Source organism: Lepidochelys olivacea (assembly GCF_965140295.1).
Source record: "Lepidochelys olivacea isolate rLepOli2 genome assembly, chromosome: 9".
Lineage (NCBI taxonomy): Eukaryota > Metazoa > Chordata > Testudines > Cheloniidae > Lepidochelys > Lepidochelys olivacea.
Window position 1 is genome coordinate 8,995,211 of NC_140419.1, and position 144,179 is coordinate 9,139,389.

Genomic DNA, 144,179 nt, shown 5'->3' on the forward strand with positions numbered 1-144,179 from the left:
TAATGAGGTCTTTACTGTCCCACTCTGGGCCACCAGCCTTTCCCTTACTGAACTGTAGTCAAGGAAGATTCTGCAGTGAAGGGGAAAATCTGTAAGCTATTAAATCAATTAGTCTGACTGACAATCGTTTGCCTCCTTGTGGACTTTCTGCAGTGAGGTATTTTCTGTCCTGATATGCCAAGGACAAGACACAGATGCACAAACTCCCACATACATGCACACCCACACAGAAACATGCAGGCATATCCTTATTAGACATGCATGAAGCCAATCCGATGGTTGTAAGAAAGGAAATATTTCGTTAGGGCAGAAAGTCACTGTGAAAACAAGACAACCACTTTTATTTATTTTTAACTGGGTAAATGGGAAGCTCTAGCTTTGCTGAGTTATTTCATAATGCATCTCCTGCAGAAATTGAAAAGTCTGCCAGCATTTTTATTCATCCCCCTCAATTACTGCAGCTCACTCTTGACGGTGCCAGAATGACATCTTTAGAGCTGGCAGAGAGATGTGCTCCTGAATTCTCCCATGCACCCGAGGAAGAATATTCCCTTTCTGTTCAAAGGTGTTGGGAGAGTTCGCAGCTCCGGTCAAAGCATGCTTATAAAGCACTCAAGTCTCCATATGGTATTTTGACACTAAAACATCAGCTGCTTTTCAGACACTGCACTTGAATCATTTCAGACAAGCCTCTTTTAACTGGTTTGTTTAGTTGGCTTAGAGAATAATATTTGTTATTTGGCTTTTAGGATGACTAATAAATGAACTGTCTTTGCTCAGAAAGAATAATGCCACTTAAGCAAAACCTAGTACAGCAGTTCAGAGCTATTTAATAAGAAATACCTGTCAGTGTCAGAATATATTTACTGTGCATTAGCTTTGAAGAACAGCCAGATGAGTTTTCCTCTTGCTAAGTTTACTTTATGTAAAATGTAACACATGAACTGTGAGTATGTGGACAGCAAACAGAGCGTATCAATGAATTCATCCTCCCCCAGGAAACGCTGACAGTAGCAAGAGGAGCAGCTCCTAACAGACGAAACTGACATCATCAAAGACAAACATGTGACAGCTGCCAAAGATTCTCAGCCCACTGCCTCCTTTCCCTTGTTAAAAAAAAAAACACTCTGTAGTCTAGTTATTCTGTTTAATCCAGGAGGGATGTATCCACATAATTAACACTTTTAACCTCTTTGTTTTAACTCACAATCAGAATCCAGCTAAAGAAAATTACTATACATGGGAACATAGATTATTTGCCTTACCAATCAGACACTTGGCCCAATACCCTGCCTCCTGCAGCTGTACCCGAGAACAATCCTGTATCGGCAAGGGATTGACTAGATGAGACCTAATTCTGTAGGTCTTTTTCCATCTTTAATTTCTGTGATTCCAGGACGGTAAAACAAAGTACAGTGCACCTGTTAAATCGTGCAGTACTGAACCTGCACCAGATTCCAGTAGCAATCAGTTCACAACCTGCAGCATGGGATGTGACTACAGCTATCTTAGCACATGGTGTAGCCAGAACATTTGATTATTTATGTAACTATCCAGCCCCTTTTGAAATCCAGCTCCAGCCTCCTCTTGACTTCCAAGGCTGATGATAGGCCGTGTAAAGAAATTACCTGCTAAGACACTATCCCCGTGGCAACATGAAAAATCAACTTGGAAAGAAGATGGAAATGAGACTCTCGCTGTGCTGGAATTTTCCCTAGATAAATTGGCTGCGACTCTTAAAAGGTACGTACACCTGAGCGAGCGCGCACGGTTCTAATGACAAGGCTTTCACGCGAGCACATGCAACTGCCTAGACCAGATACATGCAAAAGCGTACAGGCTCATAGGTACAGTATGGAGGTCTGACAATTTCAGCCACAAAAGCCAATGAGTAAGAAGTGCAATAAACGTAGGGTAAGATTGAGTCTGGCTGTAAGGCACCCATACAGGGGGCTCTGGGGGAATAAGATCCTGTCTCGGTGTTAGGACTCCCAGGGCCTTGGCAAAGGACAGAGGGGTACAGATCTATTGCTCACCCCTAGGAGGGACTAGAGAGAAGATGAGCAGAGCTGAGCCAGCAGGAAGGAGGACAGTGGGCCACAACTGGTAAAAGGCTATAGCAAATTATTCTACTTCCCACCCGCTCAAGGAGCAATGGGGAGGAGAAATTGTGACCCTATGAATAACAATTCCTTCACAGGCAGTGCAACCACACAGTGCCCCCTACTCATGGCACTGAGCAAAAGCCGTATCTAGCCCTTAGCGAGGAATTGGAGAGCGCAGACTGACAGCCCAACAGGACCAATCAACCATATACTAATCAAAATATCAAGCCTTAGCCAAACTAAAGTGGACCTGTCTTTCCTGAGAATGAGACATGTGACTCATTGACTGCCAGACCATGGACAGCTGGACAGAAATTGTAGCAACCTTCTAGGGCCTGGACAAATCCCCAGATAGCCCAAGATCTTAAAGCCACAATTGCCCATCATGTCCCTCTGGTCTTGAGCCCAGGAACTTGGCCAGGCTACAGGACCTGGACCGGAATTTAAGTGATAAAGGAAGGGAGCCAAGAAATTATCTTCAAAGATAGGTTTCAGAGTAACAGCCGTGTTAGTCTGTATTCGCAAAAAGAAAAGGAGTACTTGTGGCACCTTAGAGACTAACCAATTTATTTGAGCATGAGCTTTCGTGAGCTACAGCTCACTTCCTCAGATGCATATCGTGGAAACTGCAGCAGACTTTATATATACACAGAGAATATGAAACAATACCTCATCCCACCCCACTGTCCTGCTGGTAATAGCTTATCTAAAGTGATCATCAGGTGGGCCATTTCCAGCACAAATCCAGGTTTTCTCACCCTCCACCCCCCCACACAAATTCACTCTCCTGCTGGTGATAGCCCATCCTATTACCAGCAGGACAGTGGGGTGGGAGGAGGTATTGTTTCATATTCTCTGTGTATATATAAAGTCTGCTGCAGTTTCCACGATATGCATCTGAGGAAGTGAGCTGTAGCTCACGAAAGCTTATGCTCTAATAAATTGGTTAGTCTCTAAGGTGCCACAAGTCCTCCTTTTCTTTTATCTTCAAAGAGTTCATGAAATGGTTAATGAGTCTTTCCGCCTCTGAGAGAGGCAGGATGCAAATGCCATTCTCCCTGAGGCGCCTTGTTCTGAGCGCCTCCAAGCGAGCACTGACCTTTCATCATTTGAGTGGAGAAAATACACCCATGTATGTGGCCTGTGCTGTCCAGGAAGCCAGACTAAATGATCGCAGTGATGCTTTCTGGCATTTGAATCTAGGAACCCAGGCAGGCTAACACAGAGAACAGCCGCTAAGGGCTGGACTTACTGCAAGCCAAGGGTGAGAAGACATGCCCACAGGCTGGGTTTAGTCGCAGTAAAGGGACACAGTGGTTGAAATGACATTTGATATAAATAAAGGGTGGATGTACGTAGCGTGTGCAGTTGTTATAATGTTACTGCCTGCTACCGCATCCCTTTGGCTTGCTAACTCAGGTAAGAGTCTGCAAGAGTGGCTGATGGATGTTACCCTGTTCTGCTGTCGATGCCTCTTTACAAAAGTGTTGCATTACAGCACTCAGCTGCTATGTGTTCCGTTTTCCAGCTGTCCTGATAAAACTTTTTATCTGTTGCAATCTTCGTTCGATGGGAATCAGAACAACACAACTGCAAATTGGATTTAATATGCAGCAATAGACGAGTGTGCTGTGGTATCTGGCATCAAAAAGGGGGCCAGATGGCCCCCACAGCTGCAGGCTGATCTGACAATCCAAGGGAAATCTCTCTTGCTGGTTGCTAAGTCTCCAAAGCGTTTCCTTCTTCCCAGCAGCATTGCCTTCATCTTGGATAGGTTCAGCGTCAGCCAGCTGTCCTTCATCCAGGAGCTGATCTCAGCCAGGCATTGGGGGAGTGGGGAGAGCGCACGCTGGGTATTGTATCCATTAGAGCCTGTTATTTCACGATCTCCCCCTCCACCAACCCCCATGGCTTCATGGATAGGCCTCCAAAAGGCAGGCAGCTCTGGAGGGACAGGCAATGTCCGTCACCACTTCCTGCGAAGTCTCAAAAAGACTGGAGCCATCTCAGTAAACCCAGCTGCATTCCGGAGGGGAGATAGTACTACGCTATGATCAGTGTCATCAAACCGAGTTTCCTTCTCTCCTGCTTTATCTGGGGCAGGTCATCAGAATCATGGGGATCTGCAAGGCCTAAGGCAGATTTAGGGTGCTGATCTCGAAATCCTCTGCTCCTTGGTCCTTTGGTTGGGTACAGTTTTTGCTGAGAGTGCTCTGGGATTCAGTTGAGGTTATGTGGGGAGAACAATGGTAGCAGAGCTGTCTCCTTGCTTGGATAGTTCAGGTGTCATCTCTGCAGAGGAGGCAGAGATGTGACAAAGATAAGAGGGTACGTCTTATGCCACCCAGATGCATTCCTAGACAAAAGATCAAGTGTAGGTGTGATCAGTAGAGTGCAAAGGTCTTGTGAGTATACACGAGATCTCACGGTGAAGAAGGCAGTTAGGAGATTTTGGGCCATAGAGTCAGAGGCGTAGTCAGGGCGGATGTTGAAGCGTCCTGGGTTGAGAAGCATATCACCACCACCGTGTCAGACAGCTCTTCAGGCAACCTTTCACTGTGACTGAAGGTCTGGATTGGCAGGATTTCTAGGTGGACTCATAGTCGAGGTGAATATACTCAAGTGTGAGCTGCTTCTGTATCTGGATGGCTATTCCACGCCTGCTTTTGTGAATTCTGGGAGTGGGCTGTACAGAATAGCCAAGCTGCAGCCAGAACCAGGCCTACATGGCATCTGCCCAGGTTTTAGTGATGCAGGCCCGGGGGGGGGGGGGGGAGAGTAAATTACACTCTTGTCATTTGCAACTTTAACTTTTTTTTTTCCTTTTTTTTTTTTGCACGTGTTTGCATTAGTAAAGCACAGAGCTCCATTATGCACAGATGACTGACAGTCTGGCAGGAGTTTATGACAGAATTTTTTGGCCACTCAAGATAAAGACTTTTTTTATATAAAGTATGCAATCTATTGTCACATGTTGGTATTAACATTAAAATAGAAAAGTGACTTACTGTCTCTCCCTGGCTTGTCTTTCCCATTCTGTTCCTTCCCTTGTTTCTCTTTCCTTTACCATATGCAATAGTGGTCTTCCTCTGTCTCTTTAGTGACCATTTCCCCTCTATTTTTTCTCCTCCACCCCTCCTACTTTTCTCTCTTCCTTTCCTCATATTTTCTCCCTCCCTCTCCCCCCCCTTGCACCTCCAATTTTTTCCCCCACACTTGTATTCCCTTTCTGTGCTCTGTCTCACACTCATGCATGGGCAAACACACAACAAGCAGGAACAGTTACCACTCATAAGGTTGTGGGATCGGCACAATGAAGCCAATTTAGCATTACATTGCCCACTCCTGCCAGACTAGTTTGTGGGGCATCAGTGTCAAAGGCCGATGAGCAATATTACAGAATGAACTTGGATGGCTGAATAATGACCTTGCCTGGGCTGGCAGTGGGGTTTGACCCCTAGACCCATACAGCTAAAAGCATCCCCACTTGAGCTAAAGGAGTCAAGTCACTCTTCCAGCTGGTGGCAGTAATAAACTCTTATCCTGTTATTTAGACCAACCAGTAGAGAGGACAGAAACACACTTTGTGCTACTGTAAGCTAGATAAGCTCTCTGCCCTGGGCCATGAGATCGATTTCAACCTAGAAACAGCTCTGCTGGCACTCGTGATCTCCCAGTACTGACTGTGAGCAGTCTAGGATAGTGAGAGCGCTCAGGCGTTGCTGGAGTTACTTTCTCAATAGGAGAAGCTGGACAGTGGCTGGCAGGATAGCTGGTGGCAAGTGAGGGCTTCTTGAGCACAGATCCAACGTTATGCTCTTCGTGGTGGCTGGCAGACCCCCCTTGCTGGAGGAGACGCTGGTGTTCTTAGTCAGTGGTGGGCTCAGGGTCTCTTTAAATGTCTCAAACTGCCATGAACTTTTAGGTGGCTGGTGGAGGTCTGAGACAGGAACGTCTCCCAATTCATCTCGAGACCGGAGTCCACAACATTCACTTTTTAAGGTACAAGGTCCACACCCTAAACACCTCCTTGTTTGAACTTGCCAAGCTGTCAGAGGAGTCTCTGCAAGGACAAGCATTACGTTGGGTTTCTTGGAAGCAGAAAAAAAAACATTTAGTGTAGTGATTTAACATCACAGAGAGAGCAAGTCTCACCCCAAATATATTTTCCATGATGAATCACTGCTTCAAAGGACCTGCTCGGCAATGTGCTGGGAGCAAAAGTTTTGCCACAAAGAGACCTGGACCTGCACAATTTTAGTAAAGTTTTTGCCTTTCCATTGATTGCTTGATGCAGAGTGAAGGTCCCAAAGGGCGGACTCTGCTCTTATTTGTGGTCTACACCACTGGCATGCATACCAGCTGGGGAGGTAAAGTCCACATTAACCAACCTAGACTCAGGGCGTGGGAAGACGGTGTACGCCTCCTACATATGGCATTCCAGCCTCTGGGCCAGAATAAAGGCGGCAGTCCCTCCACACTTGTCACTAAGGGCACCACGGTCACTGGATTCACTTAAACACAGAACTCCAGCCTGGCCCCACCTCAGTGGAGCCTTCTGCTCTGGCCTAAGTTACTTAAGCTCTTTTGAAAATTTTAGCCAGCACCTTCAGTGATGCTCTCTCGTGTAATATCACGAGCACTCGCAGGCCTCATGTTTCATAAGATGACCCTTAACTGTGGAGGGAAGGATTTTTCCCATGTAGCAGTATTGCAACTGGCCAAGAGCACTGGAGTGGGCGGTGGGCCCTCCACTGAAGCATTTGGTACTAGGGTAGCTGGTTAGCAATTCCTGTATTCCTGCATGAAATGCCAGGAGAATCTCAAAGAGAGTCTCAATAGGACGAAGAATAGGAAATAAAGGAAATGTGAGAAAACCACCGTACTCCCCCTCATGGTATCGGGCAGTATCATCCTCCCGGCTAGGGAAACGGGCCTACTCCCTTTAATTTACTGGAGTGACACATGAGCCTTAATCACCTCAGAAGAAGCCCTACCCTGCTTTCCCAACAGGCCTGGTAACAGAGCCTTTTGTAGCTTTTGGCACCAGGAAATGAATTTTTGTCATAGACCAAAAATTCCAGTTCACTGTAAACACTGAGCAACTGGCCTGTGATTAATCAGTTAAGGTTTTGACAGCTCTTTGAAGATGGAAAAGCACAACATATGCGATAAGTATTTATCATGATTATTTACAGGACATTTCATTTGCATCTCAGTCCAGCTCCCAGTACAAGTGTTCACGTCACAGACCGGCACCAGAAAGGTCACGGCTGCAAACTCGGCAGAGCACGTAAGGCCGGAGTGAGTGGGCCCACAGACTCCACTCTCCTCACACCCAAGGGGGCTGTGGCTTCAGTTCAGGGTGGACTATGGCAGATATTTAACCATTAGGAAACTGGCTAGGTCCCCGGGGGCTAAGCACAGACAAGCAGCAGATTTCTAGGGCCCTGCAGAGGCTCACTAGCATGGGTGCTGTGCATGGAATCCAGGAAGGAGGGGGTTGAAGAGAGTCTGTCCATCCCTCTGCTTGCCACATGACACCCTACTGCCGCTCCGCTGTTGCTAGCATGGCTGGGAGTAGCGTTTGCTGGATGATGGCTGCCACTGGCATTTGAAGAACTGTACTGATTCGACCTTTTCAGAGCAGAACTGAAGGAAAAGGTACCTAGTACTCCAGCGGCTGCTGGCGGCTTGTCTACACTAGGGCGCCCAACGTTAAGGCTGGCAAAGCACTGAACTGCTGTCAGCAGGAGAGGGACACGCGTGTTCAGCATAGGTATGGCATGACCCTTTCCCTCCAGTGCTGAGCCTGCCCCTTGCTGCTTCCCCAGCCCCAAGTAGGGGGTTGAGGACCAAAAACGGAGGGTGTGTGTGTGTGTGTGTGGGGGGGGGGTTAAGCTGGCTTGCAGGGAGCAGGCAAGAATTTCCCACAGGGAAGTGAGGCAGAGCAGGACACCTTCCTCTCTGGAATCCCAGAAAAACCCTATTTCCAGAACGACCACAGTCTCTCCCTCTCAGCCCAGCAACACCCTACCGGCTTGTCACCAAACCCAGGAAATTAGCTAGTTCCAGGCAACTTGCACTTGGGGGCCCAGTTAACCAAAGGGTTAAGCAGTTGTGTTCATTTGGGACTGAAGTCATTATATTCCTCCTGCATTTCCTACCTCAGTTCTCATAAAGGAAAATAAATGAGTCCCCTAAGCAAACCCAAGGCTGTGCAGTAATGGCATCTGGGGAAGGAGAAAGAGATTCCAGCTCTCTGCTCAAATTTAAAACAAAACAAAAAAAGGGAAAAGTGAAGGCCCTTTGCAAAGGCCTTTCCCTCCCTCCCAGAAGAGCGATAAAGGCCTTTTGGCAGCGCGCGAGAGGGAGTTTATTTTGGGTTGTGTTGTGTTGCTGCTGTGACCCCCTCAGCTGTTAGAAGGCAAGCGTGACAGTGTGATTGTTTTTACTGGACTACATAGGAGTTTTTAGTCTTGCAAAACTGATTTGGGAGCCGTTTTGCACTGATTGCTGCTGAGGGCTCTGACCGGAGCCCATAGATGCTTCCTTTATTGTGTCCAATGCTGGGGCCATGTAGGCCTGGAATGGGAATGCAGCCACTTGCAGCTGGTTTAAATCATCACTTTCTTCTCCTTTCATGGCACAAGGAAGCACTTGAAGATTTTCTTTCTATTGCACTGAAATGTGAGTCTAATTAGATGATAACGAGGCTCTGGCATTTTCTAATGGTAATCCTAGCTGTGCTAGGGATCGTTATGAAAATGATTAAAACTGTTGATAAGGGAGGAGAAAGGACGGTCTACCAAAGAACCAGCTCTTTGGCTCACAGCACAGAAGCAGGTAGGACTGCTGGTCTGTCCCTTGTGTGAATCCACAATTGGACCCAAGAGTAGGTTGTCCTCCAAGTACTTGTGCAAAGCCTTGATCCCACAGTAAGTTCCACCCCTGTAGTGAAGGCAATGGCCCTCCATGAGGTTGCAAGGATCCAAATCTCCCTGCAGTAAGACCGTCCGTGCTTTACAATGAAAGCTGTATTAGTGGCCGCTGTTGCTGGAGCGGGTGTCACGTGCCACGTACAGCAGCTGTGTTTTTCTATATAAGGAAACTCAGCCCAAGGTCCGTAGCCAAATTCTCTCAGAAGCTCTGGAGGACAGATCTCTGATAAACCAGGGATCCCTGGAATTCTCCCACGCTCTGCGGGGCCTGCGGGATACCACCAAAGGAAGCTGTAGCATGTTTAATACAATGCCTCCCACTAAGCTGGTTCAGGTGAAAAAAAAATGACTCTGGGCCTGAGGTGGAATAACCGATGTGGAGCCTCACCAGACACGAAGCTAAGGAGACGACTGGATTCATGTATTTCCACACCTGTCTCTGCTAATGTCCGAGTCCCAGAGCAAACATTAGCACTTCACATTCTATGGATTTGAGACACTCTTTCTGGAAGGTTTCCATTCCCCAAAAGAAAAGAATTAGCACCAAGGGACTAGTAAGCCTGCTCATCTGCTTCAGCATTTTTAAAAGGGAGCTGTGCCCATTTCCATGAGATCAGCGGACATTTCTAAAGCCAAGCACCTCTCCTTGTGCTTAGCCCAGAAACAGAAACGGGCTGAGCACACTGTTCTCCAGGGCTCTGAAGTTTCACAAGAGAACGGCAAACTGAGAAAGGTTTTATTTTAACTAGCTTTGAACCCCATGGACGTAATGCATTAGAAATAGTTTCTCCAGCACACGAAAAGGGAATGCTGTACCCTGTGGCTTTGACAGTTAACTGAAAGGCCTGGCGTGCATGCTAGCCGAGTGCCACAAGCAAGACTGATTATAGCCTTCGCGATCATGCTGCCTCCGTCACAGGCTGTTTGGCAGTGCCCTTCCTTGGCACCAGGATGAGAACTCTCCAGATTAATTAGTCTTCTGGTTGGTTCCACGTCTTTACAGAACTTCTATGGCCTCTTATTATCTGTTAGTGGGCTATTTAAACTGACGAGGTTCAGTCCTCAGCTGCTCTGCATTTGCACTGAGAATTGTACAGAGAGGCGGGGAAGGTGGCTGTAAGCCAGCTTTCCACTCCCACCTTCTCAGGCTGCAAAACATCCCTGGTGTTATTTAGAGCAGCCTTAGGGTCTGCTCAGAGTTACTGTGGCTGCAGCCAGCCACTGGGCCAGTGGAGGATCTGGCAAAGTACTGCAAGCTCCACCCCTAGCATGCCCTTCCCCGGAGGCAGTGGTCAAGTAATGTAGAACTAGATACACCAGCTTTGCACCACGGGAGCATTCCCTGGCCTGAGTGGAATACTCAGCAGCTACAACAGGGCCAAGGACTAAGCTGGTTACACCTAAACAAAGCAAAATCATTTTAAATGATGGATTAAAGAAATACATGCAGCTAAGTGTCCCAATAGCTAATGAGCCCAGGTGTAGCTTACCGTCAGGGATTCAAGTCTTCCTACAGCCATTTCTTAACCAAATTCCCTCTCCGAGGGTATGAAGATTTATAGTTTTACCAAATTCACTGTTATAGTGGATCTGCACAGATCCTTATGGCACAGTTCTTGTAATTACAGAAGAACAGGAGCTGCCGCCTGCAGTGTCCACAGTCCAGCTATGCAAACCTAGCCATATAAATCAGAGGGGACAGATTTCAAGGCAAGGGCGTCTGTAGGCTAGTAAAAGCTGAGTATGAACTCCCAAAGTATATGCAGTTTAAGAAGTCTCTAGCCAGCACCAGCAGGTGTGGCCCGACCGCTGATACACCCAGGGCTGAAGTTGCCTGCAAGCTGTGGTACTTGCCCGAGAAGAGAACTAGTGAACTATTTTCAGAGAACAATTTATTCATCCAAGTCAGGCCTTTATTTCGGTTCACAAGTAGATTGTTGTTTCCATGAAATTGCTCACTGCTGAAATTCACGCACTGCAATATTTGCTGCATACTTTCCAGCAAACCGCTTGCTGCCAGCATCGTTTCCATCATCTCAATTTGAAATTTGCGCTGTTCAGGGAGGACACAGAGCTTCCATAGTATGTTCCGTTCTTTGTCGAGGTCCACTCTTAGAACCTTGGACCAACATATGGAGGAGATGTGAAACAAAAATAAATCTGGGCAATCAAAGTTACAGTGCAAAGATTCATGGATTATGAATGGGGGAAAAAAAATCTCTTCCTGTTACTCTTCTGTACTATTTGCATTAAATTTGCTGTTTCAGCATCATTCCTGCCAGTACACATTTGCTACAACAGCCACAGAAAGCAAATGCAAAAGGTCAGAAAGGGAAAGTGAACAAATTCATTGGAAAGAACTCAAACATATGTTCGAAGCTGGGAAAATACTGCAGAAAATATTCGTAATCTCCGCAATACACAGCCAATGCACTGTGTAGCTTGCATCTGGGAACAGCTTTAAGTCTAACAGAGACCAACTCTACATTTATACATTTACCAACTTTTGATGTTTGAACAGTTTCAACTTAAACAAAAAAATCCTCCAATTTTTTAAGCCACATATTGGAAAGACACAAAGGAATTTTTAAGACTTCCCCGCCCCGTGCTTTAACAAACAGTTTAAGTTGTAATGTTTTTGCTTCATTAACAGAAGAGGAACTAACGGGCATGTTAATATAATTCACAGATGATACTAAATTAGGAGATATTGTAAACAGCAGTAAGGACTGAGAACTAGTACAGAAGGCCCCAGAGAGACGGAAACATGGGCGGAAAATAAATGAGATTCAATTTGGAAAAATACTGTCTCGGTGCCTTTGGGGAAAGTAATTTGAAACACACAGACTCAATGCGAGAGGGGAACTTGGGAAGCAGGAGCAACTGACACTTTAGAACAACGAAGACAAAACTAGACATGAGTTTGCAATACATCATGGGCCCAATCCACAGCATACTGAAGTCAATGAAGAGACTCCCACTAGTTTCAACGCTCATTGGAACAGGGGCTATGGCCAACGTCTTTTTCGGCTGTAGAGGCATCACAAAGCAGGGAGGTAACTGATTCTTTCTGTGTGACACACAGGATATTGGGTTCAGTTCTGGGCACCATTTGCCATGAAGACATTTGCGAGGGAGTTCAGAACAGAGAAACAAAAGCAATCAGGGTGGAACAAATGCATTATCAGGAAGGATGAAGGTGGTAGAGCTGCGTGGCTTGACCGAGCAGCGACTACAGCAGCAGGGAACACAAGTCTACCAGTAAGTGAAAGATGGAAACATTAAGGAAGGAGTAGAAGTGTTTAGGGGGCTGCCCAGGAACAGGACAAATGGGATGGAACTAGGAAAGGGCAATATTAAAGCTTTCACATCAGACTGTGACTGTTTTCCAAGGGACATCCCATCCACTGGGATATTTAAAGATAGACTAGCACAAAACTCTGGCAAATGTACAATAAGATACCACCCTGTCCTGGCAGGGAGGTGAACTGGGTAGGGCTTCATTGGCCTCTTCCTTATTCTCTCTGGCTGTTTTCCATTTTCCTCTCTTTGCCTAGTGTGTTGGATGTCCCTTTGCTCCAACCCCCTTCTTAGCACCTCACCAGGTTCTTCTGGAAGTTGTCTCGGTCACTGGCAAAGGTATATGGCATGTTGCTCATCCTCCTGGTTTCTCTCCTAACCCAGATCTGATCAATCAAGGGACCCACAAGGGTGGGTGCAGGAGGAGGAAGCACTTTTTAATGCCATTGGCTCCTGCTGGAGATTTCCTGAGTGATGGGCTGGGGAATGGCCATTATTTTGCTCAGAAATAAGGTCCATCTCTCACTAGGAACAGTTTGCATGTCTGGTCCTTCCCCTTTCACTAATCACTAGCCTTCTCCACTCCTGTGCCCTGGGATTCTCTGCTGTCTCCCTTCTCCCAGGCTGCAGTCCAGATGACTGGTTCACATGCCTGTTTTCTGATGGACCCTTTGGTGCTGCTAAAGCGGCTTAGCGGATAATCACAGGGCAGACGGAAAGCTTGGTTAAGATCCTACAGGCGCTCAGCACTGGCCTAGCTCTGCTCCTACAGAAGTTGGTGGTAAAACTCCCATTGAACTCCGTGAGAGCCACCACTGAGGGCTTTAGAAAAAGGTGTCTAGACTCATCCCAGCGTCAGTCTTCCCCTCAGAGAATGCTGATGAATTGTAAAAGTGGGGAGACAGAGGTGTCCTTCTAAGTCCCACCCAGTTCATTCCCTGCCGTCCAGAAGCCCCAAGCAATGGAGTTTCCCTTGGGGGAAAAGGCTTCCCAGGGGAGACATCACCCATAGGGAGACAGCTGGGTTCTCTCTTCATTTGGGGCCTGTCAGCCAGTTTAGTCCACAGGACAATGGCAAACCCCAGTCAATGGCTAACAATTGTGAGCAGGATTTCATTCAACACCTGTACATGATAGAAGAGAGAAATTGCTCTGAACTAACAGAGGGCCCAGTTTACCACACACTAAACGTGTGCATATGCCAATAGAACTTAAGTGCATGCTTAAATGCTTTGCTGAACCGGGCCCATAATACACACTGACACCTCAGCAAGCCCCGGGCTTTATTTATGCCCCTCGTTCCCCTTTCTCTGGTCTTTATTTCCCACATGTTCTGTGTCATACTCCCCTTCGGCTCCCATCCTGCAGTCAGATCTGCGTGACGGGACCCTTGGCCCGCGTGGACACATGGAAGCCAGTGGTAATCTGTACTTACAGCTGACAAGCTTTGGCCAGCTCCCTGCCCGACACTTCATGCAACTGGTTAATGAGCTGATTTGCATATTTGCAAAATCACCATGAACTTCAGTCTGCGGTCAATACACCTTGGTGCAATCAGTGGTGGGGTAGGCTGAGGAAACTCAGCAGCTGTGGAGTGGGTAGTTGCTGAGGAGAGCCCAGTACCGATGATGAACTGGGGAGTAGCTTGGGGGGAGAAGTCAGGGGAGCTGGGGCACCTGTGAGTGCAGGGTAGCTGTGTTGGCTGAAGCTGCTAGGCAAGGAGGGGAGAGGGTTGCTGGTTGCCTGTGGGGTACATGGGGTTGTTTGCAGAGGCTGGGTAGGTTATAGCTGGCAGCCTGCGGTCTGGTGCAGCTCTCTGTTGGCTGTGGGAGCCTAGGACTGGTCTTGGGCCCCGCAGCTCGTACTGCTGCCATCTCCTGCTGCTGCTGCCTCCTCCCGGCTACTTCCTTCCTGGCTGGGATCCCACCGTGGTTGCTGAAAGGGGAGGCAGAGCGGCTGCTCAGCAGTCTCCTGTGACCCGAAGGTGCAGCTGCAGCCAAGTGATTGCTGCTTTCTGGCAGCTCCACTGGAATGCATGAGGGCTGTCCCGGGAGACGCGCGACACTTGGGCTGCCCTGTGTGTGGGCGCACGGTCTCCTCATGTGGCTCCAATTACAGGATCGAGGGCCTAGATCCAAAGCATGATAAGGAAGAGACTGGGACTCGATTCACTAGGCGAAGCATCACAAAAGGCACCAGTATAGAAATACAAAATAACCATCCGCTGCTTTACTACAACTCAGCTAGATGTTGTCTATTCACCACGGCTATTGCACGGTAGTAACTTTTTGTACTTCAAACACCAAATCTAACCCTATACCCTTTAGATCAGCGATACTCAGACCTCAGTGATCCAGGAGCCAAATTAGCCAACAACATTACCCGAAAAGCCACAGTCGTGTGAATTCATTGTTTCATTTACTATAGTGCTATTCATATTTTAAAAGTCTGATGGGAAATATATATATATATAATTCTCTCAGCAAATAAGTTAATAACCTAGTGCAAGATGATAACTTAATTGGCTAATAATGTAGTAAAAGCATCCTAATTAACAATTCAATCACACCATGTTTTAATATCACGCGCTGGGAAGAGCCGCCGGAGACACATTGAAGAGCCACTTGCGAATCGCAAGCCACAGTTTGAGTATCACAACTTTAGGTGATGCATTCTTGCTACCCATTTTCTTCATTTTTCATTAAGATTATTTACACCCCATAAACTAAAAACAAAATCAACATCAGAAGGAAGAGGGGAAGGTACCAGCAGGACTAATTACCTTTATATTGATCTTTTAGGCTCTCCATTAAGCATGCTTTGGGTCGATGAACTTTTGAGATATCTATAGGGATAGCACAGACATGATAAATTGTATCCATCACTCATTCTTAACCTTACCTTCTTTAACTTATCCCTATGCTTGGAAGGATTTTGTTTCTACTGGCAAATGTCAGCAAATGTTGATTTCACTGTACACACACCAACGAAAAAATATTTCCACCTATAATAGAAATGAACAGATAGGCAAAGTATGAAAAATCTTGCTTGAAAACTTAAGAGTTTAAGGGTATTTACTTCATATATTTTGACATAGGATATTGAAAAAGTGTGTTAATGGTAATAAAGCTTTAATTTTTTTAATTAAGGTCTTTTGTCATTAAATAATTATACCCCATAATTTCCCACAACTGTAAACATTTCAATTGATAAAAGATGCTTTAAAATCCATTTTGTTGAAATGTTTTTTTTTAAAAAATCAAGTTTTACTAAGCCTACTTATATCTTATCACTGTAAGTGATCGGGAAATGGCATTTGCTGTCCATAAGAAATTCCAACGTTATCATGGACTAGGACCGAAAAGTCAAATTCTTGAAATATTTCATGGAACAAGATATTCTAAAATATTGTGTTTTGGAAACATCGAAATGAGCTTTTCAAAACATATCATTTTTGACAAGGCTGAAATCTTATAATAAAAATGTAAATATAATCAACTAAACAAAAAAGTCAGAACGAAACACTCCATTTCAATTCTAAATTGTTTCAAAAACCATTTCATCAGCAATTGTCGAAATTGACACATTCCTGCAAAACATTTAAATTCAAACAGCATTTGCCATGGGAAACTGTTCCATCAAATTTTGCAACTGGCTCTACTTACCACCAGCATCTGCCTCTAAATGGTATTCATTTCAGATCAGCTGGAGACTGTTTATTCCAGGACCATGATGTTTAGCATATACTCTTCAGAAGTAGCTCGTATGTGGCTCTTGTGAAAGATGACTTTGGAAATTAATCTTGTGGACAAGGTGATGTATATGGAAGGTGGTCTCTCTGAAATATATTGGATAGGGCCTAGATTTCCCGACATTTTGTTATATTGCACAACTCCTGCGAATACGGAAGATTATACTATGTGCAAAAGACAATTTTCCAAAATAGGTTTAGAAGACACAGTCATTAAGGAGCCCTTGCAGGAGGTAGGCAAGAGGGGAAAGAAAGAGAAACTGTTGCAGCTGGCCTGGGTTGTGAGGCTTTCAGCTTTTATCACTCTGAATCAGGCAGAGTAAGGATATGAACCTGGCCTTCTCTGTCAGCTCCCCAATCCAAAAAGCTCAACTTTCAATTAAAGATGGACATTTTCACACAATTCCATGTTTGCAAATATGCTCAAAGGGTTTTGTTTTTATTCCAGTGGAAATCGAAGCCAAATTTCAAGAGCTCTAAAGTTGCTACCCCACCCAGAACGGTCACCCTCTGGACAACTCTAATCTGATGTTCACACACAGAATCATGGAATACCAGGGTTGGAAGGGACCTCAGGAGGTCATCTAGTCCAACCCCCTGCTCAAAGCAGGACCAATCCCCAATTTTTGCCCCAGATCCCTAAATGGCCCCCTCAAGGATTGAGTTCACAACCCTGGGTTTAGCAGGCCAATGCTCAAACCACTGAGCTATCCCTCCCACATCATCCCTTGAACTTGGTCCCATCAACGAGGAATAGCCGTCATGGCAGCAGGAGCCATGAAGAAGCAGGCAGAACTATAAAGAGAGTTATTCTAAAAAGAGAGGCTTTGAAAGGAGCAGGGTCATCGTTACGGTATTTAGAGATCAGCTCCTAAACCTGGAAAACATGAGTTGAAATTACTGTCACACTGATAAATGCGATGCGCCAAGCCAATGGAATTATTCCCTCAAAACTTGCAGGGCAAATTACTGAATTTTGTCATTTTATTTGACAAAGCAGTTGTGTCAGGCACCTGTTTTTATTACTCCATTTTACTCACATTGCCATCCACTTAAGCAAGACAGCTGCTGGGGACGCTAGCCAGGCAGCCTGGATAGAGAGTTAAGACCTCCACCATAAGGATAAGGAGGAGTGCTTGCTTCTTTTCCATGGGCCTTTCAATGACAGGGTCCCAAATGACCTGTTGAGGTCATGCCTCAGCTGCCATACTAATTCCATACCTCTGCTTCTGCAGAAGAATAGGTGTTAACTTTCTGATTTCCCTGAGGGTGCTCAATCCCCACCCTGCCCCCCATTCCACCCCTTCCCCCACAGCCCCACCCCTGCCCCGCTCCACCCCCTTCACTGAGCCTCCCACTCTCACTCCGCCTCTTCTGCCCCCACTCCTCCCTCTCCCGCCAGTGCCTCCTGCCCGCTGATGAACAGCTGATCAGCAGTGGGCACGAGGAGCTGGGGGGCAGGGGGGATGAGCTGATCATCTGGGCCCGCCGGTGGATGCTGAGCACCCACTTTTTTTATCCCCCTGTGGGTGCTCCAGCCCCGGAGCACCCACGGAGTTGGCGCCTCTGTGCAAAAGGGAGTTTGAGAAGCCATTTATCGCATGTTCCATTCCCACCACACCACCCTGTAATTCTCTTAATAAACACTGGAAGGATGGATTAGCCTACGAAAAGAGCCATTTTAAACAGGATGCCTCCATGCCCAACCAATTCCTGGAAGTTGCTTCTAATCAGCCTCCCACCTGGCTGAGATGCCACCACTAAGCAGTCTCCCCTCCGCCCCCCCCCCCCATACAGTGGATAAAAAAAGGATTTTTTTTTCAAAAGAAACTTGATAAAAAAAATTAATATAGTCTTAATAAACCTGTTTAAATTTGAAATGATAATTTATGTTAAGGCCCAAATTTATTAAAATAAAATAAAAATTTTGCATCAGTGAGCGCTCAAATTTTAATGCGTTAAAAAGCCTTTTTAACTATAGATTCAAGAGGAAAAACATCTAACTTTTGAGGTCAACTCAAGCTTTATAATACATATGCTACAGTGTGACTACTGCATTAAGCATCTATAATAGTCAGCCTTGTTAGTGGAGCAAATGCTGTTATTTGTCTCTCCCCAAATGTAAATACTTGCAGCTTCAGTTGTGCAGGACAACCTTTGCCTTAATCAGTTTTGCTTTGTTTAGTTAACAAATGCACGGAATAGTTTAGCCATTTGGACTATTTCAAATTAAGAAACCAACTGAATTGAAAAAGCCAGAAAGTTTATTTTTATCCAAGCTATGAATTAAAACCAGCTGGGAAAGGATGAGATCTACTCATTCTAATTTTAATAACAAACTCCCACTGAAATCAAGGGGAATTAGGGCCTAACCTACTTAGGTGCTTTTAAAACTTCCACTAGGTGCCTATCTGCATCTTAAGATACTTAAATATCTTGAAATTCTGGCCCATGATGACCAGAGACCAAATTCATTAACTACAGTTAAATATTTCCTTTAAGAAATCAGTTTTAAATGCAAAACATGTTTTGATAGTTTTTTCCTTGTTTCCATGCATATTTAAGTGAGTTTTATTTAATGAACAAAACTAGCATTTTAAAATTTTTATACGTTAATTGAATTTCAATTTCCATCCAAATGCAAATTGACAAATCTTAATTTAAAAAAAAAATCTAAGAAGAAATGCATCATTCACCATTTTCTATCATGAACAAATTAAGAATCTGAAAAAATATATATGTTAAGCTATATAACTGCTTAAAGAAATGTGTATGGATATAGTGTATCCTCCCCGGTTGGCCAAAAAAGTTTCAAATGTAGCATAAAGGCTATATTTGGTTGCCAATCAACATGTTTTAATGGCCACACCGACCAATGAGAATGAAGATCTCTTTAGGAAAAGAACTAGAGTACAAAGCAGTCATGGATTTTTCAGTTTTCAAAGGAAAGAGGGGATCATTATGACAGCTTAGAAAGAACTTTGAGATTTAGGGTTGAACCATACAATGCAAGAGCTAAAATATTTTATCATTTTGCTCCCCAAAGAGAAAGGGTCCTGCTCGCCATCATATTTTGTATTTATTGTTTCCTTAGGTCATGCCAGTCCAAGTGTATTAGGTCTCTTGAGATTTCACAGGCAAGGCGGCCTGCATCCACCTTACGGAAGTGTGTACTTCTCAAACACTGTTGCATGCAGTGTTATTATAGCCATGTTGGTGTCAGCCTATTAGAGAGACAAGGTGGGTGACATCATATCTTTTATTGGCCCAACTTCTGTTGTGTTTTTCACCAACAAAAGTTGGCCCAATAAAAAGACATTACCTCACCCATCTTGTCTCTTCAATAACCCATTAACCCCCCATAGCAAGAGGGATAAAGAGTAAGAATTTCTAGTACTGAACTTGATCCACAAAGACCATGTGTTTCTTCTCCTTTAAAGCTCAATGCAAAGCCTATTGAAGACTCCATTGATTTCAATTGGCACCGACTGGATCAGGCACTTTAAATTCCACCTCATTTATTTTTCTCTCTTATCGTCTGCGTGACCTGCTCACTCATACCAAGGCAAGCAGTCCAGTGCCAGAAGGGAAGGGCATAAGGACACTAGAACTCAAGCTGGAGATTGCAAGGGGGTTACCTAAGAAAACAAACAGAACTGCATCAAAACATGTAACTGATAACCCATGGCCCATTGTCATCCTGATCCATCTGCGTGTTTGTTCAGATGCATGAAAGCATTTCATGCCAATAGGCCTGTAACATCTAACTAATTGTTCTGACTACACATACAATGAACCCACTACCCCAATTAAAAAAAAAGAAAAAAGGGGGGAGGGCAAAAATTCAGCTGACCTCTCAAGATTACCCATTATCTTAACTAAAGGGAAACTTTTCGGGGAAAAATCTTGAAAAGGGGGTTCAGATTAGAGTTGGTCAAAAAACAGAGGGAGAAAGTTGACTGTTTAAAAAAAATTAAATTGGGAACATTTGGAGCCGCTTCAGTTCAGATTCCCAAAGAGCAAGTTCAGCACCTGTTTGATCTTTTTCCAACGCATTGCACTTTAAAATATCCCAAGCCAAACTGTTATCTAAACCTAGAATTGCCTGACACCTGGGATCAGTTTGGGGCAGTTTTCTGTGAAGCTGAGGAATCCAATTACCTAACTGGTAACAGGATAAAAAGCACAAAGGGACAAACCTACCCTATGCAATTCACTTACTGTCCGCTAAGTGGATTTAGTCTAATTAATTAATGGAACACTGTACACACAAAGCATGAAGTTTTTAGACTAGATAACAGTGCCACCTAGTGTACAATAGTGGGCTCCGCACATGAACGCTTATAGAGGGTCCTTTGACTGAAGCCCTGTTGAAGCCATGGATGGTTCTTGAGCTGCCTGAACCTCTCAGAGCTGCCTACAGGAGCTCAGCAAAAAGGCTAAAGGAAACAGTGTGTGTATATAAAATCTCCTCACTGTATTTTCCACTGAATGCATCCAATGAAGTGAGCTGTAGCTCACGAAAGCTTATGCTCCAATAAATTTGTTAGTCTCTAAGGTGCCACAAGTCCTCCTTTTCTTTTTGTGGATACAGACTAACACGGCTGCTACTCTGAAACATGTGTAAGTCTTAAGCTAGTTTTTCCATGCTGAGATCCTCCTCTCTCTCAGGCTTGTCAGTTATGCAAACAAAATAATTCAAAGACATTTTAACAACATGTATTTTCTGTAGGTCTTGAATTTAAATTTCCCTTTGAGCCATACGTCCTGATTTTAAAGAAGTGACAAGTGGCTTTAAAATTAGAGATTGGATTATAACGATTTGACAGGTAAAAAACACATTTCTGTTTATAAATTTAGGCTGGAGCAGACCAGCAATTTAATACAAATTCCTAAAAATCAAACCTGGGTGTCATGGGGCATTGGATTCAGTAACACAAGGCAACCATATTCCAGCCCCCAGCGTATGGTAGAGGGTAACTAATTCCAATTCCCGGACTAATCAGTTTTCCATTTTAAGGTCCAACTATGAGTTAAGACTATAAAACACACCAACTCTTGGATACAAATTTTTTAAAAGGAAACCAGGCTGTTTAGTTATTTGCAAAACCATGTTGAGTTCTAAGCATGTGACCACAAATTAGACAGAAGTTGCCACTGATGTGGTTTCGCCTTAAGAATTTATAGAGGCGGTAACATAGCGTTGTAAAAAGAACGCTCATGATCTATACAGAGCAGTGGTTTGGGATTGAACTGAAGCCTTTGGCATGCTAGCCCAATTCCTACCAATCATTTATTTTTTCCCTCTTTGGACACTTGTAAAATAAATGAATAGCACATCTCTGGAATAATTCTCAAGATCAAATGCTTGTGTATTTGATGCATAGGGATTTTTTAGTGGGTTTGATGGGGCTGAAAGGATTTTTAAAATAGAGTTTCAAAATTGTTGCATATTTTCTTCAGAAACACGTGAAAACAGGATTACCAACATGGCAAGCTACAAACATCACAAGATCTTTCTTTTACATGCCAATACACTAACAACATGGCCCTAAATCCTCAGCTTATGCTACCTCGATAGTGCTTGTGTGACATCTGGTGGTCAAACCATAGATTGCAAAACAAATTGATCCCTCCAAGAACTCAGTTGAGAGACCCCCCCTACAATGAACTCGCTGCAGAGTTGGAGCCTTATCGATAACATGTTTATGTAGGCCCAAGAATTTCAAGTGACTAGGGATTTTGGGTACCCAAAATATTTAAGGGCCGGATTTTCAGAAGTCACTGAGCACCTACCCTCTGGAAATCAGACCCCTTTAAGAGGGTCTCAGACTGGACCACCAAGAATGAAAGCAAGCAAAAATCACTAGTTATTTCTGAAAATCTTGGCCATCATGTTTAGATAAGCCACTCCTATTTTTTGGAATTTTAAACAGAGAATATTAAAAAGATGGAAGTTAACTGCTGAGGACATGTATTTTTAGAAGGCATGAGAAAACGTCGTCTTTGAAAAGGTCTAAAGACAACCACAAATTCAGGCATGATCTTTTTATTAGGCTGAAGATTTTAGTATTTTTGAAATGCATAAATCAGACTCAAAGTTTAACAGAAAAAAAACGCTTAACTGAAGTATGGACCACTGGCATAACCCCCCCTACAGTATCTCATTCCAAAACTCTGCACGAAAACATGCCTCTAGGATGGTCTACTCTCTGCCCTGTAAAATGGTGGTTTTGAGACTGGTGCACCAATTGGCTGAGAAACAAAGCAACACAAGAATGTTACATTCCTTTTCCATTAAAAAAAAAAAGTCTCCAACTATACACATCCCAAGAAGAACATGAGAAGAAATTGGTATTTCTTTAAAAGGAGCAAAGTCTCTGCAAGTGGGACAGTTTTAAAACAAGATTTTAGAAGTCATTTGAGTACTTGGAGACTGAAGTGGGAATCTGCTTAGTTCTCCAGCAGGCTCCAGCCCACATGGTGCTCTCAGTAGAGGAGGGGGCTGCTGAAGCCATCCATCCCCGCTGGGCTGGCTCTGCAGCAGAGGTCAGATGCCCTCACACCACCATGATAGACGGAGACAAGATTTCTAATGAGCCATGTACAGGGAGTGTTCCCTCTTCAACTGTAATCAGTGCTCCTGGATTCCGTTTATTTTAACTGCAAACATGAGGTAAACAGCGAATATTTCACTAGTGAACAGAACTCCTCTACAATCCAGATGTGCAGGACTGAACGGCAGTGTCTTTGGGGAGTGCACATCTGCCCTCTTTAAAGGGCTCTGGAACCGGAGCAGCTGCTCCAGTAAGATTCTCAAGTGACCTTAGTGACACGACAGGGGAGCCCTGGTTCAATGCGCTGTTGAACTCCACAATACACAGCTCTTTGTTATAACACTTTACTTCCCAAAAAGGTTTGCATAGTCAGGAAGGATGGGCTTTATATGCACCTACAACAGAAACAAAACTGGACTTACCTTGTACTCTAAATTCTGTCCTTCATGTGGCTAAACAATTCATACATCCTTACATGTCAATCCTCCAGCCCTCCAATTTACCTCATTACAACTTTTGTTTAAAGGCTCTGTAATGACTTCAAAACCTCTCCCCCACTTCAAGAGCTTGGTAACTTAACAGAGCTGTGGAAACAAACTTGAGAGCGCAGAGTCTCTTTGGAAACAATTGGGACCTTAAAGAGTGAACTAATGCCATGTTTGAGGAGACAAAATAAGCACTAGTCAGCTGAATCAAATCTGAAAATCACAGGAATGAGCATTGCCCGGAATTTCAGGGGGGAAAATTCCTTGCTTGTGTTCAGAGGAAACAAGTTAGTTTATTTTTCAAGATATTTTACTCAGTTTCCAACAATATAGGTTGCGTGTTACATGTCCAGAAGACTAAATTCTATCCCCAAATCCTTCTAGTCTGTTGCTTGCAAAATCCATTAAGTTCAGGCACAAGCAAGCCAGACTCATCTCTTTTGCTCCTGATGCCTATTACATATAAATAGTAATTATTGTTTCTGGCAAGGCTCTTGTGTCTCTTATGATTTTGTATTTTAATGATCTGATTTCTTAGTACTCTCTACTGAAAGAATATATTTAACAAGCATCCACACTTCCTCCATGAGAGGGTTTTTAAATTATGAATGTAATAAAGACAAGGATGTTGCCAGATGATTAATAGCTTAAAGAGACATTTCTTACCAAGCCGTCATTTCTCCCATTTGCCACACATTCAATCCCTGTACATTTTTATAACGTTCAGCAAGAAATGCAGTTTCACTCTAGAGCTACATAACCAAGTTAATCAGCAGTGCTATTTTTGTTTCATATAAAAGGAGTAAAAGCAAGTCAAGTTCTACCTGTTCTACTGACAGATCTACATTTTTAGAGTATCTCCTTAGTATAAGATAGATGTCTACTATACGCCGCTTCCTTCTATTTAATGCATATAAGATGCCTCATTTTGTAAACTGGTCACAGCTCAAACTACAGAAAGTTGTAACATTGCACCACTATAGAACACCCCCCCTCCCCAAAGTCATTGTCTGCAGTTCAGAGTTATTAGAGCTAATCAAATTGAGATACTTCTCCAGTGAGTGAGATCCCAAACTGAGCTCCTGTCAACATTCCCTTAAAAATCATTTTAATTTTGTTTTAAAAATTAGAAAGGTGAAAACACACTGCTCAATGACAACAGGGTTAGGGTCAGTGCTCAACTTTAGTACTTTCATACAATGCAAACACACCCCCAAACATAGTTGTGATTTGGGAAATTTAGGAATCTAAGTCAGTTTCTAAGGTTTTGGGTTTTTTTAAGTTTCCTTCTTAACTTGAACAAAAACTACAGTGGCTACAACAACAAATACTGAAAACTCCCAGGAAATAAAGGTGGCATAGGTATTATACTAGAGATAAAATGCAAACAAGCAAAAGAAAGGAGATTTTTCCAGGTGTGCCTAATCATCACCAGGGTAATACACAAAATATGCACGATGTCTCACTTGCAACCCACAAAAAGGTGTGGCAGCAGGTTGCAGTCAGTGTTAAGGTTCAGCTTTCATTCAGCAAGATACTTGTCGACAAGACAACCACACCCAGGCTTAGACCCATTCTTGAGTACCTTGTCGAATCGATTTCCTTTATGCATATTTACGTCGGCAACAGAGTCTGTCATTTTAAACTAGAGATTCAGGCAAACTGAAAATAGGGAATAAAACCACAATTGCCGGTCAGTTTACAAGTGTTACAATTCGGGTAGTTTGAGTTATACCAAGAATCCCAAAATCGGTAAAGCCCCCGTTCCATGCTTGTAGTACAATCTGACTGTCGACTGGACAAATCTCTTCAGAACAAGATACTATATTTGCTATGTATTCGACAAAGCAGTTTAGAGTGATTTATGAAAGTCTACAATACCACATTAATGGAATTGCCGACAGCCTTAACTACAGCCACATAAATATGCCTGTTATAATAAAGGCACTCTCCACAGATCTGAAGCACTATACGAAATAGCAAACTGACTGCAGGTTATGAACTCCATCTCCTTTAAGGGATGAGAAGCATTCTTGAACAAGACTTAAACTGCCCAAGTTTCACAATGTAAACACTCCAGTGTGTCATGTTCTGAATGCCCATGATGAATTGCAGCCCTACACTAACAATTATGTAAGTAAAGTATACATTTAATATCTTAGTTCAACTTTCCCTTGCATTCCTTTTTCAGATTCCCCTCATTGGAATGTTAAGCTGCATATTTGAGTCTCTCTTCTCTGCAGTGCCCCATAATCAACTGAAATTAGAATACTTCTCAACAAACCACTGGCTGACAAGCTGGCAAATAGATGAGTTTAGAGAAACGCATCCAATTCTCCACTTCACTCCTAACGTCACAAGGCTGCAGATTAAAGATGCAAGATCCATTTCTTTTATTAAATCAAGAAACGTGCATATATGAAATCATTTCAATGCATCTGTTTTCCAGTTAAATATGAGGGTTATAAATGCGCTGTGCCATGGCTGATGCCACCAGCTAGCTGGCCCAGAGACTCTTCCCCCTCTCCCATTTTGTGTAATTGAATTTGGGTTCTTAGCAAGTAGGTATCAAGCCACAAGATGGCAGGAAAAGGATCAACTGTAGGCCGATGTCTAAATCATGAATGAGAAACCCTAAATTCAGAGATCTAGGCCAGTGGTTCTCAAGCCACTTGCGGCCCAATCAGCACAGAGCTGGGGTCCATCCGTCATCAGAGCCATACAGTTAGTATATATATTATGTGGATGCAGCCCATATAACAAAGAGCTGCGTATGTGGCCCACAATGGTAAACAGATTGAGAACTACTGATCTAGGCATAGTCTAGATCAGGGGTTCTCAACCTGGGGGTCATAACCACCCTGCCTTTCCCCTACTGCTAAATGGGAGGGCATTCCGAGATGGTCCTGGTTTGGAAAAGGTTGAGAAGAGACGTTGGGATAGGTTAATCATAAGAAAAGGTTCCAAAACATTGGTCTCTCAGTTCATCAAGTGACCAAAGATTCCAGTGAATTAGGAAATCCAATACTCAAAGACAAGGACTCCTCTATGGAAAGTGCTCGGTCATTTCTGATCGGAGAACAGACTTGCTTGGGAATCTCACATTCTGAGAAGTGTCCCATTTGGCATACCACCAACATAATTCATTTTTTTAAAAGTTGCCTCGCCTCTCACCAATATCCTAAATTACAAAAGCTGACATCTAAAATCAAAACGACTTGCCATCATTCATGCGATTTATTCTTTGCATTTCACTCACTTTGGATAGCGAAACTAGACTAAGTTTCATTTTTATTTAAAGGCCAACGTATGCAATTTTTGGTCCCAGACACTATGACAGGTGTGCTGGGGTTGTATTCACAATAGTATAGGGCAATGCTTAAATAAATCCATGGACTTTTCTAAACAAAGATGCACAAAGTTTAAATCTTGAGCTTACAACTACTTAGGCCTTGAACCAAGTGCCCAATTCAACGAAGTATTTGAGCAAGCGTCTAACTTTAAGCATATGCTTAAGAACCTTGCTGAATTGGGAGGCAAGGCTTGATGCTGCAAGCCCTTGTGTGGTGTACGGTTGGGAGCACAAGGCTGTTACACTATGCATGAGCACAAAATACGACTAAGTGCTCAGCATAATCCTCTGCACAGAGCAGCCCCTCTGGGCCTACTCCCTTACTTGAAAAAATGACTGTGTAAAGAAAGGGGAACAGCAGAGCATGGCCAGAAAGTGGGCGAGGAGATGCCATGCATAGGCGTTTAGTTACATGTTCTCTCCTATTCAGTCTCAAACCTCTACTAGGAGTTGGTGTGGTGATGTCACCAATCCAGCATCAGATTCCCCTGCATTCTGTCTTCCACTTAGCCAGGCAACATTCCTACACCACATGAGGCAGGATCAAATCTGTAGTATATCTTACTTAGATCAGTGGGGGGCAACCTGCGGCCCTCCGCTTCCAGTGGCCGGGAACAGCAAACCGCAGCCACTGGGAGCTGCGGGCGGCCGTGCAAACGTAAAACGGTCTGGCGGCCTGCCGCAGGCTGCCCACCACTGTCTTAGATTGTATGCTTTTTGGGTCAGGGACTGTGTCTTTTTGTTCTGTAAGTACAGCGCCTAGCACAACGGAACCCTGAGCCATGATGAGAGCTCCTAGGTGTTACCACACTACAATTCATAAACAAAAAGGGGATGACGAGAGTTTAAGATAGTCAAGTACCATGGAGAGGAGTGGAAAGATATTTTTTGACTGAATTAAAGTTATAGAATGGTGGGGGGGAGGGAAGGAGAAGAGAAATGGGAGGGACAGAACAGCTAGAAGGGAATCCAGTTTCAGAAGAGAGACCCAGAAGGAAGATGCCTGAAACATACCACTTCACCTTAGGTAAATTCTATAAATAGGCTAAGACTTGAATGGTTGCTAGTTACCAAACCTGAGGTTAAAATGAAGCTTTGCATCTTCAGGGTCGGCTTCATCATTCTCCCTCTAACGTTCCAAGACACATGCACAATCATCAGGGCTCCCAAAGCACATATGAACATACTGTCAATCTGAAAAGCTGAATATCTCCATGTTTTATTATACAGTCAAGTGCCGAAGTCTCATTTGTGCAAAGGCTGCTTTCCAACCACAGGGAACAGGGGGGATAACGACAGCTAGCTAAACGTTAACAGAGAACAATTTTTTTTTTTTATTAGTGACTTCAACTCTATTCAAAGGGGGTCTCCACAAATAAAATCTATAGGCGGATTTATCCACCCCTGTCCCCACCCCCCCCCAAAAAGTGGGGATTCAGTACTACACAGCCAATGAGGAAAATGGAATAATTTGAGTTTTCAAATAAAAGGTTTAGCTGCTCTTTTTATGGCATTGAAAAGGTTTTGATACATTCAAAGCATTATTGCGTCAGAAAACGGATCATGCATCTTTATGTTTTCAGACAAATTTTTTACCTGTATTCTGTCATTTCTAGCTACATTTCAAAGGTGCACCAAATCTACAATTCGATACTTTTTTTTTTTTTAGTCGCATGCTTTGCCTATGTGCGTGCGTAGATAATAAATATTAAATACAGGAAAGAAAATAAAAGAGGAAACCAAACTGACATTAGGAATATTTTGGGGCAGCTCTGTTAAGTCCTGCCAGGGAAAGAGCAGAAAAAGTTGAGGTAACAGTGGCCACACCACTCAGCTGCGAGTCAGTTGAAATTCACGGAAGTTTTCAGAAATTCAAGTACACAAACACCAGCTGGAACTCTTCACAAATGCCAGAGAAACAGTTCAACTTTTCTTCTTTTCGTTTTTTTATTGTTAATCTATTAGCTGGCGCTCACACAGCTCCTTGTAAATCCTTTTTCTTACGCGTGGCATATCTTCCTGGGAGAACTGAAAAGGGTGGTCTAAGGCGAGGCACTTGCAGTACTGAGGAAAATAAAAAAAAAAGCTGAATTGAAACAGGAAAACTGTTGAGAAATACAAAGGGAAAAAAAGCCACATAGCGCTTTAAAATTACACTCTTACCTGGAGCACAAAAACCCCACAGTCACTGTCATTTTTCTGTTGTGGAATGCACTGAGGGAGGAGGAAAAGACAACACATGAAAGGACAGATCCTTAGCCCTCCTTCCGTTTTCACTCAAAGTTCTATTTAAAACCCAAAATAAGATTTTGCAAGATTAGTGAGCTCTTTTTATTGAAAACTGGTGACTCTGCAACACTTACAGCTTGAGCTGCAATTACTTATTTTGGGTCCAGTCATGCCAGGGGAGGCAAACTCTGCACCTTGTTAGGATCATGCCTAGTATTTGAGAGTAGATATTTTATGACTGAAATTACAGCTCTCCCTCCTACATCCGGTTTTTAATGACCAATTCAGGATAGCTTCCTCTCAATTTCTTTAAATAAATATTTTAACGTTACTGTCTACTTTACTCAGGTCAGACTTAAAGACATCAGCAAACTCACGCAAGCCTAAAGAAATGTTTCCCTAGGTATTTGTGCTATAGAAGGTGGATCCCCATCTTCCCCACTGATCTTGAAGGAAGCAACAGGCAATTTGTGGGCAGGCCAAGTGGGCCTGCACATTGCATGTTTGCTGGCCAGAAACGATGTTTGTAAAGAGACAGTGAATTCACCCCAAATGACACCCCAATTAATTTCCTGGCTTTGCCAGATCATCCCGCTCACGCTCTCTCTCAATTTTTTTATTTTAAATACTTGCAACTCACTAGCTCTCTAACAGTCATATTTCCTGTAAATCCACAGCATTGCCAGAGGAAAAATGATACATTCCTAGAGGCAAAAATCATCCATCTCACATAGGGCTACACAGAAATAAAGAAAAGGAGGACTTGTGGCACCTTAGAGACTAACAAATTTATTTGAGCATAAGCTTTCACTTATGTACTCCTTTTCTTTTTGCGAATACAGACTAAAACGACTGCTACTCTGAAACAGAAATAAAGGGAAGACATGTATCTGGGATCCTCTCAGCATTGCACTGGAACCTAGAAGTATCTCCTGTGAGTGGGAAGTCATTGGGAAACTGTCTAATGTTCAGTGACCTGTTTTATATCCTCAGCCATTACAGGACAGTTATACAAGTCACAAATTCCCTCGTTCGCACTTCACACAAGTTGTTCCCTTTTGTCACTGCCAGAGACAGTTTATTTGTTAGCGAATACAGTGCTGGTGAAATGTGCCAGACTGACAGCCCTGGAGACCAAGGCGCTCTGTCTATGTGCAGCATATAGACAAAGCCGTCTGTCTATCCCCAGCTGTACTTGTTTTTCACCTCATACTGTCCCCTGCTGATGTGCCTCAACCTTTGGGAGCGGTCACCTCTCAAGGGAAGAAGAGCTGGCCTCTACTGAGCACTCAGTTCTTTACCCCTCTACCAACATGGGCACTGACTGTAGTGGCTTTGCAATGTGAATAACTTCTCCACCAGGGTCTGGGCGGAAGCCACCAGCTCACTTAGCAGGAGAGAGAGGCCTGGTGGGATCTGAACCAGCAACAAAGAGTCCATTGGCAAGCCCAAGTCATCCAGCTTCTTCCTTTTCGTTCATTTAAAAATAAATATTTACTGCTTCTTTAAATAACATGGATTTAAAAGTGAAGGTGGCACACCCAAGAGATTCAGCTTGCAGAAGATTCACAGCGGGGTTTAGAGGGGCTGGCGCTTACCTTTGTAACAGCAGTTTGCCATCCCTGAAGAAACTCAGGATGATTCTTCTCTCTTGCTTCAGTCAGTAAATACTTTCGTATGTTCTTAAAAAGAAAAATCACAGCCTTACAGTTACACACAAATTAAAGCCAAGGAGAAAGGCGTGCGGGTACATTTAACCAGGGTGAGTTTGGCCCTTGTGCTTAACCCAGTTCTAGTGGTTAAGGAGAGATCTAACTGGCTTCATTGAGCACCAGGGCTGAAATTGGCCCCCCAGTTAAAGCAGGGATACACACTGGAAACCCCACCACACTTGGGGCAATTAAAAGTAGATTGTGCAAAGCGCAAGAAAACGAACTGTAGAGAAGAATTTTGTACTGGCGGAGAGATGCACTAGATGGCCTAGCGTTGTCCAGTTCTAATTTACTTGATTGGCCGAGCTTGCGGGGCCCTTATGCACAATTCGATGGCACTTCTCTCTTTGAAAGTCATGGATAACTTTTGTCTGCTGCATCTGATCAATTCCAAAGTTTCAGGGCAGGTTCTCGGCGTCAATGCATAGAAGCCTATTGATTTGGGGGAAATCGGAAAATCCAAAAAGGGGGGGGAAGGGATGGGGGACAGCATCTTGGTTAGCAGAGCCACAGCTTCAACCACCTCTGGTTGAACTCCCTAGCTCTGTAAACACCAGGGTGTGTTGACACTACAGTCCCTGCTGCAGCTTCCTAGACTGACAGAAGGGGTTTCCCCATTGACAGAGTTAATCTACCTCTCCAAGAGGTGGTAGCTTGGTCAATGGGGCTTCCCTGTGTCTAGAGTGGGGGTTAGGTCAACCTAACTACATCGCACAAGGAGCTGCAGTTTTCATAGCCTTGACTGAGGCAGCGAGGTCGATCTAATTTTTAGGAGTAGGTGAGGCCTCAGCTTTATCTTTGGCGGTTGCTGATGGGACATTTATTTTAATTCCGATGTCCTTTCTATGAGCTCTCAGTACAATAATTGCTACTCTGCCTTAAGACAAAAGAGGACAACTACACACACTTAAAAGCTGCAGCCTGCTGTATGAGCGAGCAATTAGGTCAGCTTTGCAAAACAGCCACTAAAACGGGTCAGTCCAGGCCAAACTACTTGCCTACGCTTTACCATCATGACCGAAATATCATCAAATCAACCAGACATTTAAGAAAAAAAAAAGTTTGCTGGTACCTGCACTCCTCAAAAAAATAACACAAAATCTTTGGCTCACAAGACGTGCAAAGGGCTATCTTAGCCCTCTTTGAACAATGGGTTTCTTACACTGGACTAGGCTTTAAGCATTTGTTTTTGTGAGAGAGTGCCACAGAAGAGAACACACAATAGAAAAGTTTGCTAGACACAGACTGGTTGTATGAATATGGCAATGGAAGACCTGGGCTTTGCTGCTAGGTCTGGTACAAGGTCGCTGTGACCTTTAACAAGGTCTGTGTCTCAGGTTCCCCATCTGTCAAAGAAGTTAGTAACTCTCTTGCCCCCTTGTAATCACTTTAAGAACCGGATGAAGGCAACAGAAATGCCAAGTATTTATTTTTAGTACATGCACAGAGATTCCATAAAGCATGATGCACCCAAAACCTAGACTTATTTTGGTGAGGATGAAAATTTAATTCTTAAAGCAAGGATCCAAGCACTTTAAGCGTAACTATAATAATTCCTCTTACCTCTACACAAAATTTAAAATGAATGCCTTGGGAATCGTAAAATGAAATAATTCGGTTAGGGATGTTCACAGTAATGAGGGACCAGTGGACTTCCAGGTGAATTGGAATTAACAAGAGAGTCTTTTTGAACAAGTCCACCTGACAAACAAAATGATAAGTATTACCAAACAGAGTAACAGACCATGTACAAGTTAAATATGCTTCCCACAACTTTGTATTTATTTTAAACAGAACTTCTTTTAACTCCCTCCAAGAGCTCTTCACATGTGCATTTCAGCCACATGTGTGTGTCTTGTACTAGATGCAAGACATTGTTGCAGTACAAAAAGCGACTATGAACACTGTGGGGATTCCACATTTAGTCTTCATCTGCAATTGCAACAAAGCACGCTCAATTTATGTGTTAGAAGGGAGGGTAGTGTGGACACACACTAACTAACATTGCTAACACAACCTACAATCAAGCTAGGCCATTCATACATCTTTAATGACATTTCTGCAGTGAGAACTCAGCTGATTCGTACTGACTCTGCAATGCCGATGGCGGTAAAAATGGGTCAGCAGATTAAGCAATCAGGACTCAAAGAAACCACAAAAACAGCAGGTCGAGGCACTTTTCTGACCCTTATTCACTGTAACATGGCACTTTGTTCTTGCCCAGTGAACTGCAGCCCGGACAATAAAGAGGCAGAGATACCTTCCAGGGCAAAGATGGTCTTCCTGTGTCTGTACAGCACCTGGAACATTCAGTGTTCTTCTATCGAGTCCAATAAGCAATATAAAACAGGGTGTGACTCTTCATGGCAAAGGCAAAGAAAGATGAGGCCAATATACTATGCAGTGCCTAGTACACCGGGGTCCTGTGCCATAACTAGGGCTCTGCCGTGCTACAGTAATACCAAAACTAGTCCACAGGCGAGGAATCAGAGGGCATATGGAGTGACAAAAACAAAGTTTTGGGTAAGGGATGACGGCATCTTAATGTTGAGGACAAACAGTTCCTTAAGGAAGGTTTTACGTGCTTAGGTTGTTTAATTCATAGTGCTGTGAACTGCAATGGAAAGCAAAAGTGGATTTCCAGATCCCCAGGCACTAGATTTTGGTTTATATGAAGAGCTGTTACACACAAAGGAACATTCGGAAGGCACAGTGAACAACTCATCCTGCATCATTAATGTAGCACAGGCAATCACTGAATGATGATACTTTGCCTGTCTGACTGCAGTACCTCGCTGCTGGGTAGACAAGGGAGAAGGACTAATACCACCTTAAAAATCACGTGGAATGGCAGGATCTAAACAACATGGCAAACTTTAGAACGCTCCCATTATTTTAAGAGTAGATCAGGTTTTATTCTTTTGGAAGCTAGGCACTGGAACTGCTTTGGTCTTCAACTGCACTGTGCCCCTCAGTCTTCTCTTTTGCCCCACAAAAGCCCGTGATATTGCTAGAATCTTGTTGTGTACACCAGAAATGCAGAAGAAACAGGACACTGGACTAAATGGACTGGTCTGATCCTGTAAGGCAATCCCTATGTATTTTTAAAAGCACTACGCTATTTGTACAAAGCATAGTGTCCATGCTATAAAACGATGAGTGGGAGAGGGGCAGATTACATTTGTCATAAGGAAATAAAGTGTCCGTATGAACATTAGTGGGTAACACATGATGCAAACAAGAGGTCAGACAGATCTTTGGCAGTGCTCAGCACCCAGCAGCTAATAGTGATAATGTATTTCGATTTGGAAACGCCATAGCAGTGCCTCACGTTCCTCTGTAGGCCAGGCTGCATATTCCATGTTGCACCACAGTCTCCCCTCTTGTAATCCAGACAGGGAGCCCAGCCTACAAAGAAGAACTGGGACATTAAGCAACCAAACTACAACTCCCATGAGGCCTTGCACCAATGTATGCAAACTGAAATATTTGAGTTTTCAGACGACCATTTGAAAGTTTTTGCAGAAAGCAGACACTTTTCCTGAAAAATGTTTAGTCAGAAACCCAATTTTCAATGCTATATGCCTAACAGTGCTTGAAAGTCTGGCCCTCTGCCTTTATATCTGTACTTTAATTGTAAGAGCAATTAGTATCAGCATTTATAGAACCATCTTGTATGACAGGCTATTGCTTTTATTCCAGAGGAAATGAAGTTTCCCCTCAGTGCAATGGTGCGGTAGGAAACAGGGATCTACTTTGGAAGGGACACAGAACTGTTTAGGGCCTGACTTTAGGGATTTTTTTAACAAATATTTTCACAATGTTACTTTCATGTAATACAGTCCTGTCCCCATCTGAACACTCCCCTACAATGATGTGAGCATAATCAATAGTGCTGTAGAGCATGGGAACCAGAAAGTGACCAGTCTAGTTTCACTTACCAAGCTTTTGCAAAACGTATAAAGTACACCACTGAGAGTAGTGAAAAAGCAAATTAAAATTTAGTACGTCCAGTTTTAATAAGCTCTAGTAAAAGATTTGGACCTAAACAGTATCCCTTTAAAGACCACTGGTATGTTAAAAAAAGAGTCACATTTCATCAGAGGGGAGGTAAACAGAAACTTGATAACTTTTCAATTCATTTATCAAAAGTACACTACAATTCCTATTTGAAATAGGCTTGCCTGCTTTTTTTTTTTTGTTTAAAATCTGTGTTAAAATGTGGCTCTACTGTACACAGTCTCTAAAAATGCTTTGTGGGTTTCTTGTTTGTCATCCTTAAATTTCTGTACCCAACGTGCAAGCATTTACAAATAGAGATTTATTTTTCTTTCAGCCAACAGCCCCGTACAAACCAACTTGATGTCGAGAATCCAGGCTGAATTCTTTCCTTCTCAAACATCACCACCAGCAAGAAGGGGTTTTGCCATCCAAACTGAGTTGTTAGCTACAACCCCTTTTTGCTAAGCTCCAAATGATAATGAATCTTTAAAAAACCCAATTCTGTTGAGGATGCAGAAGGAGGAATAGAATGCGGCTTTCCCACAGCCTTGTTGGCTGAGCAATACTGAAAGGAGTAACAAGCAGTAAAAACTCTCTTTTGTCACTTGGTACTAACATAATTTCAAGTTAGCATTTCTCCCCTGCTCACAAGAAAATTTTTAAGTCTCAGCATCCAGTGATCTATTCTACATAAATGATAAGCAACAGACAGAATTAAATAGTACCTTTTTAGTCCATCGTTTTACACCATTATATCCTTTGGTTACCAGCTGTCTATGAAAAAAGCTGTTAAAAAAATGAACCTAGAAAGACAAATTAAAAAAAAGAAATGAGGGTTAAAAGCGTGTGTAAATTCTTCCAGTAATGACAAACAAACCTTCTACAAAATTAAACATCTAATTGGCTAATAAACAAGAACTGAAAAAGCAAAACAGTAAAAGGGACAAGTAATTCTATAGATGTTTTAGCAAAACGTAAATACTGCCATTTTTCAGAATGAAGATAAACTCTCTATTTCCCTAGACCATGTGCTACAAAGCAGTTTATTTTTTGAACTTAGCATTCCTAAGCCTACGACATGCAGCCGCAATATTTTGTTTAGGGAGAAGAGGCTGAAGAAGAGTTACAGATATTATTCTCCCGCATTGCGGGGATTAAAACCACTGGAGGATAGGGGAAATTAAATTTTCCCATCCTCCCGACATAACTTGCTGGAAACTCCTTCCATTTTCTGCTCTGTGACTCAGAACCAAATAATTCGATTGTCACAAGTTATAAAGTTTAAGACACAAAAACATGGACATCAGTGTTCAACCCTCTGGCCAGTTACAGACTTCACAAAAATGCTTCTGAATTTGTCTTGGTCTGCGGTGTCACATCTTTTGCAAGTAACTGCAACCTATTGTTGTGGCAAAAGGTTGTCGATTTTTACAGTTAAAACAATTCTTTAGCATTAGGTTAACACTTGTGTTAGCCTCTACAATTAAAGGAAGAGATTAATACAAAATGAAAAGCTGTAAGTCACATCTTACGCAGCTTTACAACATCTGCATTTAATAATCTTGCTAGTATTGAGGTGGTAGAAGTTATTGCTTGAAAAAAGCTGGATAGTTCAGCATTTGAAAATGCTGGATAAAACCTATTAGTTATGCCAACAGAAACTTCTAACTGCATACTACAAAGTACTAGAACAAGATCTCCCATGAGGATTTAAATTATGCACTATAAAAAGTGGGCACAGGCAGACAGATACAATCTCCAATACCACAGTTCTGGTTCATGCACTGAAAAGCAGAGAGAATACTGATGAGGAATCACTACCACCACCACCACTCAAAGAAGCAGTGCTCTACATTCTGAGCGAGAACATTAAAGGGTTGCTATCCTCTGTGCAGCCAGCCAATCTAAAAATGGCATTGTGTGGTTTCTTTGTGGTCGCAATGATTCCATATTCAATTTGTTCAGCTTACAAGTAAACAGATGGTTCTTCTAACTGTCAGTGCTACAACCAAACTCAATCCAGAATCTGAAAGTCAAGATGGGTTTCTTCTGCCCTGAACATCAACACCAACAATAAGACACTCTACAGCTGGAAAGTAGTTAAGAACACAGTTGATGATGCACGAGCCAGAAGAGAATCCAGCTCACTTTCATAATTTTTGTGGCTCTGTGAGCCTAAGAGGTGTAAACATGTGTGTCAGTAAAGTGAACAAAAGACTGATTAAAGGCAGCAGAACTAGTGAGTACAGAGGGGCTATTTTTAGACTGTCACTTTGAATCACCATAATGGCATTTTAATCTGCATCAGAACTCCCTCCCATTTGTCACGTGTATCTATGGTCTTATGCCATCTTTCCCTTTCCACCCCGTAAGGGACATCTTTTCACAAAACAAAAATGCTCACCTTGTCAGGGACTGCATCCATTATGAGTTCACCATACATATTAATAATCTGCAAGAGTTAGTAAAAATTATAATTTGCACAAAAATAACATTGTATTCCTGAGAGTAAATCCAAGATCTGAGAGGGCATCTAAAGGGCACACACCTTTTTTCTAAAAAGAAGTTGACTAATTAAAGTAACATTCTATTATACTCTGATGCAGGTCGACAGCTCTGGAATCAACCATGGGCTGCTAGAGCAGACATAATATAAGCAGATGCTTAAAGATGGCCTCAGTATGAAATGCTGGTGTAATTCAATTCAAGTCTACTGAGGCACATCTGGAGGACTGCTACTCTCTCCATTTTTTTGGCTATGGGCCTTGCATTGCTGTTACTTTCCCCTCTTCTAGCTAAGTGGGAGGAAATACTATCCTTTCACACCTGCAACCACTGTCTTCTTGGAGAGGAAGTACAGTGTACTTACATGAGGACAGGTCTGGGAGCCAGAAACTCAAGTTCTATATTACTTGGTCTGCCACTGAAAAGCCACTCGACCTCTCTGCCTTAGTTTCCCACCTATGAAGCGAGGATAACAGTGACCTACCTCACACAGGGGGTTATGAGGATTAGCTAATATTTTTTAACACTTTGAAGAGGTAAACATAAACATCATGCATCTCTAACCTGGTCATTAAGCCAGTTCTGACCATCCAGTGTAGCCAGATCATCCATATCTAGCATGTGCTTGTTATAGAAGACCCGGAAATTGCAAGTGGAAGATTTTGGATGCCTTGTCCGATACTTCAGGATTTCCCTGCTGATAAAAGGCTTTCTGAAACAGAATTGAAAAGGTAGAGACATGGATAAAGATATTCCAGTTCATACCAAATGGAGCTGTTTCAGCAGGTGTCAGTTTCAATCTGGAATGCAAATTAGCGATTCAAGTAACTTTTCCTTTTACAAGTACTAGAATATATTAGCGCCACAAACCTATGGGAGAAATCTTCATTAAACACTTCCTTTAATCTTGCCATGACATCTTTTTCACAGAGTGGAACTAAACTGCCATATTTCTTCATCACTTCATCTAGGAATCCTTTGAATACATCAGATAAATGAAAAAGCAAACGTAAAAAGTGAGTTCTCTAGTCCAACAAAACGAGATATTATAAATATTTAATAGCACAGTGTCCCACCCACCCAGTGGCAAGTTGCTGCATGCAGTTAATAGAATACAAGAGTTAAAAAGCTCAGAGAGGCACCGTTAAAGAGGGGGGAAGTAACCCCAGAACTATAAGATCACTTAAAAGTCATCATCTACAGAAAAATGTTAAACACTGAGCCCAATTTTCTTCATTTATGCAGAATTTATACCCAGGTATCCCACTGGAGTTACTCACAATTTATACTTGTGCAAGCAAGAGAAGAATCAGGCCCTTTTGCCTATTTCTATTAACATTTTACATATATTTTATTCAAACATTGTAAATTCAGGGTGCCATCAGTTCCTGCAAGAATTAAAGCCTTCATTAAAACTAAATTTCTAGCCCTTTGGTTACGAAGTCTGCTGACAGCTACCATGCCTATGTTGCTGCTCACTGTTTTCTTGAACTGTAGTACAGTAAAAACATAACAGAGTCTGATCAATTTTTACTAACTATTCAGCAGTGAAACTCAAGAATCAAGTCAATTTCACCCTGCTGTTGCTTGGGAAAGCTCTAAGCAGCAGTGACAACAGCAAGTGGAGATATCCACTGGAAAGGACCAACAGATTGAGTCTAGCGGGAAAGTCTAGCAAACAGATGTTTTCTGGCTGCTAATAGAAACAGGAATAGAATGGTGGAGACATCACCCCATTCCAGCATCAAGAAGCAGGGTAAGTAGGAGGGAAGAATCATAAGAGAGAAGATTGGAGTAACAGACCATCGACCAATGTTGCCGGTTCAGGAGGAAGAGACACCATTCTGAAGCTCCCTTCTAGCTGCCAGAGGGCTTTTTGGAATCTAGGGAAACACTTCCAAACATATTGGAAGCCTGATAATCAAATGCTTATAAGAAAGATGGAGCCCCAGAAAAGGGACCAGGGGCATCACCCCAATAGGTATTCCAGCATCGTTCCCTTTCCCAGGGGACAGGGGAAGGGGCAGATAGCTCGCTTCTCACCTGGACACAGCCCCAGTACAATGGGTTCCTCTCTATTTTGCATTGGCCTTTTGGCTCATCCTCTAATTATTTGAGGTCTGATCAAGTTTCCAAGTAGCAAGTTTCCAAGCAGATGGATGGGGCAGGGCACGGCAAGGCAGGAAAAGGAGAGACTGATCAGATAAGTTGTTAGAAAATAAAATCATGGTATTTTGAGAGATTCTGGGGGAGAAATAGGAGAAGAGATTAAAAACACAATGAAAAGGAAGATACATAAAAAGAGAGGGAGGGAGAAAGGCAGAGAGGAAAACAGACTGAAAATAATGTAGGAAGACATACACCATAACGTATTACTGGGGAAAGGTGAAGTGAAGCCAAGAAAGGAAAGAAATTATATTAAACGAAAGTAAGAAGAAACCATGAACCACACTAAAAAAAAGTATGGAAGTTTACTGCGGACTGTCCTTAATTGTAACTTTGTCAAACACTAACAGCACAGCTTGTATTCCTTTAAGTTGTAAAGGGCTGTGATAACAAAAGTGTTTTTCACCCTGGCTAGGAAATACTGTCTTTAGGTTAGACAATGTTGGAGGCATTATTAAGCTATACACATGTTCTTGTGCTTCAGGGACAGGACTGAGGAGTCCTTAGTTCTGTTCCTGGCTCTGGCCGACTTCTGATCTCACTTATGCTGGTGTAAAGCAATGGTAACTCAAAGAGGAAAACAATCCCAAGTTCAAAACTGGCACGAGGTTGCAACCTCTCTGTGCCAGCTTCCTCATTTGTAAACAAAGATGCTACCACACTGGGGAGGGGTGTGTGTGTGAGAGAAAGAGAGAGGAGGCTGAAGTTCTTTACTGCTTGAAAAGAACTTTGAGATCCTCAGATAGACAGCACTACAGATGCGCCAAACTGTTACTTTTTGCAACACCTTTGAACAATAGGGCAAGATTTAGATTAATCTGGGATAGACATTAGAAGGACAAACAAAACCACAAAAATCAAAGGGGTTGAGAATTAAGACACTGCCCCCATCTCTATCTTCCCTCAGTCTGACCTATCATCACATTGATCTTAGGCCCTCATGTGATATTCCAAGGCTCAAAGAAAACAAATGTGCACTTATTACACCTTCCATCTGAGCTCCTAAGATTTCTACAAACATTGTTAGTCTAGCTAGGAATGACTGTCTGGAGCCACACTGATTGGCTGACTGGCCCTTTGTTGATGTCACACATGTACCAACACAGCTAGGACCTCTTTATTGGAAAACAAAAACTCCTTCACCATTCTCTTAAATGGATATGGGGAGAATGCTATGGAGGGGGAGACAACATAAGGGACCTGGAGACCTAAGAAGCAGCCTGATGGACCCTCCTAATCAAAATACCATCTCTGCAGCACTTAGTGGTCCCTGCAGGCACTTGTAACCCATTGAATATCCAAACTCAACTGGGAATTCCATATGCCAAAATTTGTGTTTTGCCACTGACTACCAGTAGAGCAGGACTTGGTCCCCAGTTAATAACAAAGTACATTCAAAGTGGATACTGGGTCAAACTGTTTATGAAAGCACAGCTGGGTTTCTTGGAAATGGAAAGAGGAGTCCAAAGAGCCCAAAAACTCTCAAGAAAAAAAAAAATTGGAAAGTGAAAGTCTGTTTATATTTTCCTCTTTTAAGAGATTTCATATAATGCCATACCCACCCCCCAAATTTTTTTTTAAACTTTTAAGAAAATTAAATATGAATGAACCTGAGTATTAGCAATCAATATTGCCAAGGTGTAAATCAGTAAGTTAATGGTGTACTTCTTACTTGGAAGAAGGCACTTACCTTCTATCTTTCTGCCTCACAACATACCTGAATACCACCCCCAATAGCGTGCTAATTCACATCCAGCTGGTATTAACTGCTGTAATGAATTAAGCTTCAAAATATCCCTGAGAGGTATAATTATATCAATTTTTTCTAAAGCAGAAACTGAGGCCCACTGTTTAAGGGACATGCCCAGGACCATTTAAGCAGTGCTAAAACAAGTGAACAAAAGCCAGGTCACCTGATTTTGCCTCCGCTTTAGCCACAAAGCCTCTTCCCCCATCTAGAACATCAAGGATGGAATTTAGTTGAGCCCTATTTAGATACTTTGGCCATGTATCACCACAGGAATTACAGTGGGATAGCTACGGTGATGCAGCTATGTCAGTTCAGCCCTATAGTGTAGACACAGCCTACATCAATGGATGGAGTTTTTCCTGTTGCTGTAGAACACCACTTCTCCAAGCAGCAGCAGGTGGATCAACAAAAGCATTCTTCCATCAACCTGTGTCTACACTGGGGGTTAGGTCAGGATAGCTACAACGCCCAAGGGTATGGATTTCACACACCTCTGAGTTCTGCAGCTATGTTGGCCTAAATTTTAAGCATAGACCAGGCGCTAATTTTGCTTCAGAGTGAACTGAAATGCTATTAGCTAGCTGACACACCCAAGTTCATGGTTCTGAATTTCTCTGCATGATCTGAAGGAGAGAGAAGCTGGACGCCAGCCTGTTCCTCATTTCCCTCTGGCTTGCTTTTCACAGAGAAATGAAAGTAGAGAAACAGTGCATATAAGTATGAGCAAATCACTCTGTCTCAATAGGGTTTAAAGAAATTTTTGTTCAATGCTAGACCATATTTTGCATCCAGCTTCTCTCCCCTTCACATCATGTTTCGGAGGATCAACCATAAAAGGCTTCCCAATAGCTTCTCCAGACAGGGAAAGTGGAGAATTGGGGCAAAATCTGTCAAATTTAGTAGCAATCCTTTAACACTCCTTGTCAAAGGGAACATATCACAGGCTGTATAATCCACTGAAAACAGGCTGTTCTAATAAAAACCAACCGACCCAGTTATCGCAGTGTTGCTAGAGTCCGTACCAGTATCTTAATGGTACAGTACAAAAGGGAGTGCTAATTCTTACCACAGTGTTATATATATCTCCTGACATCAGATAAGCTTGTATATACAAACACACTTCAAAACACAAGTATTTGTACCATGCTCCACATTAAAAGGAGGCATCAGGCAGCGTTGGTTCACCATGTATTATGAATATGAGTGTTCTTTTTTTGGTTTGGTTTTTTTTTGGAAGTTTCAACTACAACCAATTTTGTTTGGATTTAGACTTTTCCCTATAATTGTTTATTACCTCCCTATTCAAACATTTAGGGTATGAAAACCCAAAAGTGAAATCGACTGGTTTAGTCTCCTGTTTAAAGTTAAATGAAGTGCAGAAATTACACAGGCAGTAAGCCTAAGGAAAAGCAAATCAGATCACGATCTAAGTGGCCAGTAATATGTGAGATTACCTGATTTTTATTTTTTAAAAGCATTTTAACCCTATATTGTCCCTTTATAACCTCAAGGTAAAAACATTTTCTAAATTTAAAATGCTGATCCATATTTTTCACAAGCAGCCCAATTTGATTGTATTCTCTAAAACAAAGTAGAAAGATGTACCATTCAACAATTGTTGAAAAATAAAAACCTTGGGTCCATTAAGCATTATACCCATACTTCAGAAGGTACCATTCTAAAGCTAGCATAAGCAAGCCTGCCAAGTGAGGAAAGTATTGCCCCATTTCCCTTACAATCTTCCTCCTCACAGCCTCTCATCTCAGTCAGAGTATTAAGCTACACGCTTTTTGTAATTCATGGTGTGTAATCACTTTAATAAAGGAATTAAAGTGGTAAGGAAACTTCAAACGTTCCCAACTTCATATGCTATGCCCAGCTATTCTCAAGAATGACTAGCTTTATAACGTGTGAAGAGTATACCACAAATCCATGTTGATAACTGCTCATCAGCCACACGAGAAACTTTCTGACTGTTCCTTCTGCCTCCCTTTCGAGTTCCTGATTTTAGTCCTGTGCTTTCTGGCAAAGGCTCCTCTAGGGGGCTTTTACAGTAAGGGTGATCTAGTAACTTTGCACTAAAAATGTCCAGATTAATGGAGCCTTCAACTTCCATCTGGGAAGAGCTGTCTTCATTTTGTGCCAGCTCCGCCGAAAAAGGTCCATTTGCAAGGTTATTGTTCATATGTGAATCCTCCTGGCAGGATTCTAACAATATCATTTCATCAACACACATAACCTGATTAGATTCTGCATCTTCTTGACCTGAAATTGCAATTTCTCTCTCTGTTACTGAGAGGAAAAGATCCTCATGGCAACTGTCCACTGCAGGAGCCTCATTTGTTTCCGTCCCATGCAAGGTCTCTGTACCCAAAGGAGCTGTTTTGTGCAGCTCTGGTTGGCAGATTTTAACACTGCCATCTCTGGATGCAGGTTCCTCGGTATGTAGCTCATCACATTGTAATGCATCCTGTGTAAGGCAGATGTCAGATGCAGGTGTTTTATTCTCCTCAGCTACAGGTCCTGGTGTATTATTGTTCATATCTGATGAGCTGTACAGGTTCCAAAAGGAGTTATTTTTAGATTTCCAGCAGGAAAACCAGTTACAAAATCCACCTTCAAAATCTCCTTGAAGATTCTCTTGACAGTCCCTGGAAACTTTCTCCACCCAGCTTGGCTTGATTTTACTTGATTTGCAGGTTTTGCCTCTTGCTCTAAGTTTTGGGAATTTTATGATTCTATCCCGAAACCTAATCATAGAAAGTTTCTTATGCATCATAAATACAGGTATCTTTTTTACAGTATATTGGTTAAATTTGGACCTCTTTTTAGTAGTCAAGGGGGCACAAGTTCCATTCTGCTCTAGCCCTCTGCAACACCTTCTTTTACAATTGTTTAAGACTACTAAGACGGAATTGCCTTCATCATTATTGCGTTCCTCTCCACTAGGTATGAAACCTTCCTTCTTTACAGGTAAGATAGCATCGCACAGCCCACCACAAAAGGCACTGTTGTCATTGCCGTGCATGCAGCTAAGACTAACGTCTTCTTGTAATCCAGTGACTCTGTTCAAGAGATCTTCACCCTGAAAGGATTCATTGTCCAACTTCTCTATTGCCTGTGCACATGGGTTTCCAGTTTTGCCATCGGGAAAGGGCTTTTTTGCCCTTCTGGACGTTTTTGTAGAAAAGGTGCTGTGTTCAGCAGTTGGTTTTTGACGGTTTTTTGCATTTAGAAGCACTTCAGGAACCCACTCACTCTGGAGTCTGAGTGCCTTCCTTCTGCACTGGAGAGATCGGTACACTTTGTTCCGGTTTAGGCTCACAACTGATTGAGCACTTTGTCTTTTTCTCTTAGCTAGGAAAAAATGCTTCTTTTGGAAGCAGTATTTCCTGAGCCCCCAAAATCCAGTGGTCCATCTTCTAGAAAGGAACAGCGATCGACTTCTTTTCCAATTTAAATTTCTTCTATGTTCTTTCATTTTTCTGCTGCATTATGATCTCGAAGGGCAGCTGTAAGAATAAGGAACACAATGTTACATTTCAGATAACTATGAATTCAAAGCCATGAAAACACAATTCACATTCCTCCAGGAGCCGTGCCTGTCTAAAATTCCAAGAGCTTCCCAAATCCCCACATTGCATTAGAAGGTCAAGCATAACGGTTGCAACGGCTTTCTCACCAGTGTGTTACATGTCTCCCCTCCCAGTTCTATTATTCAGCTGCTCCTCTTAGTTAGAGCAAAGGGCAGGTAACCTCTTATTCTGATCACTCTCTCCTAATCTTGATTTTGACCCAATTTGGGTTAGTGAATCTCTCAACTGCCCCATCTGTAAAGCATAGATAATATTTAACTTCCATCTTAGGAGTTTTAAACCACAGGCTTAAGTCTGAAGTTAGCCACCAAGATGCATTACTAACAGATTCCACCAGGGACACAATGAAGCCAGATTATTGCATAATAAACCTTAAGTATTGGGGAGCCATCCTCTGGTGAGTCAATTCAACAGAAACTCTTCCATGAAAAAGGAACTAAAGTGTTCATATTCCAGGCAAGGAGCTCTCTTTCTTCACTATATATGATGTTTCACTATAGCCAAGTCCACTGTAAAATGGTTCCTCTGTATTTAAAGGGCAATGCTTTAAGCTGCCACAACCAAAATTAACCCTTATACTAACAAAATAGTACCAGCTCAAGACACTGACTGATCCTTCTAAACAAATCCCTTTCCCCATTGAAGTGACCTGCATCTTAGATGGGCAAATATAAATAGTTAAAACAGGGAGGATGCGCGTTTAGGACCACATAAGACTGTTAAATAATTCAAAAGTTAAGGGCCACATAATACTGTCAAATCACCCACATTACGTTCTCTCTGCTTAGGCATAGTTGGGAGGGGAGGGGGACTGATAGCTCAGTGGTTTGAGCATTGGCCTGCTAAACCCAGGGTTGTGAGTTCAATCCTTGAGAGGGCCATTTAGGGATCTGGGGCAAAAACTGGGGATTGGTCCTGCTTTGAGCAGGGGGTTGGACTAGATGACCACCTGAGGTCCCTTCGAACCCTGATATTCTCTGAGTGGTCTAACTAGTCACGTCAAATATATGTACAGCCTGGAGAAATAAATGTTATTTCAAGAACCTCCTGGGGAGTACAGTCCACCTCTGACAGACGTGAATGGAATATGCAGAAGAAGGTTCACATCACTGTTGCTATGTTTGGCAACAGTCATTTTTCTGCCAGGCTGGATTAAAAGAATAGCAAAATATTTGAACAAGCAACAGAGCAGGGCAGCACCAATGGAAAAAAAATGGATGATTGCTAAGGTGTCACTGCGACTCTCAGTTTGCTTTATGCAACTTGTCCCAGGGCCTGCCAGGAACACTGTACGTTACAAGTGGGGCTGGGCTTCCTTTGCTAAAATTTTTAGGAGATGACACCAAGCATGCGCAGAAGTGATTTGTCACCCACTTATTATGACTTGTTTTCCCCCTCTTCACCAACTGAAAGATCTGCTTCTCAATAAGGACGATTACTACAAAATTTGGATTTTATCCACAGCAGTACGAGGAGCAACTGTGACACCAAGGGATCTTCCACAAGTTTAAAAACAAGGGAGCGTGGTGTCTAAACTGAGATCAAGCATGGAAATGTCGGCCTTAAAGGAGAATTTCAGTTATGAATATGTGGAAACAGACGTTGACAATGGAGTTCTGACAGAACCCTGACTATAGCGTTCACTGTTGAAAAATCTATTAGAGTGAACAATCAGAAAAACAGACAGGTTTTATTTTGTTGGGATAGAAATGCAAACAGAGGGTAAAAAATTTAAAGGTTAGTACTACTACTCCCACTGTACCATGAAAGGTCAGCTGTTGACTTGCAGAGAGTTGTGAATCATGCAGTAATAGACTGGGACACACACTGGTAAAAACCAGCACAGATCATCAGCACAACTGTGAGGAAGTAAGTCTATTTTTTGTCAGCCTTATTAACAAGGCAGTCATTACTGTTCTCCTAAATGGGATAGAACAGCAGCAACTCCAATAAGGATGATTTCCTCACATTTGCTCTCCTGACTTTCACCCATCTCTCTTTAGGCTAGGTCCTCCACAAGAGTATATCTTACCTGCAGAGTTAGCCTGGGTGTTCAGCACTCAGGTTAGCACAGCCCATGTTACTGTGTCCACACTGGTGCTATAGTCACCAGTGTGAGGTGCTAGGACTTCTGGAGGGATACCCCACGGCTCTTTACACTGCACCACTAGGACGTGTTTTGCAATGCACTGTGGACAACGTGTGTGTGTGTGTGTTGGATGGCATCTCTGTTCAAGTATGCAGAAGTGCAGTAGAAATGTGGCAGACCACATGACATGTGGGGTTCAAATGCTGAATCCGTGTATACGAACTGGAAGGTGACTTCCGGTACAGAAGAAAGGAGCAGGCAGAGGGCAAGAAAATACAGCCCATGGGGAACTGCAAGAAGGCACTGGAGGACTATTAGAACCTCTGTTGATTAGCCTATATCCCATGTGGGTAGGTTACCAACCCCAATTAAAGTGGAAACCAGGCTCAAGCCTATATACTTCCAGGCTGGGCCAGAGCAGCCAGCCCATGTTCAAGCAGATAAAACCCAATTTAAAAATATACATTTTATTTAAATATTTTCTTCTTTTTTAAAATAAATGTATTTACAATTAAACTTGAAATTATGACTGCCTATATTAAGGCCTAAACTTATTATAATTAAAATAATTTAAATTAAATTTAAAAAGTATTCAAGCACTACAAGTTTGCTGCTGACGTTTTAAAGAAAGACCAATACTCTGGCAGAAGTCACTGGCTAAGCACCTGGAACTAGAATTTGCTGGAGTGCTAAACCTACTTTACACAGCAGTAGCCTCTTCTGCCAGTAGAGAGAGAATATTTTCTTCAGTTATTCAATACATTCAATTCAGTGATTAGTTCATTCAAAGTTAAGAAACTAAGTGGGAGTTGAAAGGGCAGAAGGGCTTGTTTTCCCTCTTCCAGACTATGAATAAAAATGAGGTACGGGGGATGAGAAATACCAGTTTTGAAATCTTGAAGGACACAGTGATCAGAAACAAACAGTTTAATTCACTAATTACAGTTAATATTCCTATGTTTAATAAATCAGTTTTAAATGCAAAACATGTTTTTGATAAACTTTATCTGAATAAAAACAATTTAAAATGCTGTATTTGTGCATTTCATTGAATTCCAATTTCATTCCAAATGTAGCTTGACTTAAATCAAATAAAAAATTAATCTAGTAAATCAATGTGTAATTTGCCATTTTCTAACACTATCGAGAAAATAGGAATATGAATACACGTTTACATTAATGTAAGTAATTATAGAGCTTGAACGTATCCTCCTGGTTAACAAAAAAATAAAGTTTAGTGTAAAAGGCCATAGTTAGTTGCAAATGAACATGTTTTAATGGTTACCAACTAATGATAATCAACCTTGCTTTAGGAAAGTAACTAAAAAGTACAAATGCAAGACAAGATTAAAATTGCTGATTTAAAATCAGTCCATCTGCCCGAGTTTGAAGCACCACCAAACCCAGATTACAGTATTGTGTGTGTGGATGGCAGCAACAATAGGGGATTGGCTAGCTGCAACGAAGACATACCCTAACTGGAGTCTGAGGCTATATATGCTACCCCGGTAAGTCGACCTAAGTTACGCAACTCCAGCTACGTGAATAATGTAGCTGGAGTCGACATAGTTTAGGTTGACTTACCGCGGTGTTTATACTGTGCTGGATCAACAGGAGACACTCTCCCGTCGACTTATCTTAAACTCTTCTCATTCAGGGTGACCAGAGAGCGATCTGTGGTCGATTTAGCAGTTCTTCACTAGACCAGCTAAATTGATCCCCAGTACATCGATCGCCAGCACATCAATCCAGCCATAGTGTAGACATAGCCTGAGGCTTCAGAGATCCTTTTTGGAAAACCGCAAGAGGAGCTGACTGGGCCTTTCAAGTAGCAGCAGCAGCACTCTGGAACCTTCCCAGGCAACAAAAGCAGAACTAGCCAGCTGCACGGTAGTGATTCAATGCAAAGCCAGCCCACAACATCCTTCACTTCACTCTGGTTCAATGGCTCCTAACTCACTGCCCTTTTTTGTCTTCGTAGTTTCCCTTTAACTGCCATGGAACTTTCCAAAACCTTCCTTCAGATCCCTGTAACATCACTTACTGGCAATCTCAGATACCACGATGAGCACAGAAGAGCCTGTGTCTTGCAGCCTGAGCCACAGAAGTGTCAGTCTAAACAACTTCATGAACTTACCTTCCAATGTTTTTTCAAGAACAGCTCTCATGCCCAATCCCATTTGGAGTTACTGGTTCACCTCTAAACCTTGCTATGTTCTAATATTGTGTCGGACACTAGCCTTTCTCCACACAGATGCACCTTCACCAGCAGAAACACTAGCATTGTCAGGACTCTGGACTGCTGCTGGCTTTTTAACCTCCAGCATGCAGAGAGAACTGTGGCTAAAAATGCCTGCAGCTACCACTGTCTTCTCCACACTAAACTGAATTAGTGATAGCAACAGAGGGAAATTTCTAGGAAAAAAGACCGAGTGAAAATAAGACCTAACCGTAAAAAAAAAATCCCACAAGGCTAACTTGAATTGTACTCAGAGCAGATGTCTCACAAAACTGAAATGAAATTTGCAATATTGTTGCACAACTGTGTCACTAACTGTTGGACACTAGTCCCAATGTTAAAAACGGGACAAAAGGGACAAAGTAATACACTTCTGTACAAAAAAAGTTGACTTACTATTGTTATAATACTTCATATTACTACAAAGATTAATGATAATTTCCATATATTTCAGTTCAGGCATTTGGCACACACAACGCATAGTCGATTTCACTATTTCCCATGCTTTGCTAGTCAGTTTCTTCTGTTTTCCTGAGTCACTGACACAATGGGGAGAGGAAAACATTTTTTTAAAATACGAAAAAAAGTCTATTTCCCCCCCCAAAGTGTGGATTTCAAGATGGTGCCCCTTTAAGAAAAAGCTTTCCAGGGATTGGTTAAGTATTATTTTAACAGGCTGAAAACTTTCCTCTTTTCATCGTTACTAGTAGACCTGAAAGCTGCAAAACAATGTTCTATATGAAAAGTTTTAATTGAAAAATACTAGAGTAGAGGTTTGCCACATTTAATTTTTTCAGTGTTGCAAGAACCATCACTGGTTTTGTGTGCTCTCTCAACTTAAAAAAATATTTGGGGTAAGGCAAATATTTGGGGGTAATAGCTAAAAAATGCACTAATGATAGCAGAGAAACTGCACTGTGCAATGTATTTCTCAGTAGAGTTGTACATGTGCCTTAAAATAAAAGTGCTCAATACTCTGCCACTACAAATAATAATGTTACATTAAAACAGTTACATGGAATCAACCTTAAGAATTTGGGCTTAAAAATCAAAGAAACTTCTAAGATACATCTGACACTACGTCCTTAAATCCAACGCAATACACGGCATACGCCGTCTAGGATCACTCACTGCCAGGTCATGTTTTCTTAGCTGCAGTAAGCAGGTACAGTAGGATGACGACAGCACACAGTTTGCCTCATCTCTGAGAATACTCCCACTCTTCTGGGATGTTAAACTCTACTATATTTTATTTACATTGCACGGAAACAGTATTACTTAGGTCCAATTTTGCCTCAGACGTGCACAGCTAGTACTTCCACCAGTAAAATTAATAGTTCTATTCAAGTACAGAAACTCATTTTAACACCAAGGGCCAAATTCTGCACAGGTGCAACAATTTTTAACCCCAACAGGTCCTTTTACTTTGTTAGTGAACACAGATAGTGCATACATATGCCATCCCACCTACATTTTAGTCAACACATGACATTCATTGTTGGAGCAAAATTAACTAGTTATGTCACCATCCTCCGTGCTGGAAAACATACAGCACATTTGAATCCTTAACTGTGAACATTCTTCCTTTTTCTGTTCAGTTACAAGCTTGCGACACTGTAAAGATTATGACAAGTTTCAGAGTAGCAGCCGTGTTAGCCTGTATTCGCAAAAAGAAAAGGAGGACTTGTGGCACCTTAGAGACTAACAAATTTAGTGGAGCATAAGCTTTCGTGAGCTACAGAGCTCACGAAAGCTTATGCTCAAATAAAATAGTTAGTCTCTAAGGTGCCACAAGTCCTCCTTTTCTTTTTGTAAAGATTATGTGCATTTCTGGAAGTTATTAGAAAACTTTTTCACAGGTAGCTTAATATGAACAGAAGACCACACAATGAAAAGTTTCAAAAAAAATCTAAATGATTGTATAAATTAAACTTTTCTGTTTCCATATTTCACACAGTGAAAATGGGGGATAATTACATATCACTGCATTAGCAGCTACGGATGTTTAGCTCAAATTTGATGTATTCCGTTTGTACAGATTAAAATTTACAGTACTGGATACAGTAGCTCTTCACTTCCTGTTCTAAACCTTTGTGCAGTGTTTATGTGCACGACTGAACAACTGCTGAGTTTCATCGCATAGTGAAGTAACCCTCCAGTGATGAAGTAACACTTGGAGAGCATGCTTTGGGATGAAAGACACTATACACATATAAGATATTACAAACAGTGACTTGCAAAGTCCAATAGTACCACGTATGTATATCAACATAAAAAATAAGTTATGAAAATTATTGCCAATAAAGCGATGAGGTCAGGCATGTTTAGCCCAAAAATTAGGTTTTGTACAAATAAGTTTTTTAGTAGAAATGTTTTAATGCCATTTTAAAATGTTTAGACTTGCAACTTTTGGTTGGTTTTATAATCACATGAAACAAACTCTGCCAACACCACCCCAGTCACTATATCAAAGCAGGAATGTGCAACTGACAAAGCTATAGTGAAATTTGTCTATTTTCATTGTCCTAGCGGAGTAAAGAGCAGAGGAACTAGAAATCTACATGCACAGTCTCTGCATTTATCATGGATTGAGGGGCCTCCCTGATGTTTTCTCAGAATTTAAGCTTTCATTAAAAAATTAAGAGCCTACTTTCAGAGCTGTTAAGCACCTACAGCGTCCACTGATTTCAAGTGAAGTTGCTGGTCCTTAGCATCTTTTTAGAAAGTTTTCCTGTCTTCTGAAGCATGCAGAGAATGAAAAAGTAGCTCCAAAAGGTGCAAGCTTCCCTACTCATGTTCATGGTGTTAACTCTCAAGACAGCTGAGAAATTAAATGCCATCAAACCGATTGAAATGTCCAGCTCACACAGCAACAACAACGCGATTGTAAGATCCATCCATTCATTCGGTTGGAACAGGTGTCCATGTATCCAATTTGTGTTTTTATCCCTCCGCCACACAGGGCTCTCTGTTCAGCTTCCCTCTGCCTTGCAACTCAGGTCCCCAGTGACCGTGCTGAGCACCAGTGCCTTGCACCAGCTGCCAGCCTCTGAACTGTATCATGTGCTGGCATGACCCCATAGGGCAGAAGGGCTCTTCCACTGCTGCAGGAACTCCACCTCCGCAGGCAACAGTTGCTAGGTCAAAGGAAGCATACTTCCATTGACCTAGCTACGTCTACGCTGGGGGTTAGATCGGCATAGCTACGATGCGAAGGGGTCTGGATTTTTCTGACTCCTGAACACTAGATCTGTGTTGATCTGAAAGTAGAGCCCAGGCCTTACGAACTGGTGGTCCAAGGTAGCTGAACCTTTAGTTTATTGAGGGAGAAGCAATGCTGGAAATCTCCTCAAGAGAAGACTGAAAGGCCAGGAAGGGGGTTTGACAGCATAGTATGGTTTAGCACTTCCGACAAGGGAAAATTATTCCAAAGCCTTCCTCTGCTTCTGAAGTTACCAAATCATCCCACGCACTATAACAATTTCCAGTCACCAAATTTCTTCTTTACTTCTGCACATCTAAAAATCCTCGCACTCCATGAAAAAGCTCATTTGACCCTACACTGGCCAAGACTTTACTTGGCCTAGCGTCTCAGATGGGTATGTACTCAAGGTGACCAGCCCCTCTCGCTGCCGCAGCTACAATCAATTTTTAGCGCACCAGCTTGAAATGGGCACGTTTCCTTAGTGAGTGAGAGACTAGAACAGGGAGTAGGACCCAGCTGACAGTTGCAAACAACTAGACTCTTGTAGTAATGTTCGCAAGGTTGCTCTGATTGGTCCAGGAGCACCTGTTCACTTTGACATCTTACATTTGAGTGACTCCTTGCATTTTACACTGACATCTGACAGAAAAGAAAGGAATAAGCCAAAATAGAGATGCAAACTAAACAAAGTATCTCGATCCAGGCAAGGCTTCAGTGTTTTTGGCAAAATTTCCCAATGAAATCATATTGCTTTTTTGGGAAACCTATACCAATGTCTCCGAAATTCCCCTGTATGTTTTCCATGACCCTGACAAATATAGCAAAAAGCAAACACTGTAAATAGTTAGAAATCTTTAAAGTTCTTTCAGTTATAATTTAAATCACTAGTAACATAAGCATCATAAAGACAATGTAGATTTTAAATGTGAATTTTAACCAATAAAAATCCTTTTAATCTGTGTGCTCAGACTAGTCAGATTTTCCTTGGAACTCGGAGAGGGAATTTTGGGCACATATCCTCCCAACCTCCTAAATGGATGTCACAGAAAGTGTTTCAAGAAAACATAGAACCCAAGACACAGGGAATAATTGTACCTCCTCCAACAACTCAAACCACTCTCTGGGGAGATGGCAAGAAGCTCTGTTCCTGTACTGTGGGGTCCTTCCCTCCACCACAGCAAAACCAGGGCCTCAGCTTCCCATTAGTACCCACGTCCCTCCCAGCAACCGTTTACAAAACCTCACACCCAAAATGGGGGCAGAGGTCACTCTGCCCAGCCCCAACCGGCCGCCCCCCAAACACGCCGCCCCCCTTGCACACCCCAGCCCCAACCGGGGCCCCCCCAAACACGCCGCCCCCCTTGCACACCCCAGCCCCAACCGGCCCCTCCCCCCAAACACGCCGCCCCCCTTGCACACCCCAGCCCCAACCGGCCCCTCCCCCCAAACACGCCGCCCCCCTTGCACACCCCAGCCCCAACCGGCCCCTCCCCCCAAACACGCCGCCCCCCTTGCACACCCCAGCCCCAACCGGGGGCCCCCCCCCAAACACGCCGCCCCCCTTGCACACCCCAGCCCCAACCGGGGGCCCCCCCCCAAACACGCCGCCCCCCTTGCACACCCCAGCCCCAACCGGGGGCCCCCCCCAAACACGCCGCCCCCCTTGCACACCCCAGCCCCAACCGGCCCCTCCCCCCAAACACGCCGCCCCCCTTGCACACCCCAGCCCCAACCGGCCCCTCCCCCCAAACACGCCGCCCCCCTTGCACACCCCAGCCCCAACCGGCCCCTCCCCCCAAACACGCCGCCCCCCTTGCACACCCCAGCCCCAACCGGCCCCTCCCCCCAAACACGCCGCCCCCCTTGCACACCCCAGCCCCAACCGGCCCCTCCCCCCAAACACGCCGCCCCCCTTGCACACCCCAGCCCCAACCGGCCCCTCCCCCCAAACACGCCGCCCCCCTTGCACACCCCAGCCCCAACCGGCCCCTCCCCCCAAACACGCCGCCCCCCTTGCACACCCCAGCCCCAACCGGCCCCTCCCCCCAAACACGCCGCCCCCCTTGCACACCCCAGCCCCAACCGCCCCCCCCTACACGCTGGGCCCCCCCTTCCGCCCCTCAAACTCTACCCGCCCCCGGCCCCAAACCGGCCCCTGCTGTCCCAAGCGGCCGCCAGGCGGGCGGGAGCCGAGCCCCGGCTCGTACCTCTGTCCCTCGTTGTCGTCCAGCGCATCCCGGCCGCAGCAAAGCGCCCCCAGCTCCGCCCCCCGCCGCCGCCGGCTCCCCTGGCTGGCGCAGCGCCTCCCGCCAGCCCCTGAGCAGCGCCTCACGTGGGCAAGTCCCTGCGCACTGCGCCGGCGCACACTGAGCTCCTCACTCTCCCGCGACAGGCCGCGAAGGGCGGGAGAGAGGAGCGCGGAGAGAGCACGACCGGCAGCTCAGCTAGTGCGCATGTGCTCGAAGGGGCCTGGTCCTCAGCGCGCCTGCGTCACGTACGCTAACGCGCTCTCCCTCCCCTTCCTGCCCCGGGCGCGCGCAGGAAAGGCGGGGCACCGCACCACGCTTTTCCCACCACAGAGGCCGGGGCTAGAGATTTAAAGGGACAGGCACAATTAAATCCATCTCTGTTTAGAAGGACCTGGGTGTGTCCTTCCCACCCTCCATGCCCCTGAGGTCATTGCCATTATTAAAGCGCCAGGATCTCTACACATTTTCCCGCCTTTCCTTCTCCACCTGCCCGGCAACACCACTCATCTCCCAGGGACCACCCTGATTCCCGCACCTCTGCATTGCCAGCCCCCCATCTGCACCCTTCTCCGCCCCCACCATCCATCCTGCTCGGGGTGCTTTTATTGCCCCTCCAGTAGGTTTGGTTACGGGGTGGCTATTTTAGAGGCGAGAGTCTGCGAGTGTTTCTAATAAGCTCGGAGCCGATCCCCAGCCACCTAGGCAGATGCTCGTGGTGGTCACTGTGCTGCAAAACAAGGCCGCTCCAAACTTCACAGGGACAGAGCCAGCACCTCTCCCTAAATCATGGGCCTCAGCTGAAGGAGAACCCCGCCAACACCAAGCGGTCAGGAACCAGCACTTAGAACCCAAAGCATCACTGGCTTAAAAATCATGCAATTAAAACAGAAACTTTTGGTCTGTCTTCTGACTGTTGAGCCTTTCGGGGTGTGTGTGTGATCATTTCATGGGCAAAATTTACTCTTACCTGCACATACAAAACTGCAGGGCTTCTCACTTAGCTGTTCAGAGGGAACTTAGATGCACCTCACTTTTAGATTGGTGGTTGGGGGAACTATCATTCCATCCTTCTCCACCTCCCTCCCCACTAACCTGCTCAACTCCCTTCCCCATCTCTCTCCCTGCCCCTCTCAGTATCCTGCTCCACCCCCATTCTCCTTCCATGCCCACCCCCACCATTTTCTGTCTTACACCTGGCCTTTGCATTTAATTCCCCCATAGTTCCTTCTGTTTCACTTTACTGTATCCTACCCCTTACTGTCTTCCCCCTCCAAGTCCCCTGCACCCATCTCCCTCCTATTCCTCACATTCCCCTCTACTCCCTCACTCTCCCTCCTGCACCTCTTCAGTCTCTTCTGCTCCGCATATTCCCCAGGCTCCTCCTGCATCCCCCATTCTCCTGAACCCCCATTGCTCCTTCCTGCCAACTTTACTCCATCTTCTCTTCTGCCCTGCATCCCCCTGCCCCTTCTCATCCTCTTTCCTGCCCCTCTCCTTTCCCCAGCCCCCCCCCCCCCCCGCTGTCTTGGCTTCACTTTCCTGACCCTGGGAGGTACCCATCGTTCCTGAAGGCAGCCAGGGTTCTGTCTCACTGGAAACATTTCTACTGAGGCACAAACAGGGTGAGCATATTTCATGTTCCCAAAAAGAGGACACTGCAGCAGGGGAGAAGTTGGGCGGGGAGGTGGAAGGGTGTTACCGTTGCAGGTGCGGGGGAGAGGGGGGCAGGAGTACTCACTGGAGGTGAGGGGGGCAGTGTCGCTCCCTGTCACAGTGGCAGCGAGAGCCCAGGATGCAGCAACAGTTGTCAGTCAGCACCTCCCTGCAGGACTCCCTCCCCAGGGCCTGGGCAGGCAGGATCCTACAACTGTGGCTGCAGGGGAATGGACCAACCCGCTGCGGATGCAAGGGCGGGAGCAATCGGGAAGCAGACCAGTCGTGGCTCTTTCTGAGCTACAGCCTCTGCTCTGCAAAGATCCAGGACATTTCCTGTTATTTGAAAAATCCACCGGGACAGAGCACGGAAGCTCAAAAAAGAGGCAATGTCCTGGAAAGCCCAGACATATGCGTAACCCACACACCATCTGGGTGTGGTGCGCTGTCCCCTCTAGTGGCACTGAGACAACTTAGAGAGAGAGTTAAAATGAGTCTGCTAACAGCCAGTTGGCTTTTGGCTCATGCATTTAGTTCCAGAGGTCCAGGGTTCAATCCTGCCCACCAACGACCAGGGTCTGTCGGTGTTACATATGCACAACCCCCTGAAAAAAGGTGGATGGGAAATGCCAGCCATCTTGACAGAGGGTACCCTATGGCTTCAGTTCCATTCTAAGTAATAGCTCACTGCAAACATTTTAAATGGGAAAAAGTGAGCGTGTTTGATGCTGGGAATTGGGAGATCAAGAGCAACTAAAAGCGAAACATATTATGAGAGTCATGATAGCTGACAACTCTGCAATTAGTTGTTAACAGTATGGGGCCTATGACACACAGATGAGCAGTGCTAATCCCGTCAAGTAGCAGACAGTGGTACATACGTGTTAGTTTATTACAACACTTCCCCTTCTACAGACCCTATATCAAATCATTTAACAACCATTCATTCACTTTGAGAAATTATTGTCATTGTTTATTTTGGGGAGCACCCAAAGGATACAATTGTGAACCTTTATAGCCTCGTCTTTTGACCTACTGTGCCCCAAGGCGCGTTCCAAATCCTCTCCTCCTGTGGTGCAGCTACTGACAGGGATTTCCTTGGCTGCAGCAGAGAGAGCATGGTTTATCCCTCCCTATGTGATCCTGAACTTAACCTCGTTGTATCTCAGTTTCCCTACCTGTGAAATGCAGATAATACTGACCGGCTTCACAGCTGTGCTGTGAGAATAGTTGCACAGCATTTTGGAAATAGGAAGTTCTATATACTTAGTGAGATTTGGCTGCAGGGGAAAGGGTGCATTTTCTCTGGCTTGGTAACCTTTGTGAGAAGAAGCTACAATAGCTCCTCCAAGCAGAAGAAAGTCAATGAAGCAGGGAATGTTGGAAGGCAGCCAGCCCACATGGACTTTGCTTCAGCTTTGTGTGGTTGGGGCGTGAGCTGAATATTTTGAGATTATGCAGCATCTACCAGTGTACATGTTCCTCTGGGTATTGAAACTGGATCGTGAAATATTGTAACAAAGGAGTGTTGTATCTTGATGGGGTGATGCTGCAAATGAAACAGTGGGTTCAGTGCCAGGCTGAGGGCTTGTTGCTTTTTTCCTGTTCTATTAGGCAAACTGGAAATTATCCAGCCCAGCTCTCTCTCACTAAACACTGTGCTGCCCTAGGCAACCATTTGCTCTTCTGTATGGTAAGTCCAGCCCTGGAATGGTTAAGTGATCAGCATTCCGGTTTACACAATCCTCTGGCTTTCATAAATCCATTAAACAGCAACCTAAGAAAGGAAGATGGGCTGGGCAGAGTTCAGGGAGCACAACAGGACTGTAACTTACAGTGAATGGAAAGAGGACTCTTTATCTAGCTGCTTGACACAGATTGTCAATTCTCCCTGGCTCTATACCTCACTGTAACATGAGCTTGGCCTCTAAATCCTGGCCTGATCTAAGCACTCATTAGTATGATCAATCCCAAGCATTTAACAGTCATAAGTCAGACCCAAAAATCATGAGATTTTAAAAAAAATAATTAATCCATTTGGGGTTAGTTGTATTTGCCTTCTGAGCCTTTAGGGAGCGCTCAGGTCACGTTTTCAAGCTTTTTCTGCATCCACAATGGCTAGTAACACACTTTAAAAAAAAAGAAAAAGCCAGATTCTCGCATAATCATATGCCGCCAGGCAATGGGGCTTCAAGAAACTCACCAAATATCACAAGGAGACACCGAGTCATGGAAAGGAACACTGACTATGCTCCTGACAGCCTTTGTGTGTTCAGACTTGAAGCCTTAATGTGACCATGAGCATAGGCTTCACTGCATTGAACATAGTCTGGATTCAGTTCCTTCAGGACTTTGAACTCCAGGTAGATGAAATCCCCTTCGGTGAGGTTACAGATTAAAAAGGAACACTCTGATAAGGAGCTCGAGGCTGTGTAAACCTGGGACCTGTCATTTTTGTAGATGGGGTACTAAGTGATTATCCGCCACAATATTCATGTATTTTTCAAGAGATACGGCAGGAGATCAGTTTTCATTGTCAACCGCAGCTTGGATGTGCCAGGTCATTTGACACCCAGGGGCTTTTTAAATGCAGGTCAGATTAGCACTTTGTCCAGGATGGAGGGAAGCAGCAAGTGAAGTGTACGGGAGCTTTCTTTCCAGCCCTGCGGTTCCCCATGGCCAACAGCAGCAGAAGCAGCAACAGCATCCCATTGTCAGAGCACAGAACCCTCCCAAAATAAGAACAGTTGTAGGATTAGTGCCCTTCGAATGAATGCATGCCTATGAGCCCTCATCTTGCAAACACTGAACTCATGCTGGTAACTCCACTGATGTGAGTAATCCCATGGGATTACTCATGTGCATCGGTGTTTGCAGAGTTAGGCCCCACATGAATAACTAACCTTATTAGCAAAAAGAAAAGGAGGACTTGTGGCACCTTAGGGACTAACAAATTTATTCTCTAAGGTGCAACAAGTCCTCCTTTTCTTTTTTGCGGATCCAGACTAACACGGCTGCTATGCTGTAACCTTATTAGTTTGCAGCTTCAGCCTCTGGTGTTTGAAAGGTTTCCCATATGGCTGCCCATGACCAGTGGCTGAGAGCACTTGAATGTCAGTTTGGTAAGTGGTTGAGGGTTTAAGCTCTTTGAGTATCACAAATGATTGCTCCTAGAAAGGAAAAAACAGATGAGTTACAGAATACACTCAGATGATTGTTCTTATATGTAAAAAAAAAATCTCACTGAAGTGAAACCTCTACCATATTATTTGCATTGCCATAGTACTTCGAAGCATTGGCTGCGGCCAGGCCCACATTGTGTTAGATGGTGCACACAGGCAGTGACAGACACTATATCCTGCCCTGAATAAGTTAAAATCTAACTGGACGAAGGATGGGAGAAGAAACAGAAGTGACATGGCTTGCCCAGAGTCACACAACAGCTCTGTGGCAGGGCAAGGGATTGAACTCTCATCTCCTAGCTGAGTCCCCTGTCTGCTAGGCCACACTGCCTCTCTATAAGAGCACCTAGACTCACCTCTGTTCAAGAAGTATTTTACTGCGCTTTAAAACAGTATCTGCCTAGTGTCTCTCACCAACCCCTCTATGTTTTTATTATTTGGTTTAGTTAGATTTATATTCTGGCACTTGTGAATTGTAACAAACTGGCAGCGTATGTCCGAATCGTCCCACCCTATTTACAGGGTCTGATCCTTCCTAGGGAACGCTAAGTGGGCAGATCAGTAGAGAGTGGACCAAATTCAGCTCTCATTAGCCTTGTCTAGACTACGGGAAAAGGTCTTCTTTTAAAACACGTTTTACAAACACTTTTTAAACATCACTTATGACCTAGCAGAAACAGGATTCAACACCTTTAAAACCATGTTAGCTGGTCATGGCTGACTCTAAGCAGAGCCTAGTCTCGCTCATGACCAGTTAACATGGTTTTAAAGGTATTAAACCCTGTCTACACGAGTGTTAGTTAAAATCTGGTAGCTAACATGTTTAAAAAAAAAACGTTCTTTTCTCCTAGTCCACAAGTCCATTTAGAGTCTGATGCAAAGCCTACTGAAGTCAGTGTGAAACTTTCGATCCACTTCAATGCATTTACACTGGTGTAAATCTGGATTAGCTACTGTGAAGACAAGATTTACACCAGTCTAGCCAAGTGCAAAATGTTTGCCCAATAAACATTTTAAAGGTGATTGCAGTAACAGCCATTTAGAAAATATCTCTTCCCTATTCTGTAGGAAGTTCTGCAAGTTCCCCTAGCCAAAGACAAATGTCCACAGGTAAAGGAAGGAAATTAAAGATCTGAGCTGAATGTCTGAGCAGACTGTATTGACGACGATCCGTCTGCAGAGACGGTGCACCAATGAGACTGGTCTTACAGCTCCCAGCAATAAATACCATATTACAGAAAATTCCTAATGCACCCTAATAGAATGTGCTGTATGACATCCTTTAGTGGACTGAAACTGATTACCCTTACAGGAGGAAATATTAGTCTCTGGGAGGCACAACCATCAGGGACAGTGGCTTTTTGACTGATGCTAGAGATTTCTGTCCAGCTAAACTGATAGCCAGTCACTGGCTGCCGTGCTCGGCGTCTCTGCAAAGCCTGATCATAAAATTCTCCTTCAGTGGAACCATTCACACTCCTGAAAGCAGCACTTAGCTTCTTGGCTTTCAACATCAGCTTCCTAGGCAGCTGGTGGTGCCCTGGTTTAAAAGAACAGGACAAATGGGGGAGCAGGTATTGTCGTAAAGCTGTCCATGTTACACAGGACAGTCAGAGAGAAAAACAATGTTATATAAACATACTTCTTGTAGCTAGAAATTACAAATCCAGACAGCTGTACTTCAGGATGAATTTAAGTACTGATTGCTATAGAACACACGTGATATGAATTAATAGAAGCTTTTTTATTTTAATTTTTTTTTTGCTAAAATACTGATTATATTCTATTTTTAGGAAAAGGAAGCCTCCTCTGGACAGGGCACGGGACTAGGACTCAGGCAGCCCAGTTCAGTTCCTGGTTTAGCCACAGATTTCCTGTGTGATCTTGTGCAAGTCACTTAAACTATTCTGTGCTCAGTGACATGGAGATATTCCTTCCCTACCTTACAGGGGTGTGGCGAGGATAAAAAGCATTAATGATTCCAGGATGCTCAGACAGTACAATGATAAGGATCAGATAAATACATGGATATATAAATCTACAAATGAGCTTTAGGTAATGTATAAATAAGAAAAGTGAACCCGATTGTTCCCTAAATAAAACTTGGCTCGACTCACTGAAATCCTTTCAAGTGCTGAGTGCCCTCAACTTCCATTGAGCTCAAAAGGCATTGAGGGTGCTCAGCACCTTGCAGGACCAGGCGTCTAACTTTGCAGCTTGCAATGGGATTTCTTGAACCATTTGCAACACATTCACCCTCATCCCAATGTGAAAAAACTCCTAAAATGTCAAATCATGGATAGAATGTATATTAAAAACTAGGGCTGTCAAGCAATTAAAACAATGTATCACAGTCATGCAATTAAAAAAATTAATCACGATTAATCACGCTGTTAAACAATAGAATACCATTTATTTAAATATTTTTGGATGTTTTCTACATTTTCAAATATATTGATTTCAATTACAACACAGAATACAAAGTGTACAGTGCTCACTTCATATTTATTTTTGATTACAAATATTTGCACCGTAGAAAACAAAAGAAATTTTAATTCACCTCATACAACTACTGTAGTGCAATCTCTTTATCATGAAAGTTGAACTTTCAAATGTAGAATTATGTACAAAAACCCCCTGCATTCAAAAATAAAACAATGTAAAACTTTAGAGCCTACAAGTCCAATCAGTCCTATTTCTTGTTCAGCCAATCGCTCAGACAAACAAGTTCGTTCAGATTTGCAGAAGATAATGCTGCCTGCTTCTTGTTTACAATATCACCTGAAAGTGAGAACAGGCGTTTGCATGGCACTGTTGTAACTGGCTTCGCAAGATATTTACATGCCAGATGCTCTAAAGATTCATATGTCCCTTGAAGCTTCAGCCACCATTCCAGAGGACATGCTTCCATGCTGATGACAGGTTCTGCTTGATAAAGTTCCAAAGCAGTGCGGATTGATGTATGTTCATTTTCAACATCTGAATCAGATGCGACCAGCAAAGGTTGCTTTTCCTTTTTGGTGGTTTGGGTTCTGTAGTCTCCACATCTGTGTGTTGCTCTTTTCAGACTTCTGAAAGCATGCGCCACACCTCGTCCCTCTCAGATTTTGGAAGGCACTTCAGATTCTTAAATCTTGGGTCGAGTGCTGTAGCCATCTTTAGAAATTTCATTTTGGTATTGTGATGTTTCACTACATATTCTTTATGAAAATATGTTTATGATATGAATATGACAGAACTGAAATGTACTTTATGCAAGATGCATCTTGTAAGGTATCATTGGAAAGGTTATAATTTACTGATTGTGATTATCCAATTTGTACGCCTGCATCATTTCTGTATCGGAAGTTAGGAATATTGACTATGTATCTGTATTTCAACTATGCTACTTTGGGGGACGCCCACTGCTAACACTTCAGGTACAACAATGGAAAAGCCAGACAGGGCTGACGGCCCATCAGCGAGGACAATGGACGGTGAAAAGGCTTGGCCTTCCTTTGGACGCTCCATTCTGCCACTGACTCATGGATGCTGTGACTAGGTCAGGTGGTCTTGTCACCATAGGCGTGCGCAGCACATTTCATTAGGGTGTGCACCCCGGGAATTCTATTTATTTATTTATTTATTTATTTTAAGGCGAACATTTATCGAATACTCAATCAAAAAGGGCATTATTTTTATTCATCAAACAAACTAATGAAACTAAAACTTAACTAAACTTAATTTTTTTTAAATTAACAACTAAACTTTACTTAAACAAGGAGACACAAAATACTAAATTTTTCCTGGAGTGATAACCAGGCGTATACAAAAATACAGTCAATTTTCAAGATCTTTATCTTTAACCAGATAATGAGCTAACCCAAATTGACCAAAACAGATTGAGGTTTCTTCATCTTCCTGTCCTAGAGAATGAGACGTCGCTCACCAGGTGTTATGGACTTAAATTCCTCAATCACATCATTGTAATTAACTGACGAAGCCAATTCTTGTTCAATATACAAAATCATGAGTGAGTCGAGGCGCTGTTGGGACATTGTACTTCTTAGTTTGTTTTTTACGTGTGCTAGCTTCGAAAAGACTCTTTCACATGAACAGCTTGTCTGCTCCTTTTCTTATCTTAACAACGAACTGATCCATATTTTAAAATTAAAAGGGGGTATCATACGATTGAATTAAAACGTAAAGCCACGGGCTTGTTATGCTATTTCAGTAGAGTACATGGGACAAAGATTACAAACCTGTAGACACTGCGCTGGGCACACCTCACGCAGCTGCTTATGTAGGTCAAAGAATTTTCTAGAATAGTATTCGGAGGGGGCAGGGGGACCAATGGCAACGCGGCGCCGCAGTCGTGGGGTCGCAAGCTGCAAGCGAACGCGGGCTTTCTATATAGAGCGTATCATGCAATTAAATTAAAACGCAAAGGCACTTTTTTTTTGAGACATTAGGGCAGGCGTGGGCAAACTTTTTGGCCCAAGGGCCACACCAGGGTTCCAAAATTGTATGAAGGGCAGGGTAGGGAAGGCTGTGCCTCCCCAAACAGCCTGGCCCCACCCCCCACCCACTTCCTGCCCCCCGACTGCTCCCCTCAGAATCCCCAACCTATCCTGCTCTTTGTCCCCTGACTGCCGCCCCCCCCGAGACCCCCGCCAACCACCACCCCGGGACCCCACCCCCTACCCAACCCTCCCTGCTCCCTGTCCCTGACTGCCCCAACCCCTATCCACCCACGCACCCACACCTCTTGACAGACCCCCGGAACTCCCACGATCCAACCCCCCGTCCCCTGACCGCCCCCCACAGAACCTCTGCCCCATCCAACCCCTCCTCCCCCCACTCCCTGTCCCCGGGACTCCCTGCCCCTTATCCAACCCCCCCCGGCCCTCTTACCAAGCCGCTTCCCCCCCTTCCCCCAGAGCCTCAGCGCGCCGCGTCCAGGAGCGGCCGTGAACAGCGCTGCAGCGGCATGGCTCCGGCGGGACCTGAGCTCCTGCTGCTCGGCCTGCCGGAGCTTGCAGCCCTGCCCCCTTACCACGCGGCTCCAAGCGGCAGGAGCTCAGGTCCCGCCGGAGCCATGCTGCCACAGCGCTGTTCAGGGCCGCTCCTGGACACGGCACGCTGAGGAGCCGGGGGCAGGCAGGGGTGGGGCCGGGGAAAGCCTCCCTGGCCGGGAGCTCAGGCGGGCTGGGCAGGACAAGCTTGCCCACCCCTGCATTAGGGTGTGCCTAGGCACACCCAACACACCCCGTATGCTCACCTATGCTTGTCACCTATTACTAAACATTACCTGGGACTTCTTGTAACCTTCCACAGGAAAGGAAGTGGGGTCAAGTTTGGGAAACAAAGGATTCCTGCCTTATGTAAATCCTATTTAACGGTGGGGGGAAGGCAAACGGGACTCCTCCTCTCCATGGCCTGTCTGCCCAAGAAGAAAGACTGCTAAAGCCACCTGAAGGGAAGGCGGGGTGGGGGGAGTCCAGACTGAAAAAGGGGTCCAGTCTGAAAAGAAATATAACTGGAACTCTGAACTACGGAAACTTTGGAACCTGCCTACAATAATATTTAGGGTAAGAAATTACATTTTGTAACCTGTTTCTTAAGTATATTGAGCTTAGCTTGCGCATTTTGCTTTATTTGGTCAGGAATCTGCTTTGTTCTATCTCTTATATTCACTTAAAATTCACCTTTTGTAGTTAATAAACTTATTCCTTGTTTATAATATAAGCCAGTTTATGTCATTTCTAACGGGGAGAGGGGGAAAAGTTGTGCATATCTCCCTCCACATTGAGGGAGGGGGAAAATTTCATAAAACCTTTGGGTTTGTATCCCTTAAAGGGAGTGGGCACCAGAGTGCTGGGGCAAGCCCCTAAGGCTGAATCTTTCCAGAGTGGATGTCTGTCTCTCTGTGCAGCTGGGTGTGGCCCTGCCTCTGTGCTTGGCTAGAAGAGGCTTGTGAGCCTGACCCAGCAAGCCAAGGTAAAGGGGACCCAGGCGGGCAGAATAGGCTGACTCAGTGGCACCCCAGCACATCAGGTGACACCCCAAAGGGCCCAAACCCGTCACAGGTATCTTCTTTGTATTTTGTCAAATTTGCAGTGAAAGTGTTCTTAAAACAAACAACATGTGCTGGGTCATCATCCGAGACTGCTATAACATGAAATATATGGCAGAATGTGGGTAAAACAGAGCAGAAGATGTACAGTTCTCCCACAAGGAGTTCAGTCACAAATTTAATTAACACATTATTTTTTAACAAGTGTCATCAGCATGGAAGCATGTCCTCTGGAACGATGGCCAAAGCAAGAAGAGGCATATGAATCTTTAGTGCATCTGGCACGTAAATATCTTGCGATGCTGGCTATAACAGTGCCATGAGAACACCTGTTCTCACTTTCAGGTGACATTGTAAAGAAGAAGCGGGCAGCATTATCTCTTGCAAATGTAAAAATACTTGTTTGTCTGAGCAATTGGCTGAACAAGAAATAGGACTGGGTGGACTTGTAGGCTCTAAAGTTTTACTTTGTTTGTTTTTGAGTGCAGTTATGTAACAAAAAAAACTACATTTGTAAGTTGCACTTTAATGACAAAGAGATTGCACTACAGTACTTGTATGAGGTGAATTGAAAAATACTATTTCTTTTGTTTACCATTTTTACAGTGCAAATATTTGTAATAAAAATAATATAAAGTGAGCACTGTACACTTTGTATTCTGTGTTGTAATTGAAATTGATATATTTGAAAATGTAGAAAAAGATCCAAAAATATATATAATACATTTCAATTGGCTTTCCATTGTTTAACAGGGTGACTAATCGTGATTAATTTTTTTAATGACGATTAATTTTTTGAGTTAATCAGGTGAATTAACTGCGATTAATCGACAGCCCTATTAAAAACAAAAGATAACAGCATCCAGCCCTCAGCACTGGGACAGAATTCTGGACTTCCAACCACGGCTGGTCCCTTGCCTGCCCATTTTGACGCTATAACATTTTATAGAGATATTTTTAAATTGCTCTTATACTTTCCAGTGTTCTCTGATGTGACTGAGCCTGACAGCTGCTGCCATGAACTGTAGGGTCAAGTCCCACCTGCTTCTAGCTTCTTCTTTCAATAGCTGCTCAAGAGGAAATTTACACACAGGCATTCTGCCCACATGTAACAAATGCAGTTTACTTTCCTTTGTGTGTGTCTGGAAATAGCTGGACACTGCTTACAGCAGGTAGGATAGAAACCTATGGGAGACAATCCATAGGTCTCCTCATTCTAATTCATAGACAATTGAAGAAAATATGCATGAACCATCACTCAACACAGCTTTTTTCAATGGGGCGACAGACTTTGTCAAACTAAAAGCTGTTTCAAAACCAGCCACATCTCCATTGCCCAGGGAAGCCGTAAGCCCTGTGCATTAAATTCAGACATTAATGTCCTGATGTCCTAAGAAATATTCCAGCAATTCTTTTTGCTCCATCCAAAGGGAATAACTGATCACAGTCTCTGCCTTGCTGCCAACTAGGAGGAAAAGGTTGCATGCATTAATTTGTAGAAGGCTGGAGTGCAGTGGGGAGCAGCCAGCACCGTGTTGAAGAATGTGGCAAGAAAGCTTGTTAGAATTACTTTTCAGCTTCTATAATGTATTATTGAACCTTTTTAACAAGCTTGCTATCAATTGCTTTTATTATCTCTCCCAGCAGACTGTCAGGGTGGCTGGAAAGCAGCCAAGCCCCATGTACACTAGCTTCACGGCTGTGTTTAAAAATCACATTAAAAACAGGATTCCTGAGCAGCCAGTTTAGAACTGTCTGGCCAGCTAGCATATGGATGGAGCAGAGCATGTTAAAACCCTTTCTCTAAAGCAGTGTTTTAGCCTGGCCCAGCACAGAATTTTTCAAAGTATTGCTTGGCTCTCCCCATTCTATATTACAACACAGAGTCATTGAGAAAGATGCTCAAACACAACTCTGAAGTCAGCACAGATAGTACCTAGGAGGATGCAGTCCAAGGAACCTGCATTGGCAGCATTCTGTGGAGAGGAGAATAGTTTTGCCCTTTGGAGAGGATTCCTGTAGCAACAACACATTAAGGTTTGCAATGTCCAGATTATGGGGCAGATCCTTTGTGTAAACCTGAGTGGCTTCATTAATTTAAGCTATGCCTATTTATACCATCTGAGGATTTTCAAATATATTATCAAATATATTCATTTCAGTTACAACACAGAATACAAAGTGCACAGTGCTCACTTTATATTATTATTTTTATTGCAAATATTTGCACTGTAAAAATGATAAACAAAAGAAATAGTATTTTTCAATTCACCTCATACAAGTACTGAAGTGCAAGCTCTTTTATCATGAAAGTGTAACTTACAAATGCAGATTTTTTTTTTTTGGTTACATAACTGCACTCAAAAACAAAACAGTGTAAAACTTTAGAGCCTACAAGTCCACTCAGCCCTACTTCTTGTTCAGCCAATCGCTCAGACAAACAAGTTTGTTTACATTTACAGTCGATAATGCTGCACGCTTCTTATTTACAATGTCACCTGAAAGTGAGAACAGGCTTTTGTATGGCACTGTTGTAGCCGGTGTTGCAAGGTATTTATGTGCCAGATATGCTAAACATTCGTATGCCCCTTCATGCTTTGGCCACCATTCCCGAGGACATGCTTCCATGCTGATGATGCTCGTTAAAAAAGAAAAAGGGGTTAATTCAATGTGTGACTGAACTCCTTGGGGAAGAATTGTATGTCTCCTGCTCTGTTTTACCAGCATTCTGCCATATATTTCATGTTATAGCAGTCTCGGAAGATGACCCAGCACATGTTGTTCGTTTTAAGAACACTTTCACAGCAGCTTTTACAAAACGCAAAGAAGGTACCAATGTGAGATTTCTAAAAATAGCTACAGCACTCGAACCAAGGTTTAAGAATCTGAAGTGCCTTCCAAAATCTGAGAGGGATGAGGTGTGGAGCATGCTTTCAGAAGTCTTAAAAGAGCAAAACTCCAGTGCGTAAACTACAGAACTGAACCTCCAAAAAAGAAAATCAACCTTCTGCTGGTGGCATCTGACTCAGATGATGAAAATCAACATGCATCAGTCCGCATTGCTTTGGATTGTTATTGAGCAAAACCTGTCATCAGCATGGAAGCATGTCCTCTGGAATGGTGGCCAAAGCATGAAGGGACATATGAATCTTTAGCACATCTGGCATGTAAATATCTTGCAACGCTGGCTACATCAGTGCCATGCAAACACTTGTTGTCACTTTCAGGTGACATTGTAAAGAAGAAGCAGGCAGCATTATCTCCTGCAAATGTAAACAAACTTGTTTCTCTTAGTAATTGGCTGAACAAGAGGTAGGACTGAGTGGGCTTGTAGGCTCTAAAGTTTTACATTTTTTTACTTTTGAGTGCAGTTATTTTTTGTACAGAATTCTACATTTGTAATTTCAACTTTCATGATAAAGAGATTGCACTACATTATTGGTAATAGGTGAATTGAAAAATACAATTTCTTTTGTTTTTTACTGTGCAAATATTTGTAATAAAAATAATAATATAAAGTGAGAACTGTACACTTTGTATTCTATGTGGTAATTGAAATAAATATATTTGAAAATGTAGAAAACATCCACAAATATTTAAATAAATCGCATTCTATTATTGTTTAACAGTGTGATTAATTGCAATTAATTTCTTTAATCTCTTGACAGCCCTAGTTTAGATCCAGGATTCTGGTCCAGACCCATCTGTATTTTTATTTAATTTTGTTAATAAAAAAATTCTGAAAAAACTTAGCAACACGTATTCCGAAGCTCTGTATATCAAGATGTCTTAGGGGGAAAAAGCTTTCACCGAAAAGAAATGTTATTTCCCTCTACCCCTACTCTTGTTATTTCTCTTCTCTCTCTGGCTATTCTTCTCTCTCATATCACTTTGTCCCGGGTAAAATTGCTAGCTCAGGGTCAGTCCCTGACCTAGCAACACAAGGAATTGCTCCCTGCTCATAGGAGATTGTTAATAATCTGCCCGCAGCCTGGGATTGAATGTCTGCTCCCAAATTGGACTCTCTGGCGGTTAATAAAATCTGCTGCTTCTGTACTGACAGGAAGCCTCTCCAGCAGGTGAATCATGCTGTGCACTGAGACCAAATGAACAGAGATGCTATGATATACAGCACAGCTCCTAAAATAGAAGTAAGGACTGCACCTGGCACCTACAGCATTCAGCACTGATTCCCCTTCACATAAACAGTTCACAGTGATGCTTTTAAACACAGCACAGTGGAGTCCAGGACTTACCTGAACGGCTGCCTTTTCTTCTGCTGCTGTACAGTTGGCAACACATACTATTGGTTTCCACTTTAACAAGTATGTGCTCGACTCTTTGTGGCTCTCTGGAATAAAAACCAAAAACATGTTACTCTTGGTGGAACCGCACCTCTGGTGAAGTGATGGGATACATAACTGCCCCTTTTTTAAACGGGCCATTGGCTTTAAGGATGCACTGGTACCTCCAGATATAGGCCCACCTAATTCCCTCTTGCTGCAAAAGAAAGGACTCCATGGATGAAATCCTGGTCCGACTAAAATCAGTGGCCCACCTTGATTATCATACACATTGTAAGGAGAGTGATCACTTTAGATAAGCTATTACCAGCAGGAGAGTAGAGTGGGGGGAGAGAAAACCTTTTATAGTGATAAACACCCATTTTTTCATGGTTTGTGTGTATAAAAACATCTTCTGTATTTTCCACAGTATGCATCTGATGAAGTGAGCTGTAACTCACGAAAGCTTATGCTCAAATAAATTGGTTAGTCTCTAAGGTGCCACAAGTACTCCTTTTCTTTTTGCGAATATAGACTAACACGGCTGTTACTCTGAAAACAGTCCCCTTGACTTCAATGCAGCCGGATTTTACCTTTAGGGGAAAACCTCATTCTCTAAAGTTGGTTGGGAATTTTCTGTCAAACTGTTTTTTTAGACGGAAAATGTCGTTTTGATAACTGAAATTTTCCAGTGAAAAATTTTAGCATTGCCAACGTTTTTTGGTTTTTCCATTGGGAAAATTGCAACAAAATATTTAATTCTGGGTCAGGAAAAGCCAAACTGAAAGATTTTGGTTTGTCAAATTGAAACATTTCATTTCTGGCCAGTTCAACATTAATCTGCATCTGCCCGAGCCACTGTGGGGCCTCATGGGAGTTGTAATTCAGTTGTCTCATGCCTTCCTTCTCCTCTCCCATGATGCACCAGTCTCCTCTCTAGCTGAACTACCACAGTGCATTATGGGAATTCCATCACCAAGGAGCACTATTAAAGATATAGTCCAGCCTGAGAGCCCAGTTCATGGAGAACTGTGGCTTGAAACACCAGAATTACAACTCCCACGAGGCACTGTGGCAGCTCAGGCAGTCACAGTTCAATGCTACGCTGAGCTGAAATGTAGCCTTTCGACATTTCCAAATCAAATTCTTTTGGAATTTTCTGTCCTTCAAAAAAATCTAATATGCCAAATTTTTGTCCCAATTTGGGATGACAACCAATTTTGAAATAGCAGAATTTCCTATGGGATGGAAATTCCAATATTCTTCCCACTTTACTGTTCTTATTTACAATGGGTTAAACCCTACACAGCTCTACTGAAGTTAATGGAGCTACTCTGGATTTATTTGGTGTAACAAGGAGCAGAATTTGGCCCTCTGAATTTGATTTTGCAAAGAACTCAAGATAAACACATCCTACTCCCCAGCCCCCACGCCAGTCCCTCTGGTGGAGAGGCCAGCTGGAGGGCGGGAAGTAGAATAATCAGATAGCAAGTGTGAAAAATCACGACGAGGGTGGGGGGCAATAGGTGCCTATCTAAGACAAAGCCCCAAATATTGGGAGTGTCCCTATAAAATTGGGACATCTGGTCATCCTAACGGGAAGGCAGAGGGTGTGGGCTGCCAATAATGCAGAGCCTGAGGACCTATAAGGAGTCATGAACCAGATTCTGTGGATCTTGGGTCCACAATGGAGGACTCAGCTGAAAGTGCTCTTCTGCTGGACCCGACCAGCTCCCCCTCTGCACTAGCAGGTCAAGGAGCCCTTAACCATTAGCTGGTCAAACAAAAATATTATTCCATAGCACAACACAGGAAACTTTCATTACAGACCCAAACGATTTCAAAAGCAACAAATACATTTTAAGCTGATGTCTACGGCCTTGACTTAACAATGCACTTAAGCAAGCACTGAAGTTAAAGGGACTTCAGCATGGGCTTAAAGTTAAGTCCATGCTGAAGTACTTTGCTGAGTAGTGATGGACTTAAGCATGTGTTTAAGTGCTTTGATTAATCAGGGCCCACTTACTGATCAGACTTATTTCACGAGATAAGATCGCAATGGTACAACCTATTACTCCCTTAGCCAAGAATGCAGTTCTTACATCAAACATTACAAGCTCTGTCCCTGCTGCCAGAAGCCGAATGACCTTCTCTTTTAAACATCAAGGTATCCTCATTTTCAACCTTCAGATGAGTCCACTTACTCCTCACGGCGTTACAATTTCATAATACATGGATTGTACGCTATTTCATTCCTGTGTTACACTACCTTTTCCTTTCTTCCACTGCACTTCCACTTGCAACTGACAATCATAATAATAAGGGGCTGCTGCTTCTAGTCTTAAGCGGCGTACTTTATGGGATGCTGGCAATTCATTAGATACCTCCGCAGTGCGACTGAGTGGGTCAGACCTCAAATCTGAATGCAAAAATATGGAGATATCACATATTTATAGTAACAGTCTGCTGTAAAATTGTAACAGGAGATGTAAGGGTCTGATCCTGGAAGGTGCTGAGCACCTCCTAGAAATACTGATTTATGTTAATGCCCATCAACTTCAGTGAGAGATGAAGGTGCTCAGCACCTCCCAGCAGGCAAATCAGCATTTTGTAGGACTGACCCCATAGTCCTGGAAAGTGGTGGTGGAAATTTTTATTCACATGACTAGACTTCACTCGTGCCAGTAGTCCCACTGAATTCAGTGGAACTATGCACATGTGTTTGTGTTTACAGGGTCAGGCATTATAGCTATATTAATAGTCAAAGTAGTATGAATAAAACACAATAATATCAGACTTCCAACCTTACATAAATATTAGTAAATATAAAAAATAATCTCCAGGAACATCATCATGGAAAGGTTTCTTCTAAAATGTATTGATATATATATATATATATACATATATATATACACACTCGAATCAATGTGTAGAGTCTAAAGAAACCTATGATTTGGTCATCATAAACTACAGGATGTAGAATAAGGTAAAAAAAATTAAACTTGCGCTCAAAGATACCACAGAGTCTGAACAGTCGCAGCACAATGGCTGGATAAAGACCTTAACATTAGAACAAACTGAAAAAACATCCTAGTGTAGATTGTATGATTGGGGACTGGCTGGTAATGAGACATAGAGTCTTTTAATCCAGGTCACTGGTTTCAGTTTGGCCCAGGTGTGATGGGTTCGGCCACAGAGACCCCCTTGGGACTCTCACCTGATGTCCCAAAACTACCTCTGAGCCTGTTTTCTTTGCCAACTTGGAACTCCAGAACCCTTCTTGTTGAGCCAGACACGCTAACTGGCTGCAACACAGACCCAGGGTGTGAACCATGCCCCCAAAGCTGCAGACTTAACTGAAAACAGCTCAGCAAGTATTCCTGTCTCCAGCACCCAATGGGATCAAACCCCCAAATAAATCTATTTTACTCTGTATAAAGCTTATACTGGGTAAACTCATAAATTGTCCGCCCTCATAACACTGATAGAGAGATATACACAGCTGTTTGCTCCCCCAAGTATTAATCACTTACTCTGGGTTAATTAATAAACAAAAGTGATTTTATTAAGTATAAAAAGTAGGATTTAAGTGGTTTTAAGTAGTAACAGACAGAACAAAGTAAGTCACCAAGCAAAAATAAAACAAAACACGCAAGTCTAAGCCTAATACATTAAGAAGCTGAATACAGGTAAATCTCACCCTTAGAGATGTTCCAGTAAGCTTCTTTCACAGACTAAACTCCTTCCTAGTCTGGGCCCAATCCTTTCCCCTGGTACAGTTCTTGTTAGTTCCAGCTAAGGTGGTAACTAGGGGATTTCTCATGACTGGCTGCCTTTGTTCTTTTCCACCCCCTTTTATAGCTTTGGCACAAGGCGGGAATCCTTTGTCTCTCTCTGGGTTCCCACCCTTCCTTCTAAATGGAAAAGCACCAGGTTAAAGATGGATTCCAGTATCATGTGACACGTTCACATGTTCTGTGAGTCCCCCTCCATTCTTCCAGGACTGGCCCGCACATATGCAGTGCAGTCTTGCAGGTAAACAGAGCCATCTACCGTCAATTGTTCTGGTCAATGGGAGCCATCCAGATTCTAAACCACCATTAATGGCCCACACTTTGCATCATTACAATAGGACTTCAGAGTTATACTTCATATTTCTAGTTTTAGATACAAGACTGATTCATTTATACAAATAGAAGGAACACACTCAGTAGCTTATAAACTTTGTAATGATACCTTACAAGAGACTTTTTGCATGAAGCATATTCCAGTTACATTATTTTCACCCTCATTAGCATATTTCCATAAAACATATGGAGTGCAACTTCACACCAGATTGGCAGTGACTGAGGCTGTTGCTGTCTGATGGCTACGTGAAATGAGTTGGGGGAGGGGGTGTCAGCCTAATTTCTACTGGACAGGTGGACACATCCCATGCATTTGCTGGCATAGTAGCAAAGCTAAAGACTAAGGGCTCAACCCTGTTCCCACTGAAGCCAATAATAGCTTTTTGCTGTTGCCTTCAATAGGAACAGGACTGGGCTATGGATGGACAGGCACATGGAGACTGAGCTACCTTGTCATCCCTACAGGTTGTCACCCTCTGTCCCAGTGGCAGCCTGGAAAAACAGGGTGAGGAAAGGTGCACTACTACGGCCCATGCCTCTATCTATCCTGTGAAATGACAGAGGACGCCAGTTTATTGGTGTTGGGCTTTCCTCCGAGATCTTTCCACTTGGCTTATCCAGAACACCCCATTCTGCAAGGCCTACAATGGGCAAGATGCTCAGGGTACATAAAGTCGAGTGTGTGTCTGAGGTATTAAATATCAGCGTGAACGTCGTCACCAGGTTGCTGTTCATCAGCATTCCATTCATTTAAACCCTTAAAAGGAGGTGGAAAATATACAGAGAACAAGGAGATTGCTGAGCTGCACTTTTTCCTTTTATAATGCAGAGTACAGGAGTGATATTGTTGCTAACCCAGCAGTGATAACGTTCAAAGGGCATGATTAACGGAGTTGCAGGAATAGCTGTATAAAATCTGCTTTCCCAGTAATCTCTCATGAAGAAAGATGGTGCAGCAAAGGGCACATCTACAATACACATCCAGCATCCACACGGCATACAAGATCTGCACTCTGACAGATGGTCAGCCAAAGGATTTCTTCTTTTGCGGCGTGTACAGGAATAGGCCAATCCCTCCTGCCAACTCTGTAATGAATGTACAGCATCCAGCAGCAAAGGTGGGGACCTTGATCAGCGTGTGGTGAATAGAAACCAGTCATTTTGCAGGGCATAATGAGGTAGAAATTCTTTGTCATGGTCCACTGATGCTCCTCATACTGCCTTGTGCGATCTCCTAACAGCTGCTCCTTTCACATACTCTGCTCTGGGTATCACCTACCCCCAGGGTGAATGTACCAACACTGTACTTCCTGCAGCTTCAAGCTCTGAATGCCACATAAAAAAGTCTATGGACTTCTTCTAACATATAAAGGTCAGGGCTGTCATCCTTTACACTTAGTAACCCAGCCCTACCACTTACCACTCTAGTTTGCGCCTAGATGAGATGAAGTGTAAATGTTTTGCTTAGATTTTTACCTTATATTACTTTAATCATAACAATATTTTTAGCGTAACTATAATTTGTTCTGGACTGTTGATATTTAGGGGGGAACAAGTGGTGACTGACCATCCTGGGAAACGAGAAAGGATGAAATCAATGGCAAAACTCCCAACCAAGATTTTCATCCAAAGACTCTGTTCCTTTGGAGAGGAAGAAAAAACAAGGAGACTTAACTGGTCTGCAGGCACTTCAGATCACTAGGTTGTGGCTTGAAAAGGGCTGTAATCAATCCACAAAGGGGCTACTGAGGATGGACAGCGGTCTGTGTTGGCACTGAAAGAGCCCTCAAATCTGACGGGCACTGGAGCATGGCAATCCATTGTTACTGGTTTCAGCCAGGGATAATTATGGTGGTGGCTGTGTGACATGCACCTTCATCTAATTGGAACTAGACAGAGAAGTACCAAATTCATTCCACATAGGCATGGAACATTAGAATGGGGAAGCAGAGGAGTTGGGGCAGATAAGAGGGCAGCAGTAAAAGAAGCAGAGAGAGCAAAACATTTCCCTACTAATTCAGGGTAGTCTGCAACAGAGTCTTCAAGGGAATCTTCACACCGAGAGGGAGAAAATTCACAGACAGTAAAATGACCAGACAGCTGCAGCAGCACAGGAGCTAGCAAACAGAGCTGTAAACAGGGGAGTTTGAGTGGGAGTTCTGTTGGAGGAGAAGGTATTTGTGTTTGTTTGGCTTTGTATTGGTAGTATTTGTATGTGTAGAGGCTTGTAGGGGCTTTGTGCTGGGAGAGAAGCTGAGCCCTGATTAGGGGGCGGGGCTTCACTGACTAGGGGTCCTATAAAGGTAGCAGCCAGTCAGGCAGCAGCACAGACAGCTGCAGCAGCACAGGAGCTAGCAAACAGGGGAGTTTGAAAGCGGAGTTTGTCTTGTGGTGCTTGTGTGGGGTTTGGTTTTGCTGTGGGTGGTGGTGTTTTGGTGTGGTTTGTGTTTCCCAGATTAACAGGATTTAGGTGGGAAGGCTATGACAGATTCAGAGGTGGCAGTGGGAGTGACCCATGTAGCAGATGACACAATGAAGATGACTGGATGTGGAAGCTGTGGTATGTACATGATCCTGGAGGGGGCACCTGGTAAGAGTTTTGTCTGCATGAAATGCCGTCTGATAGAGCTGATGGAGGAAAAGATCAGAGGTTTGGAGATGCAGGTGGAAAGTCTGGTAGAGTTTAGGAAGGGGTTTGAGCAGATTATGGAGCAAAGACATGAGGTATCTGAAGGGAAAAGCTCAGACTTGCAGATGGAAGCAGGACTAGGGAATTCTGAGGGGAGACTGGGTGAGGAAAGTGGTCAGTGGAAGCATGTGACTAAAAGAACTAGGCAGAGGAAAAGACGGGCTAGTGAAGGAGAAATAGAGCTTCAGAATAGGTTTGCAGAGTTGGAAAATGAAGAAGGGGCTCAGCAGGTAGTCACTGAAGGTGACAGGGCAAGGAAGAAGAGAAGAGCGGTTAGTCCTATAGGAAAAGGGGAAGAGTTAATGGAGATTACACCAAATATGAGCCCCAGGAGGATACAGGATGGGTTAAAAAGGATTACAAGGGAGAATGGGAATGGAAAAAACTTGCAGCCAGAGGGAACAGGGGATAGACTGGAGAATAGCACCGTCACTAGGAAAAGGCAGGTCTATGTGATTGGGGACTCTTTATTGAGAAGAATAGATAGGCCTGTAACCAGAGCTGATCCAGAAAATAGGAGGGTGTGCTGTCTTCCAGGTGCTAAGATACGGGATGTAGACCTGAGGTTAAAAAGGATTCTAAAGGGAGCGGGAAAGAATCCCCTAATTATCCTTCATGTGGGAACAAATGATACGGCTAGATTCTCACTGGAAAGTATTAAGGGAGACTATGTTAGGCTGGGGAGGACGCTTAAGGAAATTGAGGCTCAGGTGATCTTTAGTGGGATTCTGCCTGTTCCTAGAGAAGGGCAACAAAGGTGTGACAAGATTATGACTATCAATAGATGGCTTAGGCAGTGGTGCTATAAGGAGGGCTTTGGGATGTATGGCTATTGGGAGGCATTCATGGATAGAGGACAGTTCTCTCGGGATGGACTTCATCTGAGTAGGGAAGGAAATAGACTTCTAGGATGGAGGCTGGCACAACTGATTAAGAGAGCTTTAAACTAGGAATTTGGGGGAGATGGTTGGGAGATGTCCAGGTAATCTCCACGCCAGAATTTAGCATAGAGTGGAAAGAAAATGAAGTAAGAGTGGATACAGCTGTAGGTAGGAGGAAGGGCAGTGTAGATACAAGTCTAATAGGTTATACTGGTAGTAAAATAACCGTGCCTAATAGGGTACAGAATGTGAGTGAGGCCAAACAGCAAAAATTAAGATGTTTGTACACTAATGCAAGGAGCCTAGGTAACAAAATGGAGGAACTAGAGTTACTGGTGCAGGAAGTGAAACCAGATATTATAGGTATAACAGAGACCTGGTGGAATAGTAGTCATGACTGGGCTACAGGTATTGAAGGGTATGTGCTGTTTAGGAAAGACCGAAATAAAGGTAAAGGTGGTGGAGTAGCACTGTATATCAATGATGAGATAGAATGTAAAGAAATAAGAAGCGATGAAATGGATATGACTGAGTCTGTCTGGGCAATAATTAAATTGGGGAAGAAAACTATTAGAGCCTCCCCTGGGATAGTGCTTGGGGTGTGCTATAGACCGCCGGGATCTAATTTGGATATGGATAGAGCCCTTTTTAATGTTTTTAATAAAGTAAATACTAATGGAAACTGTGTGATCATGGGAGACTTTAACTTCCCAGATATAGACTGGAGGATGAGTGCTAGTAATAATAATAGGGCTCAGATTTTCCTAGATGCGATAGCTGATGGATTCCTTCAGCAAGTAGTTGCTGAACCGACTAGAGGGGATGCCATTTTAGATTTGGTCTTGGCGAGTAATGAGGATCTCATAGAGAAAATGGTTGTAGGGGATAATCTTGGCTCAAGTGATCATGAGCTAATTCAGTTCAAACTGAATGGAAGGATTAACAAAAATAAATCTGCAACTAGGGTTTTTGATTTCAAAAGGGCTGACTTTCAAAAATTAAGGAAATTAGTTAGGGAAGTGGATTGGACTGAAGAATTTATGCGTTTAAAGGTAGAGGAGGCCTGGGATTATTTTAAATTAAAGCTGCAGAAGCTATCGGAAGCCTGCATCCCAAGAAAGGGGAAAAAATTCATAGGCAGGAGTTGTAGACCAAGCTGGATGAGCAAGCATCTTAGAGAGGTAATTAAGAAAAAGCAGAAAACATATAGGGAGTGGAAGAAGGGAGGGATCAGTAAGGAAAGCTACCTTATTGAGGTCAGAATATGTAGGGATAAAGTGAGACAGGCTAAAAGTCAAGTAGAGTTGGACCTTGCAAAGGGAATTAAAACCAATAGTAAAAGGTTCTATAGTCATATAAATAGGAAGAAAACAAAGAAAGAAGAAGTGGGACCGCTAAAAACTGAGGATGGAGTGGAGGTCAAGGATAATCTAGGCATGGCCCAATATCTAAACAAATACTTTGCCTCAGTCTTTAATAAGACTAAAGAGGATCTTAGGGATAATGGTAGCATGATAAATGGGAATGAGGATATGGAGGTAGACATCACCATATCTGAGGTAGAAGCGAAGCTCAAACAGCTTAATGGGGCTAAATCGGGGGGCCCAGATAATCTTCATCCAAGAATATTAAAAGAATTGGCACAAGAAATTGCAAGCCCATTAGCAAGAATTTTTAATGAATCTGTAAATTCAGGGGTTGTACCATATGATTGGAGAATTGCTAACATAGTTCCTATTTTTAAGAAAGGGAAAAAAAGTGATCCAAGTAATTATAGGCCTGTTAGTTTGACATCTGTAGTATGCAAGGTCTTGGAAAAAATTTTGAAGGAGAAGGTAGTTAAGGACATTGAAGTCAATGGTAAATGGGACAAAATACAACATGGTTTTACAAAAGGTAGATCGTGCCAAACCAACCTGATCTCCTTCTTTGAGAGAGTAACAGATTTTTTAGATAAAGGAAACGCAGTGGATCTAATTTATTTAGATTTTAGTAAGGCGTTTGATACTGTGCCACATGGGGAATTATTAGTTAAATTGGATAAGATGGGCATCAATAGGAAAATTGAAAGGTGGATAGGGAATTGGTTAAAGGGGAGACTACAACGGGTCCTACTGAAAGGTGAACTGTCAAGTTGGAGGGAGGTTACCAGTGGAGTTCCTCAAGGATCAGTTTTGGGACCAATCTTATTTAATCTTTTTATTACTGACCTGGGCACAAAAAGTGGGAGTGTGCTAATAAAGTTTGCAGATGATACAAAGCTGGGAGGTATTGCTAATTTAGAGAAGGACAGGGATACCCTACAGGAGGATCTGGATGACCTTGTAAACTGGAGTAATAGGAATAGGATGAAATTTAATAGTGAGAAGTGTAAGGTCATGCATTTAGGGATTAATAACAAGAATTTTAGTTATAAGCTAGGGACGCATCAACTAGAAGTAACGGAGGAGGAAAAGGACCTTGGAGTATTGGTTGATCATAGGTTGACTATGAGCTGCCAATGTGATATGGCTGTGAAAAAAGCTAATGTCGTCTTGGGATGCATCAGGAGAGGTATTTCCAGTAGGGATAAGGAGGTTTTAGTACCGTTATATAAGGCACTGGTGAGACCTCACCTGGAATACTGTGTGCAGTTCTGGTCTCCCATGTTTAAGAAGGATGAATTCAAACTGGAACAGGTACAGAGAAGGGCTACTAGGATGATCCGAGGAATGGAAAACTTGTCTTATGAAAGGAGACTCAGGGAGCTTGGCTTGTTTAGCCTAACTAAAAGAAGGTTGAGGGGAGATATGATTGCTCTCTATAAATATATCAGAGGGATAAATACCAGAGAGGGAGAGGAATTATTTAAACTCAATACCAATGTGGACACAAGAACAAATGGATATAAACTGGCCACTAGGAAATTTAGATTAGAAATTAGACGAAGGTTTCTAACCATCAGAGGAGTGAAGTTTTGGAATAGCCTTCCGAGGGAAGTAGTGGGGGCAAAAGATCTATCTTGCTTTAAGATTAAACTCGATAAGTTTATGGAGGAGATGGTATGATGGGATAACATGGTTTTGGTAATTAAATATTCATGGTAAATAGGCCCAATGGCCTGTGATGGGTTTTTAGATGGGGTAAGATCCAAGTTACCTGGGAAAGAATTTTCTGTAGTATCTGGCTGATGAATCTTGCCCATATGCTCAGGGTTTAGCTGATCGCCATATTTGGGGTCGGGAAGGAATTTTCCTCCAGGGCAGATTGGAAGGCCCTGGAGTTTTTTCGCCTTCCTCTGTAGCATGGGGCACGGATCACTTGCTGGAGGATTCTCTGCTCCTTGAGGTCTTCAAACTACAATTTGAGGACTTCAATAGCACAGATATAGGTGTGAGGTCTTTTTTAGGAGTGGTGGGTGAAATTCTGTGGCCTGCATTGTGCAGGAGGTCAGACTAGATGATCATAATGGTCCCTTCTGACCTAAATATCTATGAATCTATGACCAACAAAGCTGGAACCAAAATTCACCAAGGGCTGATGATGTACCCAGTGGGGGTGAATTTAACAGTAGCTGAGACTTTGCACTCTCCAGACATTTCTGTGCCCAGAAAGCTACAGCCTGTACCTCCACCAGATACTCTGTGTTGGCCTGGAGTCCCCTCGGTTCTATTTCAGACTTCACCTGGAACAAAGGATACCAAGTATTTAGGATCTTAAAATATCTGTCTATATATATGTAACCCTTCTGCCCGTCAGAGTTGGCAGCAACAAGGGCCGGGTTCAGTATATAGGGGTTCCATTCCAATAACACAATGCAAAACCGGCTCGAGCCCCCACCCAGTGACCCGGGACAAATATATACCACGCCCGCTGGGTGCCTCCAAGAGGCAAAACTTCCCCTCTCGCAAGCACATAGTCTGAGTGTAGCAAAAAGCCTTTTAATAACAGAGAGAAAAAATGTGCCATTATGTTGGGGAAACACCACCAACAGGATTCATAACACAACCCATGAGCAAAAAACCCACCCCAAGCAAATTGGGGCATATCCTTTCCCTTTGGTTCTTGAGTCCAGCAACCCAAAAGTCACCCAAAGTCCAACGACCCAAAAGTCTCTGTCCCTGGTCAGGGCAGCCCCAGAGTTCAAATGTTTATCTGCAGAGTTTTACCTCCCAACCTGGGTGGAGATGGGGGAGGGGGAGTTAAGGGGCACCTTATGTGGTCCAAAGCTGATTGCCCCACCTCTCCATGGGGCTCCACTCTGCCAGCTGCCCCCATGAGCTGCTCCAGGCACCCAACAAACTGCTCTGCTCCACCAGCCGCTCTGCTCGCCATCCCGCAAACTGCTCCGCCATATATCTTCAGGCTCCCTCACTACTTAACACAACACTCAGTGATTTCAAAGCTCTTAGTAAGTTTACCTCTTTTGTGAGTTCAGCTTGCAGTAGGGGAGCCTAAGTGCTGGTGCACCATTAGCCCAAAGTGAATTCAGCTCAACTAGATTCCTAATAGAATCAAAATTAGCTCTGATATGCCACAGTAGAGAGAGGAGGAAGTACAATTAGCATATAAGGCCCTCACCAGGGAAACCCATGCCACCAAGTATTAATACCTGTCCCCAGCCTCTCTCCATTCACTTGGTTTTGGAACCCATGACCCTTGCCTAGCAAGTGCTGCTTAGTTGATGGTGAGTCCCTCCATCATAACAAAAGGCCGAGTACAGTTCCACAGTCCTTGATTCACATAATCAGGATAATAACAGTTTATTCCTGCCCCAATAACAGAGAAACTGGGGCTCCGACAGCAGCCAAAGTGACCATCTAGGCAGGGTGGGTGTGCCTTTGCAAATGAGATCAGCCCTGAAGTTCTTTTCCACAACCCACCATGACTGGCCACCAGATGTCAGGGTAGAGCTCATCCTGACTCTGCTTACATCTAGTTATCATTAAAAACGCAAAACATCTTCTAGGCTGCATGATTGGTTAGCACCTACCCTCCTGGTTATGCTCATGTGTGTAATTTTCATATAGATCTCTCCGCCTCTGAATAACTGTGCTTTTTATTTCTATGGTGCCATAAGACACATAGCACTTTGTAGACCTGTAGAAAGACAAGGAGTTTGCGCTCTTACTACAGTTTAGTGACACCAGACCACGAATAGGGATCGGGTAAGGAAGGGGAAAGCAAAGGGGCTTGATGGTGCTGTTTTGATGGCACAGGTAGGTTTATTTTTAAGCGTCTATTTCCCAGTACCGTATCTGTGATAGTGCAGAGACCAAACAAACAAAAAATGTATATTAAAACTAGCCAGATACAACCGAACTGGGGAAAGAGAACAAACAGTCAGAAGGAAATGGCACAAACAGGCATAGATGTACCCAAAGGCAGATCTAGAATGACTGCCACCAAGGGACTCTGGGAGACATCCCCAGGGAAGGAATTCTTGGTTCGAGTAACCCAATCTACAGGAGGACTGACTGGGTCACCGGCCAGGAAATGATGCAAACACGAGCCACAGCAGATGTGATTCTTCACCAGTGCAGGCATGCACCAAACTTTACTGCTGCTGGGGGCCGGGGGCGGGGCAGGGGTGATGGTGCTGCTGGGACTCAACAGAGTCAAGGCAGCAAATCAAGCAGATGTGAATTTAAGTTCTGATAGGCTGTGAATCATCAGGGCAGGATGCCACAGAAAACCTGGGCTTCCCATCCATGGTAGCTCTGTAGCTGATTCCTTAGACCAGCTAAAAATATAATCCGTTTACCTGACAGATCAGGATGCTTTCAGCATCCAGAGAACCTGGACCAGTCCTTTTACTCCCTGAAATGAGAAGTCCCTGCCCCTCTCCCATTCAAATACAATCTCAGCATAAAGACAATCCAAGGATCTCAACTGAGCATAAGGGATGTAAGGAACCAATTCTACATTAATATTAAATGCATGTGCTCTCTCTTCTCCCACTGGAGATAGTTTCCTTTCTTGAACCTTAACTCTACTACGGTAACGCTACCCCTACTTATGCCTGTTTAGCATTCCTGAGACAAAACAAAGAAGGCAATACATGCAACAATATCACATGCACTCCTGTCATTTTCCACTTATCCTTCCTGGCTGCCATCATGGGTTTCCTTGGTACCCGTAGGCTCCAGTAAATTTTGTAATGGTGGATTTCCAAGTTCCTTTGGGAGGGGCATCCCAGTTAATGACGACACTGAGAGAGCCATCGGGACCAACAGTAAAGTTGCCCTGTCTGAGGTTCTTAGGGGCATCTGGAGGAAAAGGATCTGCAGGAATATAGAACATGGGACGTTCTGGGTTATTTTGAACACGTCATCCAAATAGGAGAATAACCACTGGAAAAGAAAGGAGGCCAACTGAGATATTTCACATGACAAAGAAAGAATACTGGCATAGAGGTTAAGCCTGTGTTTAAGTCTTTACCGAATCAGGGCCTAACTACCTGCATAAAACACATCAGTATTTGTTGCATCCAACGAAGTGGGTATTCACCCATGAAAGCTCATGCTCCAATACCTCTCTTAGCGTATAAGGTGCCACAGGACTCTTTGCCGCTTTTACAGATCCAGACTAACACGGCCACCCCTCTGAAGCTTCACATCAGTAAATCCTAACTATATTTTAGTAGTATTTGGATCTGCAACTTTGATCCACTGTCATAACTACAGATGGGCTTGGATCCAAATTGCAGCTCCAAATACGACTGACATTGGGGACCATTTAGACCCTCATGTGAACTGTGCAGATCGGGACCACCTGTACTTAGGATTCCTCTCACGCCTAGACTTTGTAGGAGAAGAACATCTGTTAGCTGTAACAAAAGCAACAAGGCAACAGATGCACAAGGCAGGGGCAAGGCATCTTCAAAAAAGATGGATGCAAACAGCTTGTGATGATCGCTGGGAATGAGCGAAACGGGACAAAGATGGAGGAGTGACCTTGCCTGAGGTGAAACATATTAAACAGTAGTAATGGGTTCCCCAGTGGAAACCCCTGTATAATTAAAAGCAGCAGACAAAGTATGGAAAGGTGGTTTTCCATTGGAACGCCAGCTTGACTCATGAAGCAGCTGCTTTACAATCCTTTTTTTTCCCCTCCTGTTCACCTCCTCACCTCTAATTCTCCACAACCTGTCCAGGCTGCACAAACAGCAGTGCATAGCTGAAAGGCATAGTACAGACTCCAGTCATCTGCTTACAATAACAGATCAAGGGGGCGAATGGTTTGAAATTTTTTATTGTAAAATGATGGATGATCTACAGTGGATGGACTGTCTCTGGCCTTCTTTGCTTAAAAGATTTGGAGGAATCTCAGAAGGAAAAGTAGCAGATGAGCTTCCACATAGGAAGGAAGGAATTGCCAAGGTATATCAGGCCAACAGTATCCGGCTTCTGAAAGCAGCCGGGAATGGGTGCTTCAGAGAAAGATACAAAACCCCAGTAATCAACAATTATGCAGTAACGTACCGGGACATGCGGGGGAAGCTTTTGCCTAATTCCAGGCAATTAATGGTTAATCTATGGCCTGACACAGGAGGGTTTAAACTTTTGCTGACGACTTTAGGTCAGGGGTGGGCACACTTTTGGGCCCAAGGGCCAGATCTGGGTATGCAAATTGTATGGCGGGCCATGAATTTGGGGTTGGGGTGCAGGAGGGGGTGGGGGCTCTGGCTGGCGGTGTGGGCTCTCGGGTGGGGCCATTAATGAGGAGTTCAGGGTGCAGGAGGGGGCTCTAAGCTAGGGCATGGGGTTGGGGTGCGGAGGGGGGGGAGTGAGGGCTACAGCTGGAAGTGCAGGCTCTGGGGTGGGGCTGGGGATGAGGGGTTTGGGGTGTAGGAGGGTGCTCCAGGCTGGGACCAAAGGGTTTGAATTGGGGGAGGGGGCTCCAGGCTGGGGCAGGGGATTGGGACACTGTGGGGGGGGGAGGGCTCCGGCTGGGGGTGCAGGCTCTGGGGTGGGGCTGGGACTGAGGGGTTCGGAGGGTGGGAGCAAGATCAGGGCTGGGGTAGGGGGTTGGGGCATGGGGGGGGGGGGGCTCAGGGGTGCAGACTCCGGGTGGCACTTACCTCAAGCAGCTCTCTGAAACAGCGTCATGTGTCCCATCCGGCTCCTACGCGGAGCTGTGGCCAGGTGGCTCTGCACGCTGCCCCGTCTGCAGGCACAGCCCCTACAGCTCCCATTGGCCACAGTTTCCAGCCAATGGGAGCTGCAGGGGCGGCGCTATGGGTGGAGACAGCGTGTGGAGCCCCCTGGCTGCTCCTATGCATAGGAGCCAGATGGGGGACATGCCGTTGCTTCCGGGAGCTGCCAGATCCGTGGCACGTGCACACGGAGCAGCCCCCGACCCTGCTCCCTGGCTGGAGCGGGGAAAGCCCCAGACCCTGCTCCCCAGTAGGAGTTCGAGGGCCAGATTAAATCGGCTGGTGGGCCGGATGTGGCCCGCAGGCTGTAGTTTATCCACCCCTGCTTTAGGTTCTGCAAATTAAAACTACTTCCTCCTCATGAGAGATGATAAAACACATACACTGTAAAGCCAGCAGAATTGGCCCCAGGGAGGATTATGCCAGTGCATGGGGTTGCATAGGGACTCCTAAACTATTTCATTTCCAGATGCCAGAGTCGGAAGCATTGATGGAGCAAAGGGGGCGTGACTGGAGCTTCCCGCAAATCTTGATCCCCAGCTTGTTATTCTGACTCTTTGGGTCTGTTGGGAGCCAGCATAATTTAGAGCAGCCTTCAGGCTGCTGGGACTTATGACTGGGACTGCACACAGCCAGCCTGGGATTCAGGGATTTAAACAGGGATCTTTGCACCTCCCTCTGGACCTGCACAGTGTGCTGCTTGGCTGCAGCTGAGAACCTGGCCCTGTAGGTACCTAGTGGGACCTGGCCAATTAATCCTCCCTCAGATTATAATGTCTATGGGTTAGGGTAAGAATAATTTAAAAAAATCCAGCAGAGGGCAATTCTCATCTGTTCCCACCATGTCCCCTAGGAGGGTGGAGAAGAAAATAGACACCAGGAAGAGGACAGTTGTATATTTCATCTTATGACGAACCAAAGCTTTTATCTCTTCATCTACTCCACAGGTGATGGGTTAAAGGTCCTGGAACAGGTGAAAAAGGAAGACGTTTTTAAGATTTTCTAACTGGAAGGAGGAGAGTTACTTGTGGCACCAGCCTGGGGTCAAGGAGATCTGTGATGTATTCCCATGTCTGCAAGACTTCTTGGGTGACTTTACACAAGTCACATAAAGCCTGATCCAAACCCACTGGAGTCAATGCAAAGACTCCAACAGGCTTTGGAGCAGGTTCTTAATCTCTCTCTGCCTCATTTTCCCTACTTGTGAAATGGGGATAACAACAAGGCCTGTTCCTAGATCATCTCTTTAAGTAACTTTCCAAAATAATCATGTCTCTTTAAAGTGCCATTTGCAGGCCGTGCCAAGTCCGATTCCAAATGCTGTATTACTTGGTAGAATATATCCCTTTTAGCCAAGGCCCTATTTCTGGCTTCCTTAGTAAGATGAGTATAGCAGGAGTCCAGCTATCAGGGGGAAATGTCTTATGTTTAGTCTGCCTGTCCCTTTATCTGCTAATGATCACATACTCCATCCCTATCTAAATGCCACTTTTAAAACAATGGCCCAATTTTACATTGAAACCATGGCCCCTTTGTCTTTATGCTCACTGATTAAGTAGCTGTCATGTAGCCTTCCATTCTCCAACCTGCTATCAGCGCTGAAATTCCTTTCATCTAGGGCCTAAGCTATGCAATGGCAGCTCAGAGCAGTGACCTATGACTAGCTACAATTCTTATCTAAGGACATTTGGATTAATTTATAAGCACAGGTAATCAGTTAAAGATGTTCCCTGCAAATCAGACTAATGGACACATAATGGTTAAATTAACATCTACAGTTGAGTTTTAAGGTCTCCTGCTATAACGACTGTGCATAAAAGTATCTTACAGTTTTGTTGTTGGTTTTAACTCAGATGCTTCTTTTGCATGTTATAGGGCAGGGAGCTACCTGCTGAAATAAGCCTGATCCTGTGGATATCTTCTGGGCAAGCCATTCCCCTTCTCACCAACCTTTAAGACGCAAAGACTAGCTACAGGAGGAGGCAGGCTGGCCTACTGAGAGGAATGATCAGAGCTAACAGTAATGCCTAAGGTCATGCAAAGACAATAATACTAATATTTTGCTCTTCTGCAGCACGTTGCAACAGAAGATCTCAAAGCACTTTTTCCAAGGAGGAGTTTGTTTCTCAGAAACAGTCCAACATAAATGAAATAGATAATCCAGATACTGGTACCTGGTCTCTTTGCAGACTTGTAGGTGCCTACCTCTTCCCTGAAGGTCTCTCTACCAACCAAGATGGTTGTTGGCCGTGTATCCAAGAACTAGGTAATCTGAAGGCTCTCACCTGATTCCTGGTCTCAGCCCCATCTGGTGGGAGACAGTTAATTAGTCACAGCTGGAGCTAAGCCCACCTTCCCTAAAAGGTGTTTTCACCCTGTGACAGGCACCTAAATAAGTGGCATGTTTTCCATAAATGCTGAGCCCCCATTGAAGTCAATGGGACCGGGTGCATCAGTAAAGAGTAATTAAGGTTGGGTCAGATGAGACTTACAATTAAGTGGGGGAGGAATAGCTCAGTGGTTTGAGCATTGGCCTGCTAAACCCAGGGTTGTGAATTCAATCCCTGAGGGGGCCATTTAGGGATCTGGGGCAAAAATTGGGGATTGGTCCTGCTTTGAGCAGGGGGTTGGACTAAATGACCTCCTGAGGTCCCTTCCAACCCTGATATTCTGTGACCATCACAGACCACACCACCTTATGCTTCACTTGCAAGGCACGCTTCTTTAAACTTTCCTTCTCTAACACACACAGAGCAGCAGATATATATCTCTCTCTTAAAAATCCTGACCAAAACACTCCGCTGCAGACATTTCTCGCCCAGGCAGAGGATGAGAGAACACATGCATGACAGATGTTAGTCACGTTAACTAACATGCAACTTGAAAGTGCTGAGATAGTTGAGTGATTAGTGTGGTATGAGAACCCATATAGAACAGAATAGGCACCTACACAGTTATCAGTCTCAAGAAGTACAGAACAAAGCCAATCCTGTCTATTCTGGCTGAATGGAAATACTGCTTAGTTAAATTGTCTCCAGGTGCTTCAGACAGTATGTTTCTGCAGCTACTCAGTTACTAATGGTAATATTTGTCATTAGAATTTGCGAATATCACGCCATGCAAAGCTTCACCACCTTCAGGGCTATGGGACTTCAGGCCCCGACTGTCACAGAGACAGGGCTTGCTGCACCTCTGATCCCTCTCAGGTCTCTCTGAACGTCCCCGTCACGCCTTGTGCCTTCACCTTGCCTGGGATTCTCCCACTCTTAGACTAGGCCCTTGGCTGCAGTACGCTGTGTGTCTACTGTTTGGTCTGGCTGGGTTCAACACCTGAAGTTGAACTTCAACACCTGAAGTTCCTGAAGAACCTGAAGTTCTTCCTTTTGGGAGCTGTGACCCATGATGAATACAGTGATCAGATGGTCTTCTTACACCAAAGTACTGTTTAATCTCAACAGCAGGAACAAAGCATCACATACGAGAAAAGGGATTTTAAAACAACACCCAGCCTATATCCATGTCTGTCTTACTTAGAGTCTAACAATCCCCTGATGGAAGCCTAGGAAGGTCTAACCTCTTCAACCACCCCAGCGGGTGTCTGTGTGTCAGTCTGTTCCCCAACAACTGCCTCCCCCCTAGAGAGAGTTCCTTTTATCTAGTCAGAGTTCTTTGTTCTCTCAGTTCCCAGGCCTGGCTGTCTAAAACCAGTTTGCTGGGCTCCATGGGACACCGAGTCAGTCTCCTCAGGGCCAGTGGCTCTCCCGTTATCCTGTACGAGCCCCCAAGTGTTTGTTGGAGGATGTCTTCTCTATGATTGTTTCCCCTTCCTGTTTGCTTCCCAGAAACATTGTTGATGAAACCCAGTTAACATACCGTGCACATCACAACACCCAGGTCAACAGACAGTGTTCCTGAATTATGACAAAGCAGCTCCACACCCGTCACACCAATCCTGCAAATGCTTATGTGCACGAGTCACTTTTACACACTAGGGAGTATCCCACTGAATTCACCTTAAGCAGATAATGCTGGTTTGAAAGAGAGTCCATTGGAGGAAGAAGGTCCAAACCTCCACATAAAACAGATGTTACTTCTTTAGGAAAGGTTCCTACACTACAGACAGGAAGAGCTCTGTGCTTTGGTTTCTCACTTCTAGAGGAGTGGAAATGTTTGCTAGGAGCAGCGAAACCACGTGTGCCATGGACACTGATTACAGCTACTCTGAAATGGTCCCATCTCTTTGGTCTTAGACCTTCCAGCTGCACATTGTCCTCCATCGTCTAGAATTTTCAGAACAGAAGATAGTGGGTTGGTGCAGCAACGGGGGGGGAGGGATAGCTCAGTGGTTTGAGCATTGGCCTGCTAAACCCAGGGTTGTGAGTTCAATCCTTGAGGGGGCCATTTAGGGATCTGGGGCAAAAATTGGAGATTGGTCCTGCTTTGAGCAGGGGATTGGACTAGATGATCTTCTGAGGTCCCTTCCAACCCTGATATTCTATGATTCTATACCTCCACAATCCAGCCAGGTTTACAAGCCCTACGATGGTGACTGTGTGAGCTTGTCTCCTTGTTAGAGTAAGGGAACGAAAGTCTCTCCCTGGCTCTGCCATTCACTCCAGGAGACCTGGGACTGCTTGTAAAGTGGGACACATGTGGCACAGCTCACACAGTGGGAACTCCATTAGCACAATCCCACCCGCCTCCTTGGACCATCTAGGGGCACAGCAGATCATGTCCCCCACACTGCTCCTTTGGATGGTGCCATTTGCACACTTCCCTGCACCTAACCACCTCTACTGGCTGGGGGGGAAGGGGTAGGTCATGGCTCTGTAACCCACTGGTAAGTGTGTATTTCAGGGCCCCTCGCTGTACCAAATATGAGTCAGCTAGGGAGCCTTGTCTCTTTAGCTCACGCAATAGCGGCTCATGCTTTTGGCTCTGGAGATCCTGGGTGCACTGGCCAAGACGGCAGCTGATTATCCAGTTCTCTCACAGGTCCAATTCTCTCCTGCCTCCTTTGGGTGGCCACTAGGAGGCACTGTGAATGTGCCTGGCCATATACAGGGGGAGCACAATGGCATGGAGAGGTTTCTGTCACTCTCCCCCATATATATACCCACGTTGCTGCCAAATACAAGCCAGACATTCATGCTTGAAAAACACGTGGAAATCCTCAGAGGAAAACCTCAAAGCAAAATATCCAGGATTACACTTCTTCTGTAGAACAAGCAGCAGGAATCTGAGTTCTGGAGTTTGATTGACACAGATATTTCAGTTGGTAAAAAAGCAGGATGAATAGGCTCTGACAAGTAAATATCTGCTCATCATCTTGGATTTCTGGGTCTTTCACAGTCCTGATTTTCTAGCATTCTTTGTCATTTCTGCCTCTGACACAAATGTAGCAGGACAAAATGACACCACCAGCAGCAGTTTACATCCACAGACAAAGCCAGAGGACTTTAAACGGCCAATGGAAGAGTCACCCAAAACGAGTCAATTACACTGTCTACCCCATGATTCTTGTAACCTCTTTCCCTGCAACATCTGAATGCCTCACAAGCATCACTGAACATACCCTCACCACATGCCTGTGCTGGGGAAGCGTTATTAGCTCCACTTTACAGAAGGGGAAACCGAGTCACAGAGAGACTGTGACTTACTCCAGGTCATGCAGGAGGTCCACAGCAGAGCCATGAACTCACTCCAGATTTCCCAAGTCCTAGTTTAGTGCTTTAACCACAAGGCCAGCCAGCCTCTCTCTGGCCAGCCTTCCTTCTCCACTAGCGATTGTACGGATAAGGTTCGAATAGGCAGAAGTAACCATCTTGCTGCAGTATCAGTGACTGGAATAACCAGCTCAGTGACCCGGAATTCTACAGTTGCTAGTCAAATGATCCTCCCTGAAGCTGTTTAAATAATGCGGGTATCACCTCTCTCGAGATATTTCATAAATCCCTTTTCCTATATAGAAGAGTGGAGATAAGTAGATACAGCAGACACCTGCCCTTTGGATTTCCATATGTTCTACTGCCTATGAAGCTGCACTCTGCATAAATAATCACAAATATAGAACTAACCAATCTCTCCATCTGCCATTCTGTAGCTTCCTCTTCTCCAGGCTGAATCCTGTAGTTCCACCTTTTCTGCAGGATCTAAAATACAGACTCCACAGACAGGTTGCATTTGGATTTCCATGACACTTCAAGGGTCCGACTGGAGTCCCCGAGAAAGGCGAGGTCTAGGCTTTAATGGGACACCTGAAAATGACAAACAGGCAGCAAGAGCGCAGCTGCAGCAGCGTGTGTGGAGGTGGATTAATAATCAGGTGGGCACAGAGGCAGATTATGGTGTTTTGGGGCCCTGGGCCAGAGCCAGTGGGGGCCCCGCCCTGCCTCTTTTGCCTGCAGTACCCCCCGGCCCCTTCCCTGGCACTTCTGCCGGGAAAATGGGGTTGGGATGCAGGGGCTTGCTCTGCCCCCCCCCCCCCCGCCCGGTACTCCTGCCCCCTGCTCTTCAGCAGGGCGTCCATTTCTCTGGGGTTCCCCAATTAGCCAGGGTCCCTGGGCACAGGTCCCATTGGCCCAGTGGCTAATCCGCTACTCGGTGGTTGTGTGAATTTTAGCTGAAATGCACCTGATTGAGAGCCCAGGAGCCCGACCCCACTCCGCCTGCACAGAACGGCATGACACGTGGCAGCGGAAGTTCCCACTGACAGGTCTAAACCCTCACCGAAGGACCACCCAGGAGGCAAGAGGATAGTTGGGTCCCTGCAGTCAGTTTCTCCCTTGGCCTCTTTGCAGAGGTGACACTTAGCGTGAACTCTGGGAGTGTGCTTTGTGACACAGACACGAGAATGAAACAAGCCAAGCCACTTCACACGGGCCCCCTCAGAGCCAGGAGAGAGGCAGGCACTGCTGAGCTGGTGTGCACTCGGACTGAGGACGTGTGGCAGGGTATCACCTGCAGCATGCCCAGTCCTGCCCCGGCGTGGCCTGGCAGGCACACCACCTTCAGTTCCCTCTTGCTTCTCCCAAATCACTTGTTCCCGGCCCAAAGTACTGAGTCAGATTACACTCCACAGGTCCAATTTATTATGTCTTTATAAACATACCATTTCTTTTGGCTCACCAGGCCAACACTCTTCCCCCTGGCTAAGAGATTCCACAGCCTCTGACCAGGGGGTGGGCCCTGTTGCCCCACTCCCAGCTAAGGGATTCCACCATCCTCCGCCCTGGGGCTGGGCCCTGCTGCCCCCTAGCTAAGGGATTCCACCATCCTCCACCCTGGGGCTGGGCCCTGCTGCCCCCTAGCTAAGGGATTCCACCATCCTCCACCCCAGAGCTGGGCCCTGCTGCCCCCTAGCTAAGGGATTCCACCATCCTCCACCCCGGGGCTGGGCCCTGCTGCCCCCTAGCTAAGGGATTCCACCATCCTCCACCCCGGAGCTGGGCCTTGCTGCCCACAGCTAAGGGATTCCGCCATCCCCTGCCCTGGGGCTGGGCCCTGCTGCCCCCTAGCTAAGGGATTCCACCATCCTCCACCCCAGAGCTGGGCCCTGCTGCCCCCCAGCTAAGGGATTCCACCATCCTCCACCCCGGAACTGGGCCCTGCTGCCCCCCAGCTAAGGGATTCCACCATCCTCCGCCCCGGAGCTGTGCAATGGTTCAGACCAGTTTCCCCATCTCTCCAGTAACCAGGCTGCACTCCAGCCCTCTTTTGCAGATCCTCTCTTGCTTCTCAGAGGCTTTTGTTTTTACCTCGCCCACCCCAGGAGGCCTGTCTGTCACATGACCACCTGGAGGTGAGCTGAGTGTCGCAGGTGGGCCATCTCCCCTTTAAGGGCCAGTCACCTTGTGACAGGTGGATTGTTGAAGGGCTCTGTATCCCGTTCCCAGTATCTAAGCACACACCCAGCCCCCCGTTAGCAGATCACACAGCACCCACTCTCCTGCGTCAGTGTGAACATTTACCAAGAAAAGACAGGAAAATATTCTTCAACACAAAAGATTAAGCTGTCTAGATTTTTCACAGGCCGCCGCGTTCTTTAGCTGTCAGAGAGCTGCCACAGAATAACGGCTATTGTTTCTATAACAATAATGATCTCTGATTACTGCAGAGTACACTAATTCATCATGATGCAGAACGACAGGGTAGCCCAGAGCTGCAGACAACTTGGCCGCTTTACCTTTGAACACGTTTGCTGGGGCTGACAGGTGTATCCACACCGGTTTGAACAGCGCTTCTTTGTCCCCGGGCAGTCTACATCAAGACCGCAGCTCTGCACGCAGGCAGCCACAAGGCCCCAAGCCCAGCGTGGTGGGGGGCATTTCCCCTGTCCGAAGAGACCTCAGGAACTCGCAGCTGGCCAGGCACTCAGGATGGCTTTGGGCACATGAGCACAAACGTTACTGAAGAACATGGAAGGTGGGAACAGAAGGAGCTTTCATAAGGGCTCAGCTAAGCTGTGTGACCACTTACCTGCTTCTGTTCTACTCTGGTTCTGATACAGCCCCTATCACGCTGCTAGCGGAGTGCCTGTCCTGTGCACCGGTGCTCACATGAGGTCTGTAGACAATCGGGCCCAAAGAAGGTAGCGGTAGTAAGTGAATTATTTGGCCTCAGCCGTATTTGCACTGATTCGGGGGGAGTCAGGAGCCCACTTACGCTAACATGTAGTGCTCTCTGTATTAACTTCCGAAAACAAGTATTTGTAAAGGGAATTGTAGCGTGTGGTTTGCACAGCTGCCCATCCTGCCGCTTACGGCCCAACGTCTGGTGGCCATCAGAAATCCTGCACACTGCATGGGGGCACAGGATGGACCACTGTGCCCGAGTCTGGGTACCCTCTAGAATCCACAGAAGCCCCCTTTACAGGCCTCATGAGCAGCAGCTCTCGTTTTCTGAGGGGCCAGAGGGGAATGATCTACACCCCCATCCTGACCCAACGATGACAAAACAGCTACTCCCCTCCTGGCTTCCACACAGGTTACTCCTGCTCCCAGCTGTAGACAGCGCTTCCAGAGACCAAAGGTAGAAGATATTTGAATTTGGGAGTTTCAGTGGGGTCTCCCCATGTCTACAAACGGGTGTGTTTTTTAAATAGCCCTGGATTCCGAAATCCCTCCCACGCGGAAGAAATCCTGCATGAATTTTGAAACCTATCACAGATCTACAGCAACCTGAAAAGAAAATGTACTTCGCGCTTCCTGTGACACTGGGCCTTCTGTGCATCCCACGGCTCTGTACATGGCTGCCGGCACTGCACAGGGAGTGAACAGTTAGCGAAACCCGTGCAGCCAGCTTCCTGTTTATCTCTAGGCGTCTGAATGGCACCCAACATAGTACCTGAGTGCTGAATAACTGGACTGCAACCTGCGGGTCTGTCCGCTCAGGACCTGTCATTAGCACTCAATTCATTCAAACCAATTAAAAAAAAACCCACAGAAAAACACAGCCTGCTGAAAATGTACATGGCTGGCTGATTACAGGAGAAAATGGATGCCGCAAGTGATCCTATACAGGATCCAGACCTGTGTTCATTTCTCATACACTCAGAACTCTCATTGACTTCAACGCAATTTGCAAATTGAAAATCTACTCTGACTGAAGTCAATGTAAGCTTTGCCACTGACTTTAACTGGCCCTGATAATATTACATAGGCCCAATTCTCCATTGTCCAGCAGCGTGTGAAAGTCACATCAGGGCAAAACACTAGCAGATCAGAATGGGAGCATTTTTACACTCACTTGGCGCTAGTGGAACTTACGACACAAAGTTCAGGGCAATGAAAAATCGAACCCTTTAACTTTTGGCCAGGTGAGATTTTCCAGAACTAACTTGTTTGCACATGGAAGCAGGAATGCGATCAAACCAAATAAGTCTAATTACAATACAAACACCAGCCCAATGTGTGACATACATTTAAACGGGGTGAAAGCCAAAGCGAATATTTCAGAGTGACTTAAATTATTTACAATGAAAACATTGCTAGGATACTGCTTGGCACAGAGAAGAGCCTACTGCATAGTTTCAAGTCAGCATTTATTGACCTAATTCTGTTTATCACTGACGCATGAGGTTTTCACTTCATCTTCCCATTGTCCATGAATTCAGAAAGTTTCTTGAATTTAAAACAAAAAGAAGAAAAGCCCAAATGGGACCATTTCTTAAAATAATCCATTAAAGAATAAAATGTAGACAAATGAATTTAAAATAAATGTGTGTTTCCTCAGGAAAAACATTCCCAGTCTTGAATTGTGCACTGAAAAAATAAAAGAACACAATAAATAACTGTCTTTCTCTTGTTTGTGTTGGTTTCATGACATAAGGACTGATAAATAGGTTGAGATAAACGAGCAGCTGGAAGACAAGTTTTTTGTTTTGCTCTTTTAAGTATGAATAAAACTAGTCTATCAGTGTTAACATCACTACATCCAGTTCTTCTCCTCCAATGGTTCTGAATTGCTTAGTGAAAGCAATAAAGGGTGTAACATTACAGATGGCATTCTCCTTTTTAAATCAACCCTGAGGTTATTCTGTTGATTTCAATTGAGTTACCCAAGGATAAATTCAACCCACGTCTATTTAAAAAAAACCAAACAGATAGCACCCTTCAATCAACTTCATGATACCCCTGCTATTATTTAGCAGCTCTAAGTGCAGCCAGATCATAAAAGTTATTTAGCGGCTTCTTACACTGCACTTTGCCACTACAGTTGTTACTCCCTGCACAAATTGTTCTAAATCATCCAGCTGACAGCTCAAGAGATCCAGCACCTTGACTACTGATGCTGCTGATACAATCAAGGCCCAAGCCAGCCTCCTACAAAGCTTTCCTTTAATCAGTGCTGACATGCGCCTTAGATTTCACATCGAAAGGTGCCAGAAGAGCTACTTGGAGTCTGTGGCTTATCATCAAGAGGACAGAACATTATTTTGTCAGTGGGTCAGAGCTATGACCTCAGCAGTTTACATGATTCTCAGAACTTCACAGAAGTAACAAAGGGACCCGCTTTCACTATCAAATCCACATTTATTCCTTGAATTCTGAACCATGTGTCTGTGTGTGGAGGAATTTCCTCTGTTCTGCTACAAGTAAGTAGCAAGGGCAAAAAATTCTACAGCGCTGGCCAGAGAGCATTCAGCTTTCCATGGACACCACTGTAACTAAGGCCCTGATTCAGCAAGGCTCTTAAGAACCCCTGAAGTCAATTACGTGCTTAAAATTAAGGGTTTGCTGGTACAGATCTAACAACAAACCAGCAAACCCTAAACAAGATCTAATTCAGCAAAGTGCATGCTTAATTTTAAGCACATATTTGACTTTAATGGGGCTTAAGTGTTTTGCTGAATTAGGGCCTTCGTTACACTGGGGTGTATATGCAAAGTAGCGCCTTTAATTTCAGTGACATTAGCATGGACTTATCCTGGTATAAGTGAAAAGCCGAATCTGGGCCCCTGTTCTTTGCCTGGCACTTTTTGCTTATTGTGAAGGACCACATGCCCTTAAGCGCCACACTGATCATGATTAGAGATAGTCCGAAAATGGGCAGTTTCCTATGGAGACATTTGACTTTTTGTTAGAAAAGCAAAACCTGAAAGTGTGTCCAAAAAACTCTTGAAACTTTCCCACTGAAAGCAGAACAAACCGACCAAAAATAAAAGTGCTTTGTCAAAACCACACGTTTCCACTGAGAACCAGGTTTGACCAGCCCGGATAATACTACACTATGGATTCCGTGGGCCGTGAAACAAGGGCCTCAGACCCACTGCCGGATCACGAAAACTGACCTCTCTGTAAGCCGTACTTCTACTGAGGTGCCCCTTGCAGTTGCAGGAGTTTAGGCCCAGGCCGGCCTCTGTTTGACACTGGATCCAGCCCGCCACCAGTGTCAATGCTAATATCAGAGGTTAATCTGTCCACAGCTGGGGTTCCCTACAGAGTGCTACAGCTGAACCCCAGCAAGCAGGATGCTTTTCAACACCTTCACACTTGCTGCTGGAACCTGCTGAGAAGGAAACCAACACGCTGCGGGAGGCTGAATGTTTAGTTTCATGTTTTGACTGTCTATCAGAAAAGTGCAAAGGACTGATGCAGAAGCAGTTGTCTCTGTTTTGGAAAACACCTTACAACCTCTGTGCTCTCTGGTCCTTACTCAGGCAAATTCCCACTGATGCCATCAAGAGGTTTGCCCAAGACTGCAAGATGGGAGCCTTGGACTATTTTAATGGCCTAAACTTTTAACTTGAGATATAAAATCGTGAATGATTGTGTATTGAAAAGGCTGTTTATCAATCAGGGAGGATTCTACAATTACTGCATGCGTGAAAATGCTAGCAAAAACTGTGATTAATTATGGCTATTGCCTGTTGGCTTCAACTATCGTAGGTTTAGATTTAAACAGTCTTGTAACTTGTTCCAGCTGTTGACCATGTCAATACACTGACAGTCACTGTCCATTCTTCTTACCAGCCTGTGGCCCTAACCAGTCCTCACTGAAGTCAGCAGATGTCTTTCCATTGACTTCAGTGGAAGTTGGATTGGGCTGCTGGGCAGAGCAGGTGGAAAGGAAAAGGCAGATCACCTGGTCTGCAGGATACAGACTTGGTTTCCAAAAATGCCTCCACTCTTGTGCCCTAGGGCAGGGGCGGAATCGCTTTATCTCTACTTTACAGATGGGGAAACTGGGGCACAGACATTAAGTGTTACCCACACAAAATTCTCTGTTACACACTCTCTAGGGCACCCATATTTACCCAGTTCCTAGGGCTCAAGGCGTAACCCTGTCAATTTAAGTACCCACCCTTACCCAATTCCTAGAGCTCCATGCGTAATTTTCTGCGGATTTGCAGGACCTTTTACCAGTGAAAGAGCCTTACACAGTAATATCCTTATCTTCTCTTTATTGACAATTACCAAGCAGAATACACAAGCTAAGCAAACAATGCTATGCTCACCAGTCCTGATCAGCTAGGCAAACTTTTCCTGTTGGCCAGACAAGGTCAGTCTCATCTGGATTCTGGCGGCTGCATGTCACGGTCATGCAAAGGATTCTTAGCAGCTTTGATCTTAGGCTGAGTCTTGGGGGTGAGTTCTTCTTCTACCAGGTCTTTCCTTCTTCTTCTTTTTCTGTTCCTTCTCTGCTGCTCTCCTTCTTGGACCCCAGTTTATATAATGAAACTTGAGTCCGGCTTAGCTATACCTTAACCAATTATTTTACTAAAATGTTACTAACCAATCCTAACAAAATTTTTGAACCAATCATACCTCACCACCTTAATTAATTTCCTAGAAAAATGAATTATGCAACTGACAGAAACAATCACAAAACCAGACATAGATCAAACAGACAAACACTAGGGAAGTGGGGACCATAATGACAAAATAATAAAGAAATGGGGATTTCACAACCACAACTACTGAGAAGTGGTTTCTTGCCAGACAGGATGCTATCAAATTAAGTTTTCTTTAACCAGCTTAAGATCTGTTTCTTTATCTGGTGATAGTGGGTGCTATTAGGACGGGGTCTCCTTCTTGCCAGCCTGATATTACATTGCATCCGATGAAGTGAGCTGTAGCTCACGAAAGCTTATGCTCAAATAAATTGGTTAGTCTCTAAGGTGCCACAAGTACTCCTTTTCTTTTTCTTTCCTTTTCCTTTTCTTTCCACCTTCCTATCTATCTATATATATCTTCTTACTATATATTCCATTCTATATATTTGATGAAGTGGGCTGTAGCCCACGAAAGCTTATGCTCTAATAAATTGGTTAGTCTCTAAGGTGCCACAAGTCCTCCTTTTCTTTTTGCATTGTTTCAATGTAATTTAGATGGAATGTGAGGATGTGACTTCCTGCTTCTCAGCTCATAGCTGCTGCTCTTTTAATCTGGCTGCAGACGAAGGCCTTAGGCCTTACAATATGGCTACAAGCCTTACAATCTGGCTGCAGACAAAGGCCTTATCCTTACATAAGGACCGAGCTTTCCAACTTTGGTGTCTAAAGTTAGGCATCAATAGCAAACTTCTTGTGAGGCACCTGAAGTGTCGGCCAGATTTTCAGAGGTGCTGACCTCCCACAATTCCAACTGAAATCAATGTACTAGTGCAGCTGGAAGTGACGGCCGAATCCGGCCTACAGTCTTCTTTCCAAAGCCAGCATGTGTCATGGGCTGGAGCTGCAATTAATACCCAAGTAGTATGATGTTCAGCACAGTGCTCGCTCCACTAGACACAGAGAAATACGGTTGTTGGTACTTCTCAAAGAGGCATTGAAACACACAAATTCACTGCAGTTTTGATACTCAGACAATTGCCACCTCCAACTCAATACGAAATCCTGACCAGGAGGAAAATGACTCATGCGAAATCTGGAGTGAGACATCATGTAATGCTCTCCTATAGCCACAGACACACTTATATTTCTCCCCATTAGTTCTCCCAGCTGACGTCGGCTTTTCCATCAGTTTGTCCTAATAATTAGAAAAGTTTTTAGGACCTAAGTAGAATATAATTCCAAAAGAAAACACCCCACTACTCCTATTTTCTTGCTGATCTGGCTTCACTGAGCTTCAAATCAGAGCTAGGTTTTTTAATGTACTTTGTTTTACTGTGCTGGCTTCACCTGGGTACCTCCTGCTGCTTTCAAAATCAGCCTGAGAAAACAGACCTTCACAGCGAGTGAGAAGAAAACATACCAGCAAACCATCCTCCAAGGGCAAGCAGGTGGGTTCATAACCCACAGCATAAATGGCAGGGGAGGAACCCACCACACAGATCTCCCTGCTTCTTCTGAGGGTGCATGCCTCTGTGGGTATGTCCTCACTGCAATCTAAGGTGTGATTGCAGCTAGGGTAGACACACCTGCACGAGCATGACTAAAAATAGCAGTGTAGATGTGGCAGCATGGACTTCAGTGTAGGTTAACAACATGAGTAAGTACCCAGGGTTCTGGGTGGGATGTACAGCTTGTCCGTTAACTATCCCATTCACCTTTGGGAACTGGATCTCTGAGCTTTAAGATTGGAGTGGCTTGAAAGTTCGTCTCTCTCACTGACAGCAGTTGGACCCATAAAAGATATTACCTCACCCACCTTGGCTCTCTAATATCCTGGGACCAACACGACTACAACGCTGCACACTGTTTATTCCTCACTTTTGAGAGAGAGTTGTATGATGAACTCTAACATTTCTGTTCTACAGAGAGACAAAGGCCATGTCGACACTGCACTTTCCTTGTTAAAACTTTTATCGCTCAGGGGTGTGAAAAAAACCACACCCCTGAACCACAGAAGCTTTAATGACGAAAAGCACTGGCGTGCACAGCGCTTCGGCAGCGGAAGACGCTCTCTCAGCAACGAAGCTACCGCCCCTCATTGGAGGTGGTTTTATTTGGTATGACAGGGTCGGGCCAGATGGCTATAGGAGAGTAATAGAAGGCAGATATATTAGCCCCAGGCTCAGTAGGTCCCTTTTCCCTGGGTAAGGTAACAGGGAAGGTTCCAGAGCAATCAGGAACTTTCTGGAGACAATTAAGACAGGCTGATTAGAACACCTGCAGCCAATCAAGAAGCTGCTAGAATCAATTAAGGCAGGCTAATCAGGGCACCTGGGTTTTAAAAAGGAGCTCACTTCAGTTTGTGGTGTGCGTGTGAGGAGCTGGGAGCATGAGGCACTAGGAGCTGAGAGTGAGAACGCGGACTGTTGGAGGACTGAGGGGTAGAAGCATTATCAGACACCAGGAGGAAGGTCCTATGGCGAGGATAAAGAAGGTGTTGGGAGGAGGCCATGGGGAAGTAGCCCAGGGAGTTGTAGCTGTCGCACTGCTGTTCCAGGAGGCACTCTAGACAGCTGCATTCCACAGGGCCCTGGGCTGGAACCCGGAGTAGAGGGCGGGCCCGGGTTCTCCCCAAATCCTCCCAACTCCTGGTCAGACACAGAAGGAGTCGACCTGGACTGTGTGTTCAGAAAAACGGCCAAGCTGAGGACTTCCGTGAAGCTCCAAGGCAAGCAAATCCGCCAATAAGCGCAAGACCCACCAAGGTAGAGCAGGAACTTTGTCACATTGGTTACTGGGAGAGCTCTATCCCAGCGACAAAGAGCGGCTACACTGCGCATCTTAGAATGGTGCAACGGCAGCTGCTCCATTGTAAGGTGCGCAGTGTAGACATAGCCTGAGACAGATGCTTTGCCAGTGCAGCTGTAGTGTCAGAGGCCCCTAGTGTAGACACAGCTTATACCGACAGAAGGAGTTTTGCTCTTATGGCTTGTCTACATTTATCATGGATCAATGCTACGGCGATCGATCCACCAGGGGGCTATTTAATGCAGGTTTTCTCAAACTGGCGGTCGGGACCCTTCAGGGGGTCGCGAGCTGTCAGCCTCCACCCCAAACCCCGCTTTGCCTCCAGCATTTATACTGGTGTTAAATATATTAAAAAGTGTTTTTAATTTATAAGGGGAGTCACACTGAGAGGCTTGCTATGTGAAAGGGGTCACCAGTACAAAAGTTTGAGAACCACTGATTTAGCAGGTGTAGTGAAGACCCACTAAATCGACCGCCGAACGCTTGCCCATCGACTCCAGTACTCCACCAGAAAGAGAAGCATAAGGTAAGTCAAAGGAAGACTTTCTCCCATCCACCCAGTGTGGTGTAGACACCGCAATAAGTCGACCTAAAGTATGTTGACTTCATCTACGTTATTCACGTAGCCGGAGTTGCGTAACTTAGGTCGACTGAACCCCGTAGTGTAGACCTGCCCTTAGCATAGTAACACCACCTCCCCAAATGACATTACCTATGTCAGCAGAAGCACTCTTACACCAGCATAGCTGCGTCTACCCTCGGGCTTTTTGCCACATACCTATCTCAGCTAGGGGGTGTGGTTTTTTCACACCCACGAGTGCCATAGCTATGCTGACAAAAGTTTATTGTGTATCTGGCCCACCCTTTAAAGGCCCGCTTCTGGTCCCAGTGCAGGCAGTTCAGCCATTGACTTTCAACTTTCAGTTATATTACCCGAGGCCCAATCCTGCTGATCCCTATTCAATCAACATAACGATTGATGTCATTGGGAGTTTTGCCTGCATTAGGGTTTCAGGATCAAATGTCAATATCTAGGGGTTCCTTTCCATCAATACAACACAGAACTGATTCAAGCCCCCACTCAGTAACCTGGGAAAATTACACACCACCCCGGGCATCTCTGAGAGACAATACTTCCCTACTTGCAAGCACAGAGTCTGAGTGTAGAAAAGAAACTTTTAATAAAAGGAGGGAGGTAACTGGCAGTTAATTTGGGAAAACACCGCAGACAGGATTCATAAACATAAACTGTTTTTCTTCCAGGAGGTCTGGGAGGGTTGATGGGACAAGCTCATTGTCCCAGGCTTGTCTCGTCATTGACAGGGGGTTGCCAGCAACAAGCCTAAATGCTTCTGCCCTGGGGTTTAGAGCAGAAGAAGTGGAGCTCTCCCCTGGTTCAGCTGATGGGAGTCCAGAATCTGGTCTCCATTCTAGGACACTCTGTGGTAGTGTCCTCCTCCTCAGACTCGCTCTCAACTGTGCTAGATATGGGTGGATTAGCCCCACAGGGCCCACTGCTCGTGCTGGGTGGTGGATTTGGTCCAGCACCTCCCTTTCGCCCAGGTCCCATTTCATGGTCCATTCCATAATGGACGCCTACCAATTCCCCCACAGGCAGTAGGAGGTTTCTAAGCACCATCTTTATTTGCCCTGGCCCCCTCTCAGGTTTAATCTTGTAGACTAGCAGATCTCCCAGCTTTTCCACCACCAGGTAAGGTATTGCCTTCCATCTGTCAGCAATCTTGTGTTTGCGAGCAATACCCAAATTTCACAGCAGAACTCTGTCCCCTGGCTGGAGCTCCTGTGAATACACCCTTGCATCATACTGGTGCTTGTTACTATCTGAGTTCTCATGGGCAGCAGATGTAGCCAAGTGATAAGCATCCTGCTGTTTTTCCCTTAGTCAGGAAACATACTGCAGATGTGTCTCATGGTTTTCTCCATCCTCTGATACCCCAGAGCACAGGTCTATGGGTAATTTTGGCTCTCACCCAAACATCAAGAGATATGGGGTAACTCCTGTAGCATTGTTCTTCGTGGCATTGTAGGCGTGCACCAAAAATGCAACATGCTGGCTGCAGGTTGCTTTCTGCTCTGGAAGTAAAGTCCCCAGCATATCCAACAGAGTCCAATTAAATTGCTCTGGCTGAGGGTCACCTTGTGGGTGATAAGGTGTTGCTCTGGACTTCTTAATTCCTGTCATCCTTAGCACCTCCTTCAGGAGGTGACTCTCAAAGTCCTATCCCTAGTCAGAGTGTATCTGAGCCAGGAATCCATACACTGAAAAAGATTTTTCCAACAACACTCGAGCAACAGTGGTGGCCCTCTGGTCACATGTGGGATATGCCTGCGCAGACCGTGTAAAGTGGTCAGTTCCCAACATTCCTCCTGTCCACTTCTAAAGACAAGAAACCAATGCATACCAGCTCCAAAGGTTTGCTGCTGGTGATATTCTTCAGATATGCTGCTCTAGTGGGCAGAGTTTTCCTTTGAACACACCGAGCACGTCTTGCATTTCTTGTGTACATTCTCAGCTATCTGGGCCCAGTAGAACGAATAAGTTTCAGGGTTCCCAAATGTCCAAAGCCATCATGGAGGGCCCTCATGGCCGGGGCTCTGTATTCTTTTGGTAGCACTAATAGTGTTAGTTGATTTTGTAAAGAGTCTACTGTGATCCGGTGCAGCACTTCCCTGTGTCAGTTTTAGTTTGCTCCATTGCCTCAATAGTAGTTTACCCTCAGGGGAAGATGGAATAATTGCAACAGGGTTTCACCCTTTTCTTTTTGCAAGTAGTGTGTCACGAATGTCGGTATCTTGCAGTTGGACTTTTTACCAGTCTGCAGCATGGGCAACGGAGATTGGTCCAACACAATATAATTCACTGAGGCACATGGCACACCCTCAGGGGGCAGGCCCAGAGTTTCTGCAACACAACCATGAAGACTCTCATGGGCCTCTGACTCTTGATATCTCCCATTGCAAATAGCTCTCACTCCATCCATAGGAATCTGCATCTACATTGCTTCTCCCTGATTGGTACTGCATGCTGAACTAGTAGCTAGCCAAGGCGGCCACCCATCTCTGCCCTGTCGCATCCAGCTTAGCACTTGTCAACACGTAAATCAGCGCATTTTTGTCTGTCCACACTTGAAAACTAGCACCATACAAGTAGTCACAAAAATTCTCAGTGATGGCCCATTTCAAGGCCAAGAATTCCTAGGGAGAGTCCACAAACCTCCTGGCTGGGACATCTGTCCCCAGCCCTCTTACCTTCACAGGGCTCTGGCATTCGAGTCCCTGGCTTAAAGGAGGTCCTTTCAGCTGAAGGTGACCCCCCGCATTTGGGACAGGTTAAGCACAGTCCTGCTTCCCTGTATTCCTACAATAATTACAACATTTTGGTAACAGCATTTCACTACCCCTTTATTCAGTACTAAAGTGATTTGTACCCAACACCAACCAAAACTGATTACTTTGACACCACTCTATGTGCTGAATATCTAAGCAGAGCAGGAGCAACTGTATTTACACAAACACATCCAAAGTCTCTCCCCCTCCCAGCTAGCTGTCAGGGGAGCATTCACTCAGACTCTGCTTACACACATATATTGCTGTGTGCTAAAGGGAGTGAATGCCCAGCTGGTCTATAGTATGGCTTCTTCAAATCGCTGCAGTGTTATATGTTTCCTGTACATTGCAGGAAAACATAAGCAGGGAAGCAATAGTAACCCATGATTTGTTGGAACCTGCACAATCACACACTGCGTTATGTTTTCCCTTCTCTCTTTTACTGCCGCACCCAATGTGACACCAACAGGTGGCAGCTGGGCAGCAACAATAACGTATTCACCCCTCCACGCCACAGCAGCTTGGCCATCAGCTTGAGAAACGTGCGCCAGCTCAGAGCCTGATCTTGCAGTCCATGCTGGCTTTTTCAGGCTCCAGTCCTGCAACCTCAGCACAAGGGGATTGCTTAACGTGCATAAAGTTACCCACATGAGCAAAGGTTTGCAAGAAGTGAAGGGCCTTAAACTGGGAAGCATCCATTCCACTGTCCTTCCATTGGGAAGCTCATGTTCCAAATAATCACTACTACATTCAGCATAAGAGTGTTGAAAAAACGTCCTTGAAACAGCAGCCACGTATTTTTCAGTCGTAAAAAGTGGTAATGGGAACTGACTGCTCACTTCAGAGTCTGTACATGAACCTTAGCCTTTCACTTGTGCGCAGCAATTACATCTCTTGTTTTAAAAGATCTTCACAAAGGTATGAACATAATTAGGATGCTTAAACAAGGAATATTCCACCAACTTCAAGATCAGTGGCTGAGGAATATTTAGATGCTACATTTTTTCACAAATTCATTTTTAAAAATGCATTTAAATTGTAATCTGCTTAGAGCAGAGGCCACCCTTCTCAAGAAATTGGAAAGTACATAGTAGGAGTAAATAGTTATATCATTTATTTTGTTTTTAATGTACACTGATCTTTGATTAATCTTCCCATATTACATAATATTTCCTACACATATATCAAAGTAAATAAAGGATCTTTAACCTGGAAAATATTCAATTTATAGTAAATTGGTGTATATTTTCTTTACTATTTTAAAAAACATATTTACTGTAAATAAAAGATTCAGTATGGTTTATAAAAAGCAAGGAATTCTACACTTTTAGTTTACACACACACACACACACACACAGGTCCTGATCCTGCAAAGACTTATGCACATGATTAATAGGTTCAGGCCCATCATGTGCTGTCTCTTGCACACTACTACATGAACCAAGATAACTGGCATATTTCTAGTTTTGGTATTAATAAACAATAATACTTTGTGCTGCTTTAGCACCTTGCATCCCAGGATCTCAGAGCACCAACATCCATGAATTAAGCCTCCCAGTACTCACGTAAGGGTTATTGTCTCCATTTTTCCAGTGGAGTAACTGAGGTACAGAAGGCTTAAGGGACTTGCCTAAAGTCATCAAGGAAGTCTGAGATGACTAGGAATAAGATCTTCTGGCAGCCAAATTTTCAAATATTGCCACTGGTTTGGGTTGCTCAACTTGAGACAGCTAAAGTTTGAGCCCTGGGTATTTTAGAGATGCCTTTCCTGGCCTACATACTCTGAACTACCAGTTAAGATGGCTGGGATTGTTTGAGCGTACAGTCTAGATCAGGAAGCAGAGCATTCTAAACAGAGCGGCCTTGAGAGAGATAGGCCCCTGTTCAGCACAGTGCTTAAGCATGTGCTTACACACTTTGCTGACCTGGGACTTTAGACATTAGTTTTATATCAATTTTCTTTCAGCCCCTAGTTCAGCAAAGCACATGCTTAACTTTAAGCACATGGACACGCCCAACGCAGAGCGAGGTTCACATCAAAAAGGCATCACCCTTTCCAATCTAAAAACTGCTAGGGAAATCACTGGTTTCTAATATTACTCCATAAGCCAGGGATCTGAGGGGGCTTATGCTTTGTGCTGCGGAACCTTCTAACTACCTCAACTTTATCATCTGTGAAGAAAAGAGGAATCGTAGGAGAAGCTTGTTCCATTTGTATTACTGTAGATCATCTCTGGAAAAAAGTCAACTCACACTAACATGTAATCACACACTAGAAGAGCCAGTGTATACAATCTCTGTCTGTACAATGACATCCCTGGAGGGACAATAAAAAGCGTTACATTTTCAAACGAGCTCAGCTTCCTATTAGGCACCAAAATAAGTGCCCAGATTTTCAAAAGAGCCCCGCACCTTGGGTTTGTGAAATATCTGCCCGTAAGTGTCACAACAGGAACTGCTAGATAGCGAGTGCTTCTGCAAATCTGGCCCTGTCTGTAAGCTGCACAATGTGTTAATCGTAGCCTTATGTTCCACCCTCTTGCTTTATCCTGCCCATATTTTGCTGCATCACTGAACCTGCAACACAGGGGTAAAACATTCTCTCATTGTCATCTGAATTCACACCTGTGAACATCTTGAACAGAAAATGATTTTCTGCCTTTGAAAGCTGTGCCCCACTATCTCAATGGGTCACTCATTCCAATCTAGTGAGTAAATTTACAACTGTAAAGCCTGATCCAGCATCACTGGAATAAGGAGGAGTTTAGTCATTGAGATCAGTGGGAGAGGGAGCAGGCCCAGAGTTAGTTTCAGGCCTGCAGGGAAAATAAAATAGCATAAATACTACCAGCTGAGCATGCCATGCTCTAGAATTTGTGACCTTTTAACTGATGTCAAACACACACAACACAGGAGACACTCTAATGGATACTTGCTTTTCAGCGCAAAGGGGATGTGCATTTCTATAGACAAAGTCCTAGGCAAAGTTTATGGCTCCAACCACAGAAGCAGTGATTTTCTTTCTACAGCTGGCTTTACTAATGAGCATGAAATAGAGACACACATTCCATCCCACGGTGGGTTGCTCTCCATCCTGTCACAAGGGCAGTAATTAATTGAAGGTGACAGTACCTTGTCGCTCGCATTTATTTACCATCCTACTCATGCCCTCCAAATCATTAGTGTCGCTCCTGGATCCCCCATCTCCACCCCTGCATTTTTATTGTGCTTGTTCTGATGCAGCACAAAAGTTAATTGCAGCCCATTGAATCTGTATTTGGCATTGAGCTGAAACAAAGCAGTGCTGTGTCATGTTTCTTAGGGGACACAATAGCAAACCTATACTCACACACAAAGCCCAAATATTCAGCTTTCATTGTCTCACTGGGGAGGTGTGGTCATGTCCACATAGGGGTGTACAATCACATGTTTGGTGGTCTCCTTACAGATTTTGGATTCCCCGGTTCTCCCCCTGTCACACACAGAGTGATCGCCAGCTCCCCACACTGTAAGCAAACCATCCTCATTCTCCAGATCCTTTGGCACTCCTCTTGCTGCCCTGCCCTAGAACTTCACCCTCATGTCTTTACATAGCCAGAAAGCTTGAGGCCTTTGACCAGCCACCTTTCTCAATGGGCAACTGGTAATTCCGGGGCCTTGTGATGGACCCTGTAAACTTCTCTTTTCTTCAGTTAGAATCTAGCAACACTCTCTCCCGCCCCACTGCCCCCCTCCTCCCCCGGCTCCTGACACCCTCAGAAATGGCACAGAGATGGGGAGCCCTGACCCCAGCCCCTGGCAAGGAGCCAAGCCCAGCTAGAACTGGAGCAGAACATCTGCCAGCGCATGGAGGTGCCTCTCTGGGCCAGGCTGGCGGCAGGCAGTGTGTGTGATCATCCAAGTGGGCTGCTTTACAGCCAGTTCCTCCTCTGCTCCGGGACGCAGCCTGCTACTGGGGAAGTGCTGGGCCTTGCTGGAGAAGAGGGCACAGGAGAGGAGAGGACGGGTGGGGGAAGAGGGGGAGGAGCTGCAGGTGGATGGGCATGGGGGGAGCTGAGTGCCCTCACCTGCAGACTCCGGAAGGCAGCTTTCAGCTGGGTGATGTGCAGCGCCAGGCACCAGGAGGTGCAGTGAGCCGGGCGCTCCTTCAGGCTCAGCCACAGCAGCTGTTCCGCTGGGGCCTGGCTCTTCCCACTGGGTGCACCGGGCGCTGCCAGCAGTACCGGGGAGCTGCCGCCCCCAGCCCACATCTCAAGCCATGAGCTCTGAGCCCGTCTGTCCCCTTGCACCAGGTGAGCTCCTGCGAGCTCTGCTGTCCCTGCGTGGTGAGCTCTCCCAGGTGCTGCGGGTAGGGCTGTGCTGGGAGGAGCGGGCGGCACTGGCCTGTAGCTTGCCACCCAGGTGCTAGGTGGGGAGGGGGTGTGCTGAGAGCAGGGACCCTCCCCAATGCAGCAAGCCCCTGCAGCAGGGCAGAGCCCTGTCCCCCTCCCAGTGCCCCAGTGCCCCACAACATCCGCCCGGAGGGCAGCCCCTGCACGCAGTAACTGGGAGATTATGGCACTTTTACCCAGGGCTGTGGCATTTGCCCCAGTGCTCTGAGCGACTAGGAGCAAAGCCCGCTCCAGGCAAGCTCTGAGCAGCACCCCAGGGAGCTCGGGCACATTGAGAGTCCCAACCCCAGGGCAGAGCTGGGCTGAGCTCCAGTTATCCCCCTGGTAGGGCAGCAAAGACTGGGCTTTGGTGTCTGCACCTGGAGCAGGGGGCCATGTGGGTGCAAGGCTGGATTTCTTGCCAGGGTTTGGTTACTGGGTTGGGCCAGTAGGCTTCATGCTTCCACCAGCCCTTAAGAGACTGGCAACAGGTTACCTCTTTTCCAGACATAGCCATTGTTAAGCAGAAGGGGATGAGCATGTTGGAGGCAGGCTCTTGACATGAAGTGGGCAGTGGAGGTGGTTCAAATGTTATGCATAAAGGGTTTGAAGTGGGCAATTAAGGGTAGCAGGCGGTGTATGGTGTGTTACAAATTGTGGTAATGAGCCCTAAAGCTGCTGTCCCTGTTAAGTCCCTGGCCAACACTTTTAATAAATGACCCCATCTCTGATCTTTCAATGCTTGTCCTCAAAGGAAACCTGCACAACTCTCAAAGGGCAAGCCTGGGAGCTTAAATTCATAACTCTGCTAGACACCAGCAACCATGGACTTCACAGAGATGCTGGTTTTATGGCTCATTACAATAATTCATAACAGACCACACTGCCGGCCACCCTTAATTGCCCACTTCAAACCCTGTCTGCATAGCAATCAACCCCCAATTGTCCATTTCAACTGAGTGCCTCCAACATACCTCCCCCCTTCTGCTTACCAATCTGTCCCAACCCACTCTGATTCCTTCTCCAGACCCGTGTGGCTGGAAAGCTTGCACCTCCTGTGCCAACAAGGTCCCCATGCCTCTCTTGAATACTGACAAACACAGAGCTGGAATCAGGCCGCTTCACCTGGGTGCTAGTACTGTTAAAATAGGTATTCGAATTATACAAAAGTGCTTAGAGCTTAGACTTCATCAGTTTTTTTTGTCAGCGCCCCGTGCATTAACCTCACTCAGAACATCTGTATCCCATGTTCTAAGTTAGTACTTGAGTGTTTGCATTATAAGCCTCCGTAACTGTCAATCACCAGACAGGCGAGAAGCACTAAGTAGGGGGAAACACTCGTCTCCAGCAGGAGGTGTTATCTCCTGTCCATCGGAGACGGTCCATGGACACCAGATGAACTATTGTGGAACAGCAGAGGACAAAAGACTTCACTGGTTGTTCCGGTCCGTCCTCTCCCCTCCCCCCATGAAGAGGAGACCTGCAAGCGAATCCCTCCCATCCGCTGAACTGGCAGCTTAGGACTTGTCTTCACGTACAATGCTGCAGCAGCACAGCTGAACGACAGCGCTTTAGCAAAGACACTCCTACACCGACGGGCTGGTCTAGTTCATCCACCTCCCCAAGAGATGGCAGCTATGTTGACGGGAGAAGCTCTCCTGTCGACATAGCTCTTCTACAGCTAGGGGTTAGGTCCATATAACTATATTGCTCAGGGGGGTGGATTTTTCATACCCCTGAGAGAGGTAGTTATACCGATATACGTTTGTAGTGAGACCTGTCCTCAGAGAAGGGGGAAGGGAATAAAAGTCCTTGACAAGGAGAAACTGTATCTCTATGCTGCTTAGGTTTTCTAGGCATAAGCAAGAGATCTCTAGTGGTTAGCCTGGGTTCGTCCGAAGGGACATATAGAGCTTTCTTATTAAGGAATCTTCTATTACCTTTTGAAACTTAAGACTAACTCATTTGTGTGTGTGTGTGTTTACCTGCTTTAACCTTCTAAATAACTCTCTTCTTTCCTTTTCCTAGTTAATAAGTCTTTGGACAGTTTATTATAGGATTGACTACAAGTGTTCTCTTTGGTGTGAGTTCTAAGTTGCACCTGACTTGGGATAAGCAACAACCTGGATCGCTCCCAATTTCTGTACATACTTTTGGACATCATCGAGTGGCAGGTTTGTGCAGTTTGCCTGGAAGAATTCTGTTGAATCCCAAGTGAAGTGAGGAAGTGGTTTTTAATTCTGTTTTTAATACTGACAGAAACCAACACACAGGCAGTGCATATCAAATAGCAAAGTTTGGCTCTTAAAGAAAGGGCTGCATCTAAATGTCACTAACTTCCCCATTAAAGGTGACCTGCAAAGGAAACATTGACTTTGGCCATTTTTTTTGCTTTGGACCTGCAGTGCCACAAAAATTCAGCCAACTCTGGGGTGGCAGGAGGCAGAGCACAGAACTGTGTGCTATAGGGAGGGGAGGGGAAATATTGCTCAGGGACACTGGAAGCAACCCCACTCACACTCAAGTCCAGTGACATTTCTAATGTCCATGCAGAACAGTTAAGAGTTAATTAATTTGCAACTTAATTAAGAGTTAACTGCACAGAAGTTTTTTTAAAACCATAGTCCATATGTGCAGTGAAATAATATTTAACTGCTTTAATGTTCCACGCAATAAAAGTGAATGTCTTGTTTTTAAATACAGCGTCAAATGCTTTAACAACTGTAACTACAGATCATGTAAGTGAAACCTTTCCTAAAACAAGCTTGAGAATTTTTACTACTTCTAAAAATCAGCTGGTCGTGAATATACTAGTCAGAAAAGAATGCAAACCAAACCTAGTAAAACAATATAATTGATTGGCAGCATTTTCAAGGCTAGATTTAACCATTTCTGACATATATTTAGTTTATCTGGAAAGAAGAGGATATTTGCACTATTTAATTTCATACAGAACTGGGAAAAGCCTAAAGCTTCCTAACCAGATGCATTAGCTGCTGGATGCTGCTAAACTGAAGACACTAAATTGAAAACTGGACAGCAGACACCTTTAGATAAACATGGCATAGATGAAAAAATATGTTAATTTCAAGTGTACCAAAAAAACGCAAAACACTTTGAGGACAAATTTAATGGTAAGTTCAAAAGAATCACTCACGAAACATACTGAAGATCTGCCTTCTTTATTTGACATTGTAGTGTTGCGTGTACACGCACATACAGGTGGACTGTGGGCCCAATCCAGAACCCATTGAAGTCAATAAGGGTCTTTCCATTGATTTCAGTGGGTTTTGAGGCAGGTCATGTGGGCCTGATCCAATTTCTAATATAGTCAATGTGAGTCTTTACACTGTCTTCAGTGGAAGCTGGATCAAGCTCTGGTGGCTTTATTAATTATTCATTCATTAATTATTATTTATATTATTTATTTGTTCTGATTTTCAGCCTCAGGTAAGTCTGCTTGTTCATGCCCAAGAGACCAATCCAGCAGGGGCTGAGCACCTGCAACTCCCATTTACTTTACTGGGAATTAAGGGTGCTCCAAATTTCATAGGCAGTTCCTGCACATTGCAAGACCCTTCTGCACACCTACCTAGTCGTGTGTACCCACAAGCTGGAGACGGGCATGTACACATTCACCAGCTGTGCACAACTGTACTGGCCTCGGCAGCTTTTTCTTTTTGACAGACAAGTAAAATATTATTTATTTTTTCAGTTCCTATCATCATCACCACAGTATAGATGAGCCAAGTGGATTTTGTGCCTGGGCTGGCAAATTTTAATGATAATTTATGTGACATTTTTGCAGTGCATCTTACTAGCCACGAGCAGTGCAGCCTTTGAACCGAAGTGGCCATGAGCATTGGTGCATGTAGCTCACTTCATCACCTACGGAGGAAGAATTCAGTGGCGAGGACTCCTCCAACTGTTTGACCTTTTGGTGACCTATGACTGTCAAATTGCAAATTGTCAAACTGCAAATGTGGCTGTCTCTCCACCTGTACTCAGCAGCCCATAATGCTTGAATTTACCAAATTTCAAAGAGCGTCGCTCACAAGGCCTGGTTCAACCTGACTGGTTGAAATCCAACAAGTAAGTCTGATAAACTTTGGTGACCTCTGATGAAAAGGTCAAAGGCCAAATCCTTCCCATCACCTCCAACTCAGAATAATGAAGAATGAATGAGTGTACCAGATTTCAGTAGTCTAGTATAATGGCAATGTGCCACTTCGCCTGTTGCCTCTTTGACAACGTCTGTAAATTAGTCACATGCACAGGATGTACGGGATAGCTCTCTGTGCCAGCCCTGGGCAGCAGAATGATGCAGTTTCTGCTGTTGGAAGGATCTTGTATGCCCAGAGAGGAAGGGGTAAAATTTGCTCCAAAGAAAATTTTAAAAAAGGCTGAAGGGGATCAAAAAAGGTAAAATAGCAAACAATCCCTGTGCTCCTTCTATATCTCAGAAATGTCCAGCCTGGTCTTTCAGATCACGGCAATAATTTTTCAGAGTGCTTCTATGATGCAGCACAGACCAGAGAGAATCTTTTATAAACTCAGGAAAATAGATTTAAAATTCACAAAGTCTCTTACAACCACTGCTCTTCCTACTGCTCTTCTGCATGGCCCTTTTTCAGCAGATGAAGAGAGAGCACAGCAACGCCCAGTGGATAGGGGCAGGGCTGTGACTGGGCTGCTAAGCACCTGCTGACGTTGAGGAGATGCTATTCTACTTGCTCAAGATTTTAGGTCTTCAAATCAAGTCAAGCCTTCATTTGCACTTTTAACTTTTCTCTCTGCAGTTCAAAAACCCAGCAAAGCAAAACTACTAGAGTTGCATTGGCGCCATCTACTGTTAAGTTTCAGAGTAGCAGCCGTGTTAGTCTGTATTGGCAAAAAGAAAAGGAGGACTTGTGGCACCTTAGAGACTAACCAATTTATTTGAGCATGAGCTTTCGTGAGCTACAGCTCGCTTCGTCGGATGCATCCAGTGAAGAATTTGACCACCTCTGTTTTATAAACACATTCCTCTTAATGTTAAATGGAAATTAAATACCTGACTTGGGATGGGCGGGGGAAGAAAAAAGATCCCTGCTGAAATTTCTGTAGGTTTGGAAAGTTCTGGTAGGTTTGTTACTGCATGTCAGAGTGGAGAAAGTCAGGAATCATTCCACTAGGCCAGAACCTCAGCTGGTATAAATCAATATAAATAGCTCCATTGACCTCAGCTCTGGCCCAATTAACTTTGCCTTATGTACAGAAGTATGTTAAGTGTGTCTGTACTGCCGGTTAAGTCATCATAGGAGTCAAAGATTAGGACAAAACTTTTTATCTGCTCTCATTTGCTCATAAAAGTCCAAAGATAAATGACCAAACAAGCCCTTAGATAAGAAACGTATTAATCTGAACTATTGCAGAACATGGACCAGATTTTGATTTCCTTTGCACTGGTGTAAATCCAAAGTAACCCCAATGACTTCAATGGAGTTGTTCCAGACTTAGACTGGTATACCTGAGGCCGGAATGTGGCCTCGTGTCTGCATTTCAGAGTCTATGGATATAGAAAAATAATATTCTTAAGGCTAGCATAATGGAAAATTGCCTAGCCACTGTATTCGCATACAACATAAGAGAAATGGCCAACCAGGGTTTAAGCCTAACTTTTACATTCATCTGAACACATGTTCATTTGTATTTCTTATCTGTTGTGGTAGATTCAGAAGAGGCCTTGGCTACAGCCCTTAAGTTTAAACTAACTTTAAATAAGTTTAAACTAACTCACTCTTCTCCTTCAAATCCTTTCTTAAAACTCTCCTTTTATGCCTACAAACACTTGACAGGAGTTAGGCAGCTGGTGTGGCCAGATCACTACCAGTCCTGCTGACCAGTTCATTGTCTCCTTGTGCTTTCGTCCGCATTACCACCTGTTGTTTCTTGTCTTACCTTTAGATTTCAAGCTCTTAGGGACAAAGACTGTCTTTTTGTTCTGTGTCCTGGTCCATGACTCTCTGAGATGCTATGGTAATACAAATAATAATAAATAATAAATCTAGAGGTGGTAGTGAAACCTAGAGCAACCTACCCACTAGTCTTATTGTAGCTGGCATTGTCTGACTAAGGTTCTTTCCTTAACAAAAATACCATTCAACCGGCAAACATCATTGTCTACATTGGGCATGAATAGAGAACTCAGAACTCACCACCTCCTCCACCTCAAAAGCCTCCATTGGTTCAGATTTGAACACAAAACATATTCATTTCTCTTCCCAGCAACTGACCAGCATGGAAATAACACAGTGGGCTAAAACCCAGCAAGTGCAACTCCAATGATGTCAACAGAATTGCATGCACCTACTCCAGGTGAAGGTGGCCTATTCCTTAATATTTACTGCACGTGCGCTGCTTCCGAAATGGCTGCAGTAGATTCTGCTAACCAATCCAAACGTGATTTACAACAAAACTGTCAAATCTCATACCATGTTTATTGTAGACCCAACATTGGAAATTTTGTAATAAAATAGCAAGCTCAATTTTAATCAAAAGCTTGTTATGTTTTTCATACTCCTACATCTTCATTTTCAACATTGACTCTCTGTCTATATATATATATATATACATTTGGAGCCACATCCTCAGCTACAGTAAACTGACATAGCCCTACTGAAGCCAATGGAGGTGCACCAATTTACACCATCTGAGGACCTAGCCTACAGATTTTATGTACTTGTTTAATCAGTTCATAGCATGCCAATTGCAGTAGCAGATCCTTGTTTATTTTTAAGCAAAGGAGCCATAACTTATGCAAAACTATCCATTAGCATTAATCATCACTGCCTCCTACAGAGATGCTGGCAACCATCATATCATTTCACCATGGATAAATGATAAACCCTAAAAAGAAAAACCACCCAGAGAATACCAGAGCTAACCAAGTAAACAAGGGTTGTGCAGCAGCATTCTGACCCTCCCTAGACTTGGCCCCTGGCAAACCTTGAGGATCTGCAGGGTACCTTGCGTGAGAATGATGAATGCACTATAAGGTGGGTAGAAAGTTGGCTAGATTGTCGGGCTCAACGGGTAGTGATCAATGGCTCCATGTCTAGTTGGCAGCCGGTGTCAAGTGGAGTGCCCCAGGGGTCGGTCCTGGGGCCGGTTTTGTTCAATATCTTCATAAATGGTCTGGAGGATGGTGTGGATTGCACTCTCAGCAAATTTGCGGATGATACTAAACTGGGAGGAGTGGTTGATATGCTGGAGGGCAGGGATAGGATACAGAGGGACCTAGACAAATTGGAGGATTGGGCCAAAAGAAATCCGATGAGGTTCAATAAGGATAAGTGCAGGGTCCTGCACTTAGGATGGAAGAACCCAATGCACAGCTACAGACTAGGGACCGAATGGCTAGGCAGCAGTTCTGCGGAAAAGGACCTAGGGGTGACAGTGGACAAGAAGCTGGATATGAGTCAGCAGTGTGCCCTTGTTGCCAAGAAGGCCAATGGCATTTTGGGATGTATAAGTAGGGGCATAGCAAGCAGATCGAGGGACGTGATCGTTCCCCTCTATTCGACATTGGTGAGGCTTCATCTGGAGTACTGTGTCCAGTTTTGGGCCCCGCACTACAAGAAGGATGTGGATAAATTGGAGAGAGTCCAGCGAAGGGCACCTCCCTACCTAGGGAGGTGGTAGAATCTCCTTCCTTAGAAGTTTTTAAGTCAGGCTTGACAAAGCCCTGGCTGGGATGATTTAGTTGGGGATTGGTCCTGCTTTGAGCAGGGGGTTGGACTAGATGACCTCCTGAGGTCCCTTCCAACCCTGATATTCTATGATTCTATGAGAACATCCTGCCAATGGGAGTAGACGGTTTTCACTCACACACACACACACACACAGACCCCAGAGCAGGAGTCTGTCGGCAGACTTCAACGTCTATAGTATGCTATAGAGTGACTGGCAGTTTCAGATCATTCAGGGCCAACAGTCATTGCCCACACTTTGAAGAATACATGGAAGCAAAGAAGAAGCCAGGTGTTATGTGTTCACAGTAGCACACCCTGCTGTGGAGCTGGGCAGATGCATTCTGCACGAGCTGGAACTTCCAGCTGGACTTCAAGATTAGCACTACGTAGAGCACAGGAGAGTGGTCTAGCCTGGAGGTGACAAAGGCATGGGTGAGCATTGTGAGGTCTGCATTAGACAGTACTAATCACAATCTCCAGAATAGCCATAGATGTAGGGTGACCATATTTCCCAAAGGCTGGGGCTGGCATTGCCCTCTCCACCTTGCCTTCCCTCCCCGCTCCCACAAGGCTGGGGCTGGAATCACTGCTTGCTTGAGCCCTGCCTGTCTCCCCGTCTCCCCTCCTCCAGCTGGAGCCCTGTCTTCCCTCCTGCCCCCCGCATGGGGCTGACATTGCTGCTCATCCCCCTCCCCCACATGTTCCTGCACACCCCACTTTTTTTAACAAAAGTGGGCCTTTGTCCCGTTTGCTCTTGCCACCTGATCAAGTTGGCAAGAGCAAACGGGACAAAGGCCCCACTTTTGCCAAAAATGTTGGTATGGCTGGGACAGGACTTAAAAAAAGGAACTGCCCCGGTCAAAACGGGACTTATGGTCACCCTACATAAACGGTGAAAGGTACCAGAGGCTACGCAAGAATCCAGGTGTGGCCCTGGCTCAAATGGGATCACGAGCCAGTCGGAAGCAGGCATACACCCTCAATAGATGGTACCGATACTAACTCTACAACTGCTCCCAGTGTTTTCCCCTGCCAATAAGTAGTACTTCCGTCTTCTCCGGGTGGTTTTGCGGCCAGTTTGCTGCCCCTCCCTGCCTCAGTCCGAGCAATGAGCCTGTAGAATCTGGGTTTAAGGAAAAGGAGACATACCCCAGAAATATTTTTCAGATTTTCAATGGAATAAACTGACCATGAACTTTTAATTATTACATCAGAAAGTGTTGGTTTTACAAACACAAAGAAAGAAATTGCTCTGTTGATTTAAACTTTGTCCATTAACCCATTTTCTCTTACAGTATTTTAAATTAAGTTCTTATAAACCTTTGCTGGAACACGGCCCATGTTCCTTTCAAAAACATTTTTTTTGTGAAATATTGACAGTAAGTACATATTTGTTTTTAAAAGTACTGTTTGCTTCTGATGCAGGCTGAAACAGTTTTTGTACACGGATGGAGGTATGTTTTCCTTTTCCTTTTCTTAGGTAGGCAAATACAACAGCCATTATGGCTGCAATAATAGCTCCCAGGTAACTGTGGGATTAAAATTTATGGCGAATGGGACAGCTGACTAGGAGACTGAGTTTCTCCCATCTGTAGAGGCTCTAGGGAAGAGGCTTTGGTAGGGGAATATGATCCTTCTTATCTGTGTGAATACTTGAACAGATCTGACCCTGCTTCTAAATGCTCCCTTACAAACCCCACGCAGTGGATGGCAAAAAATCTTACACCAGGAATGCAGCAGTTGGGCTCAGTGAAAATACTTTGTACTTTCCATTTAAGAATCTCAGACCCCTTTACAAATTTCCCAACACCACTGTGCAGAAGGTACCAGTATCCCCGTTTTATAGACAGGGAAAGTGAGGGAAAGGAAGGTTTAGTGACTTGGCTAGAAAGCCAGATAGTGACCAAGCTGAGACCAAAACCCAGGAGTCCTGAATCCCAGTCCTATACTGGAACCAGTAGGTCACAGTGCCTCATTCCCATCTCAGATGGCCACACCATGTTATCCCTGGGAAGTTCTATGTAGAAATCAGTGGTATAACATGGCCTAGTAGCTAAATAAAAATGTGGGCATGACAAATAACCCTGTCTGGGAGAGGCAGCAATAAATTCTTTTATTCTGAAGTAAAATATTTGTAACGCTTCCATTCTGTCCCTCCTGTACATTCTCCTGGCCTAGATTATTTCAATGGGTTAAAAAGAGCCTTCCTGGTTCTCCCCCCCAGTTACCCTTATTCACATCTTCGCGTTTTCTCCAGGGCCAATGGTAATAACCGGCAAACTCACAACACTGTCCCGCTTCACATTCCTCCTTACAGTTCACTTCTGCTGTGATACCTCCAGATCGCTCACCAGTGGCTAGACAACTGGTGTGCGTGACCACTACTTAGTGTGCCAGTCATGGTCATAGAGTCATAGAATCATAGAATATCAGGGTTGGAAGGGACCTCAGAAGGTCATCTAGTCCAGCCCCCTGCTCAAAGCAGGACCGATCCCCAATTAAATCATCGCAGCCAGGGCTTTGTCAAGCCTGACCTTAAAAACTTCTAAGGAAGGAGATTCCACCACCTCCTTAGGTAACGCATTCCAGTGTTTCACCACCCTCCTCCTGAAATAGTTTTTCCTAATATCCAACCTAGACCTCCCCCACTGCAAAGTGAGATCATTACTCCTTGTCCTGTCATCCGCTACCACTGAGAATAGTCTAGATCCATCCTCTTTGGAACCACCTTTCAGGTAGTTGAAAGCAGCTATCAAATCCCCCCTCATTCTTCTCTTCTGTAGACTAAACAATCCCAGTTCCCTCAGCCTCTCCTCATAAGTCATGTGTTCCAGTCCCCTAATCATCTTGCAGCTACCTACTGCTCCTGCAGTGTGTCTGACTATCTATTCCCATCATACGCTGAGGGCTTGTTTGACTTGAAAGTTAATTCGGATTAAGATAGGGGGTGAATTTAAACTGCAATAGCTATTTCTGAATAACTCGGTATTTGGACACTTTTATACGTAGGGCCCTACCAAATTCATGGCCATGAAAAACACGTCAGGACCGTGAAATCTGGTTTCCCCCCTGTGAAATCTGGTCTTTTATGTGCTTTTACCCTGTACTATAATGATTTCATGGGGGAGACCAAAGTTTCTCAAATTGGGGGTCCAGACCCATAAGGAAGTTGCAGGGGGATCACGAGGTTGTTTTAGGGAGGGGCGGTTGAGGTATTGCCACCCTTACTTCTGCGCTGCCTTCAGAGCTAAGCAGCCGGAGAGAGGTGGCTGTTGGCCAGGCGCCCAGTTCTGAAGGCAGCGCCCCGCCAGTAGCCACCCTACCATATCATGCCACCCTTACTTCAGCGCTGCTGCCTTCAGAGCTTGGTGGCCAGACAGTGGTGGCTGCTGACTGGACTCTCCAGTGGCCAGAGTTTACGATGTTCCTTTTTATTTTCCTCACTAGGCACCTTTTTAAAGGATGCCTTTTTGCTTCTGACTGCCTCTTTTACTTTGTTATTTAGCCACGGTGGCACTTTTTTGGTTCTCTTACTATGTTTTTTAATTTTTGGTATACGTTTAAAGTTGAGTCTCTATTATGGTGTTTTTAAAAAGTTTCCACGCAGCTTGCAGGGATTTCACTTTTGGCCAGGGGTAGGCAAACTTTGTGGCCTGAGGGCCACATCAGGGTTGCAAAACGGTATGGAGGGCCGGGTAGGGAAGGCTGTGCTTCCGCAAACAGCCTGGTATCCGCCCCCTCCCACTTCCCGCCCCCTGACTGCCCCCCTCAGAACCTCCGACTCATCCAACCCCCCCTGCTCCTTGTCCCCTGACCGCCCCCTCCTGAGACCCCCCACCCCGGGACTCTCGCCCCCTATCCAATGCCCCCTGCTCCCTGTCCCCTGACTGCCCCAACCCCTATCCACACCCTTGCCCCCTGACAGGCCCCCTGGGATCCCCAACCCATCCAATCCCCTCCCCCACTCCTTGTCCCCTGACCGCCCCCATCCCGGGACCCCCATCCCTAACTGCCCCCCATAACCCCACCCACTACCCAACACCCCCCTGCTCCCTGTCCCCCCATTCTCAGGACCTCCCTGACCCCCAACCCCTATCCAACCCTCCCTGCTCCCTGTCTCCTAACCGCCCCCCCGCAAACCTCTACCACATCCAACCACCCCTTTGTCCCCTGACTGTCCCCCGGGACCTCCTGCCCCTTATCCAACCACACACACCCCGCCCCCTTACCATGCCATTCAGAGCGGCAGGACAGGCTTATTGGAAAGCCTTGGAGGTGGGTGGGCACAAGCTGTGCTGCCCGTGCGGCAGCATGGCTACGGGGGACGGGGACAGCGGGGGAGGGGCCGGGGTCTAGCCTCCCCGGCCGGGAGCTCAGGGGCCAGGCAGGACGGTCCTGCGGGCCGTAGTTTGCCCACCTCTGCTTTTGGCACTGTACCTTTTAATTTCTGTTTAACGAACCTCCTCATTTTTGTGTAGTGCCTCTTTCCGAAATTAAATGCTACAGTGCTGGGCCTCTGTGTTGTTTCCCCTGCCACAGGGGTGTTACATTTAATGATATTATGGTCACTATTACCAAGCGGTCCAGCTATATTCACCTCTTGGACCTGATCCTGTGCTCCACTTAGGACTAAACCAAGAATTGCCTCTCCTTTGGTGGGTTCCAGGACTAGCTGCTCCAAGAAGCAGTCATTGAAGGGTCTCTAGTTCACCCATCTTATTATTTAAACTTCAGCATTGGTATATAGCACTTTAAAAACATGTCACTTTTTAGCTGTCTCCCATTACATGATGTAATTGAATGAGACTTATTTTCATTTGATTGTTTCTCATCAGATCATACCTGCATTTTATCATCTTACATCCTCTCCTCTTTACTAGGATATAGAGAATCTCCATTAGTAGATCCTCCCCTAAGGAATGTCTCTGTCTGAACCACGTGCTCCTCCGCACCTGTCGGCTTTCTCCCAGCCCTTAGTTTAAAAACTGCTCTACGACCTTTTTAATGGTAAGCGCCAGCAATCTGGTTCATTTTGCTTTAGGCGGAACCCATCCTTCCTGTATAGGCTCCCCCTTTCCCCAAAGTTTCCCCAGTTCCTAATGAATCTAAACCCCTCCTCCATACACCATCGTCTCATCCATGCATTGAGACCCTGCAGTTCTGCCTGTCTAACTGGTCATGTGCGTGGAACGGGAAGCATTTCAGAGAATACTACCATGGAGGTCCTGGACTTCAATTTCTTACCTAGCAGCCTAATTTTTGCCTCCAGAACCTCTTTCCTATCCCTCCCTATGTCACTGGTACCTACATGTACCACGACCACCGGCTCCTCCCCAGCACTACACATAAGTCTATCTAGATGCCTCGAGAGATCCACAACCTTCACACCGGACAGGCAAGTCACCATGCGGTTCCCAGGTCATCGCAAACCCAGCTATCTATGTTTCTAATGATCGAACCGCCCATTACTAATACCTGTCTCTTCCTAATAGCTGGAGTTCCCTCCCCCGGAGAGGTATCCTCAGTGCAAGAGGATACCACAACATCATCTGGAAGGAGGGTCTCAACTATGGGATCGTTTCCCTCTGCTCCATTGGGTGTTCTCCTTCCCTGAGGCTTTCATCTTCCTCAACAGCACAGAGGCTGTCAGACTTGGGGTGGGACGGTTCTACTATGTCCCGGAAAGTCTCATCTATGTACCTCTCTGTCTCCCTTAGCTCCTCCAGCTCAGCCACCCTGGTCTCCAAAGGCTGTACACGGTGTCTGAGGGCCAGGGGCTCCTTGCACTGAACGCACACATACGCCGCCTGTCCAAAGGGCAGGTAATCATATATGGTGCATCGGGTGCAATAAACTGAGTAGCCCCCACTCTGTTGCTGGACTTCTGCCTGCATTCTCTTTTTACTCCTGATCTTAGTTCCTTTGTTGAGGTTTTGTTTTTATCAGGGGGTGTTTTTTGCCTTAAGTTTAAAGGAGTTTAAGGAATGGTAAGTGTATCTAGCCCCCCACTCTGCCACTCCCCCTCTGTAAACTCCCTCGCAAAACTCCCCTGTTCGCTAGCTCCTCTGATCGCTTAGGAGCCGGCTTTTTCCAGCCCTGGTTTTCCTGAGTAGCCCCGCCCCCTGGTTAAGGGTTGATGAGTGCTAAAAGGGCTTAGGGATCAACGCCTTCTTAAGAAGCTCTCAGCTCTCAGCCTTGCCTAAAGGCAGCTAGGCTCAGCACCCAAACGGTCAACACATGGTCCAAACAAACAGACCACACGGTATATTTCAGTCCAGCAGCAAGCACACCACAACAAACACAAACACACACACACACAACAGACAACAAACTTACCTCAGGTCACGCCAGTCGCCCCTCCTTCATCTGCTCTTGGAGAAGTCCCTCGCAAAACTCCCGTTAGCTGCTCCTGTTCGCCAACTCCTCCTGTTAAGGTTTGCAAACACACTATGGAGAGGGAAAGTGCCAAATAAATACCTACTGTGATTATAAACAGGCTGCTCATAGTATTATAAGGCTACTTTATTACTTGGTTTACTTTTAGAGAAACAAAGTGGGCAAGGTAATATCTTTTATTGGACCAACTACTGCTGGTAAGAGAGACACTTCCGAGCTTACACAGAGCTCTTCTTCAGCTCTTTGTTTACCTTTGACATCTCTCTAATTTGACTCTTCGGTTTACACTGGGGCTAACAAGTTGTACACTATTCACTAGCTCAGGGGTGGGCAAACTTTTTGGCCTGAGGGCCACATCGGGGTTGCAAAACTGTACGGAGGGCTGGGTAGGGAAGGCTGTGCCTCCCCAAACAGCCTGGCCCCTGCCCCTATCTGCCCCCTCCCACTTCCCGCCCCCTGATTGCCCCGCTCAGAACTCCTGACCCATCCAACACCCCCTGCTCCTTGTCCCCTGACCACCCACTCCCAGAACCGCCCCCTGCCCCTAACCACCCCCCGGGACCCCATTCCCTATCCATCCCCTCTGACTGCCCTGACCCCTATCCCACCCCCTGACAGGCCCCCGGGACTCCCACCTCCTATCCAACCCCCCCTGCTCCCCGTCCCAACTTTCCTCCCAGAACTCCCGACTCATCCAACCCCCCCCTTGCTCCCCATCCCCTGACTGCCCCCTGGAACCTCCTGCCCCTTATCTGAACACTCCCTCACCTGCCCCCGTCCTCTTACTATGCCACTCAGAGCGGCAGGACTGGCTTATTGGAAAGCTTGGGAGGTGGGCGGGCGCAAGCCATGCTCCCCACGCGGTGACATGGCTGTGGGGGAGGGGGAACAGCAGGGGAGGGGCCGGGGGCTAGTCACCCCGGCCAGGAGCTCAAGGGCCAGGCAGGATGGTCCCGCGGGCCAGATGTGGCCCGCAGGCCGTAGTTTGCCCACCTCTGCACTAGCTGCTTAGGATGGATTGTGATGATGATTTATTATTTAGATTGCGGTCACACCCAAAATGTGCTAGGGTGCTGTCTAAACACAGATGATACAGGCCCTGAGGAGAGCGCAACCTAAAAACATCTTCCATCATGTTTACTGCCTGTTCCCTACCTTTCCAGGGGACAGCAGGAAAAGTGTACTACATGGATCTGGCTGTGCTAGAAAGCAAGTATTGTACCAGGAGCCACACACCCTGGGGGGACTGTGAAGTCGGGCCTTTCGTCAAAACAGTAGGATACTTTCATATATTATACACAATATACCTGTTGCTTGGATTTTGCTTTAATCCTTGATTGTTGAGGCAGAACTATTCAGGTTAGCAAAGCCACATATGATGACAGGCCTGATAGCTGGCACTGTCTGAAATCTACACAGGATGCAGGAGGGGAGGGAATCATAAAAAGAAAAATGTTTCTCCCCCTTCCTGCACAATGGCAAATGGTCCAGGTTTATTCTTGTTGAAAGGAATGTGATGTCTCAGTCATTGCGTTGTCTAATGAGCTACCAACAACATCCATCTGTCATCAGCAGCATTATTTGAAATGGCCTCTAATGACACTAGGTATATTAACACACTGACCCCCTCCCTTCCCCCCAGCCCTTGGTATTTCAGAGTTCAAGTCCTGGCTTAATTACTCTGAGAAGGAATGTGATGTGGTGGATCACAGCAGTGAAGTAATAACAATCTGTGTCCGCGCTGGTTTCTTTCTTTCCGAGGGGATGCAGAAATCCTGGTAGATGGAATTCTCCCCACTCTCCCTCTGAGGATTAGCACTTCCATGGAGTGGTGCTTTACATCCCCAAAGCCCAAGTAACTCATCTATTCACCTAGCAGTCATCAGCCTGCCCCACCTCTCTCATCCTAGAGAACCAGGAAGGCAGTATTAGAAGTCAGAAGATGGACATTGACAATAGCTGGTGAACAGCCTTTTACTCTACCACCTCCACCCCTTTGTTTGAAGATCTGTGGTAAGTGGTGTTAGCGACCCGGTGTTGTAAAATTAGCTTTAAATTTTTTTATTTTTCAACACTGAACACTCAATTGTGACACTGAGGACATAATGTAAACATGCCAAGTGAGATAATGCAGGTCAATGGAAAATGTCTAGCTAAATCCCCTGTGCTACTTCAAAAGTCTTCACCCTCATCTTCCTCCTAAAGCAGGAATGGGCAAACTTTCTGGCCCGAGGGCCACATCTGGGTATGCAAATTGTATGGCGGGCCATGAATGCTCACAAAATTGGGGTTGGGGTGTGGGAGGGGCTGAGGGCTCTGGCTGGGGACGCGGACCAGAAATGAGGAGTTCAGGGTGCAGGAGTGGGCTCCAGGCTGGGGCGGGGGTTAGGGCTCTGGCTGGGGGTGTGGGCTCTGGGGTGGGGCTGGGGATGAGGGGTTTGGGGTTTAGGAGTCTTCCAGGCTGGGACCAAGGGGTTTGGAGTGTGGGAGGGGGCTCCGGGCTGGGGCGGGGGATTGGGCCACAGGGTGGGTGAGGGGTCCAGCTGGGGGTGCAGGTTCTGGGGTGTAGAGGGTGCTCCATGCTGGGAACAAAAGGTTCAGAGGGCAGGAGCAGGATCAGGGCTGGGGTAGGGGGTTGGAGCACAGAAGGGGCTCAGGGGTGCAGGCTCCAGGTGGCACTTACCTCAAGCAGCTCCCAGAAGCAGCAGCATGTCTCCCATCCGGCTCCTACGCGGAGCCGTGGCCAGGTGACTCTGCATGCTGCCCTGTCTGCAGGCGCTGCCCCTACAGCTCCCTTTGGCCACAGTTCCCAGCCAATGGGAGCTGCGGGAGCAGCGCTTGGGGTGGGGACAACATGTAGAGCCCCCTGGCTGCCCCTATGCATAAGAGCCAGATGGGGGACATGCCACTGCTTCTGGGAGCCTCATAGAGCCACGGCACGTGCGCACGGAGCGGCCCCTGCTCCCGCTTCCCGGCTGGAGCTTGGGAGCTGGGCAAGCCCCAGACTCCGCTCCCCAGCAGGAGCTTGAGGGCCAGATTAAATCGGCTGGATGTGGCCCATGGGCCATAGTTTGCTCACTGCTGTGGCTTCAGGATAGAGGGGAAGGGAAGTCGGGGCCTTGGGGAGGAACATGGGCAAGGCCACAGCCTGGGTCATGGGAGGCTTAGCCTGCCCTGGCCTTTGACACCCGCCACCCATGGTACAGAAGTCTGCTGCTCCAGGAAGGAACCAGGCATTCCTCTGTATTTTGTACAGTGTCAAGCATGCTGTAAGTGCTACATACATTGCTTATATTCCATTATTTTACAAAGCAAGTTAAAATGATGCACAAGGTTTCTGCTTGTCCTTGGTGTCACACTCAAAGTTCATTTGGAGTAAGACTGTCCATCTCTGCTTTGCACTCCAATATTCATACACAAGTGCTCATGAAAAACCTGGTCGCACAAACACAGATGCCCTTAAGGGCACAGCCTAAGCAAATGTCTCATAAATCAAGAAACAGACAATTCCAAGTTACACAAGTCTACAACCATGCCATTATAGATACTCAGAGGCAACATGATTAGAGGTGGGTCTTCAGGAGGCATCTGAATACAGACAGGGTAATGGCCTTAGTGACATGCTCATGTGTGTTGTGTGTAAAAGGCACAGGGGTGTTTGTCAGAGAACAAATGGTCTGACAAGGCATCAGTGACAGAGAGGAGGAGGTGTGTGGGGGAGGGTGGGCAATGTGGACAGACAAAACAGATGAGTGCAGATGTGTGGAGTCACTTGTGGCTTTGAAGATAAGGACAGAAGCTTGAATTCAGTGATTTTGAGGAAAGTGGAATCATTCAGAGAGAGGCAGGATATGGTAACAGTGACAGGCTAGGGAGAGGAGATTAGGTGTCTGTGGTTGGTAGGGACTTGAGAAGGTCAACTCGGGTGTCAGGAGGGCCAGAAGAGGAAGTTGCAGTAATCAAAACGAGAGGCAATCAGAGGTCTGGACAAAAGAGTTATAGCTTTAGTTACAGAGTGAGAAGATATGGGGTTTAGAGATGTTTTGGAAGAAGAGGAACAGGATTTGGACATGATTTGGGGTGGGTGAGACAAGGTGAAAGAGGAATCAAAGATAGCCCCCCACGGTCACAGGCCTGGTGAGCAGAGAGGAGGATGGCACCATCAGCAGTGACATAATGGGGGGTAGGAAGATAAGGAACTCTTTTAGGGCACGTACAGTTTAAGATGACAGCCAGATATCCAAAAGGAGAGCTTGAAGGGATAGGCTAAGATGTCTATTGCCAAGCCCTTGAGCCTCACAGATGTGGCTCTGGTGATGTATTTTCTCTCATCTTATTCAGAAGCCAGTGAGCATAAAAGCAGTGGCCTACTATTGCCAGTTATGTTCATTTACACATATGCTCTCTGTCATTATAGTTGGTAGAACCTAACCACTCTCAGTTTCTGCATTTCTGGCTGAACAGTGCAGATCTCATTTACCAGATGTTACAAGATTTAACAAATTACCAATTCTGTACAACGAAAAGCAGGTGATGCCCCTCTCTTTGTACAAATGCAACAGTACATGGTGCTTCAAATCAGCCAACGGTACTAACACCTGTGTCTCCTTTTTCTGTAGGTACTAAGGAGGAGGTCACCAGTGTCCGCTCAGAGTGCCTCACGTTTATTGCTCTAGACAGCCTGGAGTTCATGTCTGCTGTTATTCAGACTCTTCATAAATTCAACATGGAAAGCAACACGTCCAATGACTTTGCTGCAACATGAGTCAGAGCATGCCAGAGTTAAATCTGGCATGTGAATTTTCTTAGGGAATTCACTAAGCAAAAAAGTCAATATGGAAATTAAAAGCTATACTAAGCAGAAAAGACTCACTTTCCCTAACCCCCAATGGACCCTAAATATTTTTTTAGACAACAAAACAATCCTCGCCCAAGGAAACTAAAATGTTCTTTTATTCTTTTTCTTTTTTATTCTTAGTTTTTTCCAGCCAAATGGCTGAAGGGCAACCAAAAGAGTACGTGTGTGATGGAGGAGTGGGACCCACTCTGCACACTTTCCCCTCCCCCTACAAAACTAACTCTGCCTGTAGTACTTTTAAACCAAAATCCCACTTGTGAGAAATGTGTAAGTCTTGTACAGGGGTTTTCATTTGGGTTTATCATGTCCTGCATGTGGTTCCCCAGACTAAGGTGTTGCCTTTTTTAGGGTGGGAATCAGGAAAGAAAAAATCCAGCTTTACCATCCTTCCTGTGGCCATCCACCAGCATTGCTGTCTATCCTGTCACCGCAGACTTTAACAGGATGGGACCTCCTATCATTTGTATGTGCAGCTCTGCATGTGCAAATTGAGAAGTTTACAAAAGGGGCCCATTGTATCTAAGCAGCAACAACGTATTCTTATGAGTAGTTTATTTCACTTAATAAACTAAGGGTCAAATCCAGCCCATCAATAAAAGTGCATTGCTCCTCCCATTGACCTCAGTGGGAATGACACCTGCTCGAACCAGGGTTGAACTTGTTTTCTGGTCTTAGCTGACAATGTGTGGTTCAATACAGTGCACTAGGTTTCCCTAACACTGTTAGTAAATTTCAGGTTTTGGCTCACTAAGGCCAAGATTATCATGTAGAATTCACCATCAGAGACTGACTGCGTCATAAGACATGACGGCATCCATGTAAATTGCACATTTAAGTCTCCTGAAACTGCTTTAAGTAGAAGAATCTAACATTGTATTTTCAAGTGTCCTGAACACTAATCTTCCTCTTTCAAATGGGGAGATGAGTCAGTGATCTGTGGATAGTCATGGAGTGACAGTATGATCAATAGGCCTTATGATGAGTGGAACTTTGGAAACCTTCCATATTTTGAAACAGGGTGTTTCAATTTAAGGAGCTGCAAGTCTCTTGGGACATCACTGCAGCCAGTTTTGTTCACAAGTTGTGTGATTTTCCACATTTGTAGGTTCTCTTGCATTTTCATCGGCTGCTATGTTGTTCAGTGGGAGGGGAGGAGTGCAGTTTCATCCATGGGGTTTTGTTTGCTTAGCTGGTAGGCATGTTTAGTTTGGAGGGCTCCTTTATGTAATCTGAAGATTTGCTGGATTTGTTTCAATGCCCCCTCTGCTCTGCAATCCCTTTTAAAGTCATGTTGCATGTTACTGTACTAGACACTGGGATGGTAGGCAACTGTCAATATTGACAACCATGAAGCCTGGAAACCCAAACTGTAGAATAAGGACTGTTGATGGTCAGCCTAAAGGCTGACTTCAGCCTCAATAGGCAGACGCGTGTGTCTGCTGCCATAATTGCAACTCATCCTATTATGGATGGAACTTGCCCTCTGTCCTTCAAGTTGGACAAGCAAGACTTAATAGCACCCTGAAATACCTGCAGGGCTGATGCAATAGCCATGGTGATGGTTGCCCTACAACGTGGCATAAGTTGCATGGCAATGAATGCCTCGATGACAAGGTTGAAAAGCTTGCATTTATAATAAGGAAACCAGAAGGACAGGACCTACATATCAGGACAGAACATGTGGCAAGACTCAATGAGGAGTTGGAAACCCCCAAAAGAAAATATGTTATTGCTACTGGCTGCAGAATCAACACATGCCAGAGAAAATGAGGAAATGGGAAGAAAAAAGTCAAAATCAAAAACCCAAACCAGACAACCTCATATGATTTTCTCACTGGGAAAAAAAAGAGAATCACCCAGGACAAGTGCCAATCATGTTGCTCAATGCCTTTCTGGAAGGTACTCAGATAATTCTGATGAGGGAGGGATAAGTGCAGGAATTGAATTGCTCTGCATACTTTCCTAATGTAACCAGACAAAAACCACTCCTGCCACAGAGTGACTCCTAATCATAAGGACATGTATGAAATTCTACAATTATTTTATGTATTATTTTTAAAGCTCCCAAGTCCCTCGGATCTAAAAGTGGGAAGGTGACCTCCCCACACGTCCCCACACACAGAGTTTAAACCAAAACTGCACTAGGCCGGATAAAAAGGGCCAACAGAATCTGGTAAAGAAAAAGCAGTCTCTAATGCAGGGATTGGAAGTGTTCTATAGAGCAGGAGATGGTCCAAGTAGTTGATTAACCACTTAATGTGCTGTTGTTAAACTTCTTTCTACTGTACACCTCATATTGTGTATGCCTGGTTTATAAAAAGTTACCATACTTGAGGTAGGAAGCATCACCCAATGATTCAAGCCTGGTGTCTCAAGCCTCCCTGCCCTGCCCTCTGCTTCACACAAAGTCTTCCCCTGGGCCACTCCCTTATCTACCCTAGAACTCTACTAGGTCATATGACCAACTAGAGCCATGTGACCTTCATTTTCCCCCCTTGGAGAGGAGAGCTGGCTGTCATTGCTGGGACTGAGGCCCGTCTCCCGTTAAAGAACTAGCCACCCTGTGACAGGCACCTATATTGACATTTTAGAAGTTTGAAAAATAAAATAAATGGACAGTGCATTGAAGATGTAAACCACCATATGAGTGGTAGGGGCTTTATCATTTTACTTATATGGGCCCATAATATCTGAGATAATATTTTACTTCTATGGGTAGCATAATATCTGACAACTTCACAACTGTTATTGATTTTATCCTTGCAACACCCCTGAGAGAGGAACTGACACACAGAGACCAAGTGCCTAATTCCCACCTATTTCAATACCTTTACAAATCTGCCCCCAAATGACTTAGCCAAGCTCAAACAGGAGGTCTGAAGCAAAAGCAGGAACTGAAGTCAGATCTACTGAGCCCTGGTGCACGGCCTCAACCACAAGACTATCTAGTACTTCAGACACAATAGCTGTTTCAAAGGGGGTTTAGAATAATCTTTATTTTGCTGTGTGAACTATTTGTTTTATGTATCCATTTCAGTTTCTATCTGTGAACATCAAAAGGAAGGTCTGTCCCAGGTTCTTGGTGCCCAACAGAATAGCTAAAATACAATCAAACCAGGACAAAAACAGCAGTAGCTACTGTTGGGGCCTTTCTTTGCATAAAAACAAGCTGCCCTCAAACGTTTCCCCCCTCAGTTTCTACAAATGCTGGTCTCCCCATAAAAATTCCCCATCCCTATCCAGCCCCCACAAACCTCAGGCCTCCCCCAAATGCCTGCCCAAATATATGGGCTTTACAACATGCGGGAAAGGTCAGCAGATTCAAGCCATTCAGACCAAGGTGAGGCCTGAAATTCAAAGTCTAAAGGACCCTCGTGGAGATGGGAAGGGGCCATGAAGAAGGGGCCTTGTCACTCAAGCACCTCCACCGATCTCCACTGTGGCAGAATCAAATGGTAGAAAGAGAGGTGTGTCATGCAGATAGCTATCAAGCCATTAAAGGGTGTATAGGTCAAAACCAATACCTTGCTTAAAGGTGACCGTCAAGAGACTGGCTGGGACCAATGCTCTGTGCAGTGCCACCCACACGCTGTGATCCTCCTGGACTCAAATATTTTCCCATTTGACTGCATATTAGTTGTGATGTGAATATGTTTGCACTCTGTCTCAAAGTTTGTTTTACTAAGCTGGGTACATTCGGGGCCGGCTCCAGGATTTTTGCTACCCCAAGCAAAAAAAATTTTTGGCCGCCCCTGCTTTTTTTTTCGTGCCCCCCCCCCGCCCCCGGCTCCACCCCAACTCTGCCCCGTCCCAACCCCTTCCCCAAATCCCCGGCCCCGCCTCCTCACCTGGGTGTGCCGCATTTCCCCCCCCCCATTGCTTCCTGCGGCTCCCCCCCTGCAACCCCCCGCCCTAGCTCACCTCCGCTCCGCCTGCTCCCCTGAACACGCCACTGCTCTGTTTCTCCCCCCTCCCTCTCAGGCGAGGGAGAGGCAGCGCATTCAGGGGAGCAAGCGAAGCGGAGGTGAGCAAGGGTGGGGGGGAGCACAGGAAGTAACAGAGGGGGTAGAGGAACCGCTCCCCGCCCCAGCTCACCTCCGCTTCACCACTGCCACCTCCCCTGAGCGCACCGCCACTTGGCTTCTCCTCCCTCCCTCCCAGGCTTGCCACGCGAAACAGCTGCATTCTGTATGCTAAGGAGGGAGTTGTTTAAATTCCTCCTGTTGGGCACCACAGACTATGACAGATTAACAGATATGGCAAGGTTAATTCACAAGATTCATAGATTCCAAGGCAAGAAGGGATCCCTGTGGTAGCCTAGTCTGACCTCATAAAACAGGCCATTGAACTGCCTCAGAATAATTCCATTTGAACTAAAGCACATGCTTTTTTTTTTTAAAAAAAGTCCAGTCTTGATTTAAAATTTGCCAGTGATGGAGCCTATTCTTACATGATCTCCAGCCCAGTTTTACAGACCTAGCAGATTCAGCTAAGCACTCAGAGAGATTTATCTGAAGAGAACAGAATGAAATTTTTGAACCTTTTGAAATCCACTCCTCATGTGTTTTGATTCTAAAGCTAATTAGCTAACTCCTTAAAAGGGTTTAATGGACATATAGATTATTTCATTTTAAAGCCACAAGAGACCATTATGATCATCTAGTCTGACCTCCTGCATAACACAGGGCATGAAAATGCATCCAGTTATTCCTACCTCAAGCCTATAACTTTGGTTGAGCTGGAGCGCATCTTTGAGAAAGATGTCCAGCCTTGATTTAAGGAGTTCAAATCACAGAGGATCCACTACAACCTTTGGTGAATTGTTTACAAGTTTAATTACACTCACCGTTAAAAATGTCTTCCTTATTTCCAGTTTGAATTTGTCTAGCTTCACCTTTCAGTCATTGGATCTTGTACCTTTACCTGCTAATATTTTAAGAGGCCTAGTATGTCCACACCTAACCACCGTTTATGGTTTTTGTTTGCTAGAATTACGAGCCCTTTGCTGCTAGCATATAACACTCTGGACAATGCTAACCAATTTCTTCAAAGAATACTTGGTTCACCTCACCACAGATAACTCCACACCCCATTTTACATCTAAAGCTATTTGTCTAGTTTATTATTCTGCACCTATTACTGTATAATCTGGGCCTCTTCCTACACTGTTGATAGTGTCATGTTTTTGTTTGGCTTGTATATCTTGGGACTTGATCCTGCCATCCTTATATGTTTAGTCCCACTAATTTAAATGTGACTATAGATGTGAGTAATGATTCCAAGATTTTGCCCTTGGCTTGTTAGCATAGAGGAAAGGGGAACACGTCTTACTCCATGGGCCAAATCCTCAAGTCTGTATTCCTTATTCCAATAAAATTTCCACTGAAGGCACTGACTCGGGATCATATTCTGCTTTCATTTACATCAGAGTAAATTTAGAGTAACTGTACTGAAGTCATTGGCATTATTCCAGGTTTACCACAGGATAACTGAAATCTGAATTTATTGTGATCGATAGAGTTAGGAACCTATGTACCGATTGCTACTGCCATTGAAGTCAGTGGCAAAACATACATAATAATTTAGTTCATCACTGATTTTGACCCCATGGAACTGATTTTGATTTCATTTATGCCACGCTAACTTCACTGATCTTGTTGGACTTACTCCTGATTTACACCAGGGTGATATGAGCCTCACACCTCAGGATTTCAGTGGATTGGGCCCATATACAATACATCTGAATTCTGCAATATAACTCAGCAGTAGGACTTGTTTCTCTCATGCACTGCACTTCACGGTAAACAGAGTTCCTAAAACTGTCTTACATTTTGCTGATGCTGTCCTCTTTTTAACAGATTTTGCAATGTCCTACCTGATAAATGTACTTTGGCTAATATTAATCAGCAAGTTTCATGTTCTAACATATTTACTTTTCTTTTTTCATTGTTTGCAGTAGCTTCTTGGAACTGGGACAAATATTAATCCTGCGCTTATGCAAATTTTTGTTGTGGTATATTATATAAACGAGACTCTCCTCTAGCTTCTTCTATCTTGCCATTAGAACATTGTTCCTAGCTCTGTTATACTGAAAGGGAGCAGCTTTGCTCATTGTGCCATGAAGGTGGTAGCAGCTTTACTGTTGCTTGTTCCGCTCCTAAGCTGCAGAGCTGTACCCCTGGCTCCCTTTCATCCCCTGGACCCACGGGTCATTGACTGTGATGACCCAGAGTCTGAAGAAGCAGCTGCCATAGCTCTGAACTACATCAATGCCCATCATCCTCATGGATACAAGTACGCACTGAACATCATTGAGAAGATCAAAGTGTTGCCCAGGGTAAGTGCTACACTAAAAAAAGGAAAAAAGGTTGTCTGGGAAGTTGAATGCTTCAGACACAAAAGGCTTAGAAATGGTTGATGAGATAAATATAGGTGAGGTCCTCAGCTGGCGTAAATCGGCCTGGCCTCATTGATATCAATGGAGCTACATTGATTTACACCAGATGAGAATCAGGCCCATTATCTTTCGGATGAAATGTGTCTTTTTAAAAAGAGAAACAGGTGTTGAGCGATATTAATATAGTAATATGAGGGGCCCAATTTACAAATGTGATCTCCTTGTTAGGGCAGATTGGCCTTTAGACACATAAAATCCTCATTTATCTGCCTACTAGTGAATCTGGGCCCCCACATTGTGAGGATTAACCTTGTGAGGTATGTAAATGTTTGGTTAAATTTATTCCTAGTGTAGCTCCACTGACATTAATGGTGTTACACCAGGTCTGAATTTGGCCCAGTATCCTCCCTGTGCAGACGGGGAAACTGAGAATAAGCAGTTGTGGCCTGAATTTTCATTTATGTGACGGGCCTTTTACATCACTGTAGCAGTGTCCACCCAGGCCGTTACTGTGCAGCAAGCTGGTGCTCTGTATCTTCACACCCTGGCTTTATACACACAATAATTCACTGGGCCGGCAGGGTCTAATTCTCCTCTCACTCATTCTCGTTTTACACCAGTATAACCCCATTGGCTGTAGGGGAATTACTCTTGGTTTACACTTGAATAAGTGAGAAAAGAATCAGGCCCCAGGTATGACCCCCAGTGCCACAGATGGAGTCAGTTGGCAGAGCCAAGCTTAGAACTCAGGAATATCTGAGGCCTAGTTTTGTGCTCAGGTGACTAATGCTGTAGCTGAAAAGGTATAAGTGTAGCTGAAACAGATCCTGCAGTCCTAAGGCAATGGGGGTATCTGAGCCAATGCTCAGCAGCTGCAATTCAGCATCTCTCCATTGAAGTTAAAGGAACTGGCTCAATATTCACCGGCTGATGACATGTTCTTTTGCCTGAGTGAGGCCAGCAGGATTGAGCCTGTCCTGGCATGCAGTTTGTCTGGTACCTTGCCTAACACTATGGAATTACTCAGCTGTAGTTTTTGTGCCAGCAAAGCTGCATGTCACTTTTAAAGGACTGTCGGACAGTAGGAAACTAAATGACTCAGGAGAACTGGGTTTGGTTTCTGGTTTCTTCTCCTTACAACCCACTATATTCAGATTGGTCACTTTAGATACGTGGGGCCAATTTCTGAGCTGGTGCAAATCAGTATGGCTCCACTGATGTCCATGAACCTATGTTGATTTACACCAGCTAAAGGTCTGGCCCATCTTTCTTATAGAGTTCAACACTATGGGGCAGTACCTGATCTCAGCTACCCTAGTGAAAACCTAGAGTTATTCAACTGAAATCAGCAACAGGGACTAGAATTTAGCTCAATGGGAGAAATCTGGTGATGTTTATGGAAGTAATTAGTGAAAATAATTTCTTTTCCTTCCAGAGGCCTTCTGGAGAGATATTTGAGCTTGAACTTGACTTATTAGAGACTGTATGCCACATCGTGAACCCCCTGCCTGCTGAAAATTGTACTGTAAGGCCACGGACAGATCATGTAAGTGTCTGAAATTATCATTAGCTCTGTGGATAAATGTGAATTGTATGTGTTGATTATAGCAGGGCAAGACAAGCTTTGACTGGGGATTTTTCTTTTTACAGGGCACAAGTATCCTCTGAGATCACCTTTGTAAAGCTCATATTGTAAAGTTCAAAGCTGATATTCTGCTCTCCTTACATGCATAGATAATAATAATATTTGGCATTTTACTTTTCTCTAATGGCTTCCATTCAAGAAGATGGATGCACTTCTCAAATACTAATTAGTTAAACCTTCCAATACCTTTGTGAAACAGATTAATATTATCCTCATTTTACAGGTAGGGGAAACTGAGGCACAAAGAGATTAAAGTGACTTGCTGAACAACCCACAATAACTCAGTGGCAGAGCCAGGAATAGAAGTCAGTTCTTCTGCCTACAGAGCTGCCCTCCTTCCTCCAAACAAAGGGAAAAATCAATGGCAAATCCACACACATCAGAGAAAAAAACACAGCTGATTCACAAATTTGACCATTACCATGCATATCCGACAGCAGGACAGTGCCCTAAGTGAGCTAGTGCAAAATTAGAGCCCTAAGAAAGACATTTACATATATCCACACCATGACACCATGACAGAGTGAGGGAAAGCTGGCTTTCTTACTGCATGAATGGGCAGACCTCTAGTTTACTTCCCAAAGTCAGCAGCAAAAGCAGTTGATGTCCTTGTAGCGCACTGTAACCATCCAGGGAGCCCATTCTGTGTATCTTTTGTTAAGTTCCTCACTTAAAGTAGCAACGTGGATGTTCTGGCTCAGGTTTTCAAGTCCACCCGACCCCCTAGGCTTCATGGCCCAAGATGCAGCCTGAGCCGGAACATCCACACTGCTATTTTTAGTGCACCAGCTTAAGCCCTGCTAGCATGAGTCTGTCTAGCCAGGCTGGGAGGCTTGCTCCCAGCTACAGTATAGAGATACCCTAAGAAAACACACAGTGGCCCTATCCACCTATGGTTAAACCTGTGAACTCAACCAAAATGTTTCTAGCGCCCTTCCCCTGAAGGGCTCCCCCCTCCACACACCCCTCCATGTTATAACTGCGGAAGTGTCAAGGGGTGTGGAAGGAGGTGGAGAATAGATGGCTAAACTATAACATAGTTCTCTGGAAAGGATCTCTGTTTGCACAGGTCAGGGAGTTGGTGCTGCTGTTGCTTCTGGAATAGTTTCAACCACAGCCTGTTGCAACACTGGTGGGGAACCATGAAGGATTGCAATGCAAACATCACTTAAAAGCGTGGTGCCCTTTCTTTCTCCCAGTCATTCAAATATGAGCAATCAACCCCTTCATGCTGAGGCTACCTTCTCACCCTCCCTCACCCCCTTATAGTTCCCCCCCTTGCCCCTGATTATCTCCTGGATTTCCATCTAGTCTTGTTATGCCACCTTTCAACAGGAGGGAAGGCACTAGAGTAATTTTGATAAAATACTGATCCAACCTGGGTGAAACTTTCCACATATGGCCTGTGCACATTCTAAGGCTTGCATGCGCTCAGGATTCAGCCATCAGTAAAACCCTAGTTGTAGACAAGGGAAACTGTGATTTGCACCAGTTGAGCTCACCTTCACGTGATACTAAGGTAAGCTTCACCAGTGCAAACCACAGCTTTCCTTGGCTGCACCTGGGGCTTGTACTGGTGCAGGTGCACCTGTGGCTGGCCACCCACGGTGGAATCAGAGTAAATCCCAAGTACAGACAAGGTTAAAGTCCTTAAGTAAGGCTCAATTGAATCTTAAGTGACCCTCTGCATAGGGGTGAATTTCACCTCTTATGACCATTGGGCCCAAATTAAAAACCTTTCTGAGCCAAAACACTCATACAAGTCAATGGGAGTTCTGCCTGAGCGAGGGTTGAGTGGAAAACAGAGCCAGAATTTCGCTTGCTGTTTCTAGTGATGGGCCCAAGCAATACAGTTCAGGGCTGGGTCTGAATCCACAGTCAGCACATTCCGTTGCCACCATGCCATTGACCAGAAGAGGGTTATGCGACCGTTAGTGGCGGCTCTGCAGGAAGCCTTTGTTTACAAATAAGTGTGTTGAAATTAGAAAAGGAGGACTAGTGGCACCTTAGAGACTAACCAATTTATCTGAGCATTAGCTTTCGTGAGCTACAGCTCACTTCATCGGATGCATACTGTGTGTATATAATGTCTTCTGCAGTTTCCACAGTATGCATCCGATGCAGTGAGCTGTAGCTCACGAAAGCTTCTGCTCAAATAAATTGGTTAGTCTCTAAGGTGCCACTAGTCCTCCTTTTTTTTTTTTGCGAATACAGACTAACACGGCTGCTACTCTGAAACCTGTGTTGAAATTGTTTGCTTTCTTGGACCATTTTTATTCGAGAAAGACTTGAACTAAATTCCTGGTCCTGGAGACCTCTTAACTACCAAGAATTTTGACATCTGGATTTGGATCCAAATTTTGCAGCTCAGGGTCTACCTCTGCCTTTTATAAACCATACACCCTGGGAATGGTTTAGCAGGCACTCAAGCAATGAGACTGGGTTTGCCAGGAAAACACTATGCCAAGCCTCATTCCCCTGCACTCCCTAATAAAATATCTGTCCCCTTCTAATCCTGCTTCCTCTCTGAGAAGTTGTTAACTTATGTAAATGATGTAACCTTTTGCTTTTGTACCTCCAGGTTGTTGAAGGCGACTGTGAGGTTAAATTGCTCAAGTTGGAGGGAAGCTTTTCTGTATTATCTATCAAATGTCACTCAACTCCAGGTAAAGTCTTTGTTCTTTGTCAGGGTTGGGGTTGGTGATGAGGAAACAGGAATATTATCATCATAAACTCTGGGGGTATTTATGGTTCTCTAGTCCTTCTGCTTCTAAAGTGTTGCAAAGTGAGGTGTATAAGCATTCTGAGATTGAAGAACATGCCAATTAATGGGCTTCCCAAGACTGGCTATCTTAGAAGTCCTTTTTTTCCCTGACGTAAGTCCACTAGCAAGGAAGGATGGCCCAGTGGTTGGGGCACTGCCTTAGGCTGTGAAAGACCCACATTCAAGTCCTTGTTCTCCTGTGATCTTCCTGTGTGACCTCGGGCAAGTCACTAACCCTCTCTGCATCTCAGTTCCACAACTGTACAATGGGGCTGATAATGGTTCCTTACCTCAGGAGATGGGCACTGCTAGGATAGCTTGAACTGATGCTCTATGGACGAGGTAATATCCTTTAATGGACCAACTTCTGTTGGTGATAGTTTCAAGCTTACACAGAGCTCTTCTTTAGGTCCTGTGTAAGCTCCAAGGAGCTCCTACAGTGCTGCTCCCCTGTATTAGAACTGGGTGTTTTGTGAGAGGGAGAGAAGAGCTAAGAAGCTGCTCTGGAACTGGGTGTTGAGCCAGAAGGAACAGAGCAGGGTCAGAAGCAGCAACCAGAACAGCAGCAGCAGGAAAGGGAATAGAGTGGGAAAGCAAGTTGCTCCTTGATCCCACTGCCTGGGCTCCCTGTGGTGGTTCTAGTTACCTAGAGATTTTGTTGCTTTCTCAGCCAGAGGTGAACCATCTCCTGCTGCCCCATAGTGACCCACTCCTGGGTTGCAACCCACCAGCTGAACAGCACTTTCATAGGACATTCTTGGCCAAATTCTGTCCTCATGTAGACTTGTGCAACCCCAGTGAAGTCAATGGAATTGGACAGCTGTAGTTATGGACAGTATCTAGTACCTTTTTCCCCATCCACTCATTCTCCTACCCTGGCAAATTTCATAAGAGAAGCACTAATTTTAGTCAGGGAGAAACACCCCCACCCACCCAATTTCCAGTAATTTAGAATCTCATTTAATTAATCTCATTCTTTCAGCAGTAACAATGGGCTAAATGCTGAAGCCCACTCATTTTCACTTAGACAAACTCTCCCTGGTGTCACCGATAGTTTGTCTGAGTGAGGATGGATTAAACATGAATAAGAACCTGGAGAGCTACTGAAGATCAGAAGGAATTTTTTTAAATAAAGACTTAAGGAGCTGGCATGCAAAAGCACATCCCCCCATCTGTGAAAGGTTGCCATCTCTGGGCCAGAATTCAGTGATTCTTTCCCATAACATAACAACACCAGCTGCGCAGTTTGGAACAGGGTATAAAAATAATACCGTATCCCACAGACCAGATCTACAACGCATTCAAGTATAACCTGTAATCTTGTCAAAATATAACCTGTCTTGTTTCATCTACAGATTCAGTTGAAGATATTACTCAAATCTGCCCCGACTGTCCAGTATTAGCACTTTTAAATGACACTCAGGTGATAAATGCAGTTGACCTTGCACTCAGTGAGTATAACAGAAGACCAGATGGTGCCTACGTTAAACTCCTTGAAATTGGACGAGCTCAAATTCAGGTAATTGTTGAAACTCTGATCCTTTGCTATATTACAGAACAGAACATCCCTCCTGGGTTATTATGCAACACTCATTTGCTTGTGTTTGCAAACAAGTTTGGCTTGTGCTAAACATGGTGTTATTTTCCCAAGAGTTCTGTGACATCTAGCCATGTGATTCCCACAGACTTCAGAGGGAGACGCAGAGCTAAAACCTACATGGACCTCTTAGAAAATTCACCCCTTTATATTTCCTTGGCAGTTCTGTAGTTTCATGCTACAAAGACAATTAAATAGTATTAATGTTTTATCAGCATTTCCCGGACATTGTCTCTGTTGAGTTTGCCGTTGTTGTCACAAACTGCTCAGCAAAAGATGCCCAGGATCATGTGGATGACTGTCAGCTGCTGCCTATGGATCTAGCTGTAAGTATGCTGAGACTTTAGTCCTGATCAATCCAAATCAGAGGTTGAGATGAGCCAGCTTATATTGGACCTGATTCTGTACAGGATTAGACCCTACATGGAGATAGGATGCAAAGGGTGTATCCAGTGGTAAGCTGGAGCCGGTTCGCACCGGTTCGCTAGAACCGGTTGTAAAATTTAGAAGCGCTTTTAGAACCAGTTGTTCCACGAGGGAGAACTGGTTCTAAAAGGGCTTCTAAATTTAACTGGCCAAAAGCGGCACCTTAGACACTGACTCCACGGGTGCTCCAGCCCTGGAGCACCCAAGGGGAAAATTTGGTGGGTGCAGAGCACCCACCGGCAGCTCCCCATCCCGCCCCTGGCCCCAGCTCACCTCCGCTCCGCCTCCTCCCCTGAAGGCGCCGCCCTGCTCTGCTTCTCTGCCCCCCCAGGCTTCCCGCGAATCAGCTGTTCGCGCGGGAAGCTGGGGCAGGCTGAGAAGCAGGCCGCAGCTTCCCGCTCAGGCCCAGGGAGGCGGACGTGAGCTGGGGCCAGGGGGTGCAAGGAGGGCCGCCTGCACCGCAGCAGGTAACCAGGGCCGGGGGGCGGGGAGTGCAGGGGAACCGCTCCCCGCCCCAGCTCATCTCCGCCGCCCTCGGCTTGAGTATGAAGCCACGGCCTGCTTCTCAGCCCTCCCAGGCTTCCCGCCGAACAGCTGATTCGCGGGGGGCGAGGGGGCGCGGATAACCAGAGTGGGGCGGCGCATTCAGGGGCGGAGGCGGAGCTGAGGCGAGCTGGGGCCGGGCGCGGGGTGTGGAGCTGCCGGTGGGTGCTCTGCACCCACCAATTTTCCCCATGGGTGCTCCAGCCCCGGAGCACCCAGGGAGTCGGTGCCTAAGGCACCACTTTTGATGTGATCAGTGGGGGAGCGGCCGCTCCTCCTGCTCCCCCCCTAGCTACGCTCCCCCGCCCCTACGAGCCAGAGGGACCTGCCAGATGCTTCCTGGGAGCTGCCCCAGGTAAGCACTGCTAGGTCTCCCCACCTCGCCCCCCGGCAGGTCCCTCTGGCTCTTAGGGGCGGGGTGGGCACCCACTAGGGTGGCCCACAAGACCCTCCTGCCCAGTTCTGGGGGCAGTCAGGGGACAGGGGTGGATGGGGCAGGGATCCTGGGGGCAGGGGCATCAAGGAACGCGGGGGGGTTGGATGGGGCAGGAGTCCCGGGGGGCGGGAGTGGGCAACGACCCCCTCGTGGGGTGAGGAGGGAACCAGTTGTTAAGATTTTGGCAGCTCATCACTGGGCATATCCTGTCCGTGACATGATTTCCAAGACCACGTCAAATCTTTACCTCCCTTTATCGTACAGGAGTTATACGTTGATGTACTCTAGTGGAGACATTTTCAAAGGGTGAGGCCAGCGGATCATTCGCATGGAACATTTTATTGAACATGGTGCATGTTATCCTTTCTTAGCTGTACTGCACGAGCACCTGGAGACCCAGCCCTGTTGTGCTCAAGCCCTGTACAAACACACAACAAAAGAACAGTCCCTACCACAGGTGCCGACTCCGGGGTGCTTCAGGGCTGGAGCACCCATGTGAAAAAAACAGTGGGTGCTCAGCACCGCCCCCACAGCCACCCGCCGATCAGCTGCTTGGCGGTGGCTGGGAGGCACTGAAAGGGGAAGGAGGGAGCAGGTCGGGGGGGGGGAAAGGAAGGGGCACAGCAAGGGCAGGACGCACTCGTGGGAGGGGGAGGAGCATGGGAGGGAAGAGGCGGAGCGAGGGAGGGGCCTTGCAGGAAGGGGCGGCGTGGGGGCAGGGCCTCGGGGCAGGGCGGGGGTGGAGCACCCACCCGGAAAGAAGAAAGTCGGCACCTGTGGTCCCTACCCTGAAGTGCTTCAGATTAAGTGTTGTTAGTGCACTTTATTTTGATACCTAAGCTCCCTAGCACCTTAGGATCAACTACTGTGTGTACTCAGCTCTTCATCTTTCTCATCTGTATCAATTAACTGCAGTTTTACAGTGTGGATCTTTTAGCTGGCTGTCCATGCAACCTTCCTTGCATGCACACACGGACAGTTGGGCACCGCACTGGAAGAGTGCTAACTGGGTGTTAACACATACTCACTGAGGCCTGGTCTACACTGGGGGGTGGAGGGGTGGGAGGGGGCGAGCTAAGTCAGTCTAAGTTATGCAACTTCAGCTACGAAAATAGCGTAGCTGAAGTCGACGTACTTAGAGCTACTCACCGCTGTGTCTTCACTGCGGTAGGTCATAGAATCATAGAATCATAGAAGGTTAGGGTTGGAAGGGACCTCAGGAGGTCATCTAGTCCAACCCCCTGCTCAAAGCAGGACCAATCCCCAGTTTTTGCCCCAGACCCCTAAATGGTCCCCTCAAGGATTGAACTCACAACCCTGGGTTTAGCAGGCCAATGCTCAAACCACTGAGCTATCCCTCCCCCCGACTGCTGACGCTCCCCCGTTGACTCCACCTACGCTTCTCGCTCCGGTGGAGTACCGGAGTCGACGGGAGAGCGCTCGGCGGTCGATTTATCGCGTCTTCACTTGACGCGATAAATCGACCACCGCTGGATAGATCACTCTGGAGGTAAGTGTAGACATGCCCTGATTGTACATTTAAAGACAATTATGCCATTCACTTCGATCGGAGCAGAACCGGCCTCAAAAGGAAGCATTTTACAGCTTAAATATGTAAACAATGTTTAGGTGTTAGGGGTTTTTTGCAGACTGTACTATCCCTTAGGTATTGTAATGCAACTATCTTCCACTTTCTAAGTATGGATTCTTTAACTAATTGTCTTCTAATTTTGACAGCAATTTGGCTTCTGCAATGCAGCAGTTTTAACCAAAAACAACATCACAGTGTCCTGTGCAATTTATGAACATCAGGTACCAACTCTAAATACATTCTTTATTTTCAGACTATTTCCACAATCTTAAAACTATTTGGAGCACCTGTCCAGGAGCGAGCTCTTCCTCCATTGATTGCACTAGTTTCTAGGTGCATCACCAGGGGTTAACTTTAATCTATTAAACTTAGTCTGAGTTCCTTCACAGCTGCCTTAAGGTGTTCTGTGCTGGAAATTGAGCCACATTTGTCACCTGACATCAAACACAGTTTCACTTTGGTCCCCTTCACTGTGATTGAATATGGTTATAATTATGCGCAAACTGGACCAACCTGTGCTGTGTTAAAAAGCATGATCAGTCCCTCATTCTAACAGGTGTCTATCACACTCTCTGAATTAGTTGTTAAATACTCTTTGGTCCTGTCCATACCAGTGGACAAATTGTGTTCAACTAGAGTTGAGGCGTGACTAGCAGTAAACCATATTTGACATTAAAAGGGCCATGAGATTGACACTTCTACTTGGAACCATCTCGGGAGATGAGATCAGCTGGGATGCTTTTGCTAACAG

General features: G+C 45.1%; 3 protein-coding genes across 4 annotated transcripts in view; 1 reads left to right on the plus strand and 2 right to left on the minus strand.

Moving 5' to 3' along the window:
* Window positions 1-27,689: 27,689 nt before the first annotated feature.
* On the minus strand, window positions 27,690-58,287 carry SENP5 (SUMO specific peptidase 5). 2 transcript variants are annotated; one of them, XM_084638143.1, is made up of 10 exons: window positions 58,090-58,287; window positions 42,779-44,367; window positions 37,810-37,915; window positions 37,504-37,651; window positions 36,839-36,886; window positions 35,160-35,237; window positions 31,996-32,133; window positions 30,319-30,402; window positions 28,655-28,705; window positions 27,690-28,555 (listed from the first exon to the last, which is right to left on the minus strand). In XM_084638143.1, exons 2-10 carry the CDS (start codon window positions 44,334-44,336, stop codon window positions 28,445-28,447), a joined length of 2,322 nt encoding a protein of 773 aa, XP_084494269.1. In that variant the 5' UTR covers window positions 44,337-44,367; window positions 58,090-58,287; the 3' UTR covers window positions 27,690-28,444. The 2 variants fall into 2 exon arrangements, with proteins under 2 accessions (XP_084494269.1, XP_084494268.1); XM_084638142.1 differs by lacking the exon at window positions 58,090-58,287 and adding an exon at window positions 54,192-54,345.
* Window positions 58,288-58,890: 603 nt separating this feature from the next.
* Window positions 58,891-93,570, minus strand: LOC311526489 (uncharacterized protein). Its single transcript, XM_084639599.1, has 4 exons — window positions 93,426-93,570; window positions 91,318-91,497; window positions 69,380-69,474; window positions 58,891-59,056 (listed from the first exon to the last, which is right to left on the minus strand). Exons 2-4 carry the CDS (start codon window positions 91,433-91,435, stop codon window positions 58,904-58,906), a joined length of 366 nt encoding a protein of 121 aa, XP_084495725.1. The 5' UTR covers window positions 91,436-91,497; window positions 93,426-93,570; the 3' UTR covers window positions 58,891-58,903.
* A 40,502-nt stretch (window positions 93,571-134,072) lies between these two features.
* Window positions 134,073-144,179, plus strand: part of AHSG (alpha 2-HS glycoprotein) — an 11,235-nt gene continuing 1,128 nt past the window's right edge. Inside the window, exons 1-6 of the mRNA XM_084639428.1 lie at window positions 134,073-134,366; window positions 135,862-135,972; window positions 138,653-138,737; window positions 140,191-140,354; window positions 140,648-140,758; window positions 143,575-143,649. Coding sequence (XP_084495554.1) covers window positions 134,148-134,366; window positions 135,862-135,972; window positions 138,653-138,737; window positions 140,191-140,354; window positions 140,648-140,758; window positions 143,575-143,649 — 765 coding nt within the window. The 5' untranslated portion in view covers window positions 134,073-134,147. The remainder of the gene's footprint in view (window positions 134,367-135,861; window positions 135,973-138,652; window positions 138,738-140,190; window positions 140,355-140,647; window positions 140,759-143,574; window positions 143,650-144,179) is intronic.

What these genes read in the sequence shown, in the direction of transcription:
- LOC311526489 (XM_084639599.1), bottom strand. Translation starts at nt 91,435, where the DNA reads ATGGAAATCCAAATGCAACCTGTCTGTGGAGTCTGTATTTTAGATCCT. An exon ending in AATGGCAGATGGAGAGATTG is followed by an intron (nt 69,475 to 91,317) that starts GTTAGTTCTATA and finishes TTTTTATTCCAG; the next exon opens with AGAGCCACAAAGAGTCGAGC. An exon ending in AAGAAAAGGCAGCCGTTCAG is followed by an intron (nt 59,057 to 69,379) that starts GTAAGTCCTGGA and finishes TTTCCTTTCTAG; the next exon opens with GAGCAATCATTTGTGATACT.
- SENP5 (XM_084638143.1), bottom strand. Translation starts at nt 44,336, where the DNA reads ATGAAAGAACATAGAAGAAATTTAAATTGGAAAAGAAGTCGATCGCTG. An exon ending in AGAACTGGCTTAATGACCAG is followed by an intron (nt 36,887 to 37,503) that starts GTTAGAGATGCA and finishes TAACTCTTGCAG; the next exon opens with ATTATTAATATGTATGGTGA. An exon ending in GGCAAACTGCTGTTACAAAG is followed by an intron (nt 28,706 to 30,318) that starts GTAAGCGCCAGC and finishes CTCCTCCCTCAG; the next exon opens with TGCATTCCACAACAGAAAAA.